Genomic DNA, 144179 nt, shown 5'->3' on the forward strand with positions numbered 1-144179 from the left:
AATTCATGCTATAAAGGATAACATGAAATTGAAGGAAATCGCAATTCATAAAGTTTGAACACTTGGACACATGGTATGTTCACAAGCTAAACTTTTATTGCGTTAGGCAAGTGCAAAAGTAAACTTATGATTATAAGACATAGAATAGTAATATGGTATTCACTACTCGTGTGTGATAATCACATTTATCGTTTGAGTTATCGTTAACTCATCTTGTACTTTGTTATATCCAAATGGGTTGTAGAGACAATTTTAAACCCCATTAAAGTGAACTGGATTAACATAGTATTTGCCCCTAGTTACTTATATGAGGTGACAACTCGAAGTAACTAGAGTGTGATGCAATTGATGGCAAGTTCAAGTGCCATAGAGTCATGAGAGATGACTAGTCGATCACATAGGCAGACTGTGAGGAACACTCTGTCGGGCTTATGACCGCTTATATGTTCTGGAAGTTTTTATAGCCTGGTCATGGCGAGAGCTACTATAGTATTCTTATGAGTCGATTCTTTGACTAAAGACTATTCGCATAAGGTGGCATAGTTTCAGAGTGACTTTGATTTATGTTCTGCAACCTTCGTAATTGGGGTCTAATGGGCATGTTTTGGGTCATGATGAGTTGTGGCTAATCGAAGGAAAGAGTGCAATAGGAATTGTCCATCCTCGTCAGGGTTATCTTATATCTCAAGGCCACTCGAAGAGCAATGAACTGGAAATGCGTGGTCACGCTCGGAAGGTATCTATGGTAGATAATTCCAGTCAGACAGTTATTCTCCAGATCGAGGAAACTACTCATGATATGATCAAATGCAAGTACGACCTACAAGACACCTTGCATTGAGTGGGAGATAGTAATGGGACAAGAGAATTGGTGACGCACACTTGTCGCGGACAAGTGGGAGATTGTTGGAGTATGTGTCCTCGACAATAATGCGATCACATGTTTAAATCTCATATTAAGAATGCTGAAGGGAAAGTAATATTTTATTATCAACTGATCCACATTAATCGGTAATGATTGGCTGACTAGAGTTTGACATTACTGTCGTATAACGGTGGTGATCAGTTGATCCCTTAAGGACATACATCTAGGGTAACACTCTTAGTTGATTAATTAATTAATTGTATGTTGATACAAGTTAATTAATTCCTTAAATTTGAACAAATGTTTTTGTGAGTAATGATACGTATCTTATTGTAATTCGATTAAATAAGATTCGTACTAAGTAATTAAATTGTTTTATTACTTAAGGTTTATTTATTGTTTATGAAACAATTTAATAAGAATGAATGGTTTATTATAAATACAAGTTGTTGTGATTTATAATTCTATGACCCATTTTAAGTAATTGTAATTGCGAATTACTAGTTAATTTTTGTATGTGATTTATTTTATTTATATAATGATTTTTAATAAGTTAAAAATGCATTATTTAAATTACATGTCTAGTAACATGTCCAAAATTTCACACTACACAAATTGACATTTGACAAACTTAAAATGGACCTATTTTAACCTATGTGAGCTGTGTAAGTGGGAGGATAAGAAGAAATTGTGCTTTGTTATTTTAATTAAGTGGAAGGCATAATCATAACCTATTAATGATAGGTTTGCATGCCTAAACTCTTGAGAAGAGAAACTTGCAAAAGCATTGGGCACTCTTCCCCTATGCTACCCGGCCACCCTTGTGAATTGGGAGAGTTTTTTCTCTTCTAATTCACACAATTCATTCTTATAAGATACTTACTTGGACAAGAACTTATCTCTCTAGTTTTTGTTGTTGAACACACTATAAAAATCTCACAAATCTCTAATATTATTCCACTATTACTAGAAGTAGTAATCTTAATATTAGTAATTGTTTAAGGACATAAATACTAATTTCTAGTAACAAAATTAGTACTTGTATTAAAAGTGATTACCTTGGTACAATCCTTAAGGAGTAGATTCTAGTATTAAATCTAAGGGGTTTTTGTTGGAGCACTTGGATTTACTTAAGAAGACTAATCGGTAGGAGACCGATTAGTATAATCCATTCGGCCCTCAATGTAAGATTAATCGATTTCTTCTTACTTTGTATTTTTATGTTGTACATGCATAAGATCTTATTAGTTTATGACTAAACAAAAATTACATAGTTATTAGAAGTATCTAATAAGAGATTAATTAATCTAACATCTACTTCATGTCAAAACTCAGTTTTGGCTCGTTTAATACATATGTTTTAGCATGTTAAGGTCATAAAAATAGATAAAAGAACATGAAAGAAAAGGATTAATTACACCATCATACTTACATGCTAGGTTGTTGACGAGAAATCAACCAATGTGTAAAAACTTGTTGAGTCGAAAAACTCGGTTTAAAACCGTTTTTGTAAAGTAAGGAGTGTTGCTTTGTTTAGTGATGGTGTAGTTGGTCGAAATGGTCGGTCAAGTTTTAATGCACGATGACGGTACCAAACAATGTGTAAAGCTCATATTTTCGATCGGTAGGTCGGAAATACGTGTCGTTTGTTGACTCGGAAAGTCGAGGTCTAGAATTTTAAGAGAGAAAAGAGGGGGCGGACACTCGCGTGCCTTCAAATGGTAGCATTTGAGGGGTATTTATTGAGGATTGTGGGGTTGTGTGCGTTTTGAGCGACTTGGCCATATAGGCTACTCGAAGAGGCGCGAGAATGTTCGCGGGTCTTCGAGCTGTCTTGTCACTATCACGCATTTGGAATCATGGTTTGTTCTATCCTAGATTTTGGATGTCATGATTGTTGTGCTTGACCATTTAGTATACCGTGTATACTTAGCATGGAAGGTTTGTGATGTTTGTTTTTTTTTTGACTCGGTCTGACCCGTCGTTGAAGTTGAAATTTGAATTTCGAGTCGGTTTTTGGCCCCGTGTCGGTTTTGACTCTTGTTAATGTCATTCCGACCCCTTCATCGTGCATAAAACACTCTATGTATTTTTGAAGTGTTTTGTTTTCGAAATCGTTTTTGAGTTTGCCGATGCATAGTTATACAAACTGCCGATCAAACGTAACGATTCCTAAGCATGTTGTAGTCCGATAATCATCGGGTGTTTGTTGGGGATTCAACAGATACTAGGTATCTACAGTAGCTATCTCATTGATTAATTTCCAAGCATTGGCATCAGTAGTGTTGTTCTGAAACCTCTCATTTGCAGAATAGTCAAGCAAGGCTCTATGATCGTCGTAAAGCCCATTATAAAACTTATTGCACAAAAACCAGATCTGGAAACCATGATGAGGAACGGAGAGGGCTAGTTTCTTGAAGCGAACCCATACCTCATTAAGGTCTTCAGTGGGGCTTTGTTTAAAACTCGTGATTTGGCTTCTAAGAGCATTTGTTTTCTATGGTGGAAAATACCTCTTGTAGAATGCAAGAGCGAGTGTATTCCAGCCATTAATAGCATTAGCTTCCATATCCGAATCACGCAACCACTCTGCAGCACCATCTCACAAATAAAAAGGAAATAGAACTTGTTTTACATGGACCTGTGTTACCCTGGTAGTTAAAGGGATTGAGCAACAGTATGTAACGAACTTCTCCATATATTTGGCAGGATCTTCAATAGCTGCTCCTCCAAACATGTTTCGCTCTACCAGGTTGATATAGGATGGACGGATCTCAAAAGTACCATCATCGGTGGTTGGCAACTTGAATCCCTTAGGAATGGATGCAAGGGTGGGTTCTGAATGGCTTGCTAATGTGGCCATGATCGTAGTAGGGGTATAAGTAGATGTGTCTTTCTCTAAAGACGGATTTTCTGCAATGAAAGCGGCGTAGGCGGAGTCAAGCGTACTCAAGTCTTCTGCTTGACGGATCTCCTTCCAAAAATTTCGTCTAGCACGGAAAGTTTTTTCTGGTTCAGAGTCGAAGGTTACGAGCTCGGACGTGTGAGACCTGGGCATAAAAAAAACACTAAATAAAGAGATGAGAATTGTCTCAAGGAACTAAAGTTCCCTGAGACAAGACAAACTAAAATAAACAAATAGAGAATTGTTGCCTCTCCGGCAATGGCACCAAAATTTGACAGGCTAAATCGCACACCTATCAAAGATAAACCAACTAGCCTAACTAATGTAATAGAGGAAGTCGGGATCGTATCCACAGGGAGACAAAAGTGGTCCAATTGCAGTTCTTAGTTTGTCTGAGTCACAAATTTCGGTGGTTTGATTGGTTTTATCTACTAACTAAAATAGCAAGCAAGAAAAATTAAATTAAGGAAAAGGATATCAATTAAGAGAAAAGGCTAGGATTTCGGGTCACCACGGTCAACAACGATCAAGGTAAGATCAACGGTCGGCATAAATACGGTCTGAGGGATAATGAAAAGGTCCTTCCGGTCCGCTATTCGCCCTAGAGTACTAATCTAGCTTTCGCTCTAATTAGGATGATCTATTGTTTGTAACAGGTCTAACTTCTTCCAATCTTTCGATCTAAGTCCAAGTTTCCCAGGTCAAATAATTAATTACGTCGACTTAACCAATTAAATGTTATTAGATGCTACAATTAACAACACAGCTATATATTAATACCAGACCTAATCCCCTAATTAAGATCTTCTTATAACCATGGCTTCCCTAATCCTAGCAAGGGAGATTTAGCTTCGCATAATTGAAATGATAAACTAAACAATAATAATAAAGTTTGAATTAAGCATAATGATGAAATATAAATAACGATCTAGCATAAAACTTGCAACTAATAAAGAAGAATAATGAGAGTAAACAATAAGAAGAATTAACAACTTGAAGAACGAGAATTAATTAATTACCGAAATAAGGAAGAAAGAATACAAGTCTCAGATCCAGAATTCTCGAGTCAAAGTAATGTGCAACAGTTTTTTAGCAAAAGTAAAGATGACTTAATAAAGTTCTGAGTTTCCTTTAAATAATAATAAGGAAAAATTATTAAACAAGCAATTAATGGGCCGAAATAAAACTAAACAAACACAGCCTGTTCTGAAAATCTAGTCGATCGACTAAAACAACTTCAGCAAATATTCCCTTTAGTCGATCAACTGAAACAACTGGTCGATCGACTAAAGTCACAGCACAGCAACAGTTTTCTCTCCAAAAGTGCTTCCTAACTTGCTCACGCATCTCGAGGCGCGACTATTTCCGAGCTTTAACTCTTCCAATATCCAAAATGCAACACCGAGAACAGGTTTTGGCTTGTTTAATTCGTCTTGGGTCCAAACCTGCATAAAACGCAAAGTAACTTAAAGTAAACCATTCTTGGGAGGATAGTAGCTATTAGCTACGATTTATACATAGAAATGCGTGTTAAAATAGCAGTAAAAGTGCGTAAAAAGAGCACACGTCAATAAGCGTAACGAGCCAATAATTATAACATTGTCAATTTTCATATTAGTCATTTAGATTTTAGCCTCATCATCAAGTTTCGTTTCGATTGATTCTTGTCCGGTCTGACTGATTCTTGTCCGGTCCGGTCCAATTCTTCCGTCTAGACTGGATTATGCACACCCCTAACTGTTTATTAAATTTTACATAGGATTTTTCACATTCAATAAATCTTTTTCACTCAACATTGGTTCGTTTTTACACATTTTTCCATCTGTACCCCTGTAATTTTCACTTTTCCCAACTGTACCTCTATATCTGGGACTTTTCCAATTGTACCCTTAAACTTAGTTAGTTATTCCCATCTGTAGCCAATCTACCCTAAACCGTCTATTTTGTCGTTAAGTGCCAACATGACTTTTCCTTTCCTTTTTTTTCTTTATTCCCCCCCCCCCCCCAATTTTATTCAATATTTCCCTCCATAACTTTCCTCCATTGCTTCCCCTATATTATCTACTAATCCCTCAATTTTATTTCATTAATTTCCCTTAATCCGGTCAACAATTATGAATAATTAAGGAAAAAAAAGAGGGTGAAGGATCCGGACAACAATTATGAATAATTAAGGGGGGGGGGGGGAAAGAGGGTGAAAGATTTTGGAGGATTAATGAAATAAAATTGAGGGATCAGTAGATTATATAGGGGAAGTAATGGAGAGAAATATTGAGTAAAATGGGGGGAATAAAGAAAAAAAAACAAAAGGAAAAGCCATGTTGGCATTTTCTTGTTAGCACTTAACGGCAAAACCGACAGTTTATGATGGATTGGCTACAGATGGTAATAACTAACTAAGTTTAAGGGTATGATTGGGAAAGTGTCAGACGCAGAGGTACAGTTGGGAAAAGTGAAAATCACGGGGACACAGATGGGAAAAACCCAAATTTTATTTATAAAATTATATCGTCTCTAAACAATACTTTAGCCAAAGCTATCACCCTCACAAAACCCACCTTACACTTTAATTAAAACCTACGATACACAATCACCCATTGCATCCCAACCATCTTCATTCTCACTCAAAACAACCCCTTAATCCAGTGGCATTTTGCTTTTACCTTGGCTCACACCTAAAATTTGTCAGAAATCAACCTTCTCACCTTTCAACCACCAGGAAACACCCACCCTTACCCCTCTCAATCAAACCCCCTAAGTCAGACCCACTCCTAAAAAAAATTCATCCGCCCACAAAATAGAACCCCCACCATAAAAAACCTCATTGTCCCACCTTGTAAATAATGAGTTTAACATGCCAAAAAAAAAGGATACATACATCTAGATATTCTTTAATAAATAACGGATTAAACATTTTTTAACTTATTGATTTTTTTTTTATTTTTTTTGCACATTCGACTAACCATATACTCCCTCCATTTTCCTATTATCTTCCCATTTACTTTTAGGAGGTCAAAGTTTCCAAACTTTGACTGTATATAAGTTGGAGAATACAAGCTATTTGTTTATAAAACTAAAACATTTACTATTAATATCAAGACATCTTTTAAGAAAACAAATTTCGACAAAAAAAAAATAACATATAAATGTCGAAAAATACGGCCAAAGGTACGCTTTGGAGACCGCAATAAAGCAAATGGAAAAAATAGGAAAATTGAGGGAGTATTATTCAAGTGTTTGGTAAACAACATACTAAAATAGGATTGGCGGTATAATTTACTTCTTTACAATATACTGATCTAGGTTGGCTACCCATGTGATGCACGGGTACTAAATAATTTAGATAAATTTTGAATTTTTCGAGAAATATAGAGCATGATACTTAATGGGCTGATTTGGTGGAACGCATAACAAAAAAATAATATTTTTATTATCTTTTAGCGATAGAATATCGAAAAGACATACTCCGTATATGTTAATGTTTTTGCTGCTAAAGCTTGGCCCATCCACCAATTGGACATTAACAATGCATTTTTTTCATGGTTTCCTTGATGAATAAATATACATGACTCCCTTTAGAAGGTTATAAACCCTTAAATCCTGGCCAATATTGCAGATGAAAGCGATCGTTTATGATCTCAATCAAGTTCCAGACAATGAAATCTTGAATTGACCAAGCTTCTGCTTGCACAAAGATTCATTCAATTAAAGAATGATTATTCCTTATTTTGCAGATCTTCGATCAGGCTCCAAATTTACTTATGTCCTAGTCTATATGTAGATTACTTGCTCATCAGTGGAAATGATCCATCTCATATTTCACATATCAAGCAAGTCTTGGATAATGCCTTTATAATATTAAATATCTAAAACATTGGTTACATTTTAAAGTACACAGAACCGACAAAGAGTTGTTCTGAACCAACAAATATGCTCATGACATTTTTTAAGACAATGGTATGCATAATTATACACCTACATCATTTCCTTTGCCTAGAGGATTTCAGTTATCTATTGATACTGGTGAAATTTTGCGTGATCCTGAGATACATAAGAGACTTATGAGGGAAGATCTTGTATTTAAACTTCAGAAGACCTGACTTGTCTTTTACCGTGCAACATTTGAGCCGGATTGAGCTCTCCTAGGTAGCACTGGCCAGCTGCCTTACATTTTGTGAGATGCCTTGGACGTAATGTGGATGTTACTCTTTTCTATCCCACTGACACTCATTTCATCTTTAAAGGTTTTTCAGATGCTGATTGGGGTGCATATACATACCGTTGCAAATCTATTACAAGACAATGTGTTTTTTTAGGGGATTCTTTGGTCTATTCGAAAACCGAGAAGAAAATATTGTCTCTAAGTCTTCTGTCGAGTTTGAGTATAATGCAATGTCCTATACTTCAGGGAAGATAGTTTGGTTACGCAACGTTTATTGCATGATTTCAGTGCCAGTGTTCATACTCCTATACAGCTCTGTTGTGATAACAAGGCTGTCAACACATAGCAGCAAATCCTATCTTTCAGGAGTGAACAAAGCATTCGAATATAAATTGTCATTACCTTCATGAAAAAGTTAAAGAAGGTCTGATTTCACTACATATATTCCTATTGGGTCACAACTTGCAGACATTTTGATAGGTTATTGACGCGTGTATTTTATATAAGGTTTTTACCTCATTTTCACACGCATTTCTGTACTATTTATGTAGCATCTAGCTACAAATACCCCCGAATATTCTACTTTGGTTCGTTTTGTGTAATTTGCAGGAATAAACCAAAGAGGAGCTAAATCGAGCCTAATTTGTCCCAATTGCATGCATTTATGGAGAATAAAGAGCCGGAGCTTGGAATCTAACATTTTGGAGACGCATGAGCTGGTTTCGGAAGGTGTTTTGATGTCTTACGTACCAAGATAGCTCGATCGAGTAGATTTTCTACTCGATCGAATGCTTTATATATTGGAGTTGCTCGATCGAGCAGTTTAGGGAGCCAATCGAGAAGACTTTGCAAGGATGCTCGGTCGAGTGGTTTAATTCCACTCGATCGAGTGGTTTGGTGCTAGTTTGCTCGATCGAGTGGTTTATTTCCACTCGATCGTGTGGTTTGTCTTTCTTTAGACTTTTTCCGCCTAATTTTCGTATGGGCTTTTGTAATTAGTCCATAGATTAGGTCTAGAGTGGATTTTTCGTATAAGGGGAGTGAAGAACAACGTAACTGGTCTCTTCTTCTCCTCTCTCATTCACTTTACTGGATACTGGGCTACTGTTCATTGGAATTTGCTTTCTTTTCGACACTTTTGCTACTCGGATTCAGATTGTATTGGTACTATTATTCCTTTTTAATCCTTTAATCCTTTTTACTGCATTAATTCCTTCTCTCCTTTACTATTATCATAATTGCTTTAATTCAATCTTTATTAGTTTGTTATTATGTTTAGCTTCAATTATCTATTTGTTATTATTGTTAGTTCAATGATGATGCGTAGCTAATTCCCTTCTGCTAGGACTATAGGGGATCCATAATTATGAAAGGAAAGTAATCGAATCGTAAGGTTAATGCTGGTATAATATTTGTTGTTAACTGCTGCAATTAATTGTAACTGTTTAATTGAGTCGACGCAATTAGGCATTTATATCTTAGTGACCCTTGACCTGGACCGAAAGGTTGGAAAAGGCGAGACTAGTAGCGAACAATAGAGCATTATAGTTAGGGCGAAAGCTAAGTTATTTGTGCTTTAGGGCGAATTGAGACCGAAAGGAGATATTCACCGCTCCTCAGACCGTATCTGCATTGACCTGAGACCTAGATTACTTGACTGAATGATTATGGTGAACCGTCTGTCTTAGTTGTTCCCTCTACTTGATTTATCTTATTTCTCTTATTTTCTCTTCCTTATCCTTACCGTTAGTTAGAATCAATCAATTAAAAACCCCCCAATTTGGTTACCTTGACAGACTTAGACGAGGTTAACATTTTCCCATATCCCTGTGGATTCGACCCGACTTCCCTAGCTATATTAGTTAGAGCCAGTTGGTTATTTTTGATAGGTATACGACTGCCCTGTCAAATTTTGGCGCCGTTGCCGGGGAGGTGGCGCAATTTTGTTGCTTTATTTAAGTTTGTTTCTCGTCTCAAGGAATTTATTCCTTGATACTGATCTCATTTTTTGCAAAGTTTTTGATTAGCTTTGCAGGTTAGTTGTTGCTTTGTGAAATCTATTTGCCAGAATGCCCAAGTTAGCCAGCCATTCAGAGTCTACTGTGGATTCACTTCCAAAAGTTTTCCTATTACCCATTCCTGATCAGGGAAACTTTGGAATCCACCCATCTTATATACAGCTGGTAGAGAGAAATCTCTTTAGGGGGGTACCTGAAGAACATCCATGCAGGCATATAGAGCTTTTTACGGAGTATTGCTCTACCATTCCTCTTTCTGCTGGGGTGACACAGGACAAAGTGAAAGGAGCCCTCTTTCCCTTTTCTTTAGCTGATGATGCCCGGGAGTGGTTGAGAGATCTTGATAGGGAGGCAGCCGGTATAACCGACTGGAATTCCCTTGTCTTGGCCTTTTACAGGCGATATTTTCTGCCGCAGCGCACCAATACCTTGAGAGCTCAGATTAGTTCTTTTGAGCAGCTACCTACTGAAAATTTGAATGGGCCTAGACTAGATTCAAGAAACTTGTCCGCTCTGTACCTCATCACGGGTTCAAGAAATGGTTCCTTTGTACCCAATTCTACAATGGGTTATATCGGAGCGAGAGAGCTATTCTTGACAGCGTAGCTAAAGGGAGATTCACGAAGAATGTTGAAGATAACCAAGGGTGGCGTCTCATTGAGGAGATAGCTATTCATGTCTCTGAATATGGAAATCCCCCGAGGTAGTGAGCAGGTTATTGAGTCGAATCAAGAATCGCTGCAGTGGAAGGTCCTAGCAAAAGTCTAGGTAATGTGGAGATTACGAAGTTTCAAAGTAGAGTGCTCGGGTTTGTTCGATTCATCGAGTATGTTGAGCTATGTGGTAGATATGGTATGGAAGGGCATGACCCTATTGGATGCCCAGCGAGTACGAGAGCGCCTCGCTTATCAGAAATACAAGCAAGGAGTTTCTTTTTCTCAACTGTATGAAGAAATAAGGAATGCTCCTACTCTTTATACGCCAGCGCCGCAACCCGTTCCCCCTCCTGTAAATCAAGAAATTGCCGAACTGAAATCCTTTATGTTTAGCATAACACAACAATTTGAGGAGAAGTGCAATAGGAAAGAAAATGTCATAGCGGAGTTGAGAGAACAAGTCGCGCAGTTAACACTCGCGAAAGACCAAGCCAAGCCTCTACCGACATGAGATTTAGCCAATGCAATGAATCTCCAAGTTTGCCTCACTCATGAAGGGCCAAAAGTACCAGTAAACGGGGTTTTGATAGCTGAAGATACCCCGGAGGATGATATAGATGAGTTTTTGGACAAAATAGTTGCTGCGTGTGGTCCAAACACTCGATCGAGTGAAAAATCTACTCGATCGAGTGATTTAATTCATCCTGTCACTCGATCGAGTGATAATTATGGTCGATCGAAAGCGGTCGAGAAAAACGAGGATGGTCGATCGAGTGATATACTTACTCGATCGAGTAAGTTTGCTGAAGAAATCACTCGATCGAGCGATAAAAATGCTCGATCGAGTAAAGCAGAAAAAGGAAATGGTCGATCGAGTGAGGAAAGAGCTCGATCGAGCATTTCTCAACATGAAATCACTCAATCGAGTGATAAAAGTACTCGATCGAGTACCAGAAGCGGCGGGGATTATATTTCACTATCTAATTCCGCTACCCTGTCATCTCCCCCTGTTGTGGAGACGTCACGCGTTGATAAGGGTAAAGAGAAAGTTGCGGGTCCACTCATTGATACCAGAGTGCCTTTCCCAGGTCGTCTGAAGGACGTAAAGATCGAGCGACAGTACGGTAAGTTCGTGGACGTTGTGAAGAACCTCCAGGTAACTGTCCCTTTTACCGAACTTGTTACTCAGGTACCTACTTACGCTAAGTTTATGAAAGATATTGTGACGCGTAAGAGAGATTTAAGTGAGTTTGAGATAGTTTCATTTATGGAAGAATCTAGTAATTTGCTTTTAAACAAGGCTCCACCCAAAATGAAGGACCCGTGCAGCTTTTCTATTACCTGTATTATAGGCAATGTAGTTATTGATAAGGCTCTTTGTGACTTAGGAGCCAGTGTTAGTGTCATGCCCCTATCTGTCTACAAGAAACTGAACATGAGTCACCTTAAAGTGACTAATATTACCCTACAGATGGCTGATAGATCTGTTAGGAAGCCCTTAGGTGTCTTAGAGGACGTGCCTGTGAAAATAGGCAAGCTCTTTATCCCAATGGATTTCATTGTTTTAGATATAGCTGAGGACACCCGGACCCCAATTATCTTAGGAAGACCATTCCTTTGTACAGCTGGGGCCGTTATTGATGTCAAACAAGGGCGTTTGACTCTTGCAGTAGGAGATGACGCGATCACTTTCAGTCTGCCTAGTACTTTGGCTCGGCCAATGATAGAGGATACTTGCTATTCGGTTGATATTATTGATGAGTCTATTTATGACTTCTGGTCGGGTTCTTTTATGAAGGACCCACTAAAAGCTCTTATGCTTTTTGATGAGTGTGCAGATAGCCCAGATGACAGTGACGCTGTGTTGGATTTGCTTGTTGATGATTTAGATGAGCCTGAACTCACCGAAGCTAAGGGAGAGCAAGTGGAACAGATGATTATCACTCTTTGCTCCATTGAGGTAAAGGTACCAGATCGTAAGCCTCTCCCCTCTCATCTAAAATATGTTTTCTTAGACGATACAGAGCAATATCCAGTCATTGTTAGTGCTAAGTTTAATGATGATCAGCTGACTTCCTTGTTAGCTGTACTTAAGAAAAACAGGAAAGCACTGGGTTATTCATTGGACGATATCAAGGGGACTAGTCCCGATATTTGTATGCACAGGATAGAGCTGGAGGAAGGTCACAAACCTTGCAGACAGGGTCAGCGCAGACTGAACCAGAAGATGCAGGATGTTGTGATGGCTGAGGTAATGAAGCTGCTCGACGCAGGTATTATTTATTCTGTTGGTCACTCTAAATGGGTGAGTCCAGTATAGGTGGTCCCGAAGAAAGGAGGGACAACTGTAGTTAAGAATGATAAGGAAGAGTTAATACCTACTCGAGTAGTGACTGGTTGGCGGATGTGCATAGACTACAGACAGCTTAATGCCGCCACCAAGAAAGATCACTTTCCCCTTCCTTTTATTGATCAAATGGTAGAAAGGTTAGCTTCTCATAAATTTTTCTGCTATTTAGACGGGTATTCAGGGTTATTTCAGATCCCTATACACCCAGACGATCAAGCTAAGACTACATTTACTTGTCCTCGGGGCGTTTTTTCTTATCGCAGGATGCCTTTTGGTTTGTGTAATGCCCCTGCCACCTTTCAAAGATGTATGATGGGGATATTTTCAGAGTATATTGAGTCTATTATGGAAGTTTTCATGGACGATTTCAGTGTTTATGGAAGTGATTTTTCTAACTGTCTGTCTAACCTTGAGAAAGTGTTGCGTACTGTATTGAGGTTAATCTTGTCTTTGAATCGGGAGAAGTGCCACTTTATGGTCAACGAGGGAGTTGTCTTGGGGCACTTAGTTTCTGACAGGGGAATAGAGGTTGATAAAGCAAAGGTGGAAGTGATTCAGCAATTACCACCTCCTGTCAATGTTAAGGGGGTGAGGAGTTTCCTTGGCCATGCCGGCTTTTATCGCCGGTTTATCAAGGATTTCTCAAAAATTACTAAACCACTTACACAGTTGCTACTTAAGGATGCCCCTTTTGTGTTTACTGATGAGTGTCTTTCTGCTTTTAACAGGTTAAAGCAGGCTTTAGTCTCTGCGCCGATCATACAGCCTCCCGACTGGGACTTGCCGTTTGAGATAATATGTGATGCCAGTGACTATGCACTAGGAGCGGTGCTAGGCCAAAGGAAAGACAAAGCTCTGAATGCTATCTACTATGCGAGCCGAACTCTGGATGAGGCTCAAGTGAAGTACACTACCACTGAGAAAGAGCTGCTAGCTGTAGTTTATGCCTTAGAGAAGTTTCGTTCTTATTTAGTTGGGTCAGAAGTTACTGTTTTTACTGACCATGCAGCTTTGAGGCATCTCCTTGCTAAGAAGGAGGCCAAACCATAGCTATTGAGATGGATACTCCTTCTTCAGAAGTTTGATTTGCAGATTAAGGATAAGAAAGGAGCTGAGAACGTTGTAGCTGATCACTTGTCGCGACTGATGCGACAAGAAGGGGAAGATTCTCTACCTATTGATGATTCTTTTCCTGACGATACTTTAATTGCTGATATATCGTCTATTGTTAACCAAGAACCTTGGTATGCAGATATAGCTAACTTCTTTGTCAGTGGCAAGCTGCCGCCTGACCTTTCTCATCAGCAGAGGAAGCGTTTTCTGTATAACGCTAAGCAGTACTTCTGGGATAATCCTTATTTGTTTAAGGAATGTGCAGACGGTCTCTAAAGACGGTGTATTCCTCAGTGGGAGGCCAAAGTAGTCCTGGAATGCTGTCACTCCTCTTCCTATGGTGGTCACCACGGTCCATCGCGCACCGTGGCTAAGGTACTTCAGTCTGGTTTTTACTGGCCCTCTTTGTTTGCTGATGCTAAGTCTTTTGTTTCAGCTTGTGATGCTTGCCAACGATCAGGGAACATTTCAAAGAGACATGAGATGACACAAAACGGCATCTTAGAGGTTGAGGTTTTCGATGTCTGGGGCATTGATTTCCAAGGACCGTTCCCATCCAGTAAAGGTAACAGGTATATCTTAGTGGCTGTAGATTATGTGTCAAAATGGGTTGAGGCAATTGCTTCACCTCATTGCGATGCCAAGACCGTGATAAAAATGTTCAAAAAGGTCATATTTCAACGATTTGGTGTCCCTAGGGTCGTCATTAGTGATGGGGGAATGCACTTTAAGGAAAAGAAACTAACTTCTATTCTGTCTAAAGTCGGTGTCCAACACCGGCGTGGTTTGGGGTATCATCCCCAAACTAGTGGTCAGGTTGAGGTCTCTAATCGCGAGTTGAAAGAGATCTTATCTAAGGTAGTTTCTAAATCACGGAAGGACTGGAGTCTTAAACTAGAAGACACATTATGGGCTTACAAAACTGCCTTTAAGACACCAATTGGTGCATCACCTTATAGGCTAGTTTATGGGAAATCATGTCACTTACCTATTGAATTGGAATGTAAAGCTTGGTGGGCAATTCGTGAGCTTAACTTTGATCCTAAGTTGTGTGGTCAGAATCGTCTTTTGCAGCTAGATGAGTTGGAGGAGTTTAGGCTTAATGCCTATGATAGCTCGCGCATATACAAAGAAAAGACGAAGAGATGGCATGACAAGAGAATTCTACCTCGGGAGTTTCATGTTGGGCAAAAGGTGTTGCTGTTTAATGCCCGATTGAGATTATTTCCTGGCAAGCTGAAGTCCAGGTGGAGTAGTCCTTATACGGTGACAGTTGTTACCAAATTTGGATCCGTGGAGCTCGAAGATTCTGAAGGTAGTAGGTTCAAGGTGAATGGGCAATATGTGAAGCATTGCCACGAGGCGAATGAAGCAGACAACCGCGTTGAAGTCTTGTACTTCGACGAGCTAGACGCGCCAGTTATTTGATGCCAGAAAGGTCGTGCGGGACCTCTTAAACCAGCGCTCTCCGGGAGGCAGCCCGGACTGTTTTATTGTACTTTTGTTGAACATTTTATTTTTCTTCAGCTTTTTGTTGCTCTTTAGACGTTGTTTTACGAACTTTATATGCTCTCCTTGCTTTTTAACGCGTTTTTGCAGGTCCAGTTACTCGATCGAGTAGTTTTTCTACTCGATCGAGCACTTTTTGGGTAGTATTCACTCGATCGAGTGATATATCTACTCGATCGACCAGAGCCAAAATCACGTTTACTCGATCGAGTGGTTTTCTACTCGATCGAGTCCTTCCATATTCCAGTTTACTCGATCGAGCCATTCCAAGTTGCTCGACCGAGTAGTTACGTCATCCAGCCACTATTTTTCGTCTATGGAGCTACTGCTTGACTTTCCTTGACCTCCCATGTTCATGGTCGGTTTGGGGAGGTCCCTCCGTATGACATTTTGTAAGTTTTCCGACTCCACTTCTCCTTTTCTCTTCAATTTGCATTTCTTTCCCTGTTTTTGGTACAATGAGGGCATTGTACGGTTTGGTTTGGGGAGGTATGCATCCATATCTGTGTCTGCATGTTTTCTTGCATTTTTGCTTGCACGTTTAATTATTTTCGCATGCATTGTTGTTTTATTTAATTCAAAAAAAAAATTCATATGAAAATCATAAAATTCAAAAAAAAAATTCACGTTTAAATTGAGTCGGAACGTTTGAGCCTTGCATTTTCTTGACATTTAGTTGGCATGATTATGTGCATAATCTACGAGTTTTTGTTTCTCTCGTATCTGAACGAATAGACGTGATTCACTATATCGGCAAGCTACATTACATTCTGAGGTTAGAGCTTTATAAACTGGTGACATCCATGACCGGTTTCATTTAGGATGTGAGTAGTACTCTCTTTAAGGCATGTAACATCAATTTGCATAAGCATGAGTCTAGTATTCTTAATACCTGTATGCATTCGGTCTGTGGATGGTGACACATGTTAGGAGAGGCAATTCCTTTTATTTCATTCTACCCATGAACCCCACATAGCCAAATTGCCTTTTTGTCCTATTAGCTACTTTCTATAATACTTCCTACCCTAGTCGAGCTAGTGATGAGTAGTTGTTGGAATGTTTTATTGCAATATGGTTATTTTGTCTGATTTCAGAAGATGGTGGAAGAATTGGAGGGAATGAAAGAAAAGTGATGAACGGAAAAAAAAAATGAAAAATGAAAAAAAGAAAAAAAACGAAAAGAATAAGAAAAGAAGAAAAAGAAAGAAAAATCATGTGCGAAGAAAAAAATGAGAATTTGTATAATGATTTTCACTCCCATGTTTCACTTATATCTTATGGGGAGTTGACGAGTTTTTGGTGTTTCGTGAGTAGAGTGCATGGTATTTGCACCATTTTGGTTGTTATTTTGAGTACGAAGTTGGGATGCAGTTCAAATTTGGAATTCATTGTTGCTAGCCTAGCTATTCACTCCACATATCCAAATTCATCTTAGTCCCTTCTTACCCATTACCTCACTTACCAAAATGTAAGTCCTCGGCATGTGTCTTGGTCTTTAGTATGGTTGGAATGCATATGTACGGTTGTAGAGACTTTATTCATGTTAACTGCATGCATGTTCTTATAGGTCGAGTTAAGTGAGTGTCTTTACTTCTTTCTATCTTTCACAAATATGCTCAACTTGTGCCTAGTTTTGAGTGATGAGTGACCCGTGAGAGTCCGATATCTTTTGAGTCTTGCAAGGTCGACGGTTCAGTAAGTTTAAAACATTGATTTAACTCGTTTGCACTTCTCTTTTGCCACTTTGTCAGTTGTTGCATTAAATTGGTTTTGGTGGGTGATTTGTAGCTGATGCGTTGGTCCCGTTCCATGGTTTATTCTTTAGTTGCATTCATATTTTGCTTGGGGACAAGAAAATGTTTGGTTTGGGGAGATTTGACGCGTGTATTTTATATAAGGTTTTTACCTCATTTTCACACGCATTTCTGTACTATTTATGTAGCATCTAGCTACAAATACCCCCGAATATTCTACTTTGGTTCGTTTTGTGTAATTTGCAGGAATAAACCAAAGAGGAGCTAAATCGAGCCTAATTTGTCCCAATTGCATGCATTTATGGAGAATAAAGAGCCGGAGCTTGGAATCTAACATTTTGGAGACGCATGAGCCGGTTTCGGAAGGTGTTTTGATGTCTTACGTGCCAAGATAGCTCGATCGAGTAGATTTTCTACTCGATCGAATGCTTTATATATTGGAGTTGCTCGATCGAGCAGTTCAGGGAGCCAATCGAGAAGACTTTGCAAGGATGCTCGGTCGAGTGGTTTAATTCCACTCGATCGAGTGGTTTGGTGCTAGTTTGCTCGATCGAGTGGTTTATTTCCACTCGATCGAGTGGTTTGTCTTTCTTTAGACTTTTTCCGCCTAATTTTCGTATGGGCTTTTGTAATTAGTCCATAGATTAGGTCTAGAGTGGATTTTTCGTATAAGGGGAGTGAAGAACAACGTAACTGGTCTCTTCTTCTCCTCTCTCATTCACTTTACTGGATACTGGGCTACTGTTCATTGGAATTTGCTTTCTTTTCGACACTTTTGCTACTCGGATTCAGATTGTATTGGTACTATTATTCCTTTTTAATCCTTTAATCCTTTTTACTGCATTAATTCCTTCTCTCCTTTACTATTATCATAATTGCTTTAATTCGATCTTTATTAGTTTGTTATTATGTTTAGCTTCAATTATCTATTTGTTATTATTGTTAGTTCAATGATGATGCGTAGCTAATTCCCTTCTGCTAGGACTATAGGGGATCCATAATTATGAAAGGAAAGTAATCGAATCGTAAATTCCCTTCTGCTAGGACTATAGGGGATCCATAATTATGAAAGGAAAGTAATCGAATCGTAAATTCCCTTCTGCTAGGACTATAGGGGATCCATAATTATGAAAGGAAAGTAATCGAATCGTAAGGTTAATGCTGGTATAATCTTTATTGTTAACTGCTGCAATTAATTGTATCAATTTAATTGAGTCGACGCAATTAGGCATTTATATCTTAGTGACCCTTTACCTGGACCGAAAGGTTGGAAAAGGCGAGACTAGTAGCGAACAATAGAGCATTATAGTTAGGGCGAAAGCTAAGCTATTTGTGCTTTAGGGCGAATTGAGACCGAAAGGAGATATTCACCGCTCCTCAGACCGTATCTGCATTGACCTGAGACCTAGTTTACTTGACTGAATGATTATGGTGAACCGTCTGTCTTAGCTGTTCCCTCTACTTGATTTATCTTATTTCTCTTATTTTCTCTTCCTTATCCTTACCTTTAGTTAGAATCAATCAATTAAAAACCCCCCAATTTGGTTACCTTGACAGACTTAGACGAGGCTAACATTTTCCCATCTCTCTGTGGATTCGACCCGACTTCCCTAGCTATATTAGTTAGAGCCAGTTGGTTTTTTTTTATAGGTATACGACTGCCCTGTCAGTTATCGCACACCTAACAAAGATAAAAACTCTAGTAACAAATGAATGTAGTAATAAGGATCGAACATAAAGAGACGGGAGTTGCTAAACAGGTTGTTATGGAGTAATTTCTATCAAGGTCGGTTATCGATTGATTGTTTATTTTGGTATGAAAGAAATCAATAATAAAGAAATAGCCTAGGAAAGTCGGGTCACACATGCAAATATATAATTGGTTATGGCAAACTAGAAATGCTTAAATAACGATATTTGTTTAGGCTTAAAAACAACCACCTCTCGGCCTTATTGTCAACCATAGAACGGGTTCTAGCGAGCTCTCGCTATGACTAGATCGGTCTACTAAAACATGCTTAGTCTAATTCAATTCTGTGTCCCTCAACTTATAGAAAGAATTAACAAATTTAATTTAAGATAGTGGCCAAAAATCAAAGACTGGCAATTCAATACAAGCATGTGATAGAAACTATTAATCGATATTATAGCATCCCAATTCAACAAGTACAACAAACTATTTATGCATGACTTCCCTATTCCCTAGACAAATGAATTACTCTTGTATAATGAAAACTAAACTAATGACAAATGATGTAGTAAACACAAACATACTAACTAGTAATGGAAATGACAAATGAGCAACAAAAATAATACTAAAAATAAGATTACCTTGACATTGGAAATAGAAATTAGAAATGAAGAACAAGTAAGATAACAAATGGAAAGCTTGAATTAATAACTTGAAATGCTTAAAGGAAATTTTTTATAACAATAAGGGATTGCTTAAAGGAAATGCTAAACTACATTTTATTCTGAAAACTAAGACTAAAGCATATGAAAAAGTATAAGAAAGTGTGTAAAAGTGGTCGGACACAACACCTTTATATAGGAATAAGGGGTGTAACGTAAACAATCCAAGGAGAGGTAACCCCGATCGGGGACACCCCACCCCGATCGAGGTCGTGGGTTTCTTGGTCTTCGTCTTAATTCCGCCTTAACTTCTTGCTTTATGGTGATGCGCAATCTAATGTTTGCATATTCATGAGTCTGTCTAAGGCATCTTATGAATCATATGGCATCCAATGCATACTCTTAACTTGGGCTTTTACTTGGACTTCATTTCTTTGCTTGTTCACCAACCAAAGTTGGTTTCTCGGGATTTCCAATTTCTTCCCGAAACGCCGCTTTACTTCCCGAAATGCCCTTGCATGGTCAAGACTTGCTCTCATTAGCCTCGTGAACTTGGGTGATTTCTAATTTGACGGGAAAAAGCTATCAAAGGCTTCATTTCCTATAAAATGCAATGAATACGAGCAAAACACCTAGAAAACGGAATTAGCTCACAAATACACTTATAGAAATGTAATAATCAAATAAAACCAAGCTAAAATAGGGAGTAAACTATATATAAAATGGACCTATCACATTTTTTACAAAGCGTTTGGGGCAAATGCAACATCGGTATTTGGCTTTCAATATAAGCTTGTTTTCTAAAACCTTGTGCCCATCTGGGGGATGGGAGGGAAGTTGTTTATAAAGATTAAGCATAGTTAGTTAATCAAATAAGAGTAAATAGAGTTTTTTACAAAGTAATTACAACCAACTTTTTCATATTATTGAGTTGAGATCACATGTCTTTTTTTTCCCATACTTCCACTTCCATAATATCTTGACACACCACCCTTCAAATAATCTTCGTATCGCGTTGATTATAAAGAACAAGTTAGCGGTTTATCACACGCACCTTTCCGAAGTCGGCTACAAATCATGTGAATTATATATCATGATTGGATTCGTACTGATTATATCGTCTTGTTATGGATTAAGCATTCACTTGCTTTCTCCTCCAATTGCTGAAAGATTGAATTACGTCACTTCAAGCAAGCAGCTATGGGGCGATCTTAACGAGCGCTATAATCAATCAAATGTTCCTTATCTCTATCAGTTGCACAAGGAAGTGGTTAATATTTCTCAATGAGATTCTTCAGTGGCTGAGTATTACGCTAGTCTTCAATTTGTGTGGGATTCAATTTGTGTGGGAGGACATTCGATCTATGGATCCCCTACCAGAATGTAGATGTGCTGCAATTACTGCCTGCATATCACTTTTTATTGAAGAAAATCGTTGGTCGAGACAATTTCTACAATCTTATTGACTTTCTCATGGGGGCTTAATGCAAATGAATAGAATAATTGTATGAAATAGGCACGCATCAAACCTCCCCAAACCAAACTCTTGCTTGTCCCCAAGCAAGCAAAGACTAAGGACAAAAACAACTAATGGAACGGTAGACAATCTCAGAGCTAACTATGCTTCATATATACGCCCAAACCAATTTAATGCAAGTGGCCAAAATCAAAGTACATAATCGATTGCAAACGAGTTATACATATGAAACAACTTACTGAACCTTCAACCTTGCAAGACTCGTATATATCGGACTCTCAGAGGTCGCTCATCACTCGTTAAAGAACATGGTGAGTATATAGTGTAAGATAGAAAGAAATGTAGTCGCTCACCTAACTGCAACCTATAAAAACATGCATGCAGTCTAACATGATAATTATCTCTACCAACCGTACATATGCATTCCAACCAAACAGGACCAAGACACATGTCGAGGACTTACATATAGTGTGAGGTGAGGTAATTGGGTAAAAAGGGGAAAAACATTTTTGGAAGTGTGGAGATAAGAGCCAAGCTAGTATCAAACAGAACCAAATAGTAAACTCATCCGCCTCATAACCCAACTTAAAAGAGTAAAACAGTGCCAATGCGGCATAAACTCACTCATACCCTTAAAACACGACTCCCCATAATATATAAAGATAACAATGAGAGTGAAAATCAACACAAATTCTTCTTTTTTTTTTAGCTGTTCATTTTTTTCTTTTTTGATCTCTTTTTTTTTTCATTTCATTTTTCTTGCTGACTTTTTTTTTGAACTTTTTTTTTTCGGCTCAATTCAACCCTCTTCTCATTATCAAATGCAAATACCAAACTGACGGATAACACATACCCATAATTAGCAAATAAACTAGCTTGACTAGGGTAGACTAATTTAGGATTGTAGTTAACATTTAGGTCAAAACAAGTCAATTTGGCTAATGTAAGGCTCAAGGGTCGAATAAGAAGAAAAAGGATGCCTCTCCACATATGACACCGTCGCTAACCCGAATGCATACAGGTACTAAGAGACAAAAATCATGTTTATGCAAATTAATGTTACATGTCTCATAAGAAGTACTACTCTCATCCTAGAATGAAACTGATCATGAATGTCATCAGTTTATAAGGCTCTAATTCCTTAGAAATTTTGAGTAGGTTGTCGATATTAAGTCAAGTCTATTCGTTCAGAAAAGTTGATCACGAACTCGTAGATTATGCAATGACCGTACAAAAGTGGCAAAGCAAGGCTTAGGCGAAAAATAAAGCACATACGCAATTTCATCATTGTTATCTAACCGTTCTGACTCGACCTAATATGCAAAAGAAAAACATGTTTTTGTAATTTTTTTAAATTTTTTCAATTTTTTTTTTTTTGAGTTTCTTATAGTGAAAAAGGAAAAACAATGCATACGGAAATGCAATAAACATGCAAACAGAAATGCATTAAAAATGCAGATGGATGCAAACAGACAGATGCATACCCTTCCCAAACCAAATCACACAATGCCCTCATTGTGTTCAGCAAACACTAGTAGCAATGCAAAATATAAAGGGAAGGGATATGCGAATGAGATGACTACAAATAAAGTAAAGCATAAGAAAGGAAACTTACAATGTATACAAGAATGACCTCCCCAAACTAGTAGAAACTAAGGGGTGGATGTGGCCAGCGTGCCACTAATCAGCAATCTTCAACTAAATGTGGGTGAAAGTAGGCGCTCAAGGCCCTTAAAAGCTTATCATAAATCTGCGCATGTGCTACATAAAAGCATAAGTAGCACCAAAATAAAATCTGAGAATATAAAATCAAAGTTAGAGATCGTCTTAGCTTACTGGAATTTCTTTGACAGCTCTCATAGAAATCCACCAATTTATACCACCCATCAGCTAAGCATGGACCATCAAAGCTCAAACCATAAGGCACGAAAGACAAACAACCTACTCCCACATCGACAACATGCTTAGACGGGTATTCTATATAAGGTGGAGGAGTCAAGTGTGTAATAGAAGAAGGTGGGTAGTCATCCCAAATACAAGGGGTGGTAAAGTCAAATGTGTCAATGGGGTCTCCCATAATAAACTCATCTATCATATCATCATATGTATCCCATTTGACCTCAAGAGCTTCTAATTGCACATCTTCACTCTCCGTATCGCAAGACTCGTCACAAAAGGGGTTCTCTAGGGAGTCCGTCAAGTCTTCCTCATGTGGCTCACTGTTAGTAAAGCTTTCATAAAGGGGTTCTAGATTATCCTCAAAGAAGGGGTTATCAAGTGAGCATATGGTCTCCTCCTCTATGTTTCCGTTAATAACTTTTTCATTCTTTAAAACGGGTTCTATGGTCTCACCCACTCCCTCATCCATGTCTGACTGAAGTGAGAAAGTGGGTTTAATGCTCTCAACGACAAACCAGTCAAAGAATTCCAAAACCTCGTTGACAGGTTTCCCACGGAAGTCTCCCCTACCTATTGAGTTGAGGTATGCTCGTTTAGGGTCATTTATACCCTAGATATAAACAAACAAATATGGAGAGCAGGCAAATTTCCACGATTTATTGTACTGAGCCATTCCTCGAACCTGTCTATATATGCATCAAAAGACTCATTCTCATCCTGCGGGAACCTGATGGTAAGTAACATGAGAATGGTCTCAAGGAACTAAAGTTCTCTGAGACAAAAGACAAACCAAAATTAAACAAATAGAAATACGCCGCCTCCCCGGCAACGGCGCCAAAATTTGACAGGCTAAATTGCACACCTATCAAAGATAAACCAACTGGCCTAAACTAATGTAGCAAGAAAGTCGGGATCGTATCCACAGGGAGGCTATTTGCAAATCTAAATGTCAATTCAAGTCTGTCTAAGTCACAAACTGGGGGTTTGAAATGGGTTTGTCTAATAACTAAGGTAGCAAACAAAAGAAAGTAAATTATTAACGAATTCAAATAAGAGAGAAACAGATAGGATGGTCGGTTCACCGCGGTCTACAACGATCTAAGGTAAAGTCAACGGTCAGCAAAAAAACGGTCTGAAGGGTACTGAACATGTCCTCTTGGTCCACTGTTTGCCCTAGAATCCTAATGTAGCTTTCGCCCTAATTAGAGTATCCTATTGGTCGTAGCAACTCTTCGCCTTTTCCAATCTCTCGATCAAGGTTTAACAAGATGGTCAACTAATTATGTGCACTTAATTAGTCAAACCGCTATCAGATGCCACGATTAACAATTCAGATGGAGTAAACAGCTAGACCTAAAACCCTAGCATATTATGTCATAGAACCGCGGATCCCCTAAATCTTAGCATTTAAAGTTTAGCTACGCATAATTGAACTAACTAATCCAACAATAACAATAATAATCGAATTAGATATGATGACGAAACGTAAATAATAATTAAGCAATAAAACTTGCAACTAATAAAGAAAAAGAAGAAACACACAATAAGATTAAATTGAAGAACGAAGAACAATTGAAATTACTGAATTGAAAGAGACGAATCACAAGTTTAGATCCGGAAAATGAAAGAACAAAAGTAACGTAAAACTGTGTTTTTGCAAAGGTAAAGATGCCCTAATAAAGTTCTCAGCTTTGCTTTATATAGGAATAGCTGATAATTATTAACTAAACGACAATGGGCCGAAATAATAAGTTAAGCAAACACGACCTGGTAAGTAAAATAGTCGATCGACTAAATAGAACAAGCATCAGGTCTCCAGTTAGCAAAAATTCGATCGACTACAGAGACCAGTCGATCGACTAAAGATACCAGTCGATCGACTATAATAACCAGCCGATCGACTTTTCTTCAGCGCGCATTTCCTACAACGCGCACTGAATTTCAAACGGCCGCCATTTCTTCGTTACTTGAGAAAATAAAGCGTTTTTGGTGGCGTTGGAAAGCTAAGAGGATAAGGTTTCACCTCCAATTAGAATAACTTGATTATCATTTGTAGAACGCGAGTTATGGCTCTTCAAAGCAGGCACTAGAAATGTGAAGCCTTTCTTTTGCTCGCTAAGCTTCTTACTTCACTAAGTACTCCAAAAGGATGGTTTTCAAAGCTCATTTCCATCAAGACCAAGATTTCAAGCTTTCATGATGGGTTTTAGCTTATTTGCACATACTCAAGCCTATAACCTGCATAAAACACAACACGGCCCAAAGTAGCCAAAACAAGGGAGAATAGTAGCTTACGCTACTCAATAATGCATAGAAATGTGTGCAAATGAATAGAATAATTGTATGAAATAGGCACGCATCACTTAACAAGAAGTATGAGCATACTCGCTCTCCAGGCCTTTGCAAAAATTCATCAGATTGAAGCATAAAAGAACATCATTGTTGATGTTGTTGATCAAAATGATGTTGCACTGGTTGCTGGCTGCTACTCAATCTTCTACTGCTTCTATTGGCAATCTCAGGGCACCACCGAGTGTTTGGTGGGCATGATCCTAAAGAGTTCAAGAAACATAAGCAAGACAACAAATCTAAGTATTTATATACTAATAGTTTGAAACCAAGTCATACTCTTGACTTCTGCTGGACATGCAAGGCTTCGCTAGCTAGTCAGGCAGCATTGAATCCTTATCAGAAGGGTACTACTGGATATTCTGGTGCACCTAAGAAGTTTGTTGGTCATGTTGAGGAGATTCCAGAGTTTGTTGCAGAGACACCATGTGAGCTTCCTGTTGGGTTAAAACTTCCAACACAAGTAATAAATTTACTAAGTGTTACAATATGCATAAAATTGATGATATGCATGTAACTTTAGGAGGTGTTAATGAATGAAACATTCATTTGTTAACTTTATGTGAAAATGAGACAAACATATGAATTGTGTTTTAATTCATATGTGTATAACGTGAAGTGATTTATGATTTAAAATCTAACGTCATTTTCACGTGGTTATATAAAGGATGGTAAATCCTTTAGAAAAGATATCTCACAAAATTATAATCAACAAGATGACTAATAAATAAAATTACAGTCGGGGTTTGAGGGTGAGAGGCAGTATAACGGGTGTTATAATACAATAATTTAGGAGGTTACTCTAGGGGTGATATTAGTGGCATTGACTAATATTACTGGAGGGCTAGAGATTGTTATCTTATATTATTGTGGGTTTCGAATTGGTATTTATTCGGGACGGTTACGTTGTACTGGTACTATATTATTATAGTGGATTCTAGTCTATTTGGCTAGTGGGTTTTACTTCCGGTTTGGAAGGTTTTGCCCTGGGTTTGACCCTCTAATATTGTCTCATCTTAATATTGCTTACATTTCTTTACTTTTACGGTGTACTTCTCGATTGGTTACTTCCGTTGCGTGTGGGAGATTGGCGCTAATTTCCCAACAGTGGTATCAGAGCCACTAGGCTCGGTCTGGTGGCTGATTTAATTGGCAAGGATGTCAAATATGGGGTCTCAATTTGCAGTACCAAAATTTGATGGTAAAAGTAGTTTCACCCTTTGGCAAAGAAGGATGAAGGATCTCCTAGTTCATCTTGGCTTGGCTAGAGCCTTGAAAGGAGTTGACGGTAAGCCGGAGAAGATGAGTGATGCCGACTGGGAAGAGGTTTGCACTAAGTGTGCAAGTACTATTAGGTTGTGCATCTCGGATTCTGTCAGCAATTGTGTACTTGATGACGACTCTCCATCAGTGATATGGGAAAAGTTGGAGAAACTCTACATGGCGAAGAGTTTGACCAACAAGTTGCTTTTGAAGCGGCGGTTATATCGGTTGAGGATGGATGAGGATGATAATTTAATAGGACATGTAAATTTGTTCAATGGACTATTAGACGAGTTAAAGAAGATCGAGGTGAAGCTTGAAGAGGAAGATAAGGCGTTACTACTCCTCAATTCTCTCCCGGACACATATGAGACTTATGTGGATACTATTTTGTGCGGTAAAGACACAATCACGGTGGAGCAAGCACAAACAGCTTTATTTTCGTGCACGTGTTTCGTTTGCGGAAGAGGCAACGAAGGTAAATTGTTTTCAGGTTACAGACGGGCGCAAAGGTAAAATTCCTGCTGGTGGAAAGGTGGAGAGTAAGAGGTTTCTCTCCGGAGTCAAGTAACGTCATTGATTGGGTTTAGGCTGTACACGGTGCATTGGCCGTGATAGTGAGTTAGGGTGAGGACCGGATACTAACTCGGGTGTGCAGCTGGTAATTTCAAAAGGCCAATGGTTGATTCCTCGGTTATGTTCTCTTATGTTGGAGGGGGAGATTTGTTGGGTTAAAACTTCCAACACAAGTAATAAATTTACTAAGTGTTACAATATGCATAAAATTGATGATATGCATGTAACTTAAGGAGGTGTTAATGAATGAAACATTCATTTGTTAACTTTACGTGAAAATGAGACAAAACATATGAATTGTGTTTTAATTCATATGTGTATAACGTGAAGTGATTTATGATTTAAAATCTAACGTCACTTTCACGTGGTTATATAAAGGATGGTAAATCCTTTGTAAAAGATATCTCACAAAATTATAATCAACAAGGTGACTAGTAAATAAAATTACAGTCGGGGTTTGAGGGTGAGAGACAGTATAACGGGTGTTATAATACAATAATTTAGGAGGTTACTCTAGGGGTGATATTAGTGGCATTGACTAATATTACTGGAGGGCTAGAGGTTATTATCAATACTATATATTAATTTCAGAAACCAAGGGACTTCCATGTAATTAAATAAATCTATACACATTAATTATACCATATAGTTTTAACTCTCTAGCGCCGTGTGATGGACCCAAACAAGGGACTTCAATGTAAATATTATATATTTTTAGTTAAAAGTATAAATTTAGAGAATATTAGAATATGGCGAGTTTCCTTAAATAAACGGGTCCCACTTATGATATTAATTAGTGTAAATATGTTAATTATTTAACATACATAAATATAATATAAGTATATCTTATATTTTGGAAACTATTAAAAAGTAAGTAAATCAATTCAGATTTCCAAAAAATATAATAATCCATAATTCATTAGATTTGTAATTTAATTAGTAAATAATAATGATTGCTCTTAATTAATATTCTAATCTAATATTTCAGATTTATTTAAATATATAACTCTAATACAACTAGATAATCAACTATTATGATAGTAACCTTCCATGTGAGTAGTAAAAGCAACAATAATATATAGCAATGGGAGTAGTGAGAGTCGTACCCGCAACAACGGGAGTAGTGAAATTAACAATAATAAATGCGGGAGTAGTAAAAGACAAAATAATGACGGCGGGAGAAGTGAAAGTAATAGTAGTCACAACACATGTAATGAAAGTAACAGTAGGAACAACGGAAAAAGTATGAAAAATTAACTAACAATTCGATTTTAAGAAATTATTAATTTATTTAAATATACGAGCTTGACAAAACTAACGGGTTAACTGTAAAAATAGCAGGAATAGTAAAACAAACAACAGTAACCGAAGAAGTAGTGAACGTAATAATATTAACAGGGGATGTAGTGAAAGTAATAATATTAACAGCGGGAGAGGTGAACGTGTCTCATAATTTGTTGATTAATTTTACTTCTCATCATAATTTTAATAAATAAATTATAAATGTATGTGTTAGCCAAATTTAGAGAAATCATATTTCATAGAAAATAAAATTTAAATGTTAAATAAAGGTAACTCGGGCGTAGCCGGGTGTGGGAATTATCGGTATACTTCCCTTTAAATTGTAAGGATTATAACGAAATTATAAAGATGATAACTAGTCATAAATGAAAATTACATAAACAAAATAGTAAAGGATTAAGATTCAACCTTTACTTCCCCTCATGTTTAGAATTGTTAGTAAATTAAAAGGTTTGAAGAAGGGATTGCTGAAACTTAATAAGGATAATTTTGAGGATATTGAAAATTTAACAAATTTGACTGAATTATCCCTGAAGCATTTTCAGTCACTCCTTGTTTCTGATCCCTATAACAAGGATTGGATTGAGAATGAGAGAGCTTGTGCTCAAGAGCTTACTGAAATGGTTAAAGCTAGAGATCAGTTCTTGAAACAAAAGGCTAAATGTGATTGGATGAAGTATGGGGATGAGAATACTGCTTTTTTCCATGCTGTCATCAAGAAGAGAAGGGCAAGGAATAGGGTGTTTCAGGTTAAGGACATGAGGGGAAGCCTTTATTCTGATTCAAAGGTGATTCAACAGGCCTTTGAGGAGTATTATATGCACCTGCTGGGGACCTCTACTCCTGTCAAACCACTTAATAGAAAGATTGTTCAAATAGGTGGTGCTTGTCTCACACCAGAGCATTGTGCTATTCTGAATGCTGAGATTACTGGAGAAGAGGTTAGGGATGCTATGTTTGCCATTCCAGAAACAAGCCCCTGGGCCTCGATGGATACAAAGATAGCCAATTTTTTAAGGACAATTGGCCTATTGTAGGTGGTGATGTGATTACTGCTGTTAAGAATGCTTATGAAACTGGAAAGCTCTTGAAGCAAGTTAATAATACTATCATCACTTTGATCCCAAAGATGGAGATGCCTGAAACTGTGATGCACTTCAGACCTATTGCGTGTTGTAACACTATATATAAGTGCCTTTCTAAAGTGATCTGTGCTAGAATGAGCCGTATTCTTCCTGATATTATTAGTCCTTCTCAGGGGGCCTTTATCAAAGGGAGAGACATTGTTGGCAACATCCTGATTTGCCAGGACCTTATTAGATTGTACAATAGGAAGAGCTGTTCTCCTAGAGTGTTACTGAAACTTGACCTTCAAAAAGCATATGACTCCATTGAGTGGTCTTTTGTTTCTGAAATGCTTGAGGCTACTGGTTTTCCTAAGAAATTCATTGAGCTGTTGATGAACTGTGTTACCTCCCCTTCTTACTCTCTTTCTCTCAATGGAGAAATTTTTGGATTCTTTAAAAGACAAAGGGGACTAAGACAGGGGGACCCTCTCTCCCCCCTATTATTCACTCTTTGTTTGGACTATCTTAGTAGAGTGCTTATGATAGCACAGAAGCATAAAAACTTCAGGCACCATCCTTTGTGTAAGAGGATTAATCTCACTCACCTATGCTTTGCTGATGATCTTATCATGTTTTGTAAGGGAGAGAGAGGTTCTATTGAGCTCTTGCTTCAAGCCTTCAAGTATTTCTCTAAGGCTTCTGGATTGGTGATGAATAGTGGTAAGTCCAACTTCTACACTAATGGAGTTCCTGCTAGTCTAGTCCAGGAGATTGAGCAGATCACTGGAATGAAAAGAAATGCAGTCCCTTTCAGATACTTAGGTGTTAATGTCTCCCCTAAATGGCTGTCTGTCATGGACTGCAACTGTTTGATTGATAATGTGGTGGCAAAAATTAGAGCCCTGGGGTCCAGAAAATTGTCTTATGCTGGTAGAGCTGTGTTGATTCAATCTGTTCTCAGTACATTACACTGTTATTGGGCTCGCATTTTTATCTTGCCTAAGACTGTCATTGATGCTATTGAGAAGATTTGCAGACAATATCTATGGTATGGAAAGGATCCTAAAGAGAATCCTGCCCTGGTTTCTTGGGAGAAGATCTGCAGACCCAAGAAGCAGGGGGGTCTTGGTTTCAGGGACCTTCAAACTTGGAACATAGCTACCATAGGAATGTATGTTTGGTGGGTGCAACAAAAAACTGATCATCTCTGGGTTCGTTGGGTGCATGCAGTATATATTAAATCTGCTCATTGGATGGATTATGAACCTCATAGTGGAGCTAGCTGGGCTTGGAGAAAAATATGTCAGGTTAAGAACAAGCTCAAGCCTCTCATTTTAACGGGTGAGCATTACACAATTCAGAAGGGATATGATTTTATGAAACCTCTCACTGATAAGGTTGCCTGGTATCCTTGGATATTAAACAATTGGATTTGTCCCAAGCACTCTTTCTTATGATGGTTAGTAGCACAGAACAGGCTACTTACGCAGGATAGATTGGTAAAGATGGGTATTCTGGATAATAATTGTTGTGAAGTTTGTGGAGTTATGGCTGAGGATCACAGTCACCTCTTTTTTGGCTGTGCATTCAGTAAGCAATGCCTATTATTGATACAACTATGGTGCAAGGTGTTGTTGCCAGCACAAGATTGTATACACTGGTGGATCACATGGAGGACTCATTCTGCTACTAAGAACAAGGTTATTGGGGTCATTCTAGCAAGTCTCATGTATCATCTTTGGCAGCATCGTAATACTTGTAGGATAGACCAAGTTGTTCTTAAACCTATGGTACTTGTTCAGAGGTTGAAGCAAGATGTTAGAGCACGGCTACAATTGATTGAATTACAGTGTAAAAATAGGGCTGTCATTGAATGGGTGAAGGAGTTATGAGGTTCCCTGCTTCATAGATTCCTTACCTAGTTTAGGTCTTATTAAAAATGTTGTAATGGGACAATTTTTATGATTAATGAAAACTACTTACATTTCCCCAAAAAAAAAAAAAAAAATCGGCCTAAGAACAATATTGCAATGATATTCGCCTAATCGTTGCACCCAAGATGCTCCGAGAAATGCCCCTCAAATTGCTAGAATGAGATCACCAATTTTCTGTAAATATTAGGGTTTGTGTGTGTGATTTTGATGAGAGAAAAATGATAGAAACAATTAGGTTAAAAATGATCTCCCACCTCACCTATTATAACCGAAATAGGAGAGAGTCAAGGAGAGATCTTTTCTCCTTATTTTCGGCCTCTCAACCGAAATAATAAGGAGGATTATCTCCTTATTTTCGGTTTGCCCACCTACCAAAATAAGGTGATTAAATCTCCTTATTTTTGGTAGTTTACAAAATGTATATAAAGTGTATAATTTATAAATTGTCATTTAATTTATTCCGTATTAATAAGTCTACATACAACAGCTTACAGTCGATTTATTAATGCTATTCGTAATAATATATTATGACAATATCGTATAATATATACTTTAACTATAAATATCGCATATTTATAATTAGCTAATTAAATATAACCGATTACATTTAATTACGAATTAACATCTTAATTCGTTCAAGCTAACATTATATACATTAATTAAATATAACATATTATATTCAATTTACGAATTGACAGTTAATTCGTCTCAACTAATATTATTTAATTGTATTAAATAATCGTCTCATCAACATATTAACTAACTGTTTAGTCAAATACTTGGACTAACCTTTTAGTCAGGCATCAATGTGATTATATTTTCATACATCACATCTCTCAAACACATCCTTTAGGTGTGACTTTTAGGGACCAGTTGATCACCGCCATCAGTATGATAATAACGTCAAACTTTCTAGCAAGCCAACCGTTATTAAGTAATCGTTAATCAACTGATAAAATATGAAGTATACCCTTGTGAACCTATAAGAGATTTATAAATGTTATCACACTAATTTGTGGAGGACACAAGCTCCAACAAACTCCCACTTGTCCTCACAAGTGTATGTGCGATAACCGATTCTCATATCCTAAAATTTCTCCCACTCAATGTAAAACAATTTGCAAAATCCGTATTCACAAAGGTCGTATTTTACAAGTGATCAATATCAAGAGTGGTTTCCCCGACTAGAGAGTAACTTACCTGATAAACGAATCATCATTCGAGCATGGCCATGCATTTCAGTTACAACTCCTCGAGTGGCCCTGAGAAATAACTAAACCTGATAAGGGTTGGATATTTTCCTCAACTCGAATCCTGCAGATGTAAGCACAGTATGAAATGACCCAGAAAAAATCTACTTAGTCTCCAGTTACGGCAGACCATGAGAAAGAAACCAAAGTCACCCAAAAACTGCCTTAATCTCAAGAGACAGTCGATAGTCAAAACAATCAACTCTAGGAACACAATGGATGTCTTATCCACGACCTGGCACCGAATGTTTTTAAACATTTAGGACTCCATTACGTTGTCACAAAAATAATTGTCCTATGAGGTATCGTTATAACCCGTATTTGTGATCGATCAGCCAACTGATTGACTTATGGCTCGTTGAACCCACCATCAATCGACTGCACAATATAATAGCCAGAGTTATCAGCTCATTAAGGAGATTACGGACCAAAACAAATATAATGTAATTCAGTTCACTTTGTAGCGTTCAATGTTGTCGGTACAATCCACATGAAAAACAAAATATTATAAAAACGATGAAGTTATAAATAATATATGAAAAAGATAATGTATCAAATCCATAATCAACTACTACAACTCAGGAACACGTTTAATTCCCATGGAAATAACGTGCCCTTCATGCTTATCAAAATTCAACGGTTTAGTGAGAGGGTCCTTGATGTTGTCATCCGAAGCTATCTTGTCAATCACTATCTCTTCTTGCTCCACGTAATCACGGATCAGGTGAGCTTTCCGATGTACATGTCTAGATTTGTTGCTAGACTTTGGCTCCTTAGCCTGGAAGATGGCACCTCTATTGTCACAATAGATGGTGATCGGGTCATTCGAACTAGGAACTATCGTAAGTCCTTGTAAGAATTGACGCATCCATATCGCTTCCTTTGCTGCCTTCGAAGCGGCATAGTACTCGGATTCAGTGGTAGAATCTGCTACAACATCCTGTTTGGAACTCTTCCAGCTGACCGCAGCACCATTAAGAATGAAGACGAACCCGGACTGAGATTTTGAATCATCTCGATCCGTTTGGAAGCTAGCATCTGCGTAACCGATTGTGCATAGCTTAGTATCACCTCCATAAGTCAGTACCTTATCCTTAGTCCTCTGTAGGTACTTAAGGATGTTTTTAACAGCTATCCAGTGTGTTTCACCTGGATTCTTTTGGTACCGACTCGTCATACTCAATGCATATGCCACGTCTGGACGTGTGCATATCATGGCATATATGATACATCCTATTGCAGATGCATAAGGAACACGACTCATGCGCTCAATTCCTTCAGGCGTCGTGGGTGACTGAGACTTGCTCAACTGCATCCCAGACGTCATTGGAAGATTTCCCTTCTTGGAGTTGGTCATGCTGAACCTTTCAAGAATCTTATCCAAATAAGACTCCTGATTCAGTGATAACGTCCGTCGTGATCTATCTCGGTAGATACGGATTCCCAATATGCATTGTACCTCACCCAGATATTTCATCTGGAAATGGTTCTTCAACCATCCTTTAACCGAAGATAAGAGAGGAATGTCATTCCCAATCAAGAGTATGTCATCGACATACAATATCAAGAATACAATCTTGCTCCCACTCGACTTGATATATAAGCATGGTTCCTCGACCGATCGAGTGAAACCATACTCTTTTATCACCTGGTCGAAACGATGATTCCAACTCCGAGAAGCTTGCTTAAGTCCATAAATGGAACGCTTAAGCTTGCACACTTTCTTAGGATTTTCAGGATCTATGAAACCTTCGGGTTGCACCATGTACAACTCCTCCTCCAAATAACCGTTTAAGAAGGCGGTTTTCACATCCATTTGCCAAATTTCATAATCATGAAAAGCGGCAATCGTTAAGATTATCCGAATGGAACGTAGCATGACTACAGGTGCAAAAGTTTCATCATAATGCAATCCGTGCACTTGAGTGAAACCTTTTGCCACTAGTCGTGCCTTATAGGTATCTGGTTGCGCGTCTACAGAATGCTTTATTTTGTAAAGCCATTTGCACTGTAGAGGTTTTACCTTATTAGGTAAATCAACTAGATCCCATACGTCATTCTCATACATGGAGTCCATCTCGGATTGCATGGCTTCAAGCCATAGCTTTGAGTCGGAACAAGCCATAGCACCTTTATAGGTAACGGGTTCATTACTCTCTAGGAGTAAAACGTCATTTTCCTCGACCATACCAATGTATCTGTCCGGAGGATTAGAGACTCTACCCGACCTCCTAGGTTCCTCAGGAATATTAACCGTATCATTAGTTGGAGGAACAACTTCCTCCATCTGTTCCTCGGTTGTTGGTTCTGGAATCTCCGACAGCTCGAAGGTTCTATTACTTGTCTTGTTCTAGAGAAATTCTCTCTAAGAACGTCGCACTAGCCGCAACAAAAACTCGTTGTTCGGTAGGCGAATAGAAGTAATGACCAAACGTTCCTTTTCGATAACCAATAAAGTATGTCTTGACCGATCGCGGGCCGAGCTTATCCTCGTGTTTCCACTTGACATAAGCCTCGCAGCCTTAAACCCGAATAAAGGACAAGTTAGGGACCGTTCCCTTCCACATTTCATATGGAGTCTTGTCGACAGCTTTAGTCGGACTTCGGTTAAGTATAAGAGGAGCTGACGAAAGAGCAAAACCCCATAATGAATCAGGTACTACCGTGTGACTCATCATGGATCGAACCATATCAAGTAAAGTTCGATTTCTCCGTTCGGACACACCATTTAATTGAGATGTTCCCGGTGGAGTTAACTGCAAAACGATTCCACAGTCTTTAAGGTGTTGATCAAACTCATTTGAAAGATATTCGCCACCCCGATCTGAACGGAGTGCTTTAACCTTTCTACCCAGTTGGTTCTCAACCTTATTCTGGTATTCCTTGAATTTCTCAAAGGACTCACTTTTATGCTTCATTAAGTAGTCATATCCGTATCTACTCAAATCGTCCGTGAAAGTGATAAAATATCTATAGCCATCTCTAGCGGTAATTGACATAGGTCCACAAACATCCGTATGTATGAATCCTAATAGGTCACTAGCGCGCATTCCAACACCTTTGAAGGAAATTCGAGTCTTTTTGCCAATGAGACATGATTCACACGTGCCATATGTAGAAAAATCGAATGCGGGAATAGTCCCATTCTCGACGAGTTTCTTTACACGTTTCTCATTTATGTGTCCCATTCGACAATGCCATAGATAGGTTTGATCTTTGTCACCAACCTTTAATTTCTTATAATTCACGTGTAATATATCTGTAGTTTGATCTAAGATGTAAATTCCATTCATGGAAACTGCTTTGCCATAAATCATTTCATTGAAAGAGAAAATACAGCTATTATCCTTTATTGAAAATGCAAATCCGTCTTTATCGAGTACGGAAACAGAAATAATGTTCTTAGATAAACTAGGTACATAGTAACAGTTATATAAATATAACTCAAACCCGCTAGGGAGCTGGATTACGTATGTTCCTTTTGAGACTGCAGCAACACGTGCTCCATTCCCGACTCGCAGGTCCACATCACCCTTTGCGAGAGGTGTGATGTTCTTTAGGCCCTGCAAATTATTACACAGATGAGAACCACAACCAGTATCAAGTACCCAAGTTCCGAAACTTGCATGGTTAATCTCAATCATATGAAAATAAGATGACATACCAACAGGAACGACGCGGCCTGCTTTTATGTCCTCACGGTACACGGGACAGTTCCTCCTCCAATGTCCAGTCTTGTGACAATGGTGGCACTCAATGTCACCGCCCTTGCTCTTTGCCTTGCCCTGTGAGCCACTAGTCTCACCAGGCCCACTCTTACCATTTCCTGGCTTCTTAAACTTTGGCTTACCTACAGTTAGGTCGCCTGGAGCTTTGCCCTTACCTTTATTCTTGTTGGAAATCGTGAGAACATCCTGCTTCATGCTCCCACTCAATTTCATATCCTTCTCAGTCTGTACGAGAAGTGAGTGTAGCTCATGAGGACTTTTCTTTAAGTCATTCATGTAGTAGTTCGCCCTGAAAAGGGCAAAACCATCATGAAGAGAATGAAGCATTCGGTCAATGACTATGCTCTCATTGATTTTGCAATCAAGTGCCTCCAATTTCTCGACATTCTCAATCATGTTAAGAATGTGTGGGCTAACCGGTTGGCCCTTTTGGAGTTTCACATCAAAGAAGCGACAGGTATGCTCATAAGTAACGATTCTCGGTGCTTTTGAGAACTCGTTAGTGAGCGTGGTGAAAATCTTGTTTGCACCTTGGGCAATGAAGCGTATCTGCAAATTGGTTTCCATTGCAAAGATGAGTACGTTCTTTATCGCACCCGCTTCCATGACGAAATCACTATAAGCAAGTGACTCGTTAACTCCTGCATTGGGGCCTGGGTTTACCGGTATTGGCTCGATTAAGTACTTGAGCTTACCCGAATGGCAGCATTCCGTAGTCTTTGCCTCTCGATCCATAAAGTTGGACGCATCATTCTTCAGTCGTGTGAACTGATTCATGTTGTCCATAAAAACTTTAAGCCAGGACTCGTGTCCAAGTGTGGCACTTGGCATTGGGATTGTGTTATTTCCAGTCATTTGTTGTAACAGTATTATCGATATAAACGTATTCTACACTGCGAAAAGAAGAATAAATATAATAAGCATACTCATCGTTTATGATTTAAGTCTAATGAAATACTGTTATAACGCGAAGACTCGAGCATTTATACAATTGACCTCCCTCAAGAATTATATAAATGATCCCAAGACTCAATTATCTATAAATTGATAAGCCAACCTTTTAGCTAATTCTACTGTTAGAATTCTTGGTCGATAAGTTTCTGTAAATTCTCTCTTTAGTCCATCATAATCACGAGAAACGCTTCGGACTATAATGTTGAGATAAACTAAGTCAACACAAACTACTTACCCAACGTAGAAGGGGTCATATTATGCCTACCGACGAAGAAGGGATTCATAGTTGTTTGCCCTTATAAAGACTAGTCTCAATTTCCGTTTTAGAGGAAGATCCCATCAACTTTATTTTAATTCATTTTAAGTGAACTAATATCTAGCATGCGTGAATGAATAAACTAAGGTGATGGCTTAAATCAGACATCCGTATGTCTATGAAAACTAACATACAATCTATATGAGTCAATTTTCATGCATTTTAGTAGGTGGTTTGGTTTTAGGCGGAAAATGATGCACTAACTAGCATGTGAATGAAAAGCAATAAGAACGGTAAAACGTAAAACAAAATAAAGTCCTAGTGTGGCCTATCTACCAAAATGAACATTAAATACAATTTTGGAATCCATCCTTGGACCCGAGAAGCTTGTCTTGATGTTCCATCTTGGTCCATGTAGCGGGAGTGAGCTCCAATCTCCATCTTTAGTCTTCTTTAAAATTACAAATTAAAATTACATAATAAACCTATTTACATTCTAATTTCAAAACCGTAATATAAAAGAAAACCAAAACGGAGATACGAGATCTCAAATTACATTAAAAATTATGTTTCCATCATTACGAAAACATAATTTAACTAAGGCCACACTAGGTATTACAAATTACAACCGATTGTAAAAATACGTAAATAAAACCATTCAACGATTCATTCAACTAAAAAAAATGCATCAACTAAAAATTAAACATACAAGACATAATTCCTTAATTATGTAGATTAATTTATCCAAACCACCTATTTAAATGATGAAATTAAGTGACAATTCCTCAATTACTCACATTAATTTCAATCTTAATTCACATTAAACTTGTAATATGAATTTAATCCAACATTATTTTAAACTTCTTTAAAATAATTAGGTATCTAAGATATGTGAACCGCTTCACAATAATTTATCATACATTGTAAATTTAATGTATAATCAATCTAGGCCAAAACAAACCAAAAGAAACCCCCTTTTTTTTATTGTCTCGGCAAACAAGAAAAAAAAAACGAAAACAAGTTTTTTTTTTCGGCAAAACAGCAAAAAAAAAAAAAAAAAAAAAAAAAAAAACAGCCCCTTTTTTCAGCTCACGGCTTAAGCAAAAAAGAAAAACAAAAACAGGCCCCTTTTTTTTCTTCTCCTCGGCATTTCAGCAATTGAAAAAAAAAAGAAATTTTTTTTTCTTTGCGGCAAAATGCCCTAAAATCAAAACATATTGATGAACAAAATAGTTTATAGTTGCTATTAACAAGATTGGCATTATCACCTTATAATTTAAACATGTAAATTTATGAAACATGATTCTAAACAACGATTTAGAACCATTTATGCCAAAAACTATATAGCAAAAAAAAAAAAAAACAATTTATCATCAATAAAACAATCTCCATTTACATTTTAATTTAATCCTCATTAAATCAAACATCTACAAATTCATCATGTAATCATTTTAACTTATTAAAACAATAAAATGAATGAATCAAAATGGAAATAAATCATCAAAATCAAGAACAAAACACGGCTGGAAAAAAAAATTCTTCTCGGCAAAAAAAAAATTCAGCCGATTGTTTTTTTTTTTCATCCAACAAATTTTTGTTTAAATCATTTATGAAAATCATACAAAAATAATTTCGTGGCCTTGGCTCTGATACCACTTGTGGGAATTATCGGTATACTTCCCTTTAAATTGTAAGGATTATAACGAAATTATAAAGATGATAACTAGTCATAAATGAAAATTACATAAACAAAATAGTAAAGGATTAAGATTCAACCTTTAGTCCTAGCAAAATCGGCCTAAGAACAATATCGCAATGATATTCGCCTAATCGTTGCACCCAAGATGCTCCGAGAAATGCCCCTCAAATTGCTAGAATGAGATACTCAATTTTCTGTAAATATAAGGGTTTGTGTGTGTGATTTTGATGAGAGAAAAATGATAGAAAAAATTAGGTTAAAAATGATCTCCCACCTCACCTATTATAACCGAAATAGGAGAGAGTCAAGGGGAGATCTTTTCTCCTTATTTTCGGCCTCTCAACCGAAATAATAAGGAGGATTATCTCCTTATTTTCGGTTTGCCCACCTATCAAAATAAGGTGATTAAATCTCCTTATTTTTGGTAGTTTACAAAATGTATATAAAGTGTATAATTTATAAATTGTCATTTAATTTATTCCGTATTAATAAGTCTACATACAACAGCTTGCAGTCGATTTATTAATGCCGATCTGTAATAATATATTATGACAATATCGTATAATATATACTTTAACTATAAATATCGCATATTTATAATTAGCTAATTAAATATAACCGATTACATTTAATTACGAATTAACATCTTAATTCGTTCAAGCTAACATATATACATTAATTAAATATAACATATTATATTCAATTTACGAATTGACAAGCTTAATTAAATCTCGGCTAATATTATTTAATTGTATTAAATAATCGTCTCATCAACACATTGACTAACTGTTTAGTCAAATACTTGGACTAACCTTTTAGTCAGGCATCAATGTGATTATATTTTCATACAATCACATCTCTCAAACACATCCTTTAGGTGTCACTTTTAGGGACCAGTTGATCACCGCCATCAGTATGATAATAACGTCAAACTTTCTAGCAAGCCAACCGTTATTAAGTAATCGTTAATCAACTGATAAAATACGAAGTATACCCTTGTGAACCTATAAGAGATTTATAAATGTTATCACACTAATTTGTGGAGGATACAAGCTCCAACACCGGGCACCAAATCTAGTCTTATATTATTGTGGGTTTCGAATTGGTATTTATTCGGGACGGTTACGTTATACTGGTACTATATTATTATAGTGGATTCTAGTCGATTTGTGTAGACACCTCGTTTCTGCACCTCCCGCCAAACACCCAGTGATGATTGGGCCGCATGTTTAGCATGTGTCGCGATTTTATGACGTTTCGTAAATCGGTTAATAAAAGGTAACTCAAACACTTGTGTATACCTCATGGTTGTCATCTAGGTGTCATTACGGTCGTTTTGGCAGTAATTAGAGTACATTTGGAGTCCGGGTCAAAAACCGTCTGTATTTCCTAAAACCGTCTTTATTTCCTAAAACCGTCAAATCCCGAGTCAAAAGCAATGTGCTTGTTTACCTAAGGTTAGGATGCCATAAAATATTGAGATTATATCTCATTTTGAGTCACATGTCACTTCTTTGGGCTAAACTTAAAGTTTACATTACAAAATGTGCATTTCATTTAGTTAAAATGATAACACGAACTTTAGGCCCGTTTTACGAGGTGATAACGACTTTTTTGGGTCAGGCCTATTTCTTAGAAAGTTCTAGATCTCTTACTTAGCTTTCCAACGCCACCGAAATCATCTTATTCCGAGTTTTGTAGAGAAAGTTATGCCTAAAATACGACAGGCTGTCAAACGCGCTTTCTTGCGCAGGAGGAACCCGCTGAGGAAAGGACGCAGCAAGTGCTGCGCCTTGGATTCCAAGGGACGCAGCACTTGCTGCGTCTTTTCCTCAAGGTTTTCTTTTTGTCCAAGTTTCCGTGTTTAACCTAAGTCGGTTATTTCCGGATCTTTCTCTCCTTTCCTAATTCCCTCCGTGGGATTAGTATAAATAGAGACCTTCGGTCTCACATATTTCTCACGCGAGTGTCCGCCCTTCTCTTCTCCCTTTGCATTCTAAGACCACGCTCTTGCTTTTTGGCGCCTACGTGCTTGAACTTTTGACCACGTAAGCTCGGATCCTTCCGAGTACCAGCCTCGTTTTGCATGACCGACCAATTTGACCAACTCCACTACACCATAATCAATTAATCAATTCAATTTGCTTTTAAATCCTTTTTCAAGGGCACTTTCATATTTGCATTATAGATCGAGTTGAGTTACCACTAAAAACCGATTTAGTTAAATCTCGCGACGCTAACATGTAAGTCTGATGGTGTAAAATCTCAATTTTATTTAATGTATTTTATTTAATGTGTTTATTTTCTGTATTATAATTAATGTAAGAATTTATGTCATAAGCATGCTCGAAACCGTCTTTTAAAACCCTTTTTAACGGAAGTAACACAGATCTGACGTGGGGAAGAATCGCATCAACTGATGCGCTTTCTGGAAAGGGCGCAGCATCTGTTGCGCCTCTTCCAGGGGCTGCTTTCAGTTGATGCACTTCTTCTTCTTCCTCGGTTTTTTGTTCCTTTCGTCTTTTATTTTTCTTTCTTCGTTCTTTCCCTTATATCACCTAGTAATTTTCAAATTATTTTTTATGAATCCATTTCAATAATTTTCGACTTAAATCCCTTATAATTAATATTTGTGGGTTTTCGTCACAAATTCAAACTCGGATTTTAGAGACTCGATTCGTTCATATCAAGTCCCTTGATTTCGTCTTTGATACATGTTTTAAATCTGTTTTCTTCATCAATTCGTAATCCTTTGTTTCCACCATTAACTTCAAGTTTGTAAATAAATCAATTCCAACATCGTAAATAATATCTAACTTATAATAATTCGTTTTAAATTGTTTTCTTTCACTTCATGACGATCCCAGATGCATGTAAATCAATTAATCACTACTACTCGAGTTACCAATCAATAAATCAATGTAAATTAACCAACGAACATTAAAAACCCGCGAAACGACTTTCACGTCGAACCCAACTCAAGAACAGACGCGGAAGTGTCTTTGCGCCTCTTCCAGAGGACGCAGCAGATGTTGCGCCTGTTCTGAGGTGGTTTCTGCCTCTGAACTCTTCTCGTTTTGACGTGGGGTTTCTAATTAGGATTTTAATTAACCATTATTCTTATTTTCCATAATTTCCAAATTTCCATATTTTCCATTATTCTTATTTTCCATAATTTCCAAATTTCCATATTTTCCAAATTTCCTTATTTTCCAAATTTCCATATTTTCCATATTTTCCAAATTTCCATATTTTCCATATTTTCCAAATTTCCATATTTTCCAAATTTCCTTATTTTCCAAATTTCCATATTTTCCAAATTTCCTTATTTTTCAAATTTCCTTATTTTCCAATTTTCCTAATTTAAATAAATTTCCAATTTCCTTATTTTTTCCAATTTTCTAATTTTCATTTATTCTTTTATTTTATTTCTAAAACTCTTTTGGGCATGTTTATGACGTAAATTCAAGTTTATTAATTGTAATTTATTTCTTTATTTCGTATTCGTATTTATTATGTATGATTTATTTACTTGGCATTCACATGTAATTAATCTAACATTCACTTCGACCCCAATTTGTGTGCTAATTACTTTTTCACCGACTTAGTTAATTCTCACATGCTAGGATTAATCTAATGGATGTTGCATTGCATGCATATAATCGACAATATATCAAGTATAGACAACTTCCCTAATCATTAGTAGAGGCCGCTATCGAGGCGGGCGGGATTAGGTGTTCGATCAAAAGAGCTTCCTGTTGGACCTTTAGTCCTTATTAATTGTTTTGATAATGACAGTAATGATTTGTATGTGGACTTCATATTATAAACATATGCGTGTAATTGTGTGCTTAAGTCTTAATTTAGAAAGGAACAATTACATGACGCAAGCTTGAAGTTTGGACCAAGGAGGTACAACTTCAAATACACTTGATCGATGTATTCAAGCAAGATCAAGATCAGAAATCAACCACAAGACTCAAGATGAGAGACTTGTGAAGAGACGATCGTTCTTGAAAATCTACTGAAGATTAGATAGTATAGGTCGTCATTCGGTAATGGTTTTACTTTGTTTGATTTAAAGGTTATTGAAGTTATGACCTAATAGCCATAACTTCATTGCTAGACAAAAATGATGCGTTAATTTTTGGAAAATATATTTTTAGTGATTTATAAAAATAAGAGAGTATTTATTTTAATTGGAATTAATTAATAAGAATTTAAGTTGAATAAACTATTGGTTTGTAACACGATATTTTTATCGTCATGCAACCTAGGGCTTTAACTAAATTCTATCTCGTTTTATTGTGGGCTAGAGAAGCAAGAAGTGGACCGAAGGAGCCCTAGAGGCCGGCCAAACCCTAGGTGGCCGAACCCTAGGTGGGCCGAACCCTAGGGAGGCCGAAACCCTACGGAGGTCGAATCCCTAGGAGGCCAAACTCCTCCTTCCTTTTGCTTCTTACTTGTTCATCAAGTTGTTAGGGATTTATTCTTCCAGAACATTCCTATGCCCTAATTCCAGAACATTCCTAAACCCTAATTCACTCTACTATAAATACTCTCATTCATTCAACAATAATTGTTGACACACACATCTACATTTTTTTAAGAGAGAAAAATATTTTAAGCAAAATTCTTTGAGCATTAATTCTTATTTTCCAAATTTGCTTATACAAAAATTGCGCATCAAATTTGTCAATCACTCGAAGAAAAATCGTTATAGGATACTAAATACACAAGGGTATTATATCACTCGCATAACGTGAGATTAGTATTTATCGTTGTATTTTTCTTATTAACGTAAGAGCAACCTAGAGTATTTAGCGATACTCAATCTGAGTTATAATCATATAGTTGATTATACGAGTGGATTGATAATTTTTGTAATCCGGAGAAAGATACTAAAAATTATTAATCGAGAATAGTGGACGTAGGTTTCGACTTGTGAAACTGAACCACTTCAAAATCCTGTGTGTCTCTCTTTCTCTCTCTCTTTATTATTGTTATTTCGATTTTGCATTTATTGTTAGTAATTTAATTAGTTGATTTTAATCAATAAAATCAAGTAATTAATTTATATCATATATTTCGAAAAAACGGTCATCGTTTTTAATACTCAATTCACCCCCCCCCCCCCCCTCTCTTTCGTATTCGATCAATAGACTCCTCAATTGGTATCAGAGCCTCGTGCTCTTGATAAGCCTAACGGCTAGAGTCTGATCTATTTTTTTGAGTCTATTTATCTTTTTTCCGCTGCATTTATTTTTTATCAAATGGATTCCAAACACCTAAAGTGTCCTATATTCAATGGGAAGAACTATGGTTTATGGAAAAATATGATGACCCACTTTATTAAGGGAAACGACTGGAAGTGTTGGTTGATTATCAAGAATGGTCCGAATAAGATCTTACTTGCAACCAGTAATGGCACTACCGTCGAAAAGAAAGAAGAAGACTATATTGAGGCGGATTATAAAAAGGCTGAGAAGAATTCAAAAGCAATAAGCTTATTGCAAAACGGTATGATTGCTACTGAATTCGATCGTTTCTCAACCAGTTCATCTGCCAAGGAAATATGGGATGGTCTAGAATTAGCCTATGAGGGAACCACTGTTGTCAAAAAGCAACGTATGGCATTACTAATGCGAAAATACGAGCTGTTTGCCATGGAGCAAAACGAGTCAGTTGATAGCATGTCCTCTCGCTTTTCTAGCATCATCAATGAGCTTAAAAATTTAGGAAGAACTTTTGACTCCGAGGAAATTGCTAGAAAAATACTCAGAAGTATGTCTTGCAGATGGAGACATAAAGTGTCTGTCATAGAAGAATGTAAGGACCTAACTTCATTATCCTATCAGGAGCTACTCGGAACCTTAATGGCTCACGAGATTACTCTGAATCAGGATGAGGAGGAAGCTAGCACAAGCAAAAAAATGGCCTTACAAGCTGAGTCTAGCAAGATTGATGATTCTTTAGATATTGAAGATGAAACTATGTTGCTTGTTAAATGTCTTAAGAAAAAGTCTTTCTTTCAAAATCAAAATAAGACAAATAACAAATCAAAGCAAACTCCTAAGAAAACTTTTGAGTCAAAAGGGTCTTTCTCTAATCGTGGATGCTTCAAGTGTGGTGATAATGATCACATGATCAAAGATTGCCCTACATGGAAGAAAATTAAGGATAAGAATCAACGAGACAAAACAAAGAAGGAATTCAAGCAAGTTATGATGGCATATTGTTGGGGAGACTTGGACTCTGAAGATGGCGAATCCGAAGATGAAGAAGAAACTGCCAACGTTTGTCTAAGTAGCGTCAGTCTTGACCTACTCTCCGAAAGCGACAATGAAAGCAATGTCTCAAATGCTGAGAAGTGTCTTGTTGGAAATTCAGATTCATATTCAGAGGATGAAGAGGTAAGTTATCTTGAAATTAAAAAGCGAGTTAAGAAACTTTCTAAGGATAATTTAATTAAGTGTTTTGAACAATCCCTTGATCATTGTCATGAACAAAGTCTAGAGTTAAAAGACCTTAAGGAACAGATTTTAGACATTGCTGAGGAAAACCAACTTCTAAAAGCTAAAGCCAAAAAGCTCAAATCTAAAGTTATGGCTACTCCAGCTATAACTTCAGACAAGACAAATGCTGAGAAAAATTCTCTTGAATCAAAAGTTAAGGCTAGTGATGCCATAACTTCAGAGCTTAAACTCAACATTAAGCATCTTCAAGCTAAAGTTACAGCTAGTGATGCTATAACTTCTGAGTTGAAGAAAGTCAATGAGATTTTAAAAGATGAGCTTAATGGCAAGGATAGTGTGGTTTCCGAACACAAGAGAGAAATTGTATTTCTCTCTAAGCAATTGGAAGAAACTAGTAATAGTATGTCCAAACTTAAGGAACAACATGAAAAGGAGAAACGTGTCTTGAATGAACGTTTTGTTAAATTTCGTGAAGACTATGAGAAAGGTAACTCCTCCAAGGATTCAAGTGTAGATCATTCAAAATGTGAAAAAGAAATTGAATCCTTAAAAGAATTACTTTTACATGCACGAAAAGTTCATGATAAGTGGGAAGGAAGCACAAAGGTTTTAAACTTCCTTACTGAACAATCTGATAATAACATGAAGATGGGACTTGGTCATGAATGTTATAGCCGTAGAGACCATGATAAATGCAAATCTAATCCTTCTGAAAATGATTTCAGAAAAAGAAAATACGTTAATCTTCCAGAATACTTGATTTGCAATTACTGTGGCTCTACTGGACATATACAAGTCAATTGTGTCAAACTTGCTTGGGATAAGAAAAAGAATGTCGAAACTGTTAAGACTTGTGATTTCATAGTTGAGGATGATGTCTCAACTATAGATGAATCTAAGGACAACGAAGAACGCAATAATGAGTTTAGATGGACTTATGATATGGCTTTTGATTATTCATCTGTTCCTTCAAAATCAAACAAAATAAATGAGAATCAAAAGCATACTTTCAAGCCTAAAGTTCATAACCCTAAACCTAAAGCGTCTCATGAAGGTACTAGACCTAGAACTACTTTTGTTAGGACAAAACCTAGAGTACCTTATGTTCTGTTTGTTAGACAAAGACGAAGACAACCCAATGTTAAAGCCAAAAGAATAATAAGACAAGTATGGGTTAGAAAGGATCAAATATATAGAATTACTAACCATAAAGGACCCAACTTAGCTTGGGTACCTAAAAGTTGTATTTAATTCATTTGCAGGTAGAAGTGAAAGAAAATAATCTATGGTATCTCGACAGTGGATGCTCGAGACACATGACAGGAGACAGAAATCTTTTTCTTTCACTGGAGCCCTTTTTCGGTGGCAAAGTTACCTTTGGAGATAACAAGAAGGGTAGGATTATTGGAGTAGAAAAAATTGGAATCTCAACCTCTCATTCAATCGATAAAGTATATCTGTTGAACAGGAAGAAGAGGATCCAAATGAGCCCGATTTCTTTCTAGCAAGAAATGAGCCCTTAAATAAAGATGAAGATATTCAAGGTATCAATGATGAACTAGATAATTCTGCAAATGATCCTAAGAGAAGTGATGAGTCCATAGTTAATGATACTATCGACCCTTCCCTAGATAAAGAAAAAGATCTTGAAGTTATACCTAATGATGTTGTAACTTCCGATCCAAATCATGAAATTTCTAATGAAGTTAGTGATACTTCTGAAGAAAATCCCGAGTCCAACTCAGGGGGAACAAATCATGATTCTTCGTCTGCAGATAATGCTAGTCCATCAAATGATAATGAGCCTAGAGTTCTCAAAAAGTGGAAACATCAAAGCTCCCACCCTTTGGACAAAATCCTAGGGGATCTAGAACAAGGCATTAAAACTAGAAGGTCCTTGAATAATTTCTGCTCGTTCTTTTCGTTTCTATCAACCATTGAACCTACCAATATTAAAGAAGCTCTTGCTGAACCTGATTGGATAACTGCTATGCAAGATGAGCTTCAACAATTCGAACGCAATAAGGTATGGCACTTAGTGCCACGACCTAGTGATCGAACTGTTATTGGTACAAGATGGGTGTTCAGAAATAAATTGGACGATGCAGGACTTATTACAAGAAACAAGGCTCGACTAGTTGTCCAAGGCTATAATCAACAAGAAGGGATCGATTATGATGAGACCTTTGCACCCGTAGCAAGACTTGAGGCTATTCATCTCATTATTGCCTTTGCTGCTCATAAAGGAATGAAATTATTTCAAATGGACGTTAAGACTGTTTTTCTTAATGGTTATTTGGAAGAAGAAGTTTATGTAGAACAACCTCCCGGATTTTTAGACAACAAGTTTCAAAACCACGTTTATAAATTAGACAAAGCTTTATATGGTTTGAAACAAGCTCCAAGGGCATGGTATGACAGATTATCCAAGTTTCTATTACAAAATAATTTTCTAAGAGGATCTGTCGATAAAACCTTGTTCCTAAAATCCGAGGGTTCTAATTTACTTGTTGTGCAAATTTATGTAGGCGATATTATATTCGGTTCTACTAATGAAAAATTGTGCAAGTATTTTTCAGATCTAATGACTTCTGAGTTTGAAATGAGCATGATGGGAGAACTGAAGTACTTTCTAGGCTTACAAATTCAACAAACAAAGGATGGTATAAAGATACACTAACAAAAATATATCAAGGAACTGATTCGAAAAATTCGGTATGGAAAATGCAAAATCTTACGATACACCTATGGTACCTGAAAAGAAGATCACTATAGATGAACATGGTAAGTGTGTCGATGAGACTACATATCGAGGTATGATTGGTTCACTTTTATATTTAACTGCAAGTCGTCCTGATATAATGTATAGTGTATGTGTCTGTGCGCGATATCAATCGTGTCCTAAAGAGTCACATATGATTGCAGTTAAACGTATCTTGAGATATTTAATTGGTACATCTAATTAATACTTATGGTATCCACTTGAGTGTAATTTCGATCTAGTAGGGTATTCAGATGCAGATTATGCAGGATGCTCTTTAGATAGGAAAAGCACTTCTGGGTTTGCTACGTTTGTTGGACCTTGTATTATCACTTGGGGATCAAAGAAACAAAATTCAGTTGCAATGTCTCATCTGCTGGCCGAGTATGTATCTCATGGATCGGTATGTTCTCAATTACTTTGGTTAAAGCAACAACTATGTGATTATGGTATAAATGTAGGTCGTATGCCTATTATGTGTGACAATACGAGTGCTATAGTAATTTCTAAGAACCCTGCCCAGCACTCGAGGACCAAACATATAGATATTCGACACCATTTTCTACGAGATCATGTAGAGAAAGGCAACATTTCACTTGAATTTTGTAGTACCGAAAGGCAATGGGCTGATATCTTGACTAAGGCATTAACTAGAAAACGCTTTGAGTTACTGAGACTTGAGATTGGTTTAATTAGTGATAATTAAATCCGTCATAATTATGTCTGGGAACCTGAATGACTGGCTAGGAAGATGAGATTGTACGATTGTGTCCGTATATTTTTGTTGCAAGTTTAATTATGTTAAATAATATTTATTTTACATGTTATATCTTGCTTATGTGTATGGTAATACTTAATATTCTGCATAATCACATTTCCCTACAAAAATTCGACAAAATCTACAATAAACTGCCTAAATATAATAAAGATATTTCTATCTTATTATATTCCTACACAAATCCTGCCTAAACTCCATCACAAAAGATTCTTTCCTAATCTTACATCAAAGAGGATTATTTTCTTATTATTATCATATAAGAAATAGGAAATAGTACCCAAAAAAAAAGGAGTGTGAAAAAAAAAAGGAAAGCACGAAAAAAAAAAAAAAAAAAAAAAAAAAAAAAAAAAAAAAAAAAAAAAAAAAAAAAAAAAAAAAGAGGAAAGTGCCGAAAAAAAAAAGGAAGGCATTAAAAATATGGAAATTGGTATTATTTTCTATCTTTAAGGAATCCTATTCTTACCAAAACACAAATTCCTTATGCTATATATACCCCTTTAATCTCTCCATAATTCTCATCAATCCTAATCATCTAAAACCCTAATACTTTTTGCTAAGATCTTCTATTTTAATAATGACTAATCCACCTACAACCCGTTTTCAATCCAAGAAACATGTTGTTATTAGAAAGAAGGTAAGCCAATCACCGCCAAGAACCCGCTCCACCTCACCGGCTGACACCCCTCGTTCCCCACGGACCACCGTCGACCAACCCGCCAACCTCACAAAAAGACGAAAATTGATTAAGGGCAAGGGAAAGTTGATTTCGGAAATTGAGGTAAGTTCAAAGACTGAGAACTATGTACTTCAAGATGGTTCTTCACGAGTTCTTTACGCACAGCATATGGATGATTACACCAACAATGGACTTAATAATCTTCGATTAACTCAAGTAGAACGAAGGGATATCAATCAAGTTGCTCAATATCGCATTCATGCGGAAGAGTTTATTCGATTGATTGGTTAAAGAAATATAAAGCACTTGGGTTCTTCAGAAATTTTCTCAAAGATCAAGGATGGGAAAATATTGTTGTTGTAAGTGGTCCTGTCTTTCCTATTAAGGTATATCAATTTTATGCTACTGTTCAATTTAAGGAAGGAAATTTGCTTGTTGTGGTTAATGAGACATCCATTCGTGTCTCACCTGGTGATTTTTGCGACTTGGCTCGAGTTCCTGGAGGAGGAATCGAAATTAATCCAAGCGTAGAATGGGGAAGTATGACACCCGAAAAGAGGTTGATTGTGAAACGGTATTTCAAACAAGATGCGACTTCATCTGAGACTATCTTAACTGCAAAGTTGTCGCCAATCTTGAGGTTCTTTTTGAACTTTCTTTGGACTACCATTGTTCCTCGAAAAGAAGGTAGAGATAAATTCGGGGCACGTGAGATGATTATGATGAAGGCTTGGCTTGAAGGAGAAAAGGTTAGTCTACCCTTGCTTGTGTTTCATAAAATTATACAAGCTAGTGTAACGGCTAAGATGGATGATTTAGCCTCTACTTTAAGTTTGCCTTATGGGAATTGGATCTCTAGAATTTTAGAAAAGAAAGGAGTTATTGGGAAAAATAGTTATGGAGTTATCACAAATGACGAGATGAGCGATCTTTATCTATCTTATATGAAGCTCGTTATTAATGGCAACGAATTATGTTTTGAGACAAAAGGAGAAAAAGGAGACAAAGGAGGAAAAAGCAATGTGAATTTTGATATGTTGGATTCTAAGATGGAATCAAACTTTACTTCTATTCTTGAAGGATTAATGAACAAGACAAGAAATTAGGAGAATTGTTTGATCTTATTAAAAAGGAAAGGAGAGTTGATACTAGTGGACCAAGTGAAGTAAGCTCGGCCCGTATAACCACCGTGTTGTCACAGTTTGATACACGAATCAATAGTGTTCTTAAGGCCGCCGTGCGAACACATTCTGAGTCTACTCTTATGAAGGAAGGTTTGGCTAGTTTGGTTAAGTTTGGTGATGAGCTCTTGCAATCTGGGAAGGAGATGAGGTCTGAGATGCAAACTATATATGAAGCAGTTAAAGCAATGACTTTGAGGATTGGTAACTTCGATACTCGATTGACTGCCCAAGCTGCACTCCTAGACCATTGTCATGCGCGACTCGAGGACTTGGAATATCGAACCCGTCCTAGGTCCAACCCGCCGAGCCCACGTTACCCTTGACCATCTTGCCCTAATCCATTTCACCTAGCCTTATCTTTTTAATTCCTTTGCTCACAATAAAAATCCATTCTTATGGATATTAGCTTTTTCAATTCCGCATTTTATTCCTTTTGTGATTGCAGTTTATAATATTATTATGCTAATTAAGAACTAGATTGCGTTTAATATAATATGTTTTTCATGATTAATTCTTGTTTCATAATATATTATTCTAATCGTTTTATGTTTGTTCTCATCTTTTCAATGATGCCAAGAGGGGGAATTGTTTTTATGATTTGCGACCGTCTCAAAGTTAATTCTCTCCTGGCGTTCTATAGTTATAACTTTGAAAAGATTCTAAGTTTCTGCGCTCAACTGTTCTATAATTTGGGAAGTATTATGTTGAGGGGAAACTAGACTTAGACACAAATCATAGGAGACTTGTCATCATCAAAAAGGGGGAATTTGTTGGACCTTTAGTCCTTATTAATTGTTTTGATAATGACAGTAATGATTTGTATGTGGACTTCATATTATAAACATATGCGTGTAATTGTGTGCTTAAGTCTTAATTTAGAAAGGAACAATTACATGACGCAAGCTTGAAGTTTAGACCAAGGAGGTACAACTTCAAATACACTTGATCGATGTATTCAAGCAAGATCAAGATCAGAAATCAACCACAAGACTCAAGATGAGAGACTTGTGAAAAGACGATTCGTTTACTGAAAATCTACTGAAGATTAGATAGTATAGGTCGTCATTCGGTAATGGTTTTACTTTGTTTGATTTAAAGGTTATTGAAGTTATGACCTAATAGCCATAACTTCATTGCTAGACAAAAATGATGCGTTAATTTTTGGAAAATATAGTTTTAGTGATTTATAAAAATAAGAGAGTATTTATTTTAATTGGAATTAATTAATAAGAATTTAAGTTGAATAAACTATTGGTTTGTAACACGATATTTTTATCGTCATGCAACCTAGGGCTTTAACTAAATTCTATCTCGTTTTGTTGTGGGCTAGAGAAGCAAGAAGTGGACCGAAGGAGCCCTAGAGGCCGGCCAAACCCTAAGTGGCCGAACCCTAGGTGGGCCGAACCCTAGGGAGGCCGAAACCCTAGGGAGGTCGAATCCCTAGGAGGCCAAACTCCTCCTTCCTTTTGCTTCTTACTTGTTCATCAAGTTGTTAGGGATTTATTCTTCCAGAACATTCATATGCCCTAATTCCAGAACATTCCTAAACCCTAATTCACTCTACTATAAATACTCTCATTCATTCAACAATAATTGTTGACACACACATCTACATTTTTTTAAGAGAGAAAAATATTTTAAGCAAAATTCTTTGAGCATTAATTCTTATTTTCCAAATTTGCTTATACAAAAATTGCGCATCAAATTTGTCAATCACTCGAAGAAAAATCGTTATAGGATACTAAATACACAAGGGTATTATACTCACTCGCATAACGTGAGATTAGTATTTATCGTTGTATTTTTCTTATTAACGTAAGAGCAACCTAGAGTATTTAGCGATACTCAATCTGAGTTATAATCATATAATAGATTATACGAGTGGATTGATAATTTTTATAATCCGGAGAAAGGTACTAAAAATTATTAATCGAGAATAATGGACGTAGGTTTCGACTTGTGAAACTGAACCACTTCAAAATCCTGTGTGTCTCTCTTTCTCTCTCTCTCTTTATTATTGTTATTTCGATTTTGCATTTATTGTTAGTAATTTAATTAGTTGATTTTAATCAATAAAATCAAGTAATTAATTTATATCATATATTTCGAAAAAGCGGTCATCGTTTTTAATACTCAATTCACCCCCCCCCCCCTCTCTCTTTCGTATTCGATCAATAGACTCCTCACTTCCTAATACGTACCCTCACCCCTTACTCCAGATCTCTGTGAACATCCGTGTTCATTGGCATCTACGAGAGTCATTCTAGACGTAGAATGCTAAGGGTAACGAGTTCTTGGTATTCATGTCACTACTTTGTGTCTTGACATGGCACGAGGTATTCGAACGGTTTCCAATTTTCCACAATAAATTGGTGGCGACTCCTCAAATGCAAACGCTTGTTCCCAAGCGCCCCCGTGGCCCATGTCCACAATTTGGCTAGTTGGTTTTACTTCCGGTTTGGAAGGCTTTGCCCTGGGTTTGACCCTAAAATATTGTTTCATCTTAATATTGCTTACATTTCTTTACTTTTACGGTGTACTTGTCGATTGGTTGCTTCCGTTGCGCGTGGGAGATTGGCGCTAATTTCCCAACACTTCCTACTGCTAATGTTCTTCCCGTGACTAATAAGAATTTCATACAGGATGTGGCCAAAGAACTGTTCAGGCTGCAAACTGCTGCTTTTGAATCAGTAGGACCTGTCTTTTCAGGTAAGGTTCTTGCATCTGCTGCTCACATAGATAGACTTAATGACAGCAGAATGAAATCATTAACTTTGAATGAAAAAAATAACTTTGTTTTGAAATACACATTACATAACATACTCAGTTGTTTTGATTAGGGTTTGTAATCAAATTTGTTTTCTAAAACCAAAGTAAAGAAGGTAAATATAAAAACTAATGAGCTGCCAATTTATAATCTCTAAGTAATAAAGTTATATATACCGTGCAAGTATTGCGCAAAATCTAGAATAGTTCCTTGATTAACTAAGCGGTCCTCACGTGCAGTAGAGCAATGTGTATCATTCAGGAGGTGCTGGTTGGGGTTTAGGGAATGAATGATCTAATCTTGTATTTGATTGACTTGTTTGGAATCCAGTTAGATACTTAATGTATTCTAACTAATTTGTTTGGTGACAAGGAAACCCGCAACCGCCACCTATGGTACGCAAAACCTTCGGATATATGTGACAGCCTGCATATCGCGTTATTCGATAAGCCACTTTAGAGTAACAAGCTTGAAGTATAAGGGAAACCTCAAGCCATATTGCTCTGGGGAGACAATAACCTAAGACACTTGAAAGTTTCACCCAAGTTTCAACCATCGTGCTCCACTTTTATGAGTAGTAGAGAGAATCAATCAAACAAGTTTATATTAGTATAATATGACATTCCATTCCGCATATCAACAAGTCTCTGACGGGCATATCCATCACAACCTACGACTGGTCAAGGAATACTCATGTCGGTAGATTGTAAATAAGACAAAACAATTGATATTCCCTCGACATTCTGCTTTTGTCTTATATACCCACATAGTTAGTACTTTGTTACACACTTGCGATGAATATGCCCGTCACAAATGAGTATTTATATTGTAAAGAAATTATATCAACCAAAATCTTAAACTTATTTATATTTTTTAAACGAACTCAGAGAGATATTTTAGTTTTTCATTTTTCATTGTCGAATCCCAAAGGAGTAGGGATCTAAAAAAAAAAAAAATCAAAACCCCCACATTCACTTTCCAGAGTCAATACCATAATTCTATAGGTTGGTTATCCCATATTTTATTTAATCATTATCATCATCGCTTAATCAAAAGATTATACTTTGATTCCAACCAAAACACAAATTAATCAAATTTTCTTGTTTCCATAACCCAAAGGATTTTAACTTGGATTATTCACAACAACTTTCTCTCATTTGCTCGCACTTAGGTATCTCTCTCATTCGTTTTTACTTGCTGATTTTACATGAATATTAATGATCATTGAAGAATACCCAGTTGAATTTGATTGTAGAATTTTTCTGGGTTTTGATTTGTTTTCTTGCATTTTTCATGAATTTAAGGCGCAATTTTGGCTTCTTTATCTAGTTCATCATTTTATGATCAAACTTATTGTTACTATCTTTTATTCTATTATTGTGATCATTCTAAGTTTGGTTCTCAAGACGGTCTTGTTCTATAATTTTGTGTTTATTTTATTATGTTGGACTTGTTTCATGAGTGTTTGAAAGGATTTTGTGAGACGTATGTTAAGACGGTCTTAAGCAAGACATACTCGAATGAATATGGGAATCTAAGTTGGTGTTGGATGGCTAAAGCATTAGGTTTTACTTGAGTAGGGATTAAGTGATGTTTGATTAATGTAAACTATGAAATAATAGCTTTCTTTATAGAATCTTATGAATGTTATTTTTATTCCCAGAATTTGTAAAACCTTGGTACACATTACAACATGACAAGGGCAGCTGAAGGTGGATATAGAGGGGTTAAGATATTCTGTTAGATAATATGATGGAAAAGAAGAAATTAGATGGGAATGAATCAGGACCATCGTCACCAAAGCCAGTAGATAGGTTTGGGTTTATAAAGCCAGATAATAGCAACTCTCCGGACGCTCTTAAGAGGAGCAAATCAGCATTTGAATCCGAGAGGTATGATCAATCCTAGTGACTCTTCTATCTGACTGTCACACATGTGAGACTAACCCAAATCCTTATGTACTCGCCATTTGCTTATACGGTTAATGGGTTGGTATCGCATGTAAGACGGTCTCATAGTAGTTCCCACTGCCCAATGTACATCCTGTACTTCTTTGTTGAGCATTACATATTCGTGTATAGCTAATTTAGAAGTGATGGCTGAAAAAGTTTTTAAGTTGAAAAATGATCGCTTCTCCCATTCTTCGCGGTATTTCAAATTTTGATGTAATGCATAAATGACCATTATTTATATTCTCATAGATAAGTGATCCCCTATATTGAAGATGATGCCCGTTAATTTTGATGTAATGCATAGGAGTATCATCTTCACCCATAATTTATGTGTGGTTAATCATTTTCCAAGGGTGTGAATAAGGAAGCATCCCTTAAAACTATCCATTTTTTCGCTCGATGGTACTAAAATTAGTACACTAGCATGTTGGAACTCAGCTAAGTGCCACTAAAACTATACTAGGCCCCTACTTTGTCTCAGACAGACATTATGAGTCAATGTCCAACAAATTTGTGTTAAATCAGTTATAATGGGATTTTTTAATGCTGTAAAAAGAATTTTTATTGCTGTCTCCTCCCCATTCCAAAAATTTTTGGTCTCCTCTTGTGTTGTGTTATGGTTGGTGTATACTGTGTTTATGAGACGAGGACCTTTCACAGGGAAGAAGGAAGAGTTCGAAAATGGAGAAAGATGATTGGGGTTGGTGGGAGCGACTGGAAGCTCTATGTTAAGAGGAAACCTAACGTGGTTAAGAGACGTGTGAGGAAAGGAATTCCTGATTGTCTAAGGGGCCTTGTTTGGCAGTTGATCTCAGGAAGTCGTGATCTCTTGCTTATGAACCCTGGAGTCTACGAGGTAATCTTCTTTCTGAGTCTCTTACTCTCCGTTAAAGCATAAGATATTCATGTTTGGCCTTTTGAAGTGTAGGCAGTACTTTTCAACATGTACGACAGTTACACCAGGTCTTGGGCTACTACTACTCTTCTCTTACAAATTAAAGAATTAAGACTTCCTAGAGCTGAGTGTGGTTCAGAGACTTATAGTTGAGCTTTATATGCTGCTTGCAAATAGATTTGTAGAATATTAATTACTCGATTCCTTCTTAGTTCATCCCAAAATAATTGGCCTCTTTCCATATTTAGTAAAATAAATAAGTGAAATTTCTGTACTATTTCAGTATTTCATGCAAGTAACATAACAGTGTGGGTAATATGATACATCCACATGTAAACTTTGTTAGTCAAGAGATAATAACAATGATCTCATTACTAAATCTTAAATATGACCTATAGTGAAATTGTGACATGTAAATATTTGGAGTATAAATTTCTGTCCTTTTAAGTTATTGACTGACCTTATATGCAAGTTTTGCTACTTTTCAAATGCTGGCCCTATTTCAACGGGAAAATTGAATATGGTACTGGATTTGTTGCTTTGTTAGTATATCAATATTAATAATGCCCTTTTTCTATGCATATTGCTTGTGGTATCTCTATCCTTTTTTTTTTTTTCGCATGGTAGGATTTGATGATGAAATTCCTTTTTTCACAAGTCTGTAGTCTAGCACTTATAATATTGAACCTTATTTCACTTTCAGTAATAACTGACATGTAACCTAGCATTTGTGTGGCATAATAACCTCTAGAGTCAGTGCATAGCCTGTATCATGTTGTCACCTTTCTTAAATCACAATAGAATGCTTATTTGTGCTTGTTATATGTCTTTAGGAACCAAATTTTCGTTGTTGACTCGCATGTATGTGAAAACCCTAATGTAGCCAATGGTTCAGTCATTTTGGCTAGGAAATAAATCCTGTACTTTATCCATTTTTCTGGGCTGTCATTTATCCGTGCAACTTTATATATTCCGTTAGTATGTAAGAGGTTCATGTTGTAGGACTAGATTGACAAGTTAACAATATCAAGTTCTTATGTACATAAATTTTATTTCACTTCAGCAATTGGTAATATATGAGACGTCAGCATCAGAGCTGGACATCATTCGAGATATATCGCGTACTTTTCCTTCTCACGTTTTCTTTCAACAAAGGCATGGTCCAGGTCAAAGATCGCTTTACAATGTTCTGAAAGCATATTCTGTATATGATCGAGATGTTGGATATGTTCAGGTTTGCTTTATTCTGTTATGTAATAGTTCCTCAACCCAAATTTGTTAACCCTTTAACTTTGGTGCTCAACAAATTTCTACGCTGACCATCAATTTTTCCAAATATATGTAGAGATACAATCGAAAATTTGTCACATGATATATCAAAATAACTATTTTCATATTATCATATGTAAAAAATTGTAAATAGTGTATGTTATGAGAATACGGTCAAGGTCATTGCTTGTGTATCGAAATCAAATGATGAGATAAATGAGATGGAAGATTATACTGCAGGGCATCTTGAGATATTTTGTTTCTGGAATGCAGGGTATGGGTTTTATAGCTGGCTTACTGCTGCTTTACATGAGTGAGGAAGATGCATTTTGGTTGTTGGTTGCACTGCTGAAAGGGGCCGTCCATTCCCCAATGGAGGGACTATATCTGGTATAATATGCTCGTATAATAGAATTAGACATATACTCCCTCCGTCCCGGTCAATTGTTGTCCTTTGGTTTTGGCACAAAGACCAAGGAATGAGGAGGGGGCTAATTATAGGATGACAAGTTGACCAAATTGGGTGGGAAGGATCAAATTGCTCATCAAATGCAATCCTAAAATAGAAAGGACAACAATTGACGGAGACACCCCAAAATGGAAAAGGACAACAAATGGCTAGGATAGAGGGAGTATTTCATATTTCATGTCTACCTTATGAGTTATGAGATGGGAGATTCCCATTTCTGTATTTTACTTGATACTTCTGTATACCGTTGGCTATGCAAGTAACACTCACAGATTGTTGAAATTAGCCTTAAAAGCAGTAACACTCCCAAAATTTAATAATTATGTGACGGACTCACAGAAATGATGTTTTCGAAAATACAAATGGTAAATCATAACAGTCGTAGGATAAATTTTATATTTTATTGTCCATGTTAAGAAACAGTGACATTAGACAAGAGACTAACTAAAATGATTTCCTTTGACAATACAAATGGACAAGTGTGATTATGTATCGGTGTGTTATACGAGAACATTTTATCTTCTGCCATCACTTTCCATGAACAATATATCTATGTCCCTCTATAATAAGTCTCGTTTATCTTTTACTGTGAGCAGTCAGGATTACCTTTGGTGCAACAATACCTTTTCCAGTTTGATGAGTTGGTGAAGGAGCTGTTGCCTAAGCTTGGAGAGCATTTTTCTCAAGAGATGATAAACCCTAGCATGTATGCAAGTCAGTGGTTCATTACTGTGTTTGCATATTCTTTTCCTTTCCACTTGGCTCTCCGAATTTGGGACGTCTTTCTCTACGAGGTCAGTGGAATTAATATATATTCAGGTGAATTAGCCGTAGTATTTTGTCAGAGAAGTTTATGTTGACACTTTCTTTTGTTCTTTCTGGCCAGGGTGTTAAAGTAGTCTTCAGAGTTGGATTGGCACTCTTAAAGTCCTGTCATGATGATCTGGTGAGCATTTCTTCAAACCTATGTCTCTTGCAGATTGATTTTTCATTTGGAGGGCATTGTTGGTTTGCGAGACTTGTAAATATTGCAAATCATCGTCGTACACCCCGTACACTTGAAATCCCAAATGTGCTCTGTTAGATCTTTTTTCAGTTTTTTTGGAGACGAGTTTGCACAAAAACTGTATCTTTTCCTTGTGGAGTAAACGAAGCCAACAAGATCAGTTTTGATGACAACGGCTTTCAAACCAAGGTCATGAGAACCACCCCTCAATGGCTTTACATTTGCACCCAAATTGTATTTTTATGGAAATAGATAATTCTAGACTAAGGGTTGCAGACTACAGAGCACTTAATCTTCATAGTACTATTGATTTGAGTGTAGTACGTTCTATTATGTGTTCTTTTTTTTTTCTTTTTTTTTTATACCAACTCCCTTTTCTCCATGACATGAATTCGTAATATATGTATATTGGTTTTTAAACTGAGTACATTGATGAACTCTCTGTGTCAAAAGCTTGTTTCAAACCATTGCCAGTCAGGCTTCATTATGTTACTCTGTTGAGAGTCGTTTTTTACAGTTAATTTAACTATAAGCTTAGACCAACAACAATGTGTTGAGTTCTTATTATCATTCATACTGGCATACAGGTGAAGTTACCTTTCGAGAAACTCATTCATGCTTTACGTTATTTTCCCGAGGAAGTAATGGATCCTGATACCTTGTTACCTTTGGCCTACGCAATCAAGGTTTGTGGACTCTAACTATCTTAATAAGTCATCTCTTACTCTTTATGCAATCTCTGGTCAGAAAATGTAATGTGAAAGTGCTTGCTTTAGATAAGAGAGCTAGGAAATCTGATATTGTCAAGACTTGGGACCTGAGCTTTCAGGTGCTAGTTTTAGGCAGTAAATTTTTGGATGGCTTCTTATTGGGGATTCTCACTTATGGCCTTATGATGACATGCAAGTCTGACACAACAATCTATAGGTAGGGCACCTGACGCTCGTTAATCCGATACTTCTAGAATAGACAAAAAGGGAAAATTTGCATGACAGAAGTAGAGGAAAGTGGTTATTTCTAGGAAGAAACTTGCATGCCGAAGTAAAAGAAAGTGAAAGAGGCGTTTCATTTTAGAACAGGTCTTTGTGTCTCAGAATTTGAGTCCTGGCAATTTTGATACTTGTAAACAGTATCCAACTAGATACGTGAGCCCAAGTGGCGTGTTACTAATGCCAAAGTAGATCAGTAGGTTATCTGTTTGCTTTTTAGGTGGAAGGGTTAAACCTAAATACACTGGTAAGTTCCGTGAGGTAGGTTTTTACAATCGTACCATCACATAGTGATATGACATCGGGACAATTTGTGTTCAGATTTCAAAGCGCTTGGAAGAATTGAAGTTTGATTACGAGAAAGTACATGGGAAAGAGGGCCAATCGATAGAATCTCGGGGGAAGAAGAAACATCTATTAGAAAGAAGCGGCTCAAGTTTGATTCGTGGTTCTCGCCATAAAAGACAACCTGACAAGCAGAATGGTGAATTGCCCCCATCTCCCGAAACCACCTTGCAACCAAAGCTGTCATTAAGACGGCGTTACTCCAGCCGAAAGGCGGAACATCCCAAGCTAGATGGGGAAGTGACCCACTCCGATCAGGAAGCCGTGCTAAGACGTGATTCTTCGCTTATGGCCAGACATGCTACTAGTTAAACCAATATTGATTCTTTCATTCTTTGGGAATTCATTTGTTAATTCATATTTTTCAGATGGATTAGTTGCTACTAGGTTGATACATGATTGCTCTTGCAATCTGATTTTTTTTTTCCCAAGTCATTTTGTTTGTAGAGAAAGAACCACCTCGTTGTATTCCTCTGCACAAATTAATGCTTAACAATGGATGGAGAAATGTTTTTTGTGTAATATTGACTCCCTTCCATCTACAGTAATTTTTTTTCATGTAGCAATGCCATTATCTTTAGTCCATATCAGGGATAAGGTCAACTGCTCAAGTACAATGAAATGAGACGATTTGAACCACAGATCTACTGTAAAGATCTCTTCAGTGTTTTCAAGTGATTATGAATTACGATGAGGCGTTGCATGTATTTGTGGCAATGGGATGTGAGTATGTCCGGGATCGGTTATACAAAATCGTTAAAATCTCAGGAGTAATAAAAGTATAATGCCATTTTCATTTGCAGTTATAGAAAATAGTCTGTAACTGAAAAAGGTAAAAAACTTATAGGCAGGGCTCAAGAGTCTTTGAAACATTAGATTAATGTTTTCAACGATTTTCGTCATGCATAGCCAGTAAGCCTTCAGGACTAAAAATGAACCTCTTTGCACCTTGTAAATACATTTATCATGAATGAACATCCGATAGTACAGATTTTGGTTATACTGCAGTTTCGGCAAGATTACAATAAATTTCCTCGGAGATGAGAAAGAGAGAATATACATGCCTATATTTGTACTCTTTACAACAACCCAACTACACAGCTTAGGTGTAATCTGTTTTCCAAGCCTCTTAAGTGATGACCCAACATCATACACCTGCCAACAAACAAGAAACCCTTTTAATTCTAAATCAAGTAAAATTTCACGATCAGGTAGACAAGGGTAGGACTATCGGAGTGTTCACTCGCGTATTGAAAGACCTCTCTGATATGAATAATCTTTTTTATCTAAAATTCCAAATGTAAAATAAGTGTCTTGGACTCTTTATATCTAGTGGCAAAACAGAAAAACTTGAAATTTTAACAGATCCCCTGTTTTCCTCTTCCTTTTTTTTTCCTTTTTTTTCATGTGAAATCGGGAAGATGAATGTTTTTTTTTTTTTTTTGTTCATAGATTCAACCTTCCTTACCCCTAAATATGAAAAATATATGACAAAAAACTACTGGCGGTCGGGCCTCATCCCATTACAGAAATAATCTATCTTTAAGTGGAATGATACAAATACCAATGAAACAACTTTGGTTTTGTATGGGCGATCAGCTCAAGTAAACTTTTTGCCCAAAGTTAATATGGACTCATTGTAAGGTGGAACCAACTAAAGTGAGAATTTACGAACCAGAAAAGAAGTTTTGCAAGGTAATCTCTCGAAATGGTGAACAATTCACTGCCACCATGTTCTTCCACAATGCTCCCAACTGTTGTATTCCCGATGGATACAGATGTGATATCATCTTTGAAAACCCTTCGTATTGTGTTCTGAACGAGTTCAAAAATCACTTCTTTAACTTCTACGGAAGATGGCTGAGAAAGTTCAACAACCTGCATATATGACAGGAAGGACACATCATCACTTGCACCAGCAAAAACCCATCATTGACATAAATGGCATTACAATGGGGCTGGACAAATTCAATACTCACCATATATGACTCCAAGGACCTCAAATATTCCAATAAATTATTATTATCACCTTTATTAAGGTCCATTTCCTCAGAATCCTTCTTCGCAGCTTCTAGTTCCTGAGAAATCAGAAAGCATTCACAACATTTTTAGAACCATTGCTCACCAGACACCACATATACTCTCGCGTTCAAAGAATATGCTCTTTGTCTATTGTGTCCTATCCAGTTGTTTCTGTTTGCTATTGGATCTATTTTTAATCCAAGGATATTTAATTGGGGGAGGTCAGGGTCTCCGGGAATATTCAATAGATAAGTCGAGTGTAATAATGGTCGGGTCCAAGCTCTACATACGTACAAGTTGTACGGTCAACTCATACAAAAGCAGAATAAAACCGTTTTTTAACACAAACACCTATCAGAAACTTAAACAGATGGCTAAGACGAACCAAAAGGTCAGAAGCTCAGAACTAAACAATTGGGTGAGGCTGCAGGACAAAGGGGAATAGTCTGACACTCTGACATCATGTCATTAAACAAAACCGTGCATTTAGTTCTCACCTGCTTTGCGGAACACAATTCTGCTTCCAACTGTTGAATATAACTCAAAGCCTCTGGTGACAAACCCTTCAATCTATCAGAAGTAATTTGGTTAGGACTATCAACACCTACTTCAATAGACCCATTTCCATCTTCAAATTCCTTTGCGTCAGAACCCACTCCTGATTCCTCAATTCCCTCACACAAATTGCGGGCTTTTGAACCATCCAAAGACATCTCAAAGTTCCTCATCAACGATACACGATACTCCGCATTCCACAAAGTATACCTATCACAAATGTAAAACAATATATTTCAGTCATTTTGCTACCAAGCCCCAGGCCCAGCAAGTAATAAACTAATAACTCAAGCATTCTGCCCTAAGTCACTGATTCAGTGAAAAAACAACACCTAAATTGCATTCTGACCAAGCTAGCAACAAAACAAGCAAAATTACACATGAATGCAGAATCAATGAGGGATTCAAAAATCCAATTCACATTCCCGGTCAATGTTAGAAACAAGATTAAAGAGTTAACCGTGTCGGCAGTGACGAACACAAGGCACTAAAATTGTTGTATAACTAGCAATCTTTCCAATTCAAGTGATGTAACTACTTCACTCAAAAGAAAACTTGAAAGAAAGTAGTAGATATCATAATCATAACCAAAATTAATAGGCAATTCAAAAATAAGCATCACAGAGTAGAAATTCTACAGACTATCCTTGAATTTCAATCCCCTATCAAAAATACGTCAATGCCACAACAAATTTCTGCTCCAAAAAAACAGTCAATTAAGTTCAACACCAAAAACTAAACCACTACAAATTGCAGTCGAGTAAGTCTAACGAAAGAAAAAAGACGGAATGAAAAAAAGCATTCCCTCCGTCACAGTCATTTGTTAAGCTCTGATTAAAGTATCCTCTCACAGAGAATATATTAGCTAAACAAATACTCCGTAATTGGGATGGTAGGAGTAACAAGATTATCGTGAAAGTGTCTGATACGAGAATTAGTGATCGCAATTGACACCAAAGTAATCCAGATCATTCGAAAAATCAGTCGTAAAATTCAGCAAGCAAATGCACATAGCTGACACCAAAATAAAGAATAATACCCACCCAGTGATGATGGAAGAAACGAGGAGACGATGAAGAGGAAGTTTAGAAACCCTAATTGAAACACAAAACTGATCAGAAGGAATCAACCCTAACATAGTCGAAATAGTTTGCTTCATCGAATCTTTCGCAATTTCCGAAACGCCTTTGGAAATATCGGCCGAATCAAGCGGCTCGATGCGTTTCAACATGGTAGCGATGACGGCGAATTCTCGTGAGAATTCGGATTTCCGGATGTCGGAGAGTCCACCGCTGCCGCCGGCGAGGCCAGAGACTATGGCAGTGCGACGGCGAGAGGCGGAAGCGACGGCGGCAGAGGAAGGGCGTGATAGTCGGAGGAGGTGGCTGTGGAGGTGTGGGTGTGGGGTTTGGGAAGGTTTGAGAGAGAGGAAGAGTGAGATGGTGGTAGCTGTTGACGCCATTGGAGCGCTCTCTCTCGAGCTTTCTCTCTCCTCTTTTCTAACTGTTTGTTTGTGTTAGTCGTTCGTGTGGCCCTCTGTATCTCAACTTAGTTTTGGGTTTTGTATCTTTTCACTTGTGTTTGGCATTACACAATTATTTTTGTCAAAACATTATTATGAATTTCTTTGCTTATTTGATGATATTTCATTATCGACATATCATTCATTATTTTATTTTCGAGATTTTCTCCTTTGTACCCTCTAATTATTAGTTTTTCTCACTTGTATCATCTTCTCTCACCAGAGTTATCACTATTCTCATCTCCTCATCGACCACCTTTATCACACCTCAACGACTCATCCCATCACATTCATGTTCGATCACCACCTTAAACATTGGCACTCACGACCTCCGTCTTCAGGTAGGCTTTGACCTTTATTTTCAAACCAATACGGAGCATCAATCCCTACGATGAAGACTGAGGGTGGGCGAGAAAATTTGTGGGCATGAGAGTTATATGTGTGATGACTTGGTGTTTTATAGGGTCATGGTATTAGTTTGTGGGTTGAGGGTCGTCGCGAGTAGTGAAATCCCAATTAGCGGCGAGATCGTTGCATTGTTCTTATGATATGGGCTTCTACATTGGTGGTTGACTTGCCTTTGTACATTGTAGTAAAGAAGTTGTCATGAAGGGAGAGAGAGGATGGTTAGAGTGGTTGTTGTGGTGAGGGCATTGGAGCATTTTTTAATTTTATATTCATTATAATTATTCAGTACTAGCCATTAACCATTTGCCACGTTACCACTTAACGGAGTAAACTTGACGAAATTAAACAAAATTTGGGGATATAAGTGGGCTTTTGGAAAATGGAGGGGTACAAGTGAGAAAAGCTAATAGTTGAGGGATATAAATAAGAAAAACCCTTTAATTTTTTAAGGAAATTATCATCATTTATTATTGATCATGGTATAATAAGGCTATGTTCTTTGTGACCGACTTAACTAGTTCCAGCTCATTTAAATTCAACTCAACTCTATTCAGTTCAACTCATCTTTTCACAAATTTGCTCTGATTTCAGCTCCATTCAGCTCCTTTTAGCCTAAAAGAACTGGGCCTAAATATATCCATTTTATTCTATTAGGATCCTTCCATCTCGGTCATGTTCTTTTGGCTGATAGGAGCTTAACAGAACCCAATAAAGCTTAGTTAACTAAATGGAGCTGAAGTAAGAATTCAATTGTGTCTCATTTTTTGTGGCGTTCGACTAATGGGAAGCGCAAAATTCCATGAATTGCGTGGTCAAAACTTTGCAAACCAAAACGCTTTGGTGGACTTGGCTTTCGGGATTTTCATAAGTTCAACATGGCATTACTGGGCAAGCAAACTTGGCGATTTATCACTAATCGGTCAAGTCTTATGGTTCGCGTTTTAGGGGGTAAGTACTTTCTTGATGGCGCGTTTATGCGTGCTAGTCTTGGTACTAACCCGAGTTATACGTGGAGAGGGATTTTAGAAACGAGGGAGGTGTTAATGCTGGGGATTAGGAGGCGGGTTGGAGATGGGTTGTGTACAAATGTTTGGACCGATCCCTGGATTCCAAATACGCAAACACGGAGGGTCCTTTCGCCAAGATGGAATGCTGATGGGAATATGGTGGTGGCAGATTTATGGACAGCAGATGGCAGGTCGTGGAACACGGCTAAGGTACGCGAGTTATTTTCACCTTTTGAGCATGATCGAATTCTAATTTTGCGAATTAGCAATAATAAGCCCAAGGACTCTTGGACTTGGGAGCTCGAAACGAGTGGGGAATATTATGTTAAATCGGCATATAAAGTGCTAACGAATGGTGGTGTAGAGGAGGCGGGTTCGTCTGATCGTTCAAAGGAGAAGGCCTTATGGAACCGTATTTGGAAGGCGAAGGTTTTGCCTCGCATAAAGGTGTTCATGTGGATGTTTTGTAATGATGCTATTGCCGCAAAGCGTAATTTGGCTCTCGTGTTCGATTGATTGATGCTGGATGTCTAATTTACTACAATGATATGGAGATTTGTCTCCATCTTGTTAGAGGTTGTGGGTTGGTAGGTGGACTCTGGGATAGGTTTAGAATTGAAGTGCGATTGGTTGATGGGTATGAGCGGGTGAGGGAGTGAGTGGATCGGAGGGAGTTGGAGGATGGTGAGATAGATATCTTTATGATGGGTTGTTGGGCTTTGTGGGAGGCGAGAAATAAGCGGGTGTTCGAGAAGAAGAGGGTCGAAGATTTGTATAGGGAATTACGTGAGGAGGAAGACGTTGTTGGGGAAGTTATGGTCCGTGCTGATCAGAAGCGGAGGTGGAAGAGGCCGGAGTCGGGGGTTGTGAAACTTAATGTTGATGTGGGTGTGAAGGAGGGCTGGGGTATCGGTCTTGGAGTGGTTTGTCGAAACAGTAAGGGTGTGGTGTTATGGGGGTTAAGTGACCACCGTTGGGGGACGAATCGACGATGGAGGTAATGGCGAAAGCTGAGGCGATGTTGGTAGGAATTAAAGAAGCGATGAGGGACGGTCACACAAAGATCGTGGTTGAGAGCGATTGTAAGACTTTGATTGATGCTTTGTCGACAATGGCGAAGGGACGAAGCGACTTTCACTTGTTGTTGGATGATATTTATCCTATTTGTGACGTTTTTGAATTAGTTTTATGGTGTTTTGTAAACAAAACTTTAAATTGGGTTGCGCATGAGTTGGCTCATCTCAGCTCGTTGCAAAGCGGTAGTGTGACACCCCCATATACCAAGGAGCCTTATCAAGACCTTCCCTAGCATATAAGGGCATCAGCATCTCGGTTGCCCGAGGACAGTAATAATCAAATGTCGATAAAAGAACAATTAAAGTTTATTACAAGTGAATTAAACAAACTAAGATAACAAAGACACAACTCGGACTACTATCGACTAGGTGATCTACAATTCTGTCACGACTCGTGAAAGACTCATCCCGCCAAGTATCCAGCTATCATCCAAGACATCACCTGCTAAGACTGACTGCTCACCATAAGGGATCACGACAGACACAACAGAAACAAACAAGAAGACAAAACCACACAGGGTCAGTAACTGAAGAGACACAGCAACCACTGACATAACAAAGCAGACTCAACAGCACACACACCAGCCATATCTCCTCCAATCAATCATCATCACCGACTGTCCACTGGACCAGCCCTGCCAGTGGGGGACCGCAACCGTTCCCATCTAAGCCCCGCTCATCATACCGAGCGATAACCATGTCCCATTAATGTGCACATCCCCTCCCGTGGCGAGTTCCACGGAGGGCGAAACTAGGGCGTGAAGCCACTCCCGCAAGTGACTCCACTCAGCCGAGGACGCACCTCGAGAACCAGAGACAAACAAACACAATCAGCTGTACCACAAGAACGACAACGAAACAACACAATACCAACCAACTATCACAATCAGACCACCACACGACACTACATCAATCAAATCACATCAAAAGACACTCTAGACAATCAACAGTACTGAGTAGGCGAACCTACCTTTAGCGCACCGCAGCGATTCCACTCCCGATCACAAGATGTCAAACAACCACGCAACACACCTATACAAACAGTACAACCATCTATCACAACCACTACAACCCTAACTAAAAACAACAACAACAATGATGATGACGATGACATACCTACGCATAGCTATCCGGCGTCAAGACCGCTACCCGACTCAAGCAACCCATCCCTACGGCACAAGCATCCTTAAAGGCTCCCATAGAAGAGGCTATGGTGAAGGGAAGAAGGAAATGCGACATTTAGGTTTAGAGGAAAGAGGCGGAAATGATTTGCGGTTATGCAAAACACGATATATAATTCCCCGCTGTAAACACGCTACTCGATCGAGTAACTAACTTACTCGATCGAGTGGCCCCTACTCGATCGAGCCTCCAAGCTACTCGATCGAGTGGCCTCGACTAGACCGAGTACCACACACCTAAAGCTTGCTACGTCACAAGTCATCACTCGTAAGGTTTTCCAAAGGCCAAGACATGTCACTAAGGTCGGTCAACGTCAGTCAACGGGTCCCTAAAAGGACGGGTATTACAGGTAGGAAGTTGTGGATCAATACGGATCTTCCACGATACATTGTTGATTTTGTTTTTGCTGATGCTAATGATATGAATTAATCCCACCTTTGGGATTTCAAAAAAAAAAAAAAAAAGTTAATTTGTAGAGAGATGAGCTGCACTGAACTAAATGAAGTTAAACTGAACGGAATAGAGCTAAGATGAACTAAATTGAGTTGAAATTTAGGCAGAGAGACGGTGCGCTCTGGGTTAGTAGAGTACATGTTACATGTTAAATATGTATAGTAGTCAAAAATAAAAATGTTGTTTCATTGACAGTGATGGATTTGGTTGATTTATATTATACCTCCTCGGGTTTTCAAAAAAAAAAAAAAAATCAAAATCAAAAATCAAAATATATGAACAAAAGGACCTTTACTTGACCAGATCAGTTTTATAGAAATCATAAAATACATGAATAAAATTGTGCTGTTTAAGCTGCTCCACCACTCAGTAGTTGCGTAGTTCTTTCACTGTCTCTAGAAAGTGTCAAATTCTACAATCCTACATATATCCTGATAATTGTGAAAAACAAAAAAAGAAAAATACAAGCGCCATTTAATGTCCAAAGAACTGCGAATGGTGCACTAGACTAGAGGCCTTCTAAAGCCATCAGTCTAACCGAATAAGCCATTCTATGTCTATTACTGCACCAGATCTTTCACCTCAGTATATACAATGACACCCAAATTATCTCAACAAAAAGTTTATGCTGCTCAACTCTGCAGAGCTGAGGGAATGCCGTTGCTAATTGCTATCCACTGACGGGCTTGCAAAAACAGGCTGGGTCCATCTCAATGACGGGGTTCCGACCTGGAAACTTCCGGGTCTAATTTGAATGATGCAAGATACCAAAGTACAAGTCTTGATGATGTCATTGATGAGGCCGTAACTCGAGCCTGTACGCTTGTATTTCCATAGGAGGGATGACAACGTGCCCTTCTTGAACTACATCCCCTGTTAGTTCAGTGTAACCAAGCATCTCGGTATCTTCATGAAGTAGATTCAATGATGCTGCTTTTACGTGCATGACCTCCAGTTCTTTGAACAAACTGAAAAGATTCACGGGTTCATCGGCTAATCTCGTACATAAAGATCTAGCTGTGCGACAGTAAGTTGAATCCCATCCTCGTCGACGTAATACAAGCATAAACCTTGGATCTTCAACGGGATGATCCGAGAAAGAATACCTCAAAGGCCGAGGAACCTTGAAGTCCACAATATGCAAGTCACAAGGTAAAGAAGTGGCTAGAGGAGAAAAGAATCTAGCAGGTGGTGATTGGGCGGGTATTTCTTCGGCTTTTTTGGAGACGAATATGTGTACCGGGTAATTTAGATGACTGTCAATGGAGTGAGATAGAAGTGATGGGTTTAAAGGGTGAGAATTTGAATTAGGGTCTACGGTAGAAGAAATGTTGGACTCGAGAAGGAAATGGAAAACAACATTCATGGGGCGGTTGTCGGTTACCCCTTGACCGAGACCACGCCCATCATCCCTTGGGAGACGTCGATCAAGCATAACTTCCAACCATCCATTTTTTAGGCTAGCTACACCCAAAGACTGCCTAGAATGGACCGAAAAACGACGTCCATCTAGCCCTTGAAGAAAGGCAAGGGAAGGCATTGGGTAATAATTTCCCTGAACCGGGATCTTATCATAGGTTTCTCGCCGGCTCATTTGAAAGCCATTCAAATCAGAAAAGAAAACTTTCTTATTTTGGATATCGGTCTTATACCTGACTATAAGCTCCTTGTCGTCAAAACGGGCACCAAGTAACTCCACATGGTATTCTTTCTCAATGAGGAATTCTTGTAGGGTGTTGTCTCCATTATAGACCCGAGTGCTGTGAGAGATGGGTTCTCCATCCCACTCCGTCTTGGGGAAGGAATAGACTTCCTGCATCAAGGGACCCGTTGTTACTACAAATTGTCCACCGGGCTGGATGATGGGTTGTGAGTCACCGACAGGTTTAAACAGGTAGGCACCACTCCCCATGCAAGAGTACATGCTTATTTCCTCGGACAAATTAGTCACTGAACCATCTTTGTTAGTAACTTTCATCAATAATCCAAGATTTACATCAAAGGTGAGAGTTTGGTGTTGATTTGAGATTGTAACCTCGTCTCCCTCGACTTTTGTGCAAGCATAAGGAGCAGGACAATGTATTTGATCAGAGTATGTCAGAATTTTTAAGTCTGACAATTTTGCCTTCTCGCAATGGCCTACCCCATCAACGATATAATACATTTGCAGGCCCATAGCAGGAATAATAGCTTTCCAGTGAAGACGATGCCGTCCAGAAAATATATGGCCTTTGTCATGCTGCATTTCAGGAGAAACCTGGCTTTCAATGCATGTCCAGTTTGAGTCCAAGACGCTTACATCTGGTCTATCGACAACTACCATCACAATCTCGGCTCTACTTTGCTCTAGTGAATTAAAGATAATCACAGATCTCATAGATCTTTCAGGGATGACGATTCCCTTGTGAATCGGTTGGACATTAAATTTTGATCTCACTTGCACCGGCTCAAATTGAGATGGGTTTTGCTCGTTTTTCTCAAACCGAATGCCAAGTAATACTTCAATGGCTTTGGACATAAAAATTTGCAAGTCTTGCAAAGATGTATGCATTCGAGTACCATAGTCATTGACCACATGGTCCTTGGCTGTGCCCGTCACTCCATCATGATGCTGAAAGAGGGCTAAATTCCTCCTTGCAGCTGTTAGCTTGTGAGCAAAGCTGCTCGGCAACTTTTCACACTGAGCCCTATGACAACGTCCTAGAAGTAATGCCATTAACATTTCCGTAGCACGAAGGGTATGTTCTAGAACACGGTCCACGGCCTTGAAGAAAGGTCTTGAAACATAATAGCCACTCCAGTAATCTTGCTGTCTATCAGAATAGGTAAAAAAATCACCAGATAAAGATGGAAAACCTTCAATCTCACCCGACCCAATCTCCCCCGGAAGCGAATAGTTTACTCTCTCGGCCTCTTCACGAAGTGTTCGGAAATAATCATCCAAAGTGCCAAACTTTGCTTCTGCATTTAAGCTGGGATTGGAGTTTATATAATCAAATAGCATTTGATAATTCCTAAATTGTGCTTCTGCTTCATCAATGCTGACATACCGAAAGTCATCTCCAAGAGGAATCAAAAGAGTATTTGTTCTATATAAAACTGACTTCTTTCTGTACTGATCCAAGAGCTTTCCGACTTTCTCCTGCACATTTTCCGGGTTAGTCTCAACTGGATGTTGTCCCCAGGGGCAGAGTTCATAAATAAAACCACGCATCCGAGCAAAGTCAAATTGACAACAAATAGCTGGCTCGGGCCCGCAAGTATGCGGAACATCATATGAATAGAAGGGCATCATGTGGACAAACATGTCCGTGGTTTCCATAGCGTCCCAGCTTTGTCGCCAAATAAACTCCAAATTCTTATGCAGAGCAAGTTCTTTTTTGAGCTCATAGTGTGTCCTTTGTATTAGCATGTTCTCAAAGCCCATGCGTCGGAGAAGATATGCCATTGTAGGAGAGTACCCAAATGGATCAATTGCCCACGAGTTTCTTGGAACCACGCCAAGTGTTTCATTCAGCCACATATTACCCTCCATAATCTGGTGAAAAAATAAAGAATAAGAAGATTTTTGAGTAAATTAAAGAATTAAGCTATGTTATTCCTGCTCATATTACCGTGTAACCATGTACGAAACTCGACGCGACTATATAGATATGACACTTGGACACTTCACTTTAAGCAAAAAATTGAGGATCTTTTAGTCTACCACTTGGACATGCACTGGAGTCGGATACTTCTCGAGTTGTAACCGAGTCCTAGTATCATAGGAAGTAGGAACTAAGAGGTACTCCCTCCATATCTTTATGATATTCCCACTTCATTAAAATACTCCTCACATATATTCAAGAAGTGGGATCAATAAAAAACGGAGGGAGTACTATTGAGTACTAACTAAACAACTTCATCTCGCAGATATACACCATCATCCATGGCCTGATGGCCATTTAACGGACACTCGTGTTGGATACACGATTTAACATATATGCGAGCCGAAAATAGGGTAGATCTAAACAATCGGAAAATCCAAGAGGTGGAAATAGACCACATCCCTTCTGGCTTTCTATTGTCAAAGGGACATGAGAAAAAAAGGTTTCTAGTTGAACAAGGTCCAGGCCTCCATCTGTCAGGAAAACTGAATGTATGGTTTCTTACATTAGCAGGCCGAGAATGTCCTCCTTTTAACATACTTCTAGATTATCGGCCCACAAATAACTCATCTCCCGAATCATTGTTACTAGATAAATCACATAACCATAGTGTTTTCATAATATGCCTAATTCCAACACTATGAGTCAGGTAAGGGTTTTGCAGGACATTACTTGGTTCACACAAGAATAATTATAGAAAATAACTAGATTAATGACTAAAATGAGTTCACAAACATTTAAAAAAAAAGCTAGCTGTTAAACTTGCTAGACAAACTACAGATATGCTGTGAAAGTCAGGAGGTAGTGGCTTCCATCTTCGAGGCAAGAGATTCTCATATCCCCCAAAGAGCGAGGGATTACCCAATCCTCCCTCCTCTGCAAGGTTCCTTTTTATCATATACAGAGTAAAAACTTAGTACAAATGCTTCGACTGCACGTTAAACTACAGTCAAACATGTAAACAAATAGGACCTATGCCTCAAAAAAGTGAAATTTCCTAGTGAAGGCATGGAAAAAGCATGACTATATTTGTCCATTAGTTGAAATCTATGTTGGTCGGACTCTTCAATATTACCTCGCGTACATGGGTAGGACACTCGGACATTTCATTTTAGACCAAAAACATGAATTTTTTCATAAAATAGCCGAATCCGACACTTAGACACGTATACCACTGTTTATCTTCTCTACTGGGAATAAGCATATCAAAGAGCCAATCTAACTAGTTCCACGCATCTTGATACACAGAAACCTATTGGTCGTGCCTGCTGCCAGAGACTTTGTCGCTTTGACTCTTCACTTTCGGGGTCAATACCAGTGTTTTCACACAACATTCAAAGACATAGGTATGGAATCCATACCGACCTTTACCATTCCAAATCGTCTTCCGGAAGAGCCAAAAAGGGAGGCCCACATGACAACAATAGGGGAAGAGTATCTATATGAAGCATTTACTATGATGTTTAATTATTTTATGCCTTTTTGCAAACATCTCTCAATTTCAGTTTCTAAACTTTAATATTTGTAGCTATATGTTTGTTTTGAAGATGTGTCCCTGCATCACATCCTCATTTTGAGAGTGTCCCCATATCTATAAAATTGAGACTTGCCAAGTCAGGCACTTGCAATTATATTCATGTCTAGCACCTGTACACAAGTCACCTAACATAGGCCACAGACAAAGAGACAACCAAATAGTTGCCAAACAGAAGAAGAGAAGGAATATTAGTAAAATTCACAAATGGAGGGAATATAACTATGCAGACATCCGCTCACCTGCCCAATGATCGCATAATAATGTGAATTGGCCTGCATGAAACAAAGAAAACAGAGGTCAATTTAAATAACAGAGTGCAAAGACTCCAAACTAATATCTTCATAAACTTTTCCACACTGCCCACATGAAGAATTCATCAAATATTTTGAGGTCTCGTCCCATGTGTGTGTTGGGGCATTGTCCCACGTCAGTAGATTTAGAGTACGGAGTATAAGCCAGTGGGCTAATGGAACCCCAGCTTGTGAAACGGTCTTGTGCACCTGCTTCTATAAGCCAGATGCGGAGGACTCAAAAAGATAAAATAGGTAAAGAAACTGTATTGCTTCATCAATGTCACATTATTTCAACAGTCTACGAAAACATTCTGAAATAGGTTAAAAGACATGGGAGGATGAAGATTTTACCTCATCATTCATAACCCAGCCGCCTCCAACAATTTCTAATTGCCCACTCTGCACCAGATTTTTGAAAGCCTCCCTTTTACCCTCTGAAGAATCCCTCCACCATCTCTCCAAGTACGACATCTCCTCCCATATAAACTTGCGCCGAGGATCCTACAATACCATGTTTCACGGAGTTTCAGAGAACCAGTGGAGAGTACGTACGTGAACCCAATTCACACCCACATTTCAGAGAAATGTCTTTTGGAGCTGTTTAAAGTGATAAAAAAGAGACGTTGAGGCGGTAACAGCAGAATTTATGGCGTAACGACCAGGATTAGGTTCTGATAACCAACTCTGAGATAAGTCTCAAACAGAGAATTGATACCCATCCTAGATACTGCTAAGGCATGGTCTTCCGTTTAATCTATTTTTTGATGAAAAGCTCTAGAAGATTCAAGGTGTAAAGATGGAGACAGCTTCTAGACTTGTCCAAAGTATTATAGACTTGTCTAGAACATTCTAGAGATGAGGAAAATATTCTAAAGTTGTATGGATGTATGTGAATAATTCCATACGTTTCGTTTACATTCTAAGAATGCACACAAGGGTGTTCATGTTTATCATGTATGTATACTTTTAGTCTAAGGAGTAGGGGAGGGGATGAAGAGAGCGAAGTTTAAACCCAACAAACTCAGCATAAAATAGCTCAAAACCAAAAGTTTTAAAAAAAATTAAAACTCTTGAGAGAATATCAACTGTGGCATCGTGGATTCAGGTCAAATTTTCTGAAAATTCAATAAAAAGCCATAAAATCAACATGAGAAAACACTATTACTGTTACCTAATCCCCCAATAAATCACCATAAACATCAATACTCCGGGAGATCCTCAGCAATTGCATAAAGCATGCATCTGAATTTGCCGAGAACTTCAATAATAAAGTCATCAACGCCTTTTTTTTATATATATTTAAAAAAAAAAAAAATAGGTAAACTGAAAAATCAAAACTGGGAGACAATATCAATAGTGGAATCGCAAATTGAGCTACATTTCCCAAAATTGAAGAAAACCACATTAAAGCAACACCAATAGAAGACTGAAACCTAAACCAGAAAAACTCTCCGGAACTACTCAATACTCGGAGAGATGTCCAAAACAAACGTAGAGAAAATATCCAGAGTGGCATTGCGAATTCAGCTCGAATATTCACAAAATAAAAACAAATTCCCATTAAATCAACATTGAAAACACTGAAACCCCCAATTCAGCTAAATATCCCTGACAATTGACAAAACCAAATAAAAAAAGGTTAACCTTGGAGAGAGATTCAAGAATGGTATCAAGAATATGACGAGACTGACGATCATAATACTCATCAACAGTAAGTTTCCAACCAGGATCATTATGCGAATGCGGAACAACAAAGATCTTCAACTTATTATCAACACCATCCCACTCATTCCCTTTATATGTGACCATCCACCCTTGTTTCCACGCCCCACCATCCACATCATTAAACTCAATCTTATCATACAGATCCTTAGTAGTAATATCCACAGCGGCGGAAACAAAGGCAGAAACAGACGCATTGGATGAAACGAGGGTATTGAATTTCCGAGGGACGGGTTTTCGAATTCGGGTGGTGGAGCGGGTTGAAGGGGAGGTGGTGGTGGAGAGGGAGAAGAGAGGAGTGAATCGGAAGACGGCGGCGAGGAAGAGGAGAAGGGAGAGGGTTAGACCGAGAGTGAAGTAGTTGGTCCATAGGAAGTGAAGGAGGATTGTTCGTTTACGGGGTTTACGTGGGAGTTTGGTTTTGGTTGGGGATGTTGGTGTTGAGGTGGTTGAGGTTGGGAGGAAGGAGCGTGCCCATGTTCCTCTGCTCCGGCTTCCGATGTATGATGAGATTCGCATCACTACCGGAGGGAGGAGTGTGGTATCAGGAAGGATGAAGGAGGAAGGAGGTGATCGTGTGTGTAAATGTCAATGTTATAAGAGTGGACTACAACTATAGTTTCTGGGGCTATTATTTCCACAATTCCATTCCACCTCCACCCATTTTACTTGGCAAGTACGGAGTAAGTTTTACTCCACTCTCATACAGACCTACAAATAAGTACGGATTTTGTCCGTTATATGCTTGTGACGTGAGATAAAAGGGTAAGTGGGAAAGGGTTGGCAAGACGGACTATACTAGGATGGGGCGAGGTAGATTGAGAGACCCCCTATTTATACTGTGAATTCTTTCCTACAAAATAGCAACTAAATATACACTTATTTAATATACTAGGATTATATATACTACTAATATTCACAAGATAATATCTATGCAAAGAATATCCTTGACTATATTCTTTACACTCCCTCTCAAGTTGGAGCTCTTGGTATACCAAGACCCAACTTGAACAGTAGATGATCGAATGTCTCCCCTCCTAGCGCCTTGGTGAACAAGTCCGCTATTTGCTCCTTGCTTCGAATATGTAAAGTCTTTATCTCCTTGGAAACAAGGTGTTGATGCACAAAGTGACAATCTATCTCGATGTGCTTTGTTCTGTCGTGAAAAACCGGATTCTTTGCTATATGAATTGCTGCCTGGTTATCACAATACAATTCCATCGACTTTGTGTGAAAAATTCCCAACGAAGCGAGAAATGCTTTTATCCATATCAATTCACTTGTTACAGCTCCCATAGCTCTATACTCAGCTTCAGCTGTCGACTTGGCTACCGTTACTTGTTTCTTTGCCCTCCACGATATGGGTGATTGTCCTATTGAAACGAAATACCCACTCACTGACCTTCTCGTCAGCGGGCAACTCGCATAATCCGAGTCACAATACCCTCGAATTTGCAGGTCCGAGTCCTTCTTCAACGTAATCCCCTTACTTGGGTTACGTTTCACATACCGTACCACTCTAAGGGCTGCCTCCCAGTGTTCCTTCCTCGCTTCATTCACAAATTGCGATAATATGTGTACTGCATAAACAAGATCGGGCCTCGTAATTGTTAGATATACTAACCTTCCAACTAAACGTCGATATTTCATAATATCTTTCAACACATATCCTTTTGCCAATGCCAAGTTGTGCCTTTGTCGAATGGGAGTGTACACTGTCTTCGCTCCTTCCATTCCTGTCTCCTCAATGATGTTCACGGCAGACTTTCGTTGATTTAGAAATAGGCCATTCTTCCCATGGGCTACTTCTATCCCCAAGAATTATTTAAGTCGCCCCAAATCCTTGATTCCGAAGCTTTTATTTAAGAACTCCTTGAACTGTGCACAAGTTTCCTTATCATTGCTCACCACGATCATGTCATCCACGTAGACAAGCACTCCAATAAAGCACCCATTTCGATTAAGTGTGAATAGCGAATAATCTGCCATCGACTGCGTGAAACCGTAATCTTTCATTGAAAGTGTTAACTTTGCAAACCAATTTCGGGAAGCTTGTTTTAACCCATAAATTGATTTTAACAATTTGCACACTTTATTTTCCCCTTTCCTTTCGAACCCTTGAGGGATTTTCATATATACTTCTTCCTCAAGGTCACCGTGCAGAAACGCGTTATTCACATCTAGCTGTTCGATATTCCAACCCTTTGACACGGCTACTGCAAGTAGACACCTCACACTCGTCATCTTAGCCACCGGTGCATAAGTTTCGTGGAAATCTATTCCCTCCACCTGCGTGAAACCTTGCGCTACCAATCTCGCTTTATATCGCTCTACCGTGCCATCTGCTTGATATTTAATCTTGTAAACCCATTTGCAGCCAATGGGTTTCTTTCCTTCCGGCAAAGTGACTATCTTCCAGGTCTCATTCTTCTCTAATGCTTCAATCTCTTTTCTCATAGCTTCCCTCCATCTCCTATCTTTCGCTGCCTCATAATAGTAATTAGGCTCCTGCCCTTCATCAATACTAGCTAGGAAAGCTTTATGAGATTGAGAAAATGAATTGGTAAAAACATGATTGACTAAAGGATAGCGTGTACCTGACTTTGAAGACTTTGATTGGGCGTGATGAGCATTCGAGTTTGGGGCAATTATTCTTGTCGACTTGCAATAGTAATCCTTCTTCCACACGGGCTCAAATTTCTCTCTCGCTCCACGTCTCAAAGCTTCCTGTCCAGACCGTGTTTCTGTCTGTGCATTCTGTCCTTCTTCCCTATCATCATGCAATCTTTCATCATCAGACTCTCCTTCATTATCTTGGTCCAAACCAGACCGTGTTTCACCACTGTCAGGCGCGTCAGCACCTCCTTCGTCTGTCACTGTTTCCCTTTCATTACCCACTACAGCTTCTTCACAAGCCTCCTCCATTTCATCACTCCCCCTCACAACAGGAATCATCTCAAGATCCCCACAGTTGTCAATGCAAAGCTGATTTCGAATGGGATTTTCAGTGCTGTCAAGATGTTCTTGTTGTGAAGGCATTTCATTATTTGAAACAGAGTATGGGTAAATATTTTCGTAAAAATTGACATCACGCGAGACAAACACCCGTTTTTCTTTCAAGTCGTAAACTTTCCATCCCTTTTTGCTATTAGGATACCCAATAAAAATACACCGCTTGCCTCGTTCCCCAAATTTATCCCGTGTTTTTTCTTTGTTATGGACATAACATAAACATCCAAAAACTTTTAAATTGTCTAATTTGGGCTGCTTACGGTACAAAATTTCGAAGGGTGTTTTCCCGCCTAGCAAAGGTGTGGGTGTTCGGTTTATTAAATAAGCTGCTGTCATGATACACTCCCCCCAAAAATGTATAGGTAGTCCTCCTTGAAATCGCAAAGCTCGTGCCTTTTCAAGTATGTGACGATGTTTTCTTTCTACCCGTCCATTTTGTTGGGGTGTATCTACATTGCTAGTGCGAAATAAAATACCATTCTCTTCATAATATCGTTGCATAGCCCCAGATAATAGCTCAGTTCCATTATCGCTTTGAATTACTTTCACATTTTGTTCAAATTGTGTCTTTACCATTTGGCAAAAAAATTTCATGTAATCGCCTGCCTCGCTCTTTTCTTTCATGAGGTAAACCCACACTCCCTGACTATGGTCATCGACTATGGTAAAAAAATAATGAGCACGAGTTAAACTTGTCACCCTATACTGTCCCCAAATATCGCAATGTATAAGGCCAAATAAAACATCACATCTATTATTATTAGTCTTAAAAGGAGTACGGGTTTGTTTTGCCCTACAACACGGATCACAAACCTCATCGGAGTTCCAATGTAAATTGTGTCCAACCAAATTAGAAAAACGTGAAAGAATACTTTGAGATGGATGTCCCAGTCTTTTATGCCATAATCGACTTTCTTTTTCAACCGTCACTTGACCCGCCAGTTTTGTCTTGCTCGGTTGATAATAATACACCTCTTGTCGATGCTCACCCCGTCCAATCATCATCTTCGTAGTCCGGTCCTGCATTTCACAATAATCAGGATAGAAAGTTATTACACAATTATTTTCATGGATTAATTGTTGAACGGAAATGAGATCACAAGTGAGCGAAGGCACAAATAGAACATCTTTTAATGCAAAATTATCGCTTAATCTGACTTCGCCATGGACAGTGGCTTCTACACGTCTACCATCAGGTAGACTAACATTGGAAGGGTCTGCCTTCCATGTATTCACCAAGCATTCGCGTCTTCCCGTCATATGATGCGAGGCTCCGCTATCAATCAACCACTCAATGTTTACATTTAATTTCATACCTTGTAGTTTTCCATTACCCTCTGGACTGGCACTTAGAAGAATCCGCAGCCGCTCAATTTCTTCATTTGTGAAAGGGATGTTCTGTTTCTCTGAGTCTGTACCTTTCACGCCTGAAGTACCCGTCATTGCATTGACTTGGTAATTCCCACGGCCCCGTCCTCTTCCTCGACTGCTTGTCCCACGGTATCCATTGCTCCCTCGTCGACCTCTTCCTCTTTCTCTTGCCTTTACTTCCTCATACCCGTGCTTGTCAAAACAGTTCTCCTCTGTGTGATAAAATTTACCACAGTGACTGCACTGAGGTGGTAAGTAAGACTCCTCTGTTTCGCCTCTGTTGTATGTGTTTTTGTTCTTTCCACCGTGTGCCTTCACTGACATAGCAGCATCATTACGCTCTTCCTTCACTTTGGTGAGAGAAGCATGTCGTTCCTCCCTAAGAATTAGGGCATAGGCACGATTTAATGGAGCAATTGGATCCTCCATCAGTAGGTTGGTTCGTATGTTTCCGTACAGCTTTGAATCCAAACCCATGAGGAATTGGTGTACTTTATCTTCCTCTCGCTCTTTTGCTATTGATGCTGCCGCGCCACAAGTACAGCCTTTGATTTTGCTGTAGTTTGCTAGTTCATCCCATATGGTCTTTAGTCGAGTGTAATACTCCACCACGGAATCCTTGTCTTGTTTACACTCGTTCAATTCGTTCTTCATTTGATGCACCCTAGGTGCGTTCCCTGCTGAGTATCGTCCCCGCAACTCCTCCCAAATATCTTCAATTGGTTGAGAGAACGTGATACTCGGATGTAATTTCGGATCAATTACGTTTCTAAGCCATGCCCGTAACATGGCGTTGCATTGTCGCCATGCTACCAATTCGAGACTCTCGTCTCCTTCATCACACACTGGTTTCTTAATCTTCCCTTCGATGAACGCCAATTTGTTTTTCGCATCCAGACCATTCTTCACGGCCTCTGCCCACATCTCATAATTGCTACCGTTGAAGATGATTTGCGTAACACTTAAATTCGGATTGTCCGAAGGATGAAGATATAGTGGTGATGTCATGGGAATTGTCTTTGGACCGCTCCCATGGCCTTTAAATTTTTCTTCATCACCAGGCATGGTGTAATTAGATGATTTTTGGATTTTCGTTTTGTAGTTTGTAAAGAATTTTTTTTTTTTTTTTGGATCAACCTTGCTCACGATACCATGTGAATTTTAGAACTCAGAGAAGACGATGAACGTTCTTATGTTTCTCATTCAATGAATTGTCATTATATACAATCCTAGCTAAGATATCAAACCCTAACTTTCCTACAAAATAGCAACTAAATATACACTTCCTTAATATACTAGGATTATATATACTACTAATATTCACAAGATAATATCTATGCAAAGAATATCCTTGACTATATTCTTTACATATACTCACTAAGAAAAACTTGTATCCGTATCCATTCCACCATTTACGACGAGTATAAGACTATATTTATCAATGACCACTCTCCATCTTGGTCAATAATATGACCTATCTTATTTATTTGGTATTTATCAATAGTATTTTAACCTATTCTTACAACCTCTCTCTTACTTTTTATTTTATCATAATCATAATATTTTATTAGTATTTTTCTTATTAAATTTTGATAGAGTCCAATTATGGTGTGCCATGTAGTTAGGGATGGCAGTGGATCCAGGACCTTACTCATATCCGCCTCTGAGTGTTTCGGGCATTTACTGCCGGTCCCGAACCCGGAGAAAGGAGGAAGGTTGCGGTAGGTCTGTGGTAGTCAGCATAAAAACTTAGTCACATTTTATGGACATGAATCGGAATTTGAACATCGTTGGGGCGTCTCCTCAGAAGCGACGCGTTGCACTTCTTAGACCCGGGTGTAGTTCAAAGTATGTGAGGGTTGCTAGGTCGTCGCCCAAAAGCGACGCGCCATCTTTACACCTGGGGCGGTGTCAAATAGACAAGGGTGTGCTATATCTTCTAGGTCCGGGTGTAGTGAAAAATATGTAAGGGTTGTTAGGTCGTCGACCGAAAGCGGCACGCCACCTTGAAGCATGCTAGGGTTGTTAGGTGTCAAATGGGTTTGGATCCAGGAAACATGGTTAAGAGCGGGTAAAGAAATCGGGGGCATGACTTTAGGAAGGGTAGTAGGTTACGTTTTGGTACTTGGAATATTGGCTCTTTGACAGGGAGACTAGCTGAGGTAAGGGAGGTTATGAAATGGAGGAGAGTGCATATAATGTGTCTACAAGAGACAAAATGTGATGCGGGTGCAATAGGGCAGTGACGAGGAAAGAGCTAGAGAGCACGGTTTTCAAGGCCGTGTAGGAGAGCACGGTTTCCTAAACCGTGTAGGAGCAGTATTTAGCTTATTTTATTTACTGTTTTCGAATAAATTTAGGAAAACCTTTGTATTTCCTAATCCTATTTTTATTAGGTTTCTGCAAATTTGGTTGTTAGTTTAATTATTAGTTAAATAAGGTTTCCTAGCTAGTTTACGAATTTAGGGATTTCTTATTATTCAAGCAAGAGTAGGATATCATGTAATAGTACAAATAGGAGCTATTTCGCTGCATATTCCTCAGATTATTTTCAGTAGAAATACAATAAAGTTTACAGTTCGTAAAACTTGTGTTAATCTTGCGAGATTAGATTAGGACTCTTCCTTGCGAGGCTGAGTTATAGCAAATCGAGCTATAACCTTGCGAGGTCAGAACAAGATTTCGCTTATCTATCCATGTTTTTTGTTCCAAATTCACGCAATTATCAACAATATTGATACCTGTCGAAGTGAGTACCAAAAATAATATTTATAAATTCCGAACTACAACTAGCAAGCGGTAGTAAGGGTCGATCCGCAGGGAGGTAGGGAGATTATAGTTGCTTTTAATTTTAGTCTAACGGTAACAATGAGGGGGGGTTTTGATGTGAATTATAACTAAATCTAATAACATAAACTAAATAAACAAATAATAGTAGTAAAAGATGTAAACAATGATAAAAGAAATGCTAAGACGGTCGGTTCACTATAGCTGCGATGGCACATAATCCTAGGTAAGTCCGAAATACAGTCGTGTAGGATGGGTAAAACAAGTCCTCTCGTTCCAAGTTAACTAGTAGCTCCTTTCGGCCTATGCTACCAGTCCCTAAGTCTCACTAATGCTAGCTCTCGCCCTGATTAGTGATTCCTAAAGCCTAAATTACATTATCTCTCAATCTCAGCAATTTAGTCGTATTAATTCGTAAATAAATGCCCTTCCCTATCTCTCGATCTACGGGTTGGTCAAAACTAAGCATCTAACAAGTCTCCTCTCGGTCTCATTGTTAAATATTGCACTTAATTATACGGTGCTAATCAGACACGAAGTCAGTCGATCGACCAGCTACCCCAGTCGATCGACTAACCGGCTCAGTCGATCGACTAGTTAAGCCAGTCGATCGACCAAGCCCTAATGCGAGGTTACCTATTCTACTGCCATCTACGCCATAGATCCCCTACATCTTAGCAAAGGGTATTTAGCTACTCATGATGGTGATAACAACACCAAATAAATTAACAAACAAAGCGATTGATTTCATAATTAAATTAACTAATTAATTAACTGACATAAAACGAGAAATTGGCTTTGGGAATTCTAAACTAGCAATTCTAACTACAGAAGAATAAAAGTAAACTGAAACTAAGGAATTAAAATTACCGTAGAGCAGGGTGAAGAATCCGAAAGCAAAAGAAATACTTTATTGAAACTCATGAAACTGTAAACTAAGTATGTAACATCTGAATCCCCAATATGAATGAATAAAACTAAGCTAATGAATGATGAATAATGAATAGGAAAGGAGTTACGTTATATAGGAATGTCACGTAAAACCCTTATTCCTAAACCTAATTACAATGGGCTTCCTCGTCTTTTAATTTGCGCGTCAACTCGTGGGATAGCCGATCGACCACTAAGGCCAGTCGATCGACTGACTCTCGCTGAACAGTAGCTTCTGTTAGTCGTGCTCTGGTCGATCGACTATGTAGGTCAGTCGATCGACCAAGGGTGCTGTACAGTAATGCATTCTGACGAATTCTGCAGCGCGCAATGATCTCAAAAGAGCTGCCATTTCTTCGTTACTTGGTCAAATCAAGAGTTCTACGCGTCGTTGGAAAGCTAAGAGGATAAGCTTTCACCTCCAATTGGAATCACTCGATTATCAGCTCTAGAACCCGAGATATTGACATCTGAAGCAGGCTGCAATATCGTGAAGTGCTTCTTTGCTTGTAAAACTCGTACGCACCCATGCTTTTGCTATCTTTAGGCCTTGAAACGTGCACCAAGCTCATTCCTCGAGTCAATACCTCATGTAAAATCCTATGCTAAACACTCGGGAACGGATTTGGCTCATTTTCCGCTGGATTCTTCACATTTCTGCAATTTTATACAAAATCACGAAAGTAGACGGAAATAGGGAAAATATTAGCATAAACTACATAATTGAGCTCTGAAATGCGTGTAAAATAGGGTGTAAAACATCATATAAATGACAAGCATCAAATATTTCCTTATTTTCTAATATTATACACGACATAATCCAATCTATACAATAATTCTGCTGCAATCAAACTAATGTTACGTTCTAACTACCTAATTCTACATCAAAGAGGGTCGGAGATAAAGAAATGGTGGTACCACCTTGAGGTTATAAGCTTTGGTACACGGGTAAGGACAAAACTCGTAATGGAGTGGGTATTATCATTGATAAAGATTACATCGATGATGTGGTAGAAGTATCGAGAAAGAGTGATAGGATTAGGAGTATTAAGCTTGTAGTCGGGGATGAGGTGCTGACTGTCATAAATGCTTACGCACCTCAAGTAGGATTGAATGCTTCTTTTCGATGAGCCTTTTGGCCGGGAAGACCTGGAAGAGGTTGTAAAACGAGTCGCTATTAGAGAGAAATTGATCATTCGTGCTGACCTTAATGGGCAATTGGGTACTAGTCGAGTTGGCTTCGAGGGCAATCACGGGGGTTTAGAAAAATGAAGCAGGAAGTGACATATTAGATTTTGCTTTGGCATATGACTTGGGTATAATGAACACTTGGTTTGAGAAAAGGCATTCTCATTTGGTGACTTATAAGAGTAAAGGACATCCTAGTCAAATTGACTTCCTTTTGGTAAGGAATGTGGGGAGGAAAGAGTACACCGATTGCAAGGTCATACCCGGTGAAAGTACCGTAACACAGCATAGGCTAGTGGTGCTTGATTTTCGGAGTTGGAGAGACTTGAGAAAGATAAAGGTAATCGGTGAGGCATGAATCAAGTGGTGGAAGCTACAAGGGGAAAACCAACAAGCGTTTTTCGATAGGTCGGAAGTAGCTATATTTGGTCGGATTGCAAGGAGAAAGATATAGATGCAACGTGGGATAAATTGGAGCATGTTGTAAAGGATTTAGCGAGAGAGGTGTTATGGCAATCTAAGGGAAATAGACCATCAAGTAAGGACACATCTTAGTGGAATGATGAGGTGAGACAAGCGATAAAAGCAAAGCATGAATGTTATAAGGTTTTGGGGAAATGCATGAGTGATGAGAACTTTGAAAGGTACAAGGAGGCTAGACGAGCAGCCAAAAAGGCAGTGCGTGATGCGAGGGCAAAAGTTAACCGAGAAGTGTATGCTAGGTTGGACACGAGAGAAGGAGAGAAGGATATATATAAACTGGACCGCATAAGAGACCGGAAGATGAGGGATATTGAGAGAGTTAGGCGTGTGAAAGATATGGACAACAAGGTTCTGGTTCAGGATAACGAAATAGAGGCTAGATGGAGTTCTTAATTAGATACTTTATTCAATGGACATCATGAGCAAGGTATTGTGGGTGTAAAAGTAACACCAAGCAGGGTTAATTGGGAATTTACGCGTAGAATAAAAAAGAGTGAAGTTAGAACGGTGCTAAGGAAGATGGGGTCAAAGAAAGTAGGGGACCGAATGGTATACCCATAGAAGTTTGGAGGTGCTTGGGGGAGAGAGGAATTGAATGGGTAACCATACTCTTCAACAAGATTTGGAGGAGTAACAAGATGTCATGAGCTTGGAGGAGAAGCACTCTTGTCCCTTCGTATAAGAATAAAGGTGATGTCCAAAGTGTTCCATTTATCGGGGAATTAAACTTATGAGTCATATGATGAAGTTATGGGAGCGCATAATAGAGAAAAAGCTTAGGAAATGTGTACATATCTAGGATAACCAATTTGGATTTATGCCTGGGAGATCGACTATGGATGTGATTTTTATCACGAGACAGTTGATGGAAAACCATTAGGACAAAAAGAAAGACCTACATATGATTTTTGTTGACTTGGAAAAGGCATATGATAGGGTACCGATAGAAGTACTTTGGTGGGTTTTAGCGAGAAAGGGTGTGTCTCGAAAATATATTGGGACATGTATGAGGGGGCTAGTGCAAGTATTTACACTAATGTTGGGAGAACGAAAGAATTTCCTATTACCATAGAGGTGTATCAAGGTTCCTCACTTAATCATTTTCTCTTTGCTATATTTATGGATGAGTTGACAAGGGATATTTAGGACGACATCCCTTGGTGTATGATGTTTGCAGATAATATTATGTTGATTGATGAGACGAAAGAGAGGGTTGAGAGAAAGTTGGAACTATGGAGGCATACTTTGGAGACTCGTGGGTTTAGGCTAAGCAGGAGTAAGACCGAATACTTGAGGTGTCAGTTCAGTAACGTGGCGGGGTCGAGATCGACAGAGGTGGGTTGTAACACCCGGATATTTTGGGACCCGCAAAGGAACCTTGGGATGCGTGATAAGACCTTATGCTAGACGAGAGGCCACTCGTGAGTGAATTATGACTATATATAAAGTGGACCGAGTATAACCTATACTAGACTTAGTAGAATTGTTATAATGTCCATCTATAGAAAGGTCATCTTAAAACTGTCATAACTTGAGATCTAAATATGTTATTGATGTGATTCTAATTGGAGGTGATAGCTTGTTCTTTTACAATTTCAACGGTAGGTCACACGCCCAAAATGACCAAGAAACGAACGAGATATGACTGTTTTACGAAAACTGATCAAAGTTGAGAATTGCTTAATACTCGATCGAGTGGAGGTCACCCGATCAAGTGTGCTCAATAGTCGATAGAGTATGTCTCACTCGGTCGATTGAACTCTTTACTCGATCGAGTGAGGCTCGTCAAAACCCGCGATAACTCGGTTTGATTTTTTTCTTATCCAAAAATCCCAAAATAATTTCTATCCTTTTCCTTATCTCTCCAAACTCTCTCCATTCTCTCTAAAACCCTCATAAACACATTTATATGGGATTTGTGGACATAGGCCACCCACACATCCAGCCGATCTATGGACAAGCGGCAGTCTGAAAGCCACGCTCGGTGGCGTAAAAATGTTTTCGACCGGATCGCTTTAGATCGGTCGGTTTCGTCTCGGCAAGGGTTTCGAAACTATGAAAGAGATGTTCGGAGTCGCCACCAAGCATTTGTGGGATGCTTGGAACCCGTCCGAATCCACTTTATACCTAGGTTAACCAAGGCAAAAAGCGGTGTGTGACATATGTACTAAAGATAAGGAGTCGTCCCTCTTTAGCATCATATCTCTAGAATGACTCTCGCTCGCCCTGGATAAGGTCGTCCACTATCCAAAATTTCTGAGTAAGAGGTGAAGGTACGTATTGGGAAGTCCTTTAATCGGACACCCAATCCCACCCGCGGTAGCGGCCTCTACTGATCGATCTTGGTTGGTTAAATGCAAAAGTTGATAGAACGGGTAAATGCATGAATGCACATCCATAAGTTTAAACCTAACATGTGAGCTTTCTATGCTGGTTATTTATCCAAGTATCAAGTAATTGATGTCAAGTTGGATTTAAAGTTGATTTGCATGCAAGACGGAAATTAAATATCCATTCATCGAGTTAGGTTTATGGTGCATAACGTGATCCATTTGTCTTAGAAAGGCATTTTGCAAATACAAAGTAATAGGGGCAGGCTTTCCATCTGATCCGTCCTGTATTCGGGTTAACCGAAGTCGGGATTGTCCTAGACAAGTGCTAGAAAGGAAGCAAGACCTACATCAGGCAGCCTATTGAGGCGTGAGCCATCAGGCGATGCAAGGGGAGTTATCATGTTTTGAAAACTGAAAATCAGTAAGTCTGTTTAGACGCGAGGCAACAGACGATCCAAAGGGACGTCTCCTGACTATTAAAAACGTTTGTAAAACGATTTTTAAAGGGGTAATTGAACCCGTCTTTGTTTGAAATGGTCGTTTAGACCGCTTTTGTGCTAATATGAAGAACGAGACTTGAATAATCATCATTGTATTGACGATGTTCGATGTCGGGTTCGGTTTTGCAAGCTTGACATGAATAATTTTTAAAAATGATTATGAACTAATTGTATTAAGTTCATGGTTTTGTGATTAGTCAATGTTCATCATCGTACTCGGATTTAAACCGACATGGTATGTGGAACCAAGGATGACTATGCATATATAACTAACATGGTTGTTTTTTAAATGTAAAGAAATGAACAAGAGGTTTTAAAATATCTTTTAAAATGTGATTAACCAAATATTATCACCGAAACACGGATTAAACCGTCATGGTACAAGGAACCAATGGTGAACATGATTATGGTTAAAAAGATTTATCATAAAAATGATTTGAAACGGTATAAACCGGTTGTAAAATGAAATGAAAATGGAAATAATGAATTCAAACACGTTTGAGTTCTGACCTGGACACCCCATTGAGGCGCGAGCCACCTAGTTGTGACTAGAGGCTTCTGTTTCCGGTCAAAACTCGGTTTTGGCTCATTCGATCCGTATTTTAGACCATGCTATGCATATTTTAGCATGTTAAGGTCATAGAAACAGATAAAAAGACATGAAAGAAGAGGATTATTACACCCTCATACTTACATGCTAGGTTGAAGACGAGAAATCGATGGAAGTGTGAAAACTTGTTAGGTTGGAAAACTCGGTTGAAAATCATTTTAGCAATTTAAAGAGTGTTTGTTTAGTTTAGTGATAGTGTGGGTGGTCGAGATGGTCGGTCAAGTGATTTAATGCACGATGACGGTACCAAAAAATGTGTATGGCTTGCATTTTCGATCGGTAGGTCAAAAATACGTGTCGGTTTGTGACTTGAGAAGTCAAGTCTAGATTTTTAAGGGAGAAATGAGGGGGCGGACACTCACGTACCTTCAAATGGTGGCATTTGAGGGGTATTTATAGGGGATTGAATGGTTGTGTACATTTTGAGCGACGTGGCCGCCTGGGCTACCCGAAGAGAAGCGAGCCATTTCGCGGGTCTTCGAGCTGTCTTGTCACTATCACACATTTGAAATAATAATTTGTTCTATCCTAGATTTTCGATGGCATGATTGTTGTACTTGACCATTCAAGTATACCGTGTATACTTAACATGCAAGCTTTGTGATGTTTGTTTTTTGTGTTTGACTCGGTTTGACTCGTTCTTGAAGACGGGATTTGAATTTTTAGTCGGTTTTTAGCCTGGCGTCGGTTTTGACTCTAGTTAGTGTCATTGCGACCCCGTCGTCGTGCATAAAACACTCCAGGTACTTTTGAAAGGTTTTAAAAATGTTTTATTTTCGAAATTGTTTTGAGTTTTCCGACGTATAGTTATACAAAACTGTCAATTAAACGTATCGATTCCTAAGTATATTTTAGTTCGATAATCATCGGGTGTTTGTTGGGGATTCAACAAATATTGGGTATCTACAGAGCCCCTACTTTGACCGAGGCTTGGACAGGGTGAAAGTCTAAGTATAGCCCCCAGGTCAATCGAAGGTTACAACCTAGAGACTGAAGCGACGTCGAGGCGGCTCGAAAGCATTCGGGCCAAAGACCTGCCGTCGGGAAGGGCGACGCCAAGGTGTCTCGAGGTACGAGTCAAGGAGCTGTGGTCGGGAATAGTTTAGAGTCTGTCGACTATCCGTGCGGGTCGTTTAAAGTCCGTTAAATTACGTACAAAGGCTCGCCAACCATAGGAAGGAGTTATACCTGAGGCATCTTTGGAATATGTCCTTGAGTTATTTCTTGTTTGTGCGCAAAGGCTCGCCGGCCGTGTCGCGGATATGATGGGGCTCACCAGCCGCGTTAAAGGTACGTTTTGAGGCTCGCCAGTCATGTTGAAGGTGCCTTTTGAGGCTCGCCAGCCATGTTGAAGGTGCATTTTGAGGCTAGCCAGCCGTGTTGCGGATATGATGGGGCTCGCCAGTCGCGTTGAAGGGGCAATTTGAGGCTCGCCAGCCATGTTGGTGGTGCGTTTTGAGGCTCACCAGCCATGTTTGAAGGTACGTTTTGAGGCTGGCCAGTCATGTTGAAGGTCGAATGATCGACTGCGGGAAATAACCATGTTGGACGGGCTTATTTCGAGAGGTTGTTGGGTTAGTGGGCTCCATGGGCAGGTCTCCGATATCCCGTTAGGGAATTTCGATGTTTATCTTGGATGTTTGCGGTGCAGGAAAGAGATAGGCTTGAGGTTAGCTCCTGTGGACGAAGGTCTCTGTTATCGTCATTCGTAATTTCGAATTTCGACGAGAGGTAACGGTTTTTACTACCGTTGTTCGGAGTTTATAGAAATAGCGAATGTGAATTCCGCCATTTGATGTTTGTTTGGGAGATAACGTTTTTAATTCCGTTTTCCTGTGATTTGAAATTTGTGAGGAGTAGCGAATTTGAATTTCACTGTTTTGTTTTTGATTTGAAAATGACGGTTTTTAATTCTGTCATTTGAAATTCATGAAAATAGCGAATTTGAATTTCACTATTTTGTATTTTGATTTGAAAATGACGGTTTTTAATTCCGTCTTTTGAAATTTGTGAAAAGCGAATTTGAAGTTCACTATATTTTTTTGATTTGAAAATGACGGTTTTTAATTCCGTCGTTTGAAATTTGTGAAAATAGTGAATTTGAATTTCACTATCTTGTATTTTGATTTGAAAATGCCGGTTTTTAATTCAGTCGTTTGAAATTTGTGAAAATAGCGAATTTAAAGTTCACTGTTTTATTTTTTTGATTTGAAAATGACGGTTTTTAATTCCGTCGTTTGAAATTTGTGAAAACAGCGAATTTAAATTCCACTATCTTGTATTTTGATTTGAAAATGACGGTTTTTAATTTCGTCGTTTGAAATTTGTGAAATTGTGTGGAAATTGGGCCAAAACCCAAAATTTCGCTGAACAAGCAGGGAACATGATATGACCATAATTAGAGCATATTTAGCCCCTGAATTAGCCTTGTTCCCATGCTTTTTAGTGCATATTTGGGTCATTTATTGTCTTTAGTCCTTTTGTCTTGCATATTCTTTGAGGTTTTGATCCCTTGGTAGGAAAGGAGTACAAACCTTGCATTTTCATGGCAAAATGAAGCTAAATTGATTGAATTCAATGACCAAACATTAAAGAGAAGACAAGATTAGAAGGCCTTTGTACATACTATAGTAGATGGGCAATGATGAGAAAAGATCCTTGCATCCCCGAGGAAATCCTCAAGGATTTTATGAAGAAAAAGGAAGAAAAGAAGAAAGAAAGAAGCTGTAAGATAATCCGGGCGGATTGTCCACAAGACGCCTGTCCAGCACCCACAATCCGAGCGTCTTCCTCCACAAGACGCCCGTCCAAAATGCCTATAATCCGCCCGTCTTCCCCTTCTGGACGCCCGTCCAGAATCACCCAAATCCGCCCGTCCCGTGCCCTGGACGCCCGGATTCCCTAACAGCCTTTTCGTCTTCTACAAGCTTCAAGGAAGGATGCACATATTTTTCTAAGACCGGCGAAAAGGAGACCGGAGTATCCCTAGAGACCGGCGATTCCTCAAGGACTTAATCGTCATTTAAACCCTTATTAAACCCTAATCTATGTAACTAATCCCCACTATAAATACCCCATTAGTCTAATTAGAAGAGCATGTTCTTCTTAGCAATCTTTAGAGTAGTTAATATCAATCAAATCTCTCTTTAATCTTGTAATCAACATTTAATCAAGTTTTAATACAAGTTTCATTTCCTTAATATCTCTCTTGTTCATCCTTTGTTTTGGGTAATTGAAGATTATTTGGGTTATTATTGGGAGATTGACAACCTTCCAATCTATCATCAAGTACTTTTATTATTCTTTGCTTTATTATTGGAATCATTAGTAGGTATAATTCTCTTAATCCCTTTTTAATTATTGTTAATTATCTTCATTTATTCATCATGTTTCACTTTGTTGGTATAATTGACAACCTTGCTAGCATGTTCAACATGATAATGAGTGAGTAGTTTTCTTAGCTAGGGTTAATGGGTAATTAGGGAAAACCAACATGAGGGATGATTCATGCTTAAATTAATATGTTTTCATAGTTTATTTGCTTGCTTGTTGTGATCTCAACTTATGTACATGTTATGTTTGATGAAATGCGAGCCTATGAATCCTTGCATTTTTTACCCATCACCTATCTTTTCAATGAGACTTGTAAGACATAAACCAACTCGAGTCTCATTAGACCAGGCATATAGTTGAGTAGGGAAGATTAAGTCGACTTGTAGGTATTGTACAATCTAATCGATTCGGCTCCGGGACCCAAACTTTCCTAGGATTGTAAGATATAAACCAACTCGATCCATCACAACAATAATTGCTTGCTTATAATTTGAGAATATGTTTGTATGATCAATTCCCATGAATCCCCTATGACCCCATGACACCCTAGTGCTTTTTATCAATTGTTTACATCCCTTTTAATTCATCTTGCTTGCTTACTTTCATTGCTATTTAGTTTAGTGATCTTCTACTTCAAACCCCAAATTGTGACACCCTTAGACACCACTAGTTGCAATAGAAAATCTCATCTCAATTCCCGTCCCTTGGGATCCGACCTTTACTTGCCTCTTTACTAATTGTAGAGTTGTTTGTGAAGTTATAAATTGTGTTTTGGTCTAGGTGCTCTTAACGACAAGTACTGAAAACTAAACCCTCATAAGGGGACACGACCAAAAATGGCGCCGTTGCCGGGGACGGTGTTAACTTGATTTAGATTTTCTTGTATTATTATTAGTTGTGTCTTTCTTTGCCTTAGGGAAGTAAAACTCCTCAAGGTTTGTTCTAATTATTTTTGAGTTGTTTGATATTTTGCATGTCTAGAAGTTCACAAGGTAACTTGTTACCCTTTGATCGCGAAATTGAAAGGACTTTGACAAACAATAGAAGACTTGCTAGGAGAACTTTGAGAGGTATTGGTGAGGTTGTAGATATTCAACCAAACACTATTGAGTTCATCAACCCTTTTGCAAGAGAAGGTGAGGAGAACCCAACACAAAATCAACCCACAATGCCTAAATTTTCATTACATTCCGTACCCACCGAGGAGAACCTACCCAATGGTACTCCCACACCATAACACTTAACCGGAAATTTTATTGCCAAATCCGCATTTATCCAATTAGTCGAAAGAAGCCAATTTGGGAGGATGCCTAGTGAAGACCCTCACTCTTACATGGAGGCTTTTTGCGACTATTGTGATGCAATTTCTCAAACCGGTGTAACTCAAGACCAAATTCAATGGGTCTTATTTCCTTTTTCTCTCATTAGCACCGAGAAACAATGGTTGAAAGGCCTTGATAAGGCTACTCTCGGAATTGATTCTTGGAAGAAGTTGACTCTAGCTTTCTACAAAAAGTTCTATCCACCGGAAAAGACTAACATGCTAAGAGCTCAAATTACGGGCTTTAAGCAAAGAGATGAGGAATCTTTGTATGAAGCTTGGGAGCGATTCAAAGGAATTTGCCGCTCATGTCCTCATCATGGACTTAGCGAGTGGTTCTTGGTACAACAATTTTGGAACGGTCTTTATGAAGACTCAAGAAACATTCTCAACATGGGATCAAATGAAATGTTCACCGAAGTTGATGACAATCAAACTTGGAACAAAATTGAGGAAATGGCAGTCCATAACTCACAATATAGTAGACCTCGCAAGGCTACTAGAGGAGGAAAGCATGAAGTGGACTCTATTACTCAACTGGGTGCTCAACTTAGTGCTCACATTGATACCATCAATTTGAAGTTTGAAAAAGCAATGACTAGACTTGAAGAAGCCTCAAAATCATCAAAGCATCATGTTAATGCCATGACGGCATCTTCATCAATCCCAAGTGGGATATGTGAGAATTGTGGAACTTTGGGACATGACCAAAGTGAATGTAGAGGAACAAATGAACAAGTGAATGCTTTTCAAGCATACAATAGTGGTACCCCTTATTCAAACTATTACAATGAAAATACCAAATTCCATCCAAATCTCTCATACAAAAGCCAAAATGTTCAAAACCCTCAACCAACATACACCCCACCTCCCATGAGAAACCAAAATCAAAGACCCTTTTACAACCAAAACCAAGGTTTCCAAAATCAAACTCCATACAATCAACAAAATGACCAAGGTTTTGATGTTCAAAAAGCGGTCCTCCAAATGCAAAAGAATCAACAAGAGTTTTTCACTCAAATGTAAAAGGATAGTCAAACAAAGGAAATCACCATCAACAACATCCTAGCCCACACCAAAATGTTGGAAACCCAATTGACTCAACTAGCATCTTCAAGCTCACAAAGACAAAAGGGGCAATTACCACCTCAAAGTAATCCCCCAAGACATGAAACGGTTAGTGCCATTCACTTGAGGAGTGGTACAAGGTATGAAGCACCGAAGAAGCAAGTTGAGGATGAAGTTGTGGAAGCTAGTGACAAAGAAGAAATTGTGCAAAACTCCAAGGATGGAGAACCATCAAAAGAAGAATTTTCAAAGAAAAATGAAGACAAGGTCAAGGAGAAGGAGCCCATTGTGATTAGACTTCCTTTTCCGAGTCGTCAAGCCAAGCCCAAATTTGATGACCAACTTGGAAAATTTATGGAAATTATGAAGAATTTGGAAGTTTCGATTCCTTTTACGGAATTAATCAATCACGTGCCGGCCTATGCAAAATACATGAAAGACATCCTCACAAATAAGAAGTCGATCCGGAAGCTTGAGACTATCGCCTTCACTAAGGTGAGTAGTGAAATACTTCAAGGGAGTTCACCTCCAAAACTTAAAGATCCGGGGAGCTTCTCGATACTGTGTACCATTGGCGACACCACGATCAACAAAGCCTTATGTGATCTAGGGGCTAGTGTGAGTGTTATGCCGTACTCAGTGAGTAAAAGGTTAGGGATGGGAGAGCTTAAATGCACCAATATCACACTCCAAATGGCCGATAGATCGACGAAGACACCATTAGGGATATGGGAAGATGTTCCCGTAAGAGTTGGGAAATTTTCATCCCGGTGGACTTTGTCATTGTTGACATGGAAGAAGACTCCAATATTCCACTCATTCTAGGTAGACCTTTCTTGCACACCGCGGGTGCGGTGATTGATGTGAAGCATGGAGAGCTCACTCTAGAAGTGGGAGATGAGAGCATAACTTTCAATCTTGACAAGATCATGAGAGCTCCCCGTTTGCATGAGCCATGTTTTATGGTTGATCATTATAGCCGGAAGGATGATAGGAAGAAGTCGGAATTCCAATGGAAGAAGAAAATTGATGATGCTCCATTCAAAGAGCAAGTGAATTGTAACAAAGAGAGCTTGAAAAGCTCACCAAAGTCAAGCAATGAAGAAGATGGCCTAGTAAGCCAAGACAAGAAAGTGGGAGAGTTGTCTCTATCAACTCAAGAGATCTTTAATGACCAAGTAGATGAAGTTTGTGGTCTTTGGGACGATGAGTTTGAAGGGATTTTCAATCCCTACATTGGTAATGCTATCGATCAAGACCAACATGAAGGACAACAAGGGCAAAGGTCTATTGAAGATCTTTATCATGATAATGAACAAGCTTTTGACTACTTCTTCAAGGTGTTGAGCAACATCAACAACACCTTGGATATGCCCTCATGACATCTCACTAAGGATGAGAGTTTGGTGGAGTCCTCTCCAAACCACCATTTGTAAATATTTCTAACTCCCTAACTTGCTTTTTAATTCTTACATTGCATTTTTGTCATTTTTGGATTTTTATGCTTTGATCAAGATAATTATCATTTTTGAGAGAAGTGAGGGAGGGACTAATGATTTAATTGATGTGTAGTTCTTTAGCTTAGTGTGGGGATAACAATTGCCTAGGCTATTCATACCTTAGTAGTACCCCTACAATGAAGAACACGGGATTTGAAGAATGAAAATGACACGGGATATGTAAGTGCACGGATGGAACTGAATCCGGGTAGACTAGGAGGAATCCGAGCGTCCTTGAGGGGAATCCGCTCGTTTTTAGGGAATCCGAGCGTCTTTTGCAGAATCCGTCCGTCTAATTGAACTGAAAAATTGAAAATTTGGGACTGTCGAAGAATCCGAGCGTCCCAGCAGAGAAGACGCTCGTCTCAAAGAATCCACTCGTCTTTGCAGAAAGACGCCCGTCTTTTTGCCAGTGCAAAATAAGAGAACTTGTTGTAACAAAATCCGCCCGTCTTTGAAAGAATTCGCTCGTCCTGCAGTCGAAGAATCCGAGCGTCCCAGCTGAAAGACGCCCGTCTTTAGGCGAGAATTCCTGAACCCAGATTAGGCAGAATCCGAGCGTCCCGAAGGAAAGACGCTCGTCTTCCCCCTACAGTTCAAAAATTTCGGTATTTTTAAATACCCCTCCCACATTCATTCCTTCATTCATACATTCAAAACACTACCCAAAAACCCAAAACCCTCATCCTCTCCACCACCAAAACAAGATTTCCTCAACCAAATTCAACAAAATCAAATCCAAACTTCCTTTCAACAACAATTAATCACTCCTTTTCCAACAATAATCAATCCAAGCACCAAAATCTTCAACCTTTGAGTCGATTTTTGAAATACAAAGGCAAATCCTTTCATCTTAAAATCGATTTGGGTATAATTGAAAATTGAAGATTTTCAATCTTTTCTTGGTATAATCATCAATGGCAAGAACAAAAGGGTCAACAAAGGCACTTAAGGCAAAGGCACTCTCAAAAAGGCAACAATGCCTTCAAGCAAAGAAAGCTTCAATGGTTATGGTGGTTGCTAGTGCAAACTTGGAAGTTCAACAACAACAAAATCCTCCCTTGGAAGCAACAACATCAACAACTCCGGAAATTGCTCAATTATCAAACTATCCGGAGGTAATTTTCATTTCTAACTCCCATAGGGATACATTTGCCAAGTATGCTAAGAAATCCATTCTACCCACCAAATTCATATGTGAAGATGCCTTGAACAAATTGGGTGTCCTTGAACAAACAAAAGCCTTCTTTGAAGTCATAGGGTTGGGAAAATTGTTTACTACAAGAGAATTGACATACCCCTCCCTTACCTTAGAATTCTTGAGTTCATTGAAAGTGACTAAGGTAGAGACTAGAGAATACATCGAGTTTTGCCTTGGCAATGTGAATAGCCGCATCACCTTTGATATTTTGAGTAAAGCATTAGGTCTTAGTGATACACCTCGTTATTATAAGAAGCCCGAAAAATATGACCCCGCTCCTCTTTGGGAGGCGATTTCCGGGAAGAAATTTGAGAACTTTCATGCTTGTCGCGCTCTATTAGTCCACCATCCGGGTATTAGAGTGTCGCACAAGGTCATCGGGAATACTATCATTGCAAGAAAAGACACTAACCACTTTACCAAGCTCGATTGTGTTCTACTTGAGTCGGCCTTAAATATTGGAAGAGAATTCACCAAGCCTTACAATGCTCTAAGGCTTTTGGTGGAAAGATGGCTCAATGTTGATTGTGGAAAGCAAGGCACCACATTTATCGTAAATGGAGGTCTAGTTACTCTCTTGGCCAAGTACTTTGATCCGAATTTCAACAAGGATAACAAGTATGTGGCGAAAAAAGGGGGTCATCTCATTGACATGGATGCCATGATTAACAAGTACAAGTGGGTCACGCATAATCCTCTTGACACCAAATATGGGTGGCTCACCAATGATGCTAGATCTTTTACTTTGCCTTCCAAGATATGCCGCTTGAGTGTTCATAGAACAAACTACCTTCTTCTGCTCTCAAAGGAAGCCGAATACATCATTCGTCAACAAAGGGGTGAAATTGAAATGCCCTCCTCCTCCATTGTCACACCACCCTATCCTTTCAAATATCAAGAGTTCAAACCCGAAGGTGTTAAAGTGAGCAATGACTACATGACTCTACTTATGCAAGAGATGCACAAACAAGCTTATAAGGATCGGGAAGATGCATACTTGGCCCAATATCCACCCCTCCTTCATTTAGCTAGGCAAGGACTACTTGATCCTTCATGTCCTTTGCCTAGTTAGGCGGATAGGGAAGTCTTCTTTCCAAGCGCATCTAGGGGTGAAAGACCGGGTGACGATGAGGTTGTTGATGATGAGGGCATTGTTGAAGAGGTAAATGAAGAAGAGGCTAATGAAGACGATGAAGAAAGTGATGAAGGAAGTGAGCAAGGAAGTAAAGAGGAGAGTGGTGATGAGTCCACTTCCATTGAGGAAGATGATGACAATGATGATATGGTGGAAGACTAGCAAGCTTTGGAGGCTCCTACCCTCTTGAGGTTTGTCTACTTCTTTCTTTGTTTTATTTATTTTTATCTTGATCATGGTTGGAGAGTCCTAGCAACATAGAGGACTAACACCTCGGCCCCATTGAGGTGTTCTTATTTCATTGTTCCCACTTTTGAAAATCCAAAATGACAAATTTAGTTTCATGCATTACATCTTGTGTGCATGAACTACCCCAACTTTAAGATATTAGAAATAATGTCTATCTCGGTTTGGGGAAGTACATGCATACGCAAGGGGAGGTAATTTAAATTACGCTCTCCGTCATAAAAAAAACCCATGCATCATGTAGTGTAGATTAGTATAGCTTGCATTTAGTGTAGAATTCATGCATCATGTTTGCATAATTTCCCATCATTTTGGCCATTGAGGACAATGCCCATATTAGTGTGGGGATGGGGAATTCTAATCTAACTTTTATTCAAAAATCCAAAAAAATCAAAAAAATTTTCGAAAAATCAAAAAAATCAAAAATTTGAAAATCCAAAAACAAGTTCATTTCCTTTGTAGTGTAGAATTGTATATATTGTTGTATATATTGTATTTGTTTTATCCTTGTTCACATTGATCGACTACGCCACATCCGAGACATGAGGATATTGAAGACCGCATGGTATGATCTTTCCAATCTCCTTTTTCCTCTTTATGTTAATGACTATGTGGCTTTATTTTGATTGATGCGGTATAACAATGTGAACTTTGGACTTGCATTTAGATTATATGGCATATTAGTTGGTAGAATTATTTGCATTAGGATGTTTATATGCTAGTTGCATCATGGCATGTAGTTTGCATGTTAGAAAAATTTTGCGAAACCGTCTACTTGGGAAACTTGACAAGTGTATATAGGCCCTAGTAGATGCTTTTTTTTCTTAAGACTTTACTTGTTAGAATACTTGTAAAACACCCTAGGATGTGTCATGCTAGTATCCTTTGACCCATGGATTAAGGCCTAGTCAAGAGTACCTTGTGGTGTGATAACTCCTTGGCTACCGTTTATTCCAAGGTGACCCTTGAAACCATGCAACCATCATTCATCCATGTTCTACCATACATTTTGTCATCAAAGGGAATGAGCACAAAAACAAATTGATTTGAGTTCAAATAAATGAAAAGTGAAAGAAAGTTTGCAAAATGCATCAAATGAAAAGAGGAGCAAAAATAGACTCCTAAAGCTTCAGATATAAGGCACCCTCACTACATATGGGGTGACTTTGAAAATGTCCAAAAAGAAATGCAAAAAGTTGAAAAGTTGTCAAGTATTGAAATGCCAAAAATCAAAAGAAATGGCAAAAAGAAAGTGTTCTCAAATGTCAAATGCCACAAGAAATTGGGGGGAAAAACAACAACAAAAGCAAACTCCCAAAGAGAAACTCAAATATCTATTGATCCCTTTATCCATCGTATCCATTTTTGTGCATGGTAGAGAGGGGACGACCCTTCTTCTTGTCTAGGCAAGAAGGGGAATTCCGCGATCCTCCAGTGTTTCTAACACCATAGGGAGTCTACTCTTGACAAAAGCATTTAACGATTGAGGACAAAGGTACCCTAGCTTGACACAATTTGGAGGTCATTTATTGGTATCCTTCTAGGCTTAGTAGTTTGAAGAAATTGCATCTATAAAGGAGTGTGTACACTTGAATTACTTCCCTTGTAGATAATTTCCGCCACTTAGATGAGGAAAGTGGCTATTCTTTTGTAGATGCATCCATTACTTGATTTTGTGTGCTTAATGTTTGGATGTGTCGCCATTTTGGCAAGACTCACCTTGCCTTGAAAGAAGGCATCCTACCTCATGGTTGTCTTGTTGTGAGTTGAAGGGGCGGAGTGAGACCCGCTAATTGTCTCATATCGGCTATGTTATTAGGTTAGTTTAAATAATGGTCCTAGTCTTTGTCACCTCTTTACTCGGGACGAGCAAAGGTTCGGTTTGGGGATATTTGATGTGACCAAAATTAGAGCATATTTAGCCCCCGAATTAGCCTTGTTCCCATGCTTTTTAGTGCATATTTGGGTCATTTATTGTCTTTAGTCCTTTGTTTTGCATATTCTTTGAGGTTTTGATCCCTTTGTAGGAAAGGAGTGCAAACCTTGCATTTTCATGGCAAAATGAAGCTAAATTGATTGAATTCAATGACCAAGCATCAAAGAGAAGTCAAGATTAGAAGGCCTTTGTACATACTATAGTAGATGGGCAATGATGAGAAAGATCCTTGCATCCCCGAGGAAATCTTCAAGGATTTTATGAAGAAAAAGGAAGAAAAGAAGAAGGAAAGAAGCTGTAAGACAATCTGGGCGGATTGTCCAGAAGACGCCCGTCCAGCACCCACAATCCGAGCGTCTTCCTCCACAAGACGCCCGTCCAAAACGCCCAGAATCCGCCCGTCTTCCCCTTCTGGACGCCCGTCCAGAATCACCCAAATCCGCCCGTCCCGTGCCCTGGACGCTCGGATTCCCTAACAGCCTTTTCGTCTTCTACAAGCTCCAAGGAAGGATGCGCATATTTTTCTAATACCGGTGAAAAGGAGACCGGAGTCTCCCTAGAGACCGGCGATTCCTCAAGGACTTAATCGTCATTTAAGCCCTTAGTAAACCCTAATCTATGTAACTAATCCCCACTATAAATACCCCATTAGTCTAATTAGAAGAGCATGTTCTTCTTAGCAATCTTTAGAGTAGTTAATATCAATCAAATCTCTCTTTAATCTTGTAATCAACATTTAATCAAGTTTTAATACAAGTTTCATTTCCTTAATCTCTCTCTTGTTCATCCTTTGTTTTGGGTAATTGAAGATTATTTGAGTTATTATTGGGAGATTGACAACCTTCCAATCTATCATCAAGTACTTCTATTATTCGTTGCTTTATTATTGGAATCATTAGTAGGTATAATTCTCTTAATCCCTTTTTAATTATTGTTAATTATCTTCATTATTCATCATGTTTCACTTTGTTGGTATGATTGACAACCTTGCTAGCATGTTCAACATGATAATGAGTGAGTAGTTTCCTTAGCTAGGGTTAATGGGTAATTAGGGAAAACCAACATGGGGGATGATTCATGCTTAAATTAATATGTTTTCATAGTTTATTTGCTTGCTTGTTGTGATCTCAACTTATGCACATGTTATGTTTGTTGAAATGCGAGCCTATGAATCCTTGCATTTTTTACCCATCACCTATCTTTTCAATGAGACTTGTAAGACATAAACCAACTCGAGTCTCATTAGACCATGCATATAGTTGAGTAGGGAAGATTAAGTCGACTTGTAGGTGTTGTACAATCTAATCGATTCGGCTCCGGGACCCAAACTTTCCTAGGATTGTAAGATATAAACCAACTCGATCCATCACAACAATAATTGCTTGCTTATAATTTGAGAATATGTTTGTATGATCGATTCCCATGAATCCCCTATGACCCCATGACACCCTAGTGCTTTTTATCAATTGTTTACATCCCTTTTAATTCATCTTGCTTGCTTACTTTCATTGCTATTTAGTTTAGTGATCTTCTACTTCAAACCCCAAATTGTGACACCCTTAGACACCACTATTTGCAATAGAAAATCTCATCTCAATTCCCGTCCCTTGGGATCCGACCTTTACTTGCCTCTTTACTAATTGTAGAGTTGTTTGTGAAGTTATAAATTGTGTTTTGGTCTAGGTGCTCTTAACGACAAGTACTGAAAACTAAACCCTCATAAGGGGACACGACCAAAACACCCGAGCCATCTTGCGATGTAAGGGGCCTCCCTTTTTTATGCAATAAGACGTGAGGGGGCTGTGCACCTCATCATCTTCGTCTTCTTCGACACAACTAGCAAAAAAACCCTACAAAATTGCCATTTTCGACTTCGTCCTTTGCTTGTTTTTGTGCCATTGTCCTTATGTCATCTCATGGTATTTAGATCCTCTTGAATGCATTTGAATTTGTTTGCCTTTTTGTTAATTGAATTAAGGCGAAACCCGAACCCCCTCGAAATTGATTTGGGCATTTTTGCTTGACCCATTTTTGAGTGAAATTGATGCTTATATTAGGTTAGAAACCTGTTTTGGAGTATATGAGTGCTTTTAGTTGCATTTTGGTCCTCATTCCCGCTCTCTAGGAGCAAAAAACGTGAATGAGACGAAAGTTCGTTTTATTTCGCAATGTTGTGTTTGTTTGCTTGAGTTGTGTGCCCCACTGTGGGATTTATCCTTATGCATCCCTTTAACTTAAAGGATTATAACGAATTTATAAGACGATTACTAGTCATAAAATGAAATACATAAACAAAAGGTGGAGAATTAGAAATAACCTTCGGTCCTAGCTAATTCGGCCTATGAACAATATCGCAATGATATTCTCCTATCAGTTGCACCCAAGACGATATGAGATATGCCCTTGTTCTTTTGCTAGAATCGATTCCTAAATTTTCTGTAAAATTTTAGGATTTTTTTTTTTGTGTTTTTCTGATGAGAGGAGGCAAGGATGAGTTGGGAAAAAATTAGGTTAGAAAAAGCTCCCCCCATCTCCCTATAAACCGTGTAGGTAGATGATTAGGGTAGTTTTTTTCTTCTTCTAATTTTTCGGCCCATTTACCGAGACAGATACATCAGTCGATCGACTGACATACCCGGTCGATCGACCATGTATATAACGCATTATTTATAAATTGTCATTTATATTATACCGCATTTATTAATACGGGTCAATAATAATTTATTATGACAATATCGTATAATTTATCATTAGCTGATTAAATATAACCGATTACATTTAATTATGAATTAACATATTAATTCGTCCAAGCTAACATTATATACATTAATTAAATATAACTTATTATATTCAATTTACGAATTGACAGTTAATTCGTTTCAACTAATATTATTTAATCGGCATTAAATAATTGTCTCATCAACACATTAACTAACTGTTTAGTCATATAAGGCATCAATGTGATTATATTTTCATACAATCACATTTCTCAAACACATCCTTTAGGTGTGACTTTTAGGGACCAGTTGATCACCGCCATCTGTATGATAATAACGTCAAACTTTCTAGCAAGCCAACCGTTATTAGGTAATCGTTAATCAACTGATAAAATACAAAGTATACCCTTGTGAACCTATAAGAGATTTATAAATGTTATCACACTAATTTGTGGAAGACACAAGCTCCAACAAACTCCCACTTGTCCTCTGATCGAGGCCATTTCGTGTTCACAATTAAGTATATGTGGTCGTTGGTCAATGGTCGATACAAAACACAATTTATACTTCACAAACAACTCTACAATTAGTAAAGAGGCAAGTAAAGGTCGGATCCCAAGGGACGGGTATTGAAATGAGAATTCTATTGTAACTAGTAGTGTCTAGGGGTGTCACAAATTGAGTTGGTGTAGAAAGTCACTAAACTAAAATAGCAATGAAAATAAACTAGCAAGATGAATTAAATAAGGGGTGTAAACAATTGATTAAAAGCACTAGGGTGTCATGGGTTCATAGGGGAATCATGGGATATGATCATACAAACATGTTCTCAATTTATAAGCAAGCAATTATTGTTGTGATGGATTGAGTTGGGTTATATCTTACAATCCTAGGAAAGTTTGGGTCCCGGAGCCGAATCGATTAGATTGTACAACACCTACAAGTCGACTTAATCTTTCCTACTCAACACATGCATGGTCTAACAAGACTCGAGTTGGGTTATGTCTTACAAGTCAAGTTGAAAGGATAGAAGATGATAGTAAATGCAAGGATTCATAGGCTTAGCATTTCATCAAATATAACATGTGCATGTATTAAGATCAAAACAAGCAAGCAAATAAGATATGAAAGCATATTGATTTAAGCATGAATTATTCCCCATGTTGGTTTCCCCTAATCACCCATTAAACCCTAGCTAAGAGACTACTCACTCATTATCATGTTGATCATGCTAGAAAGGTTGTCAAGCATACCAACATAATGAAACATGATGAATAAATGAAAGTAATTAACAATAATTAAAAAGGGATTAAGAGATTATACCTACTAATGATTCCAATAATAAAGCAAGAATAATAGAAGTACTTGAATCCTAGATTGAGAGGTTGTCAATCTCCCAATAATAACCCAAATAATCTTCAATTACCCAAAATAAAGGAAGAACAAGAGAGAGATTAAAGAACTAAAACTTGGATTAAAACTTGATTAATACTTGATTACAATATTGGAGAGAGATTTGATTGATATTAACTACACTAATTATTGATAAGAAGAACATGCTCCTCTAATTAGACTAATGGGGTATTTATAGTGAAAATTAGGGAGGATGCATTAGGGTTAACTAAGGGCTAAACTAGTAATTACACTTTTTAAGTTGAGCAAGGAGGAGCCGGTATTTTCTGAGAGAAGGGCTTCTCTTTTCGTAGCTTGAAGAATGAAATCCGTGCTGTACTGAAATCCGTGCGGATTAGAGTCGGGACGGCCGGATTTGGGCTGGGCAATCCGAGCGGATTCAGGAGAGGGACGCTCGGATTGTTGTGGGGGAATCCGAGCGGATTCCAAGGAGGGACGCTCGGATTGTTGAGGCTGGACGGACGGATTGTCTGCAATCCGTTCGGATTGTTGGTCAGCGTCAATTCTTCTTCTTTTTCTTCCCTTTTCTTCATAAATTCCTTGGGGATTTCCTTGGGGACGCAAGGATCCTTTCTCAACATTTCTCTTCTACTATGATATGTACAAAGGCCTTCTAGTCTTGTCTCTTCTTGATGCTTGGTCATTGAATACAATCAATTTAGCCTTGTTTTACCATGAAAATGCAAGATTCTTACTCCTTTCCTACCAAGGGATCAAAATCTCAAAGAATATGCAAAACAAAGAACTAAAGATAAGAAATGACCCAAATAGGCACTAAAAAGCATGGAAACAATGGTAATTCGGGGGCTAAATATGCGCCAATTATGGTCACATCAAATATCCCCAAACCGAACCTTTGCTCGTCCCGAGTAAAGAGGTGACAAAGACTAGGACCAAAACTAACCTATCCTAATAATAATAGCCGATATGAGACAATTAGCGGGTCTCACTCCGCCCCTTCAACTCACAACAAGACAACCATGAGGTAGGATGCCTTCTTGCAAGGCAAGGTGGGTCTTGCCAAAATGGCGACACATCCAATCATTAAGCACACAAAATCAAGTAATGGATGCATCTACAAAAAGAATAGCCACTTTCCTCATCTAAGTGGCGGAAATTATCTACAAGGGAAGCAATTCAAGGGTACACAATCCTTCATAGATGCAATTTGTTCAAACTACTAAGCCTAGAAGGATACCAATAAATCACCTCCAAGTTGTGTCAAGCTAGGGTACCTTTGTCCTCAATCATTAAATGCTTTCGTCAAGAATAGACTCCCTATGGTGTTAGAAACACTGGAGGATCGCGGAATTCCCCCTCTTGCCTAGACAAGAAGAAGGGTCGTCCCCTCTCTACCATGCACAAAAATGGATACGATGGATAAAGGGATCAATAGATATTTGAGTTTTACTTTGGGAGTTTTGCTTTCATTTTTGTTTCCCCCCCAATTTCATTTGGCATTTGACATTTGAGAACACTTTCTTGCCATTTTTTTTTTATTTTTGGCATTTCAACACTTGACAACTTTTTTGCATTTCTTTTTGAACATTTTCAAAGTCACCCCAATTAGTAACGAGGGTGCCTTGTATTTGAAGCTTAGGAGTTCTATTTTTGCTCCTCTTTTCATTTGATGCATTTTTGCAAACTTTCTTTCATTTTTCATTTCATTGAACTCAAATTGATTTCTTTTTGTGCCCATTCCCTTTGATTACAAAATATGGTAGAACATGGATGAATGATGGATGTATGGGTGCATGGTTTCAAGGGTCACCTTGGAATAAACGGTAGCCAAGGAGTTATCACACCACAAGGTACTCTTGACTAGGCCTTAAACCATGGGTCAAAGGATACTAGCATGACACATCCTAGGGTGTTTTACAAGTATTCTAACAAGCAAAGTCTTAAGAATAAAAAGCATCTACTAGGGCCTATGTACACTTGTCAAGCTTCCCAAATAGACGGTTTCACAAAATTTTTCTAACATGCAACTACATGCCATGATGCAACTAACATATACACATCCTAATGCAAATGATTCTACCAACTAATATGGCATATAAACTAAATGCACTCCTAAGTTCACATTGTTTTACCGCATCAATCAAAATAAAGCCACATAGTCATTAACATAAAGAGGAAAAAGGAGATTGGAAAGATCATACCATGCGGTCTTCAATATCCTCATGTCTCGGATGTGGCGTATCAATCAAAGTGAACAAGGATAAACAAACACAATATATACAAGACAATATATACAAAGGAAATGAACTTGTTTTTGGTTTTTCAATTTTTCAATTTTTATGATTTTTGAAATTTTTCAATTTTTATGGTTTTTGAATAAAAGTTAAGTGTTAGAATTCTCATCCCCACACTAATATGGGCATTGTCCTCAATGGCCAAAATGATGGAAATTATGCAAAGATGATGCATGATTTCTATACTAAATGCAATTCTACACTAAGCTATACTACATGATGCATGGTTTTTGTTATGACGGAGAGGATAATTTAGATTACCTCCCGTTGTGTATGCATTAACTTCCCCAAACCAAATAAGACACTATTGCTAATGTCAAAGCATTGAGGTAGTTTATGCACACACTATGCTATGCATGAAACTAGATTGTCATTTTGGATTTTACAAAAATGGGAACAAAAAGAACACCTCAATGGTACCGAGGTGTGAGTCCTTTGATGTTGCTAGGACTAAACCAACAATGATCAAAATGAAATAAAATGCAAAGAGATATAGACACAAACTTCTTTTCATGAAAAATAAAGATAAAGAGAAGAGATGAGAGAACTTCACTTGAACTTAGGTGGCCGCTCATGCTTGCTCCACCTAGTGATGAAGTAGTCTCCTAGGCATCCGCATCATCTCCCTCTATATCGCTATCCCAAATATCCCTTGAATCATCACTTAAACTTGGATCCATGAATTCATCTTCACTCTCAAGCTTCACCGTATCACCTCCACAAGAATCCCCGCTTTCTTCCCCTTTGCGACCGTTCGCCCCTTCATTAGCCTTCTCCGAGTTAGGAAAAAGCAATTCCATTTGAGCCCATGAGGGGAAAGCTCCTTCCTCACTAATCCGTCCTTTTTGAGCCATCTCATAGTATTGGGGGTAAAGAGCATAATAAGTGTCCACGGAGGTCTCATATTGACGGTAGTGTAAATCTTGCAAAATTCCCGTGACAAAGTCGTCACGGGGGAGGATGAAGAGATTTGGATGGTTATATGGTTGGTAGGGAAAGGGGTAAGGAGGCACTTTTATCTTCTCGTTTTGAGTTTGTTGTTCTTGTTGTGGTGGTGGATTTTGTGGAGGTGGAGTTTGCCTTTTTTTGACTTGGGATGAGGTAGGAGGGCATTGGGGACAAGCTTCCTCTTCCTGGGGAGACCCGTGGTAGATCATGCATTGGGAGATAGAGTGGATCGCTCCCTTTTGTCAACCACTTTATCCTCTTATCAACCCCCTCAAGGGTTATCCAATGGTGTTGGACGATAAGGAGATCTTCATTAATTCTCGTGTTCCCCGCAAGTGGGGTGTACTCATTATTCTCATTGAACCTTGGGTTGAAGTGCTTTGCAAGTCTAGTTATGAGTCCACCATTCACTATGTGCTTCATTCCATCATCATTCCCATTTCGAAACTTTGCCCATTTCTCTAGCATAACTAGAGGTGCATTGAATTGATACCCATCTCTCCCTTGAATGTTGAGGTATGATTCCATAAATACAAGGTCCAATTGGTTGACAATGGCCGGATCACGGCGGGCGAAAAGAGTACCCGAAAGAAATCTATATGTAAGCCTCAAGATCGGGTTTTGGATGTGAAAATCAAGACACTCTTTGGTAAGAATGAAATCCCGGCCCGTCATGGCCCTCCACAATGGTGCAACATTATACTTTTTGGGCTTTGATGTTCGGGTAGGCGAAACATCAAGTCCGAACACATTGGCAAATTCGACAAGGGTCATCATTCTAGAGACATTCTCCAACCTAAACTCTATGCAAATAGTCTTGTTCAAGGTTGTGATTCTCAAAAAGCTTAAGAATTCTAGCACAAGGGACCGATATGTTGGCTCATACATGCGAAAGAGAGTCGAAAGACCAAAAACCTCAAAGAGTGCTTCTACTTGGTGAAAGATTCCAAGTTTTCTTAAGGTATCATGACAAAGAAATTTAGTGGGAAGAATATTCTTACTTAAGAGTCGATGGAAGACCAATCGCTGCACATCATCAAGGAATTCCACATTCGAGAAATCGTCGAGCCTTGTGAGGTCTACAATCTCTACATGTTCCCTTCTAATGGTGTTGAGATGTGAGGTAGAGGAACTTCCCACCATCCTTGGTCTTCTTGCACTTCTAAAGGAGGATCTCCTTGGTTCCATTCTTGCTTCTTTTGTTGGGTTCTTTTGATTTGAAGATTTGCTAAGGATGTTCCTTGTTGATTGAGAATTGGAAACCCTAGAAAATTGGGGATTTTTAATTTTGAGGGCAAAGAGAGTGATTTGGATATGTATGGGAGTCATAAGAAGGTGGGTTTTATAGGGTAAGTGGAAGGAATAGTGATGTTGCATTATATGGGTGGTGGGGTGTATTTTAATTGGAAAAAGTCGGGTCGAGAAATAGTGGGGAGAGACGAGCGGATTCGGAGGGAAGACGCTCGGATTCCTCCTTCACGAGACGGGCGGATTCTCGGGCAATACGCCCGGATTCTCGCCACAGTGAAATTCCAAAATTTTTGTCGCCACAAGACGGGCGTCCCGAGAATAAGACGCTCGGATTCTTTCATGGTGGGACGGGCGTCTCTTTCGAAGACGGGCGGATTTCAATCTGAGATTTTTCTTGAAATGTACAAAGTGGAGAGACGAGCGTCTTTCCATAAATCCGGCCGGATTCAACCAGATGGGCGTCTTCTTCCATAGGACGCTCGGATTTTCAAACAAATTAAACCTTCAATTTTTCGACACAACCGGACGTGCGGTTTCTCTCCTAGACGTCCGGATTCGCCAAGACGGCCGGATTCCGGAATCCGCTCGGATTCCGGCTGCGAGCTTTGACTTTTTCTTCTTTCTTTCAATGCATCCCCACACTTAGGAATTTGCTCCTTCCTTCATTCAAAAACTTGTTAGTAACCCTCCCTCACTTACGCTCATGAAAAGAGTTTATGACATTTATTAAAATAAAAGCAATAATAAATACAAGTTAGAGGGTTAGTATATTTACAAATGGTGGTTTAGGGAGGACTCCACCAAACTCTCCCTTAGATGGTCCTTTCAAGGGGGAGGAGGCCCGAGGTAGGTAGCCTCGACCTCTCCAACAAATGCTCCTTCATAGTATGGCTTCAACCTTTGACCATTTACCTTGAACTTGCTTCCATCTTCCGCCTTGAGTTCGAAATCTCCATATTTTCCAACTTCGGTTATCACATAGGGACCCATCCATCTAGAGTTCAATTTTCCCGGAAAGAGTCGGTAGAGGGAGTTGAATAGAAGGACTTTGTCTCCCTTGCGCAAGGCCTTTTGTCGAATTCTCTTATCATGAATCAATTTTGTTCTTTCTTTGTAAATCTTTGCATTCTCATAAGATTGTAGTCGGAATTCCTCCAACTCTTGGATTTGGATCATCCTCTTTTGACCGCTCAATTTGAGATCAAGATTGAGTGCTCGGATTGCCCAATAAGCTTTGTATTCCAATTCGATTGGCAAATGACATGCTTTTCCATATACAAGCTTGTAGGGGGAGGCACCAATGGGAGTCTTATAGGCCGTCCTATAAGCCCAAAGAGCATCATCAAGCTTTGTGCTCCAATCTTTCCAAGTCTTGTTCACAACTTTTTCAAGAATTTGCTTGATCTCTCTATTTGAAATTTCCACTTGACCGCTTGTTTGAGGATGATATCCCAAGCCGGTTCGATGTTGAACACCATATTTGGTCAAAAGGGATGCAAGCTTCTTCTCATGGAAATGTGTTCCTCCATCACTAATGATAGCTCTAGGAACTCCAAATCGTGGGAAAATTATCTTCTTGAAAAGCTTGGTCACCGTTTTCGCATCATCATTTGGGGTGGCAATTGCCTCCACCCACTTTGAAACATAATCGACGGCCACAAGGATGTACTTGTTCCCATTGGATGTCACAAAGGGTCCTTGGTAGTCGATTCCCCAAACATCGGAAATCTCCACCTCTAGAATGCCCCTTTGTGGCATTTCGTTTCTCCAAGATATATTGCCCGTTCTTTGACAAGCATCACAATGAATGATGAATTCTCTTGTATCTTGAAACATTGTGGGCCAATAGAAGCCCGATTGGAGAATTTTTGCAACGGTTCTTCTTGCTCCATGGTGCCCACCGTAGGGTGATGAATGACATCCTTCCAAGATTCCTTGGATTTCCCATTGAGGGATGCATCTTCGGTAGAGCCCATCACTACACTCCTTGTAGAGATTTGGGTCATCCCAAAAGTACCTCTTCACTTCAAATAGGAATCTCTTCCTTTGGTTGTGGTTCAAGTTTGGAGGGAGCACCTTTCCAACAATATAATTGGCATAATCGGCAAACCATGGGGTGATGTGCCTTTCAAGTTGAGTTTGAATAGCCATCAAAATATCGTCGGGGAATGAGTCATTGATCGGGGTTTCTCCATTTTCATCATGAAACCGGATTCTTGACAAGTGATCCGCCACTACATTCTCGGCTCCTTTCTTGTCTCTTATTTCCAAATCAAATTCTTGAAGAAGCAAAATCCATCTCAACAATCTTGGTTTTGCCTCCTTCTTTATCAAGAGATGTCGGAGAGCACGGTGATCCGAGAATACAATCACCTTGGATCCAAGCAAGTAGGAACGGAATTTATCCAAAGCATAAACAATGGCAAGAAGCTCCTTTTCGGTTGTATCGTAATTCACTTGAGAAGGGTCGAGGGTTTTGCTTATGTAATAGATGGCATGAAGAGCTCTCCCTACCCATTGGCCAAGAACCGCTCCAACGGCGTAGTTGCTAGCGTCCCACATAATCTCAAAAGGTAACTCCCAATTTGGGGGTTGGATGATTGGTGCCGAGATTAATGCTTCTTTGATTCTATTAAAAGCTTCAACACACTCGTCACAAGAAATTGAATTGGGCATCCTTAAGCAAAAGTTGAGTGAGGGGTTTTGCTATTTTCGAAAAATCTTTTATGAAACGACGATAAAAACCCGCGTGACCGAGAAAACTTCTCACCCCTCTAACATTCACGGGAGGTGGGAGTTTCTCTATCACCTCAACTTTAGCTTAATCGACCTCGATGCCCTTTTCCGAAATCAAGTGACCCAAAACAATTCCTTCATTGACCATGAAATGACACTTTTCCCAATTTAAAACAAGACTAACATCTTCACATTTTTGCAATACAAGAGAAAGATTATGCAAGCATGAGTCAAAGTCCTTTCCATAAACACTAAAATCATCCATAAAAACTTCCATTATGGTGTCTAGGTAATCGGAGAAGACACTCATCATGCATCTTTGGAAAGTAGCGGGGGCATTACATAATCCAAAAGGCATCCTCCTATATGCAAAAGTGCCATAAGGGCATGTGAAGGTGGTCTTATGTTGGTCATCCGGGTGTATAGGGATTTGGAAGAATCCCGAATACCCGTCAAGGTAACAAAAGAATTTGTTAGAGGCTAACCTCTCAAGCATTTGGTCAATGAATGGTAAGGGGAAGTGATCTTTCCTTGTTGCGGAGTTTAATTTATGGTAGTCAATGCACATACGCCAACCGGTGATCATTCTTGTGGGTATTAATTCATTCTTTTCATTTGTTACTACCGTGGTACCTCCTTTCTTAGGTACCACTTGAACGGGGCTAACCCACAAAGAATCCGATATGGGATATATGATTCCCGCATCAAGTAATTTCATGACTTCTCCTTTGACAACTTCTTGCATGTGGGGGTTTAATCTTCTTTGGGGTTGAATGGTAGGTCTATGGTCGTCCTCTAGATGAATCCTATGCATGCAAAAGTTGGGACTTATCCCCTTAAGGTCATCTAGACTATATCCTATAGCCTTCTCATGTTGTTTCAACATATTAAGTAATTTTCCCAATTGGTCATCATCAAGTCTATCATTAACAATCACGGGTTTGGTCTTTGATTCATCAAGATAAGCATATTTTAAATTTGGGGGAAGGGGTTTTAAAGTAGGAGTTTGTACCTCACTTTCCTCCTTTGGAGTTTCATTGAGAATTTGCTCCATCTCCATTAAACATTCCATTCTCATGACATACTCTTCTTCACTTTCATGAACCTCATCATATTCAAATCCCATGATGGGTTCCTCTTGCTCTTGAGTTTGTAGAATATCCTCTAGGATGGATTGCTCATCCTCTATGGGTTGACATGCTTCTACTAGAATATTATGAACTAACTTGGATTGTGCATGAGTAAGTTCCTTGTTAGCTAGAGCGGCCTCAAAGAGATCCACCTCCAACTCCCAATACATGCTCTTAGCCTTACTTGCTTCTAAGGCCTCTAATGCTTGCATGGGATCCTTGAAGTAAGGGATACTCAAGTGGTCCTCTACAAAACAATCTATGAAATCCATTCTCGCAAAATATCAAACAACTTGAAAACGATTAGAGCAAACCTTGAGGAGTTTTACTTCCCCAAGGTGAAAAAGACACAACTAATAACAATAAAAAGAAATCTTAAATCAATTAAACACCGTCCCCGGCAACGGCGCCATTTTTGATCGAGGCCATTTCGTGTTCACAATTAAGTATATGTGGTCGTTGGTCAATGGTCGATACAAAACACAATTTATACTTCACAAACAACTCTACAATTAGTAAAGAGGCAAGTAAAGGTCGGATCCCAAGGGACGGGTATTGAAATGAGAATTCTATTGTAACTAGTAGTGTCTAGGGGTGTCACAAATTGAGTTGGTGTAGAAAGTCACTAAACTAAAATAGCAATGAAAATAAACTAGCAAGATGAATTAAATAAGGGGTGTAAACAATTGATTAAAAGCACTAGGGTGTCATGGGTTCATAGGGGAATCATGGGATATGATCATACAAACATGTTCTCAATTTATAAGCAAGCAATTATTGTTGTGATGGATTGAGTTGGGTTATATCTTACAATCCTAGGAAAGTTTGGGTCCCGGAGCCGAATCGATTAGATTGTACAACACCTACAAGTCGACTTAATCTTTCCTACTCAACACATGCATGGTCTAACAAGACTCGAGTTGGGTTATGTCTTACAAGTCAAGTTGAAAGGATAGAAGATGATAGTAAATGCAAGGATTCATAGGCTTAGCATTTCATCAAATATAACATGTGCATGTATTAAGATCAAAACAAGCAAGCAAATAAGATATGAAAGCATATTGATTTAAGCATGAATCATTCCCCATGTTGGTTTCCCCTAATCACCCATTAAACCCTAGCTAAGAGACTACTCACTCATTATCATGTTGATCATGCTAGAAAGGTTGTCAATCATACCAACATAATGAAACATGATGAATAAATGAAAGTAATTAACAATAATTAAAAAGGGATTAAGAGATTATACCTACTAATGATTCCAATAATAAAGCAAGAATAATAGAAGTACTTGAATCCTAGATTGAGAGGTTGTCAATCTCCCAATAATAACCCAAATAATCTTCAATTACCCAAAATAAAGGAAGAACAAGAGAGAGATTAAAGAACTAAAACTTGGATTAAAACTTGATTAATACTTGATTACAATATTGGAGAGAGATTTGATTGATATTAACTACACTAATTATTGATAAGAAGAACATGCTCCTCTAATTAGACTAATGGGGTATTTATAGTGAAAATTAGGGAGGATGCATTAGGGTTAACTAAGGGCTAAACTAGTAATTACACTTTTAAGTTGAGCAAGGAGGAGCCGGTATTTTCCGAGAGAAGGGCTTCTCTTTTCGTAGCTTGAAGAATGAAATCCGTCTTTGTCATCAAAATCCGTGCGGATTAGAGTCGGGACGGCCGGATTTGGGCTGGGCAATCCGAGCGGATTCAGGAGAGGGACGCCGGATTGTTGAGGGGAATCCGAGCGGATTCCAAGGAGGGACGCTCGGATTGTTGAGGCTGGACGGACGGATTGTCTGCAATCCGTTCGGATTGTTGGTCAGCGTCAATTCTTCTTCTTTTTCTTCCCTTTTCTTCATAAATTCCTTGGGGATTTCCTTGGGGACGCAAGGATCCTTTCTCAACATTGCTCTTCTACTATGATATGTACAAAGGCCTTCTAGTCTTGTCTCTTCTTGATGCTTGGTCATTGAATACAATCAATTTAGCCTTGTTTTTGCCATGAAAATGCAAGATTCTTACTCCTTTCCTACCAAGGGATCAAAATCTCAAAGAATATGCAAAACAAAGAACTAAAGATAAGAAATGACCCAAATAGGCACTAAAAAGCATGGAAACAATGGTAATTCAGGGGCTAAATATGCGCCAATTATGGTCACATCATCCTCACAAGTGTATGTGCGATAACCGATTCTCATATCCTAAAATTTCTCCCACTCAATATAAAACAATTTGCAAATCCGTATTCACAAAGGTCGTATTTTACAAGCGATCATTATGAAGAGTGGTTTCCCCGACTAGAGAGTAACTTAACTGATAAACGAATCATCATTCGAGCATGGCCATGCATTTCAGTTACTACTCCTCGAGTGGCCCTGAGAAATAACTATACCTGATAAAGGTTGGATATTTTCCTTAACTCGAATCCTGCAGATGTAAGCACAGTATGAAATGACCCAGAAAAAATCTACTTAGCCTCCAGTTACGACAGACCGTGAGAAATAAACCAAAGTCACCCAAAAACTGCCTTAATCTCAAGAGACAGTCGATAGTCAAAAGAATCGACTCTAAGAACATAATAGATGTCCTATCCACGACCTGGCACCGAATGTTTTTAAACATTTAGGACTCCATTACGTTGTCACAAAAAGTTGTCCTATGAGGTATCGTTATAATCTCGCATCTGTGATCGATCAATCAACCGTTTGACTTATGGCTCATTGAACCAACCATCAATCGACTGCACAATATAATAGGCAGAGTTATCAGCTCATTAAGGCGATTACGGACCAAACAAAATATAATGTAATTCAGTTCACTTTGTGGTGTTCAATGTTGTCATTACAATCCACATGAAAAACAAAATATTATAAAAACGATGAAGTTATAAATAGTATATGAAAAAGATAATGTATCAAATCCATAATCAACTACTACAACTCAGGAACACGTTTAATTCCCATGGAAATAACTTGCCCTTCATGCTTATCAAAATTCAACGGTTTAGTGAGAGGGTCCGCGATGTTATCATCCGTCGCAATCTTGTCAATCACTATCTCTTCTTGCTCCACATAATCACGGATCAGGTGAGCTTTCCGATGTACATGTCTAGATTTGTTGCTAGACTTTGTCTCCTTAGCCTGGAAGATGGCACCTCTATTATCACAATAGATGGTGATCGGGTCATTCGAACTAGGAACTATCGTAAGTCCTTGTAAGAATTGACGCATCCATATCGCTTCCTTAGCTGCTTCCGAAGTGGCATAGTACTCGGATTCAGTGGTAGAATCTGCTACAACACTGCTTTTTGAACTCTTGAGCCGACCGACACCATTAAGAGTGAAGACGAACCCGGACTGAGATTTTGAATCATCTCGATTCGTTTGGAAGCTAGCATCTGCGTAACCGATTGCACATAGCTTAGAATCGCCTCCATAAGTCAATACCATATCCTTAGTCCTCCGTAGGTACTTGAGGATATTTTTAACAGCTATCCAGTGTGTTTCACCTGGATTCTTTTGGTACCGACTCGTCATACTAAATGCATATGCCACGTCTGGACGTGTGCATATCATGGCATACATGATTGATCCTATTGCAGATGCATAAGGAACACGACTCATGCGCTCTATCCCTTCAGGCGTCGTGGGTGACTGAGACTTGCTCAACTGCATCCCAGACGTCATTGGAAGGTTCCCCTTCTTGGAGTTGGTCATGCTGAACTTCTCAAGAATCTTATCCAAATAAGACTCCTGAGTAAGTGATAACGTCCGTCGTGATCTATCTCGGTAGATACGGATTCCCAAAATGCGTTGTGCCTCACCCAGATCTTTCATCTGGAAATGGTTCTTCAACCATTATTTAACCGAAGATAGGAGCGGAATGTCATTCCCTATCAAGAGTATGTCATCGACATACAATATCAAGAATACAATCTTGCTCCCACTCGACTTGATATATAAGCATGGTTCCTCGACCGATCGTGTGAAACCATACTCTTTTATCACCTGGTTGAAACGATGATTCCAACTCCGAGAAGCTTGCTTAAGTCCATAAATGGAACGCTTAAGCTTGCATACTTTATTAGGATGTTCAGGATCTGTGAAACCTTCGGGTTGCACCATGTACAACTCTTCCTCCAAATAACCGTTTAAGAAGGCGGTTTTCACATCCATTTGCCAAATTTCATAGTCATGAAATGCGGCAATCGCTAAGATTATCCGAATGGAACGTAACATGACTACAGGTGCAAAAATTTCATCATAATGCAATCCGTGCACTTGAGTGAAACCTTTTACCACTAGTCGTGCCTTATAGGTATCTGGTTGCGCGTCTACAGAACGCTTTATTTTGTAAAGCCATTTGCACTGTAGAGGTTTTACCTTATTAGGTAAATCAACTAGATCCCATACGTCATTCTCATAATGGAATCCATCTTGGATTGCATAGCTTCGAGCCATAGCTTTGAGTCGGAACAGGCCATTGCACCTTTATAGGTAGCGGGTTCATTACTCTCTAGGAGTAAAACGTCATTCTCCTCGACCATACCAATGTATTTGTCCGGTGGATGAGTGACTCTACCCGACCTCCTAGGTTCCTCAGGAATATTAACCGTGTCATCAGTTGTAGGAACAACTTCCTCCATCTGGTCCTCGGTTGTTGGTTCTGGAATCTCCGACAGCTCGAAGGTTCTATTAATTGTCTTGTTCTCGAGAAATTCTTTCTCTAAGAACGTCGCACTAGCCGCAACAAAAACTCGATGTTCGGTAGGCGAATAGAAGTAATGACCAAATGTTCCTTTTGGATAACCTATAAAGTATGTCTTGACCGATCGCGGGCCGAGCTTATCCTCGTGTCTCCACTTGACATAAGCCTCGCAGCCCCAAACCCGAATAAAGGACAAGTTAGGGACCGTTCCCTTCCACATTTCATATGAAGTCTTGTCGACAGCTTTAGTCGGACTTCGGTTAAGTATAAGAGCATCTGACAAAAGAGCAAAACCCCATAATGAATCAGGCACTACCGTGTGACTCATCATGGATCGAACCATATCAAGTAAGGTTCAATTTCTCCGTTCGGACACACCATTTAATTGAGGTGTTCCAGGTGGAGTTAACTGCAAAACGATTCCACAGTCTTTAAGGTGTTGATCAAACTCATTTGAAAGATATTCGCCACCCCGATCTGAACGGAGTGCTTTAACCTTTCTACCCAGTTGGTTTTCAACCCTGTTCTGGTATTCCTTGAATTTCTCAAAGGACTCACTTTTATGCTTTATTAAGTAGACATATCCATATCTACTTAAATCGTCCCTGAAAGTGATAAAATATCTATAGCCATCTCTAGCGGTAATTGACATAGGTCCACAAACATCTGTATGTATGAGTCCTAATAGGTCACTAGCGCACATTCCAACACCTTTCAAGGAAATTCGAGTCATTTTGCCAATGAGACATGATTCACACGTGCCATATGTAGAAAAATCGAATGCGGGAATAGTCCCATTATCGACGAGTTTCTTTACGCGTTTCTCATTTATGTGTCCCATTCGACAATGCCATAGATAGGTTTGATCTTTGTCACCAACCTTTAATTTCTTATTATTCACGTGTAATACTTCCGTGGTTTGATCTAAGATGTAAATTCCATTCATGGAAACCGCTTTGCCATAAATCATTTCATTGAAAGAGAAAATACAGCTATTATCCTTTATTAAAAAGGAAAATCCGTCTTTATCAAGTACGAAAACTGAAATAATGTTCTTAGACAAACTGGGTACATAGTAACAGTTATTTAAAAATAACTCAAAACCACTAGGGAGTTGGATTACATATGTTCCCTTCGAGACAACAACAACTCTGGCTCCATTCCCGACTCGCAGGTCCACATCACCCTTTCCGAGAGGTGAGATGTTTCTTAGACCCTGCAAATGATTACACAGATGAGAACCACAACCAGTATGAAGTACCCAAGTTTCGAAACTTGCATGGTTAATCTCAGTCATATGAATATAAGATGACATACCAACAGGAACGACGCGGCCTGCTTTAATGTCCTCACGGTAGACGGGACAGTTCCTCCTCCAATGTCCAGTCTTGTGACAGTGGTGGCATTCAATGTCACCGCCCTTGCTCTTTGCCTTGTCCTGTGAGCCACTAGTCTCACCGGGCCCACTCTTACCATTTACTGGCTTCTTGAATTTCGGCTTACCTATAGTCAGGTCGCCTGGAGCTTTGCCCTTACCTTTACCCTTGTTGGAAATCGTGAGAACATCCTGCTTCACGCTCCCACTCAATTTCATGTCCTTCTCGGTCTGTACGAGAAGGGAGTGTAGCTCATGAGGACTCTTTTTCAAGTCATTCATGTAGTAGTTCGCCCTGAAAAGGGCAAAACCATCGTGAAGAGAATGAAGCATTCGGTCAATGACAATGCTCTCACTGATTTTGCAATCAAGTGCCTCCAACTTCTCGACATTCTCAATCATGTTAAGAATGTGTGGGCTAACCGGTTGGCCCTTTTGGAATTTCGCATCAAACAAGCGACAGGTATGCTCATAAGTAACGATCCTTGGTGCTTTTGAGAACTCGTTAGTGACCGTGGTGAAAATCTTGTTCGCACCTTGGGCAATGAAGCGTCTCTGCAAATTGGTTTCCATTGCAAAGATGAGTACGTTCTTTATCGCACCCGCTTCCATAACGAAATCACTATAAGCAAGTGACTCCTTAACTCCCGCATTGGGGGCTGGTTTGACCGGTATTGGCTCAGTTAAGTACTTGAGCTTACCGTCAGCAATGGTAGCATTCCGTAGTCCGCCTCCCGTCAAAGTTGGACCCATCATTCTTCAGTCGCGTGTACTGATTCATGTTGTCCATAAAAACATTCAGCCAGGACTCGCGTCCAAGTGTGGCACTAGGCATTGGGATTTAGTTATTTCCAGCCATTTGTTGTAACAGTAATGTAAACGTGCTCTAAACTGCGAAAAGAAGAATAAATAATAAGCATGTGCATCGTTTTAATTTAAGTCTAATGATCTAATGTCATAACGCGAAGACTCAAGCATTTATACAATTGACCTTCCTCAAGAATTATATAAATGATCCCAAGACTCAATTATCTCAGAAATTGATAAGCCAACCTCTTGGCTAATTCTACCTTTAGAATTCTTGGTCGATAAATTTCTGCAAATTCTATCTTTAGTCCATCATAATCACGAGAAACTCTTCGGACTATAATGTTGAGATAAACTAAGTCAACACAAACTACTTACCCAACGTAGAAGGGGTCATATTATGCCTACCGACGAAGAAGGGATTCATAGTTGTTTGCCCTTATAAAGACTAATCTCAATTTCCGTTTTAGAGGAAGATCCCATCAACTTTATTTTAATTCATTTTAAGTGAACTAATATCTAGCATGCGTGAATGAATAAACTAAGGTGATGGCTTAATAAACATGTGACATCTGTACGTCAATGAAAACTAACATACAACCTATATGTGTCAATTTTCATGCATTTTTAGTAGGTGGTTTGGTTTTAGGCGGAATATGATGCAATAACTAGCATGTGAATGAAAAGCAACAAGAACGGTAAAACGCAAAAAAATCCTAGTGTGGCCTATCCTATCAAAATGAACATAAATACAACTTTAGAATCCATCCATGGACCCGAGAAGCTTGTCTTGATGTTCCATCTTGATCCATGTAGCGGGAGTGAGCTCCAATGTCCATCTTTAGTCTTCTTTGAAAATTACAATAAATAAATTTACATAATAAACCTATTTATTACATTCTAATTTCAAAACCCAAAAACCAAAGAAAAATAAAGGAGATTCGAGATCTCAAATTACATTAAAAATTATGTTCCCATCATTACGAAAACATAATTTAACTAAGGCCACACTAAGTATTACAAATTACAACCGATTGCAAAAAAAAAAAAAAAAAACGTAAATTAAACCATTCAAACGATTCATTCAACTAAATAAAATGCATCAACTAAAAAAATTAAACATGCAAGACATAATTATTTAATTATGTAGATTAATTTTATCCAAACCACCTATTTAAATGATCAAATTAAGTGACAATTCCTCAATTAATCACATTAATTTTAATCTCAATTCACATTAAACTTGTAATATGAATTTAATCCATTCATTATTCTAAACTTCTTTAAAATAATTAGGTATCTATTGAATTATGAACCGCTTCACAATAATTTATTATACATCGTAACTATAATGTATAATCTTTCTAGGCCAAAAAAAAAAAAAAAAAAAACGAAAACAACCCTTTTTTTTATTTTATTTTTTTTGGTCTCGGCATTCCCAAAAAAAACATAATTTTTTTTATAGAAAAAAAACTCTCGGCATAAATAAAAACAGCCGCAAAAAAAAACTTTTCTCGGTTTTATAGCTAAAACCGAATAAAAAAAACAGAATTTTTTTTTTTAGGTCTGCTGAACGTGAACAGTAACAGAAACCGGGAAATTTTTTTTTTCCACGGCTAAAAAAAATAAAACAGCCGTCCCAATTTTTTAAAAATCGGCATTATGCCCTAAATTTCAAAAAACATGATTATTGATGAACAAAAATCGTTTATTGTTGCTATTAACAAGATTGGCATATTCATCTTATAATTTAAACATGTAAATTTATGATACATGAATCTAAACAACAATTTAGAACCATTTATGCCAAAAACAATATAGCAAAAAACAATTTATCATCAACAACTAGACGATTTCCATTTACATTATAATTTAATCCGAATTAAATCAAAGTATCTACAAATTCATTTTATTATCATCTTAACTGATTAAAACAACAATATGTATGAATCAAATGGAAACAAAAATATCAAAAACGAAAAAAAAAAATTCGGTTGAACAGACGAGGCAGTCGGTCGACCAAGGGCAGTGGTCGATCGACCAATCCGAGAAACGAAAACAGTACGACTTCAAAAAAAATTACAGCCGAAACCCTAATTTTCGAGACCAATTTTGTTTACATCCAATTTTATGAAAATCATCAAAATAAAATTCGTGGCCTTGGCTCTGATACCACTTGTGTGATTTATCTGTATGCATCCCTTTAACTTAAAGGATTATAACGAATTTATAAGACGATTACTAGTCATAAAATGAAATACATAAACAAAAGGTGGAGAATTAGAAATAACCTTCGGTCCTAACTAATCGGCCTATGAACAATATCGCAATGATATTCTCCTATCATTTGCACCCAAGACGATATGAGATATGCCCTTGTTCTTTTGCTAGAATCGATTCCTAAATTTTCTGTAAAATTTTAGGATTTTTTTTTGTGTTTTTCTGATGAGAGGAGGCAAGGATGAGTTGGGAAAAAATTAGGTTAGAAAAAGCTCCCCTCATCTCCCTATAAACCGTGTAGGTAGATGATTAGGGTAGTTTTTTTCTTCTTCTAATTTTTCGGCCCATTTACCGAGACAGATACATCAGTCGATCGACTGACATACCCGGTCGATCGACCATGTATATAACGCATTATTTATAAATTGTCATTTATATTATACCACATTTATTAATACGGGTCAATAATAATTTATTATGACAATATCGTATAATTTATCATTAGCTGATTAAATATAACCGATTACATTTAATTATGAATTAACATATTAATTCATCCAAGCTAACATTATATACATTAATTAAATATAACTTATTATATTCAATTTACGAATTGACAGTTAATTAGTTTCAACTAATATTATTTAATCGGCATTAAATAATTGTCTCATCAACACATTGACTAACTGTTTAGTCATATAAGGCATCAATGTGATTATATTTTCATACAATCACATTTCTCAAACACATCCTTTAGGTGTGACTTTTAGGGACCAGTTGATCACCGCCATCTGTATGATAATAACGTCAAACTTTCTAGCAAGCCAACCGTTATTAGGTAATCGTTAATCAACTGATAAAATACAAAGTATACCCTTGTGAACCTATAAGAGATTTATAAATGTTATCACACTAATTTGTGGAGGACACAAGCTCCAACACCCACTTGGTTGCATTGTAGCCAGGAAAGATTGTCTTTGCCATGTTGGACCTTCGTTGGGCGCTGCGGGCAAAATTTGAATTTTCGCCTTTGTCAGACCGTCTTATGCTGACAAAATAAGCGTATGTTTGGGCTCGAACTAAGCCGTTTTGTCTAGAAATGGACCTTAACGATAGTTTAGGTAACTTTGAAACGTGATTAAATCACGTTGCTTTGTTGTGGTCGTAATTTGAATTTTTGACCTGTTCGCGCCCGAATTGGCGTAAAGTTACCTTTTTCAAGCTGTGAAAAATGGCCAGTTGTGTCGGAAATTTTTGTTGCATATTTTGATGGACTTTATGTGGGTTCGAGGTGTTGGGTGGTTTTTGTAATCTGTCGCTGTTTTGACTCGTCTTTTGCTTGAAAAGAAGGGCGAGTCATTTTTTTGTGCGTTTTTTGTGAAATGTTTTGCTGGATGGGTTTGGGCGGATTTGCCCTTGTTTTTGTTCTACATTTGCAGGTGGTTTTGTTTTTTGGATTTTGTCCATTTTGTGCCGTCGTAATGCCGAGATTTCGGCCGACGTTGTTTTTGTTAGTTCCTGTTTGCAGGTGAGTGTTTTGGGGCTTCTGGCCTACTAAGTCCGTGGTTGAGACCTTAGAGGAGGAGGATGATCCAGGGGGAGGAGAGACGACTTTTTTCTTGTCCTTGTTGAGTTGTGTTTCTGATGGTTGGGGGTTAACACTAGTGCGTCGTTCTACATTTCCATTTTCGATCGTCGTTGAATTCTGATGATTGGGGGTCAACATCAGGGTATCACTCTATGTCGTGGCTCCTTCTTATCGCTGAATTCCGACGATTGGAGGTTAATGTCGGGGCGATGCACTGAGTCACAATTCCTGATCGTCATGTCGTCCGAAGTCTGCCAAGCATTTTTTTCTTTTTTGTTTCGGAGTAGGAAAGAGAGGTTGCCGTCATGGTAACCACCTTTGCCTCCGTTGTTACTCCTTTCTTTTCCATGTTGTTCCCTTTCTTTTCCAATTAGAAGGATAGAGAGTGCTTAGTTCGGTAGGTGGCGGATAGCCCCCAGTTCATTGTTTTCGGCATGTGTTTGTATGATAAATACTTGTACCGGATCCTGTTTGTATGGTCAGTTGTTTGTATCAAATGATTTTGCGTGAGGCGGTTTGTATATATGTGTTTTTGGTTTGTAGTTTACTTGTTTTTGGCTCTTTTTGTGTTGTGTTTCAGAGAAGCACGGTCAGCGGGTGATTCTCCTTTTGCTTCGGCATTTGTTCCTGCATCGTTAGTGTAGAAAACATGCAATAGGTAGCACATACGCATACACGTAAACACGCAAAAGCATTTGATGAAAACAAAAATAACCACGATGACTTGAAGTTAAAATTGGATTGTTTGTTGAAAAAGAAAATTTTGAAAATTCCGCAACAAGTCTTCACGTTTGGATTTTTCAAATGAAAGTGTTTTGAAATTTCAAGAAATTAATTCGTGATTGAATTAAATTGCATTAAATTTTGCCGAAATTGATTTGTGACTCGAAATTAAAACTCAAACCGTCACGGATGAATTTCGAAAGAGATTTTGCGGGTGTGTTAATTTTGATTTTTTTTAGATCAAAACTCGGATTTGCAAGCGTATTTTGAGAAAAAATGATGTCATGTTATCAATTTTGATTTTTGTGGAAATGCGAAAAAAATTCGGAATTTTCGACTGACATGGAAACGATCCGTCGCGGATCGGGGCGACTAGCCCTTCCCCCCCTAAAAAAAGAAGAGAAAAACTTGTATGTTTAAAGTTGCGTCATGAAAACCGTGTCGGATTTCGTAAAATACAAAAACAAGGAAATGTGAGTGTGAGAAAACACAAAAAAATTCGAATAGGCCTGAAGAGGCGCGAGCCTTAAGGCGAGAAAATCTATGAGTCAGGAAGAAACACAACTTGATAGGGACAAATCAATGTGCGGATCCTGAGAATAAACCCAAAGAGGCGCGAGCCCCTGGGCGATGCAAGGGAGCTTCCCCTTTTTTCGAAAAAAAGCGCTGATTGTTTTGTATAAATAAGGACGTTTGTGCTTCATTGTTTCATCATCCGAAACACGAAAAACATCTCTACGAAAACCTTTCTTCCTCTTCCTCAAAATAATTCATGGATACTTTGGAAAATAGGTTGCGACATTTTTGTCGCGATTTGTCGCCTCCCGAGAAGTATCAACTCGCGTTGTAATGGGAGTTGGTCAATTGTTGGTGCTTCATCAAGTGAAGGTGCAATCCTCATTCCTTAAAGCATGCTCTCGGTTTTGGGATTCGAAGCATCGTATTTTCGTTTTCCCGAAAGGTGAAATTTGCCCTCTTGCCGAAGAAGTAGGCGATATTGGAGGGTGGCCGGGTTGTACTCCGGTGCTTCCTCCGACTCGATTGTGTTAGAAAGAGAAGTTTCGTTCAATGTTGGGCTTGTCGACGAGCCAAGTGAACTTCCTCCTTGCTCCCCATGGTATGGACATGTTGACTCTCATCAAAATTTTCTCAAACCGTTTGGATGTTAATGTTCGGAAGTGGCTAGGAGAAGGGCTCTTGCCTTTTGCCTAGTACATGCGTACCTCCTTGTCAATGCCTTGAAGAAGGAAAGGTCAAGATGGTACAGTAGTATGATCCTTCTGCATGTGGTTGAGCAAATGGAGCACGAGTGGTATCCATCGTGTTTGGTGCTTGGCGAGATTATCCAAGATTTGGACAAGAATGGCTCTTGTGGAGAAGCTCCTTCGTTCGGATCTCCAAGGATCCTTCAAGTGTGGCTCATGGAGAGGCTAAGGTATGTGGAGCCATCGGTAGATTCTTCTGCTTACTCCTTCCGTCACCTTACTATGAGGAAGAAGTTGTACTAGGATAGCATTGCGTCCACCGAGGCCTATTGGACCTCGAAATTGGTGGAGGAGGGTGGTCCTCATATCCGGTTGGTGGTGCCGTGGTGGCACTTGAAGTCCTTCACGGGGTTGCCCGCTTCGGCCGCTAGATCTTGTTCTTTGATGGTGGTGGGCTTGAAGGTTGCTTCCTTAATTTATCCCGAAAGGTTCATGAGGCAAATGGGCCGCCAACAAAAGGTGCCCGCTCAAGATACTCTCGTCCAAGAGAGTGTATTTCGAAACTCCGAGCTTGTGGAGGTTTTCGAGATATGGTGGGCCACTCGGCCGATTTGGGAGGTACCAAACCCCGTTGCCACGACATGGGTGACTCCCGCTTATGTCAAGTGGTCAAGAGCTCAAACCTTGGAAGAAAGGTCTAAGTTCCGTAATGACGAGGTTGTCGACTTGAAGTATAGGGAAGTTGGCAAGGCCAACCGTGCCTTCTTTGATGACTTTGCCGATGATGTTAGCCCAGAGGTAGTGAGGCCACCGAAGAGGAAGAGCTTGGGTCCCAAAGAGATGGTGAGCCGTGTGCGAGCTCGGCTAGGACCGAGTATGGGGTCATGCAAGAGACCGGAGCCCGTTGTCATTATAGATCCGTTGAGGATCCGTTCCGAAGAGGAAGTCCATGCTAGGCAGGCCAACAAGAAGAATAAGGGGAAGATGTACCCCAAGGGAAAAGGCAAGGGTAGAATGGAAGAATGAAAACCTACAGTACCCATTTTACTATTATGTTGTAATAGTGTTGTGTGTTTTTATTATGTTGTACTAGCTATGTATTGTGTTTTTTTTGTGCTAGTTTTACTATGTGAGATGTCTTAGTCGACATTTTAGCTTGGCAAGTTGTGGACTTGCTTAGCTTTATTTGTTGTCAAGTTTGTAATCCTTCTCGTTATTAATTAAATAAGAGGATTTCTTGTGTTAAAAGAAGTTGTGAACGCTTGTTGTTTCTACCATTCATACTGTAAAGGTAATTCGGTTTGAATTATCCTAACCATTGCACCTGTGAAGGGGGTATTTGTGGTAAGGGAGAAAGACTTCTTTTTTGTTTTTTTTTTTGTGGAAAAGGGAAGGTTCCCCTTTTCTTTTTTTTTGTTTTGAAGTTGGTATGAGTGATTGTTTTTTTTTTTTTTGTGTGGGGATGGTTGTATCCTTCTTGTGTAAGAAAGGATTGCCTACGTATCCACCTGAAGAAGTGAAATCAAACCATGCTCGTAGTTCGAATGTTTTGTAAATTTTGTTTGGGTGTTGTGGTTGTATCCTTCTTGTGTAAGAAAGGACTGCCTACGTATCCACCTGAAGAGGTGAAATCAACCATGCTCGTAGCTCAAGTGTTTTGTTTATTTCGTTTCAGTGTTGTGGTTGTATCCTTCTTGTGTACGAAAGATCTGCCTATGTATCCACCTGAAGAGGTGAAATCATACCATGCTCGTAGTTCAGGTGTTTTGTTAATTTTGTTTGGGTGTTGTGGTTGTATCCTTCTTGTGTAAGAAAGGACTGCCTACATATCCACATGAAGAGGTGAAATCAAACCATGCTCGTAGTTCAGATGTTTATTTATTTTGTTTGGGTGTTGTGGTTGTATTCTTCTTGTGTAAGAAAGGACTGCCTACGTATCCACCCGAAGAGGTGAAATGAAACCATGCTTGTAGTCAGGTGTTTTTGTTTTAAGTGCAAGTGGATATTGCCTTGATCAAAGGCTGTTTGAAACATGGCAATGTGCCATAACTTAGACTCGATAAAACATACAAATTAAAATCAGAACGCTTTGAGATATTGACTTGAAAGGGAGATTGCGGTCACTAGTCGTGAAATTAGGAAAGGTTTGTGGTTACTAGGGTTCAAGGGTAGTATTTCTTGAGTTGGTCTAGGTTGGTCGGGTTTGTAAAATCCTCCCCGTCTAGGTAATTTCGTCTCACTGCGCCCCCCGAAAGTATTTTGTTGACCAGGTATGGCCCGACCCAATTGGGTTTGAATTTCTCCCTCGGATCGACAGGTAATGGCGCTCGAGCCGACTTGAGGACCAAGTCGCCTTCTTTGATGTTTTTGGGTTTGACTTTTTTGTTGAATGCCCATTGTATACGTCGTTGGTATAACTAGACGTTGTGCAAGGCGTTGAGTCGCCGCTCGTCAAGGAGTGTGAGTTGTTCGAACCTTCGACGGGTCCATTCCGCTTCAGGAATTTGACTTTCCAGTAGGATGCGTAGAGATGGAACTTCCAACTCCACTGGTTGAAATGCCTCCATACCGTACGCTAGGTAGAAGGGTGTTGCTCCTGTTGGTGTTCGAATGGAGGTTCGGTATCCCAGAGTGCGAATGGGAGTTCGCTCGGCCAATCGCGGTAATTGTCTTGCATCTTTTTGATGATGGTGACAAGAGTTTTTTTGCTGCCTCTACCGCTCCATTGGTTTGGGGATGATAGTGGGATGATCGATGCCGTTTGATTTTGTATTTGTCCAGCAAGGCTTGTGTTTCCGCCCGAAAGTGGGAGCCTTGGTCGCTGATGATTTCTTGGGGTAACCCATATCTGCAGATGATGTTGTCCTGGAGGAACTTGACCACTTGTTTGGCGGTCAAGACTGCATATGATTGTGCTTCCACCCATTTGGTGAAGTAGTTGATTGCGACGAGGACAAAGCAATGCCCTTTGGTGCTTATCGGGTTAACTTTTCTTATGATGTCGATGCCCCAGGTCGAAAAAGTCCTGGGTGCGGTCATGGTGTATAAAAGGGATGGTGGTATGTGTTATATTTTGCCGAAAATTTGGCAATTGTGGCAATGTTTGACGTAGTTTCTACAATCGGCTTCCATGGTGGTTTAGTAGTATCCTAACAGCATGATCTTTCGGGTTAGCACCATTGCGCTCATGTGAGGGCCGCATTTTCCGTCGTGGACCTCTCCCATGACTTTTTTGACTTTATGGTGATCAATATAAAGGAGAAGAATCCCCTTGGGTGTTATTTTGTATAGTTGTTCTTGGTTTATCACGAATTGTGATGCAAGTAAACATATGGATCTTTGTCCTCTTGTATCAGAGTTAGAAGGGAATTCGTTTTTGCCTTTGTAGTTGAGGAAGGCTTGGTACCAAGGTTCGACATGGTTCCCCTTGTCGTTGTTGATGGCGCATATGTGATCTGGCTCGCTCCTTCTACCGACACATAAGGGCATCGATGTCATGTCGTCAGGTATGTTGACGAGCGCGACAAGTTTTGCTATGGCATCGGCAAATTGATTTTCCCCCCGTGGCAAGTGGAAGTAGTCGACTTGGTCGAAGAATTCGGCCTCATGATTGACTTTTGCTTGGTAGGGTGCTAAGTTGTCGCTTTAGATTTTCCATGATCCGGACACCTGATTGATGATGAGTGAGGAATCAACTTGGACCCTCAACTTCTTGATGCCAAGTGTTATGGCTGCTTATAGACCGATGAGGCATGCTTCGTATTCGGCGGCATTGTTGGTGACGGCAAAATATAGCTTGATTGAGATCGGAACGTGTTCCCCTTCTGGTGATATTAGAAGGACTCCTACCCTGAAGCCTCTCAGGTTTGATGCACCATCGAAGTATAGGTCCCATGTGTTAGTTTCGGCACAAAGGATGTCTTCGTCAGGAAGTGACCATGTGTCGATCGTTGGATCCTCATTGACGGGGTTTTCTGCCAGGAAATCGGCAACTGCCCTTTCCTTGATAAACTTGAGGGGTACGAATTTGAGGTCAAATTCGGATAGCATGAGCGTCCACCTAGACATCCTTCCTTTTAGCACGGGTTTTTTGAAGATGTATTTGACCGGGTCCATCCTGGAGTAGATGTGAACCCTATAGCTGAGCATATTGTGTCGCAGCTTTTTCGTTGACCAAACCAGGCCAAAGCATGTCTTTTCAAGTTGGGTGTATCTCGTTTCGTATTAGATGAACTTTTTGCTGATTTAGTAGATGGCTCGTTCTTCGCCGTCGACTGTTTGTGCTAGCATTGCTCCCATGACTGTGTCGGTGCCAGCCAGGTATAGGGATAAGGGAATTCCTTGCTGAGGTGGCATGAGGATATTAGGTTTGGATAGGATTTCCTTTATCCTGTCAAAGGCTTTTTAACAATCGTTGTCCCAATCGGTGTGATCAGAGGCGCGAAGCTTCTTGAAGATTGATTCACAAATCATAGTGAGCGTGGCTATGAAGTGGCTGATGTATTGGACTTGACCGAGAAATCCCAGAATCTCTTTATCATTCTTAAGTCGAGGCATTTGCTGAAGAGCTTTGATTTTGGTAGGATCAATTTCGATGCCTCTTTTTCTCACGACGTGTCCCAAGAGTTTTTTGGAAGTGACCCCGAATGCACACTTTTGAGGATTTAGTCTCATGTTATATTTTCGAAGATGAGCGAAGAATTTTCGAAGGGCACTAATGTGGCCGTCCCGCTCATTTAATTTGACGATCATGTCATTGACATATACCTCCACTTGCTTGTGCATCATATCGTGTAGGAGAGTGGTGGCGGTTCTTTGGTAGGTTGCTCCAGCGTTGATTAGACCGAAGGGCATGACAGTGTAGCAATATGTTCCCCCACTGTGTAGTTAATACATTCTTGTGCATGTCTTCCTCAGTCATATTTATCTGGTTGTACTCAGCATAGCCATCCAAGAATGATAAAAGGGCATGCTCGACGGTGTTGTCCACCAGGATGTCATCTTGTGGCAGAGGGAAGTCGTCATTTGGACTCGCTTTGTTCAGGTCCCCGAAGTCGACGCAAACCCGAAGTCTCCCATCTTTTTTGCATACGAGTTCAATGCGAGTTCGAAGGATTTGCAGGTCCTGGAACGTTTTGATGTTTTGATATCTCAGCAGGTTGGCATAAACTAGATGGAGGCTATTGACAAACTTCTCCACCAGAGTTGATTCACTCGGCTTACTGACCAATAGAGTGCTTACCCTCCTCCAACGGTTTAAGAATTCTGTGAACCCTTCCTTATCATTTTGAGTTAGGACCTCAAGACTGCGGGTGTTGGCTTGGATTTCGACATTATCGACGTAATGTTTGGTAAATTCAATGGCGACTTTGTCCCAAGTGGTAATGCTCTTGGGCTCGAGGGAATAGTACCATTGGTGGGGAATCGGTTCCAGGGATGATGGAAAGATCCGGGTGAAGAGTTCTTGTTTAACCCCCTTAATGGACATGTAGTCCTTGAAGGCCTGAATGTGATTGAGTGGGTCCTCCACTCCCTTAAACTTGGGTACATCAGTTATGGTAAAGTTGTCGGGCAGTTGATCCCCAACGGGTTCGAATCTTCGATTGTTCTCAAGGTGGATGTTGTTACCACGGGCTAGGAGTTGCTCTTCCATGAGTTTGAGCCTTTTCTCAGTTTCGGTCAAAAGCGGAGTGTTGTGTTCTCTGGTTTCCTTGTTTTCCATGGTGTCAATACGGGTATCGACACGGTCCAGGGTGACCTTAAGAGATGTGAGCGGGCTGATTAGCTGAGCAGTCGTGAGATCTCGGTTGTCATCATTGTTGTTTGATAAAGCTGAAGACGGGGCCATGGCTTTGAGGCAGAAAATGGCTCACGTTACATCCCAATCCGATATGGTTTAACGACTAAACGTAGACAACACAAAAGACGGAAAGACACTTCAGACTCAATAAGACGAGGGCAACCGTGTGTGGTGCCTCGGTGCTGACTCGATTTATAGTGTGACGGTGTTGACCGGACTTTGACAAGCGTTCAATCGTAATGGCGTAACGTCGTTGAACGAGTCTCAAGGTGAGATGACTCATAAGTAAAGACCAATAAGTATGTTTGCTTTGACTCGATTGACACGAGGCAGAATTGGAATGATGGACTAAAATTTTCGAAAATAGAAATTTTTAAAAAGATTCATTTTTCGTTTTTTGGACGGCTTCCGAAGAGTAGGGATCTTCAAAAGGTCGACCAGTCGAAAAGTTGTAATTTGTTTTCAAAAGACGGATTGAGTTCGAGTTACGGCGGTTCTGAAAACAATGTGTTGTTTCCGAAGACGGCTTTGAAATTCAAAATCGTGTGTTTTGAGAATCGGGTTTTGAAAGGTTTGAATAGGTTGTGGTCCCGAGGACGGTGTATGGTCTTCGGGATTCGAAAAAGCCTCGAAAAAGGGTGTGTGTCATTTTCGGGTTTTGAAAGAGCCATTGTGTCGGCGCGAGACGGGTTAAAATCTGTGTCTTGACGCATCGATTATAACGGCGTAAAAAAGGTTTTGAAACAGTTGTGAAAACGGGTTTGAAAATCATCATTACGATGGCCTAGAAAGGCGTTATTTTTGAAATGGTTGTAGAAAATCGGGTTTGAAAAATCATCATTACGACGGCCTAGAAGGGCGTGCTTTTTGAAATGGTTGTGGAAAACCGGGTTTGAAAAATCGTCATTACGGGCCTAGAAAGGGATGTTTTTTTTAAATGGTTGTAGAAAACCGGGTTTGAAAAGTCGTCATTACGACGGCCTAGAAAGGCGTGTAACGGTCGGCAAAAGACCGAGGTTTGATATGGTTATAGAAAATCAGGTTTGAAAATCGTCATTACGATGGCCTACAAAGGCGTGCAACGATAGGTGAACGACCGAGGTTTGAAATGGCCATTATAACGGCGTAAAAGGGTGTTTTGAAAGGTTTGAAATGACACGGAAGGACTTATGATCACATAACACCTAAGCACTCGCAGTTCATTATATTATGCATAATGCTGACACGAGTTTTGGCTTAAAAAGGTGGGTTATACACCAAGTAATACGTGCATTTTATATAGTCCTTTTAGGCCTCTTTATGCACGTATTTCTATGCTAACCTCGTAGTTTTATGCTACGAAATGCCCCGAATATGCTACTTTGGTTTGTTTTGTCTTATTTGCAGGAATGGACTTGGAAGTGGTGGAATCGAGCCTTTTATTGTCCGTTTTACATGCATTTGTTGGATGAGTAGATTTGGAGCCGAAATACTGCTGTAACGGTTTTTTAGGGTTTCCTCGATCGAGTAGGTTTTCTACTCGATCGAGAGGTTTTAGCTGGTTTTTGTTCGATCGAGCATTCCTAAATGACTCGATCGAGTGAATAGCTCTTGGACGTGGGCTTTTTACTCAATAATGTGTTTTAGGTCAAAGAGTAAATCCTTCTCCTATAAATAGGAGAAGACGTCAAACATTAAACAGACATCTTGATCACTAAAAAAACTGTTCTCTCCTTCTCCTTATTTCCGGATCTTACTCTGTAATTTTCCTTTCCCTTTTACTCTCTTTATTTAATGCTTATTATTCTTTTATCCCTTGTTCTGGCTCCTTTCTTATTTACTATGTCTAGCTAATTCCCCTACTAGGATTTAGGGGAGTCAATGAACCGATGTTAATTGTTAATTAAGTTTATAGATCGTTCGTTGTTGTTAAGTCTAAGTTGTTAATCACTGCCTTAAACTGTATCTAGCTAATTGAATCGATGCACTTAGCCTTTTTAATCTTGGTAAGCCTTGACCTAGACCGGAAGGTTGGAAGGGGTGAGACCCGCAGTGAACAATAAGATGCTTTAGTGAGGGCGGAAGCTAAGCTAATAGTATTTTAGGGCGAATTGAGACCGGAAGGAGATATTCGTTGCCCCTTAGACCGACACATTGTAGATACCTCATTTCTGCACCTCCGGCAAACCACCCGGTGATGATTGTGCCGCATGTTTGGTACGCGGAACGATTTGTGACAGTTCGTAAGTTTATCGTCAAGTGATTGCTCAAACATTTATGTTTACCTCTTAATTGTCATCTACGCGCCGATACGGTCGTTTTGACAGTAATTAGAGTACATTTGGAGCCCGGGCCTAAAACCGTCTTCATTTTCTGATAACCGCTAAAATCCCAGTCAAAATGTTCTGGAATGTTCCGGATATTTCTATTCCATATTTCACAATCTTTTAATCTTTGGTAAAGAATTTCCCGTAATATTCATACAAAATATTAAGGAAAATAAGATTATTCCGTTATTCCATAAATTAAACACGGAAATCTTTCTTCCGCAGGAGGAAACCACTTGGGAACAGACGCAGCAGGTGCTGCGCCTCTTCTAAGAGACGCAGTGACTGCTGCGCCTCTTCCCAAGTCCTTTTCTGCGTATTTTTCGTATCTTTTCATATCTTTCCGAGATTCACTTCCAAAGTTTCTCCGAAAACCCTAATTCCTTCACGTGATTAGTATAAATAGGAGCCTTCGCTCCTCATATTTCTCACATGAGTGTCCGCCCTTCTCTTCTCCCTTTGCATTCTAGACCACGTTCTTACTTTTTGGTGCCTACGTGCTTGAACTTTCGACCACGTAAGCTCGGATCTTTCTGAGTACCAGCCTCGTTTGCATGACCGACCAATTTGACCAACTCCACAATAATCAACCTTAATTAATCTTAATCGTTTTCCTTTTACAAGGGCACTTTCGTTACATTTGAGTCGAGCATCACTAAAACATAAACTTAGTTCATCTCGTTTCGTCAAACATGTAAGTATGAGGGTGTAAATCCTTCTTTGTTTATTGTTATTTACATTTTGTAATCATCATGTAAGATTTATGTCGAAAGTACTTCTAAAACCGATTTGTAAAACCATGTTTAAAACCCTTTTTACGGATTATCAGGAGACAGAGGTCGAGAAAGGACGCAGCAACTGCTGCGCCTCTTCGAAGGGACGCAGCACCTGCTGCGCCTCTTCGTGAGGCTGCCGCAGTTCTTGCTTCCTTTTTCTTCCTTCGTCTTGTGATAATTCGATTGTTTTGTTTCGTTATCAATTGTTCATTGTTTCTTTAACACGATAATTTTAAGTATAATAATTTTAACATGTAAGTAATTCATTATCATTTAATTCATCATTAAATCCCGACTTTAATCCCTTATAATCAATATTTGCGGGTTTTCGTCATTAAAATCAATCCGGGTTGTAGAGATTCGATTCTTTCATATTGAGTTTCTGGAATTCGATCTTTGGTATATTTCCATTTGTCTATTATCATATCCGTCATTAGTTCTTCATTAATTCGTCATATTTAACCTAATTAGTTCACCCATGTCACTAATCAATCTTTCATTCATGTAATTAATTCGTTTACATTCGTTTCATCCATGTTTTATCGTTTTCATGACTCATTCACATGTAATTAATGTATTAAATCACTTTCATCCGAGTCGAATATCATAATCAATCATTAAATTCACCCACGAATACTAACGATTTGCGCTTCGCTTCAAACTGACGGCCAGACTCGGCCTTGAATGACGCAAAGAATCGCTGCGCCTGTTCCAGGTTGATTTCTGTCTCTGAACTTCCGTTCTGCCTTGACCTAGTTTAATTAGTTTACGTATGTAATTAACTATTATTCGTATTATCGCCTAATTCCTGTTCGTTAATTCGTTTGTTTATTCTTTCTCAAATTATCCGTTTTAAAAGTATTTTCGACATAAATCAATGAATCCGATGTAATTATTGTAATTTTCTATTTATTGTATTTCTTTTATTGTACCATTTATATGCCTTCACATGTAATTGAATCTAAATCCCTACTTCGACTCAATTGTATGTTAAATTACGTGTTCACCGACTTAGTTAATTCACATGTTAGGATTAAAACTTGGATGTTGCATTGCATGCATATAATCGACAATATATCGAGTATAGATAATTTCCCTAATCATTAGTAGATGCCGCTACCGAGGCGGACAGGATTAGGTGTTCAATCAAAAGAGCTTCCTAATACGTACCCTCACCCCTTACTCCAGATCTCTGTGAACATCCGTGTTCATTGGCATCCACGAGAGTCATTCTAGACATAGAATGCTAAGGGTAACGAGTTCTTGGTGTTCATGTCACTACTTTGTGTCTTGACATGGCACTAGGTATTCGAAAGGTTTCCAATTTTCCACAATAAATTGGTGGCGACTCCACAAATGCAAACGCTTGTTCTCCCAAGCGCCCCCGTGGCCTGCGTCCACAGTTTGGCGACTCCGCTGGGGATAATAAACTTACGTGTAGCCAAAAGGGTGAAACTTGAACAAGGTTAGGGAATAGTTTGTACAAGATAATTGTCGGTTTTCATAACTCGGTCTTCCTAGATCGTTTATTCGGCCTTCCTAGGCCCAACCCAACCCATTCGACCAATCGTCCCGTCTAAACGGTCCTAATTCTTATTTGGGCCTAAGGATGGATATCGATTGACGTCATCCATACCATGGTACTTACTCTTGTTTGTATCAAGGACTTTCACTACTTGAGGAAATGGACTAGGAATCAGCCTTACTCTTGTTTGGTACGAGCCTCTCCACAGACTTCGAGTTTGAATGTTCGGTATGGAAACCCACCCTTTAAACCAAAACCCTTTTAAATGCACTCAGCATCCCGTTATAATGCTTGTATAAATGTTTGTACCTTACGTGATCACCATTTCTAAACGAAACCATGACGATTTTTGCCAATGATTAGCGCAAAAACGAGTCGAAACTTTGTCCTCTTGTCGAGTCAAAATTCCGGGCCCAAGCCCATTTCAAAACCTCACTTCGAGTCCACTCCTACAACTACACTATAGTTGACTAGGACATACATTTTCAAACTTTGTCATCTTTTCAAGACTCACTCGACACAAGTGGACACATCCACTTCCCAAGTCAAAACATTTCTTTCTTAGTAAGTGTGATAGAATGGTCGATCATATTTTGATTCGTCGTCGATCTCTTATCTAGTTTCCAAGATGCCTGAAACAAGCGACGCGAACTTCAACCAACTCCAGAATGGTAATGATCAAATCCTAACCGTGCTAGCTCACCTCCAAGTTACTCAAGATCAAGTGTATGATCGCCTCGATACAATCGAAGGCCGAATTTATACCGTAGAAACGAGGTTGCCTCCTCGGGAAAGTGAAGTAGATGATGGCTTTGTGAACAACTTCGGGGAAGAAAACCCTCCCATGGGTATAACTGCAGCCGAGAAACGACTCCAATATTTGGAGGAACAATTGATGTATCTCAAAGGGGATGACATTTATAGGGAAAATAACCGTAAGTATGAGGCTGTGAGTTCCAAGTTGCCAACCAACTTCAACATGACGGATATCCCTAGATTTAAGGGGCACGAAAACCCTTTGAATCACATCCATGCTTTCAAGGACTACATGTTTATCAAAGGCATCAAACCCGAGATGTTCTTAAGGATATTTCCTTCATCTCTTGACACCATCCCAAAGCAATGGTTCTACTCTCTAGAACACAAGAAGGTCGCTACTTGGGAAGATGCCGCGATCGAATTTGCTAAGCAATACGCGGATAATGCTGAGATCCAAGTTAACATGCGCACTTTAGAGGTTCTTACCCAAAATGACAAAGAAGGTTTCACGGACTTCCTAAGTAGGTGGAGGAAGACTAGTACCCAACTAGTTGAACGCCCAGACGAAGCTACCCTTGTGGAGAAGTTCGCGGACAACCTAAAACCCATCTATGAGAGTCATTTGAGGTACCAAAACATCAAAACTTTCAAAGACTTGACCGTACTAAGGACAAGGATCGAAGATGACATCCGTAAAGGGCTCTTGTCCAAAACGGTAGGCCGAGGATATCAAGGCTCAACAAGTCGTTCTTACGGCTCCACTAGCAAGAAGAATGAAGTTAACCTCCTCGAACCATCCAAGAAGAGTACCCCACCGAGGAAATTCACAAATCTTGGGGACACTTATTCCAATGCTCTAAAAAGGTTGATGAAACAAGGCAAACTCCAACTCATAGGCCCTACACCCGAACCAGAAAAGAAATCCAAGTTCTGTGATGAGAATTCATATTGCGAATATCATAGGGGTCAGGGACATGACACAGAAAAATGCTACAAATTGAAAAATGTGCTTCAAGACATGATTGAGGATGGTCGACTACCAATACCGCCGGGAGGAAGATTGTTCACACCTCATTTCTCCAGTCAAAGATGAGATCCACGCGATCGAGAATGAAAGGTTCTACTCTACCATTTCCCCTACCATTGCCGACTTCATCACATGGGCAAGGAGTGTGGATAGGCAAGTTTCGGAATTGGAAAATGTGGTGACAACTTTACATGACCCCAATGCAACACCTAAAGAAAATGTGCCACTAATTTTCTCCCAAAATGCTACTATGAAAGAAGTAGTCGCCGTGGTTGATAAACTAATCGACCAAATTACACAGTTAGAGGACGAGATCATGAGAATGAGGGAAGTAGATACAGTCAATGGAGTATGGGCCGATGATGATGAAGACGAGTATCTCATTGAACACTCCCTAGTCAAGGAAATAGTCCAAAATGGTAAAGACCAAGATGTAGACCACCTAACTCGTTCGGGGCGTCCATATCAAAGTACTACTCAAAATGGTCCAACCAACGTTATCACACCAAATGATAACGAAGATGACTCTACTGATCATTTGCTCAAGCAATTACAAAAGACAAAGGCTGATCTTTTAGTCTGGCAACTAGTAGCAAGTTCATTCCCACATCGCCAAGCTTTACTGCTAGCTTTGGCCAAACTAAATGTAGCACATAACTCCACACCCGACGATGTAGTCAACTTGGTCTTCCAAGAATCACTCAAGCTAAGTAATCCTATTACTTTCTTAGATGAAGATTTGCCACCCTTTGACGCTAGTCACAACTTGGCTCTTTACGTCACTGTCATTTGCTTAAAGAAGAACGTGCCAATGACCTTGGTGGATGATGGCTCCGCGGTCAACGTCATACCCTTGAGAACGACATACAAACTAGGCATGAAAGAGTTGGATTGGACCCCCACCAATCAAGGTGTTTGCGCATATGATGGTACACGACGAAAGGTAGTAGGACTCGTTAACCTAACCATAGCCACATGGCCAATTGAGCGAAAGGTTAACTTCCAAATAGTGGACATTGAAGCTTCCTTCAACATACTACTGGGAAGACCTTGGATTCACGCTTCCAAAGCGGTAACATCCACCCTTCACCAAAAGATCAAAATCCCACTAAATGGCAAAGTGGTGACGATCACTTCGTTGCCCATCAAGGCAATAATCGAAAAGAAGTCAAATAATCAAGTCCTTGCGGATCCAGTATATGAACTTGGGGGCTTTCAAAGCATAAGTGTCATAGAAAGTGAGTTGGCACCCCTATACTACGATCCCTACTCCAACTTGGTGGTCAACCACATACTCAAATCCCAGGGATACTTCCCAGGAATGCCTTTGAACCCTGCCCGAAGAAACACCTTCGCACCCTACAGGGAAGGCAACTAAAAAAGAATACCACTTGGCCTAGGATACAAACCCACTAAAGAGGAAGTTCTCGAGATGCTCGCCCAAGTTCAAAGCCGTAAGCACGTAGGAGTCCAAATGCGACCATATCCCCTACCCTAAATGGATACTTTATTAGGGAAGGAAGTCAAGAACTCTTTCACGGATTTCCCGAACCTTGGCACTACCTCGGAAGGAAGCTAGCCGGAATCGAGATCCTTCACGATTGCTACTTCATCCCTCCAGAAACGGTCCCTACCGTCAAGGCTCGTTAAGCACCTTGCTTAGACGAACAAGCTGTTAGTCTACTATTTGGAGAAGATCGATTTGTTAGAGCCGCGCAGGATGAGATCATTACCATAATACTTCAAGACGATCACTTCAACCCTACCGCGTTAATCACATAAACAAACGCGAACCAGCAGAAAGGATGGAGAAAATCAATCAAGTGGACCAACAATCAAGGAAGACTCTTCAAGCTCACCACTGGAGAAGGAGAGATGTTCAAGGGAGAACCAGAAGACGATGAATTCGAGTCAGAGTCAGAGTCGGAGTCAGAGTCAAAGTCTAGAGAAGTCACTAGGGAGTCTCCTCCTGTCGTCATTCCCACTCCCTTCGTTTCTCCTAGCTTAGCCTCAAGTAGTAACGGTAGTTCAGAAAATGTCCCAACAACTGTCCCTTTACCGCCGCTGACCACAGATCAGATGGCTTCTTTGTTTCAACTTTTCTCAAACTTTAATATGAATAAATCAGGTTCTGCTTACTCTTTGTGTTATCTTAAATGCAATTCTGTTTACGATGATACTGAGGATGACCCAGATCCGGACTCAATTGAGATACCTCCCTACATAGCCAAGGAAATACTACAAGAGGGTGAAGGGGGACCAGTAATAGAGAACACCGAACCCATCAATGTAGGAACAGAACTAGAACCCTAAGAACTTAGGATAGGGACTACCTTGAGCCCTACCGAAAGGGCTAGTTTCATAGACCTCCTACACGAGTTCAAAGACGTTTTCGCTTGGTCCTACAAAGACATGCCAGGGATCGACAGGGATATCGCCGAACATAGAATCCTAATTAAGCCAGGTTTCAAGCCCGTGAAACAGAAGCTTCGTCGAATGAGGACAGAATGGGCTCTCAAGATTAAGGAAGAAGTCGACAAGCAATTCAAAGCCGGGTTCATCAAAGTTTCCGAGTACTCTGACTGGGTAGCCAACATAGTACCCGTACCCAAAAAGGATGGGAGAATCCGTGTTTGTGTTGATTTTAGAGACTTAAACAAAGTAAGTCCTAAAGATGACTTTCCTCTATCACATATCGACATATTGGTAGACAATACCGCAGATCACGCGTTACTATCCTTCATGGATGGGTACGCGGGATACAACCAAATCAAGATGGCTATAGAAGACATGCATAAGACCGCCTTTGTCACTCAATGGGGAACCTATTGCTATACGGTCATGTCGTTTGGGTTAATCAACGCCGGAGCTACATATCAACGCACCGCAACTACACTCCTACATGACATGATGCATAAAGAAGTTGAGGTATACGTGGACGACATGATTTTCAAGTCCAAGGAAAGAGAGGGGCATATTGCGAACCTTCGCAAATTCTTCTCAAGGCTACGAAAGTACAACATGAGGCTCAATCCTCAGAAGTGCGCATTCAGAGTAACATCTAGCAAACTCCTGGGATACGTCGTTAGCCAACGAGGTATAGAAATAGACCCTTCCAAGATCAAAGCTCTGATCGGAATGCCACAACCTCAAACGAAAAAAGAAGTCAGAGGATTCCTGGGAAAAGTGCAATATATAAGTCGATTCATATCGAAACTCACCATGATCTGTGAACCTATCTTCAAAAAGCTCAAGAAAACGGACCACACCATGTGGGATGATGACTGTCAAAAGGCATTCGACCGAATCAAGGAGATATTAGCTAAATCACCAGTGCTCATGCCACTTCAACGAGATCAACCTCTTGGTTTATATCTCACAGTAACCGAAATAGCCATGGGCGCCATGCTAGCTCAAACCGTAGGAAAGGAAGAAAGGGCTATCTACTACCTTAGTAAGAAGTTCTTGGAGTACGAGTGCAAATACTCACAACTCGAAAAGACATGCCTCGCTCTTGTGTGGGCAACGAAGAAGCTACATCATTACATGCTTAGCTACTCCGTAAAAATATACTCCAAAATGGATCCTGTCAAATACCTCTTCGAGAAACCCATCCTCAACGGACGACTAGCAAGATGGACCTTGATGCTCTCAGAGTTCGATCTCAAATACGTACCTCTGAAAGTTATAAAAGGGCGCGCCGTTGCCGAATTCTTTGCAGAAAATCCCATCAATGATGCACAAACAATAGATACTTGGTCATTTCCAGACGAGGATATACTCCAAACCAATGTAGACTCCTGGGACCTTTACTTTGATGGAGCATCAAACAAAAGAGGATTTGGAATAGGAGTGTTGCTCATTTCTCCTGAAGGCGAGCATACACCGATATCTGTCAAACTCGACTTCGAGGTGACAAATAACGCTGCAGAATACGAAGCTTGTCTCATTGGACTACAAGCGGCAGTGAGCTTAGGCATTAAAAACCTCCGAGTGCATGGAGATTCGTCCCTGATCATCAATCAAGTTACAGGATCTTGGAAAATCCGAAGCGAAAGCTTAGCACCTTATCAAGCCAGAATAGACCAGGTTGCCCAATTCTTTGATCACGTGACCTATCTCCACCTACCTCGGGAAGAAAATCAATTTGCAGATCCTCTTGCAAAACTTGCATCTTTGATTAATATGCCAGATAACATGGTGGAAATGCCTTTATGTATCGAACGACGATCAGAGCCAGCTTATGTCCACCAAATCACCGATGAAGAGGAAGCCACAGAGGAACCTTGGTTCCAAGCAATCCTAAACTTCAAGCTCAACGGTACCTATCCACCGAATATGGACAAAAGGGAACAACGTGCTATACGCCTACTAGCTTCCCAATACGTTCTCATGCAAGGAGAGTTATACAAAAGAACACCTCTTGGTGTAATCCTACGTTGCCTTGATCATTCACAGGCGCAGAAAGTGATGGAAAAAGTCCATGATGGAGAATGCGGTCCTCACATGAGTGGGCCCATGATGGCAAATAAAATCACACGTTTGGAGTACTATTGGACCACAATGGAATCCGATTGCATCAAATACGTAAGACATTGCCACAACTGCCAAATCTTCGGGAACGTACAACATGTCCCTCCTTCATTGCTCTATACGATGACATCTCCTTGGCCATTTTATGCCTGGGGAATTGTTATAATCGGGAAGATAACTCCAGCCGGAACAGGGGGTCACTATTTCATCCTAGTGGCAATTGACTATTTCACCAAATGGGTAGAAGCGGCTTCCTACACTAGTCTCACGGCTAAAAATGTAGCAAAGTTCATACAAAACAACATCATCTGTCGATACGGTTGCCCACATGAGATCATTAGTGATAATGGATCACATTTCCAAGCTGAGACTGAGCAATTGCTAGCCAATTATAAAATTAGGAATCACCACTCTTCGCCATATAGACCACAGACTAATGGCGCGGTAGAGGCGGCAAACAAGAACGTTGTCACAATTCTCAAGAAAATGATTGACAACTATCGAGATTGGCCAAGCAATATACCCTTTGCTTTGTGGGGATATCGTACATCTGTTAGGACGCCCACTGGGGCCACCCCTTTCTATTTGACCTACGGCATGGAAGGCGTACACCACCCGGTCGAGTTAAAAATACCATCCTTGCGTATCTTACTCGAAAGTCAAATCCCGGAAGCCGATTGGAAGAGGGATAGATATGAAGAACTCATCCTCCTGGATGAACGTAGGCTACGCGCATTACATAATGTCCAATCATATCAAGCACGTATCAAACGAGCCTTCAACAAAAGGGTCAAGCCAAGGAACATCAAGGAAGGAGACTTAGTACTCAAGTCGATTAGAGCTCTTTTACCTGTCGATCCACGAGGAAAATTCAAACCTAATTGGGCCGGGCCATTTCTAGTCAAATCCATACTTCCAGGGGGTGCGGTTAGAATCACAGACCTAGATGGGAATGAATTTGCCAACCCAACGAACCTTGACCAA

General features: G+C 39.1%; 4 protein-coding genes and 1 non-coding gene across 5 annotated transcripts; 1 reads left to right on the forward strand and 4 right to left on the reverse strand.

The window, feature by feature from the left end:
- Positions 1-54978: 54978 nt before the first annotated feature.
- On the forward strand, positions 54979-61527 carry LOC141604779 (uncharacterized). The gene is made up of 9 exons (XM_074423273.1): positions 54979-55251; positions 55744-55972; positions 56693-56888; positions 57991-58161; positions 58470-58586; positions 59262-59459; positions 59552-59611; positions 60259-60357; positions 60982-61527. The coding sequence occupies exons 2-9, from the start codon at positions 55830-55832 to the stop codon at positions 61315-61317; spliced, it is 1320 nt and encodes a 439-aa protein (XP_074279374.1). The 5' UTR covers positions 54979-55251; positions 55744-55829; the 3' UTR covers positions 61318-61527.
- A 405-nt stretch (positions 61528-61932) lies between these two features.
- Positions 61933-65168, reverse strand: LOC141604785 (uncharacterized). Its single transcript, XM_074423283.1, has 5 exons — positions 64626-65168; positions 63525-63792; positions 62985-63083; positions 62681-62883; positions 61933-62160 (listed from the first exon to the last, which is right to left on the reverse strand). Exons 1-5 carry the CDS (start codon positions 65042-65044, stop codon positions 62085-62087), a joined length of 1065 nt encoding a protein of 354 aa, XP_074279384.1. The 5' UTR covers positions 65045-65168; the 3' UTR covers positions 61933-62084.
- A 4323-nt stretch (positions 65169-69491) lies between these two features.
- On the reverse strand, positions 69492-77234 carry LOC141604794 (alpha-mannosidase 2). Its single transcript, XM_074423295.1, has 4 exons — positions 76352-77234; positions 75059-75208; positions 74654-74686; positions 69492-72768 (listed from the first exon to the last, which is right to left on the reverse strand). Exons 1-4 carry the CDS (start codon positions 76946-76948, stop codon positions 70021-70023), a joined length of 3528 nt encoding a protein of 1175 aa, XP_074279396.1. The 5' UTR covers positions 76949-77234; the 3' UTR covers positions 69492-70020.
- Positions 77235-77401: 167 nt separating this feature from the next.
- On the reverse strand, positions 77402-78163 carry LOC141645231 (secreted RxLR effector protein 161-like). The gene has a single exon (XM_074453981.1). The coding sequence runs from the start codon at positions 78161-78163 to the stop codon at positions 77402-77404; it is 762 nt and encodes a 253-aa protein (XP_074310082.1).
- Positions 78164-94516: 16353 nt separating this feature from the next.
- Positions 94517-94623, reverse strand: LOC141617808 (small nucleolar RNA R71). Its single transcript, XR_012531215.1, has one exon. It is a non-coding gene; the product is annotated as a small nucleolar RNA R71 (small nucleolar RNA).
- Positions 94624-144179: the final 49556 nt, after the last annotated feature.

The sequence above is a fragment of the Silene latifolia genome, chromosome 1, assembly GCF_048544455.1.
Source record: "Silene latifolia isolate original U9 population chromosome 1, ASM4854445v1, whole genome shotgun sequence".
NCBI classification, from domain to species: Eukaryota; Viridiplantae; Streptophyta; class Magnoliopsida; order Caryophyllales; family Caryophyllaceae; genus Silene; species Silene latifolia.

Excerpts from the sequence above, each read along its gene's own strand:
- LOC141604779 (XM_074423273.1), top strand. The coding sequence starts at position 55,830 with ATGATGGAAAAGAAGAAATTAGATGGGAATGAATCAGGACCATCGTCA. Across the intron at positions 56,889-57,990 it reads TGAACCCTGGAGTCTACGAG|CAATTGGTAATATATGAGAC; the intron begins GTAATCTTCTTT and ends ATTTCACTTCAG. Across the intron at positions 58,587-59,261 it reads CAATGGAGGGACTATATCTG|TCAGGATTACCTTTGGTGCA; the intron begins GTATAATATGCT and ends TACTGTGAGCAG.
- LOC141604785 (XM_074423283.1), bottom strand. The coding sequence starts at position 65,044 with ATGGCGTCAACAGCTACCACCATCTCACTCTTCCTCTCTCTCAAACCT. Across the intron at positions 63,084-63,524 it reads AATTGTGTTCCGCAAAGCAG|GAACTAGAAGCTGCGAAGAA; the intron begins GTGAGAACTAAA and ends CTGATTTCTCAG. Across the intron at positions 62,161-62,680 it reads CTTGCAAAACTTCTTTTCTG|GTGTATGATGTTGGGTCATC; the intron begins GTTCGTAAATTC and ends GTTTGTTGGCAG.
- LOC141604794 (XM_074423295.1), bottom strand. The coding sequence starts at position 76,948 with ATGCGAATCTCATCATACATCGGAAGCCGGAGCAGAGGAACATGGGCA. Across the intron at positions 74,687-75,058 it reads GCTGGGTTATGAATGATGAG|GCCAATTCACATTATTATGC; the intron begins GTAAAATCTTCA and ends TGTTTCATGCAG. Across the intron at positions 72,769-74,653 it reads ATTATGCGATCATTGGGCAG|ATTATGGAGGGTAATATGTG; the intron begins GTGAGCGGATGT and ends TTTTTTCACCAG.
- LOC141645231 (XM_074453981.1), bottom strand. The coding sequence starts at position 78,163 with ATGGAAGGAGCGAAGACAGTGTACACTCCCATTCGACAAAGGCACAAC.